General features: G+C 38.8%; 1 protein-coding gene and 1 long non-coding RNA gene across 4 annotated transcripts; one reads left to right on the top strand and one right to left on the bottom strand.

The window, feature by feature from the left end:
• Nucleotides 1-31,214: 31,214 nt before the first annotated feature.
• On the bottom strand, nt 31,215-35,437 carry SLITRK2 (SLIT and NTRK like family member 2). 2 transcript variants are annotated; one of them, XM_051789060.1, is made up of 2 exons: nt 35,424-35,437; nt 31,215-34,436 (listed from the first exon to the last, which is right to left on the bottom strand). In XM_051789060.1, exon 2 carries the CDS (start codon nt 34,391-34,393, stop codon nt 31,820-31,822), a length of 2,574 nt encoding a protein of 857 aa, XP_051645020.1. In that variant the 5' UTR covers nt 34,394-34,436; nt 35,424-35,437; the 3' UTR covers nt 31,215-31,819. The 2 variants fall into 2 exon arrangements, with proteins under 2 accessions (XP_051645020.1, XP_051645010.1); XM_051789050.1 differs by lacking the exon at nt 35,424-35,437 and adding an exon at nt 34,911-35,121.
• Nucleotides 35,316-104,559, top strand: LOC127471834 (uncharacterized). Of its 2 annotated transcripts, XR_007904775.1 has the most exons (7): nt 35,316-35,406; nt 51,715-51,884; nt 52,697-52,776; nt 63,135-63,447; nt 70,707-70,793; nt 81,305-81,789; nt 104,471-104,559. It is a non-coding gene; the product is annotated as an uncharacterized LOC127471834 (long non-coding RNA). The 2 variants fall into 2 exon arrangements; XR_007904774.1 differs by lacking the exon at nt 104,471-104,559 and having other exon boundaries at nt 81,305-84,339.
• The last annotated feature ends 39,620 nt before the right edge of the window (nt 104,560-144,179 follow it).

Genomic DNA, 144,179 nt, shown 5'->3' with positions numbered 1-144,179 from the left:
GCAGGAACCTCCTTTGATGTACTGTTAGTTCTGCTTGGTGACATGAGGTAATCTCAGCCTGTAATGGAAGCAGAATCATCTCATACTCCCACAGAATAGAAGCTGAGTGAAGCTGCAGAAAACTGAAGTGGGCTCTTTTTAGAATCCATCTCTCTCTAATCCATCTCTCTGTTGAATCCATCCTAAAACCACAGAATTAAGGCCAATAAGACCTGGAAAGACCCAAATGTTGTACCTCTGGGCTGGACTATTAGGCACATTGACAATTAGGGAAAGCAAATATGTCCATGGTGTAGAAATAGAATATGTATTTGTACTCATAAAAATGTCTATATGTACAACTTTGAATAGGGATATGAACATTAGGAATATATTTCCTGTTCAAGCAAAAAGCTCTGTCAGAAGTCAGGGACTTTAACTTGAAACAAGTACTAAATTTTTTTTTCAGGGTTACATCAACACCTCAGAAATGGAGAGAAGAGGAGAAAATTCTAAGTTACAGTTATCACTAGGCTTCTCTCTTACCTGCTGACACTAGGGTTTTGTACTAGAAAAAGATATAATGAAAAACCAGAAAATTAGCTATTATTGGAAAAGTTCCTTATGCTAAAAAGAAAGGACAATGGTATTTATATGATCTTTAAAAACTAAGCAATAATGACACTTGAAAGGCTTGAATGAATGGAACAAGGGGTGGTTTGCTGAACTGTTTTGTAGAAATCTCTTCCCCTAGAAGCATCACTAAATTGATTAACTTATTAAGAAGCATACATTTTCACTGAAAGAGAAGGATTTCTTTATCCTTATTTCTGCCATCTATGTGTTCTGGTTGATGTCAACATGTTTTAATCAAAAGAAATTGTTTAATAGCTTGATTACACAGAATAAAATATCTAGTTGTACTTCAGGTCAACTAACAGATACAAATTGGTCTGGCCATCTTTAATTAGAATGTTTTGGGCTTTTTTTTTAATTTCTCCTGTCAGGCTACAAGGAATCTATCCTTATAATCAAAATGTTCTCGGGGGAGTAGAAAGAAATCTGAACCATGGAAATTTAAATGAAAATGCAAGAAGTGAAATGGAGAGAGCATTGCCATTTGAGATAAAGTGCTAATAAAACACTCAGGTATTAGCTTCTGAAGGAGATTTTTATAGAAATCCCTTGCAGCGCTGGAAAGACTGGTATAATATTGTAATTGGCATCCCTGACCTGGTTCATTTATACTGCAGGAAGTTTTTTGTCTCTTGCTTGCAAAGTTCGTGATAAAACAAAGCTCCCAGAATTCTCTGCTCTTTAGCTTCACAGGTCTTAATTAAAAATACTTATTTAGCCTTTTAGTAAAGTATCTGTGAAGGTACTATGATGCTTACAGGATTTTTTCATTATAGCATAGTGAAAAATAAACTGGTTTAGCCATGAAACAGAGAGCATAATCATCATCAGGTGTTCTTTCCTGAGCACTCTTGGATAAGATTTTTTTGCAATAGCTTTGACAAGGATTTTACTTAGCAGACTGTGAAAACATGACCTTCAAAGTTATGCTGTGTTCTAATCATGTGTACAGTGCCCTGTAACCAAATCTGAAGCTCACGCATTGCGTGTTTGGGTGTCATTTTTCAAAACACTTTTATTGCTCATCTAGGCCTGGAAACTCTGTTAAAACCAAATCAAGCATTCATTCTTGCAAAAGAGGCAAAAATACAGTCTTATTAGCTGTAACAAAATCAGCATCAGCTCTGGCATGAGGGGGGTTACCAAAGGCAAAACAAAGTTAGAAAATTATTCAGGAGCTGAAATATTTGATTGAGATATTGAAGGTGCATTCCAAGTATTAGCAATTCTTTGCAGGCCAATATAACACAGCCTTCTCACATCTCCTGGTGTAATTACAGCGAGGAGGAAAAGATTTTCAGGTCAGGTCCTTCATTTAGATAATTCTGTCTTAATATTCAAGTATAATAAACCAAAGGATTAACATTGTGAGTGCTGAAGGGACTGTTGTGCCTTGCAGCATTTCACTCCAGCCAGCTTTATTGAGGATGTGTTTAATATCTTTCTTGCTTTATAACACGGGCTCTGCTCTACAGAAATGGAATTAATGCTTTGGTTATTTCTTTCCTTCCTGACCATCACTCTCGAGGTGGCACCTTGGTCAGCTGCAAATCATTATTTCAGCACCCTGTAGGGGTGGGTGCTCACCAAAGGTGAGCAATAGTGTGGGCACAGTGTTTCAGACATTCCCTTTCTTTGATGTGTAAATCCCAGAGAGCTGCAAACATGTGCCCAGCCATGTGCCACACTTGTGTTGACTTTGCAAGTCCTTCCCACTGGAGCAGAAAATACAGGTACAAAAATGGCAATGATTGAGACATTCTCATAACTTAAAATGTACTTTCCTCTCTGTGAAATAACTGTTATTGAACAATAAAAGTATAGGCTTTGTTTTACTGCTATTCATCAAAATTTCTTCTCCTTTCCCAGAAATTTGCTCTGACTTGACAAAATGTATGGTTTTTTGAGTAACAACCTATATTAACAGACACAAAGGCTAATAGAATTTGAGCATCTTGAAGTGTGATTTAATTTGAAGACTGTAGTCTGTGAATATTAACTACTAACAAATTAAATTATTCAATGGCAAATCACATCAGGCAGGCACCTCTGTAATATCAATCATTTTTGTCATTATAATAATTCTTCCAACCAGTAGGATGCAGGCAGACTCTGCATTAATATTTTGGCTCAAGGTGTTCATTTGTAAATGAACAATTCATCATGTGAAGGAAAAGGGAAATAGCTGCAGGTTTGTGTCAGATTGCCCTGGTATTAACTGCTGCTCTTTGATGTGACATTGTCTGGACCTAATGCCAGTGGGAGCAATAGAGGAGGAGAGTGACCATTCCATTATTTTGGATGAATTAAACCATTGGCTGCCACTACCCAAGTAAAATGTTTTTAGTGATCCATATCCATAACTTGCATTAATGAAAAATTGACATGCTAGCTGTTTGCTTCCAAACTTTGAAAATATGGCCTCTATATACATATACCATTCTAAAATAAGTACCTAGGAAGTATCTTCAAGTTATTTCTTTTTCTTCTCTTTGAAAAATAGAGCCAGGGCATGCTGAGATTAACAGGAGTAATTATTTTGTTTTCTATTGACTTACTATTAGCTTTTATAGGAATGTATTACTGAACTGCCACCAGGGATATAATTTATTCTGGCAACCATAGAATGAAATTAGCAATTGGAGGGTTATTGCATAGTGCACCATAAGGGAAAAAGGTGCACCCTTAGTCACATATAACAGTAAATCTTACTGCCAAAATTTATGCAGACAGAATCTAGATAGTACCAAAGCACAAGTTTGTCCCCAGCTCACAAAAATTTAGTGGAACAGACTTTAGGCTTCCTAATTCTGTTGTAAAGAACTAGATTTTAGGATACATTACTGTTTGTTTAAAATATTTTGTATTTGACTATTCCATAGAAGAAAACCTTGTTATCAAGTGCATTTTGTGTGTATATTTAGGGACTAAAAATATTAGGATTTTAAAGAAAATTCAATTTTTATCCCAGAATACATAGCATATGATGGTTTAACATCTAACAAAGTCAAAGAGGTAATTTGAATGTCTCTGAATTCAATCAATACTTTGATTCTGCTAAAAATAATCCTATTTCTTAATGTTATTAAATTTATGTTTATTGCAGGGCTACATGCCAGGAAATAGATATAGTTTGTTCATCTTATTTTTAAAATTATGTTGTGTACTTTTGAAACAAGACACACAGCTGCTTTCTTTGACCTTTTTATGTTTTTAGTGGGCGTTCTCTTCCAGTTCTCAGGCAGTCACTTTTGAGATACTCTTTATCCTTTTCACAAGTATTAGCAGTCTCAATATAAGAAAACTAAATCCAACCAGGAACCTCTGCAAGGCCTTGAAGGTTTGTTTTGTCTTGTCCATGGGGTTTCATAAGTTTAGGAATAGTTTGTCTAAGCTTAAAACACACAACCCAATCTGCTCCAGTCACGAGGTGTCTTAGAGTAATATCTTTAGTGGTCTAACAGAATATTGGTGGTCTGTGGAGCAGATATGCCAGGTTACCTTGGCCTGCCAATATGGGATTACAGCTGCATTAGTATCTTTGACTTCTTTGCCTTCTCTCAAGTGATCAAAGAGACTTTTGTTTCTTCTCCCAGGAGCCATCTGCACAGCACAATAGACTCAGGTCTGACGTTCTTCCCCATTTATTGCTTTAGAGAACAGCAATTATTTGGTACCATCATAAAGAGTTCTTCTCCCTCCTTAGTGTTCATTGTCCTATCATATGCCTCTCTTTTCTGCTTTGGGTGGTTTAACACATTTAGATACTTTTCACAGTCTCCTCACTCTAACCAGAACGATGCTGAAAGCCAGAGAAATTCAGCTCCTACTTCGTCAGCTTTGTCAGTCTTGCTGGTGCTCAGTCTAAAGGAGAGTCATGTCAGTGAGAAGCACTTCACATCATAACAGTGTGACACAAACCTGGAGCTATTTCCTCTCTGTTTCACAAGATGAATTGCTCATTTGTAAATGAGCACCTGGAGCCAAAATATGAGTCCTGACTTTGACTACATTGCGGTGTTCAGAAAACTCTCCTGGTTTCCAGTTCACTGCAAACTTGAAAAATCATACAGTATTTACTGACAGGTTAATAAAACCTTTCTAGTCAACAGAGTTTACAGAATTGCACAGAATCACTGGAAAAACTGAAGCTTGCTCTAATGCTGAGACAAGGGAAGATGAAACAGTCCAACCATCCTTTGGCTTAGGGTCTGAGATTTTGTTTAGCACAAACATAGATCAAAACTTAACTTTTTTTTAAGTATAAAGGCCTACTTCCATGATTGCAGAATTAATATTTTCCAATTCTCACATTTATTTTATTACCTTTTTCAAATTTGTAGAAAGGAATTACAAACTTTTCAGTGTCCAGAGCTGTATGTTTGTATTGCAGTTACTGAATGTCTGGTGTTAAATACCATCTAATTACTTTGTTAATTACTTTCATTTTCTTTTGATTCTCAGGTCTGTGACTGGTGATATTACACAAAGTATCAAAGTATTATAGGATATTTTAATTAATATCAAGCTATCTAAACCAAGAAATGTTGTTTTATGCTAAGCTCTAGAAGTTTGGGATTTTAGGTATAATAGAAGGAGATTTGCTGATAGAACAGCCATGTGTCAATGTATTACTAATTAGTTTTCTTTGTTTTCCTGAACAGGCAATACCTCTGTACATATAAAAACCCATTGCTTAGGATTTAGTGAGTAGGATTTGTATGCTTCTTAAGTTACAGCCCTTTCAAGATGCTCAACTTGGCTCCCAAGGGAAGCCAGCATTGCAAAAGCAGTAACAAAATAAAAGTACAAAGATACCCAGCTTCTTAAAGATTGAGAGAGTTTTGCACATACAACCCTAATTATCAGTGTAGCCTAACTACCATTGTAACAGTGATTAAATAACTAACATGCCTATGCTTAGCAATCCCCCAAGTACTTACAGTTTTAGAATATAAACAAGTTTTAGGCATCTTTGTGCTACCATTGCCAATCTCACTATTATGTTGGCTATGCAGTCACTTTTAGTGCCCTCTATCCACTAACAGGATGGAGAGCTGTTCATGGAATTTATATTTTATATTTGTTTCTTAGTTTTTGATGTTACTGATCTGCAAGAGAACTGTTCTCTTTTATTGTGTGACAGCTTTCCTTTTTCAGGAAGGCTTTCAAAGATTCAAGGACAATGATTTGACCACACTACACCTCTCCACATAGTTGTTGACTCCTTCAAAGAGCTGTAGAGGCTTGAAGGACATACCTGCCACCTACAGAAGCTGCATGACTTCTTCCTTTATGGTTATCCAAATATCTGTCAGTTCTAGTTTTCATTCTGATTTTTAGCTATTTACCTGAAAGTCACAATTGCTTATCTATGGTTTCTTGCACACCTGATGGAGTCCCTTTCAAAGGCTGGGGTTGCATTTGCTGCCTTCCATTCCTCAGGAGCTGTAAAGGATTTAAGTGACAGATTTTATGACACCACAGTTAGCATGTGTTTTGCTTCCTATTTATGTATAGTCAACTTTTCTCTAAGGACTTGAGTGCACAGGAGCATACAAAACATCTGTTTAAAAGCTGTGTTTTATTCACCTACTTCACTGAGAGGAGGGAGAGACACTAATTTTTCATTGCAGCGTAAATCAAATGTATTATTCAGCCAGTGTGACCTTGCCAGCAGGTCCCGAATATCTTCCAGTCCTTGAGATTTTATTTAGTGCAAATGGATCACATTCAGTATTAGCTGGAAGAAGATCAAATGTAAGTGCTGACTTACTCGTTATTAAAAAAAAAAAGAACCATTTGTTAGATATCAATAGGATATTTACCTATTACTGTGTTCTCAACAGATAACTAAAAGCACACAATAATCAATGCAAGGGGAAAGTCATACTTTATTCTTTATTTCCATCTGATGTTATCAAAAAAAGGATAAGAGGGTTTTATACTTCCATTAATGTTTTTTCAGAGTAAGCAACTGTCCACAGGGGCCTCTCCTTTTGTTTTATAACACACATGTTGTCAGGAGAAACAGGTGGCATGAATTTTACTAGAAGAGCAATTCTCTTCATCAAAAATTTATTCTGTGTCTGGGAACAATTCTCAGTTCATTTTAGCCTGCTCTCACATGACCCTCGTTGGCTCAGTGATTTGAAACCCAGACGATTTTCAGACCCTTTGTTTATTTCTTCTAAGGCACAACTGTTTGCATTTTAAATTTTATGCACATTGGCGATTGGTAGCTGGTTTTATTTCTGCTCATGCTGTGCTGACCAATCTGCTACAAATCCACTGCAAGGGATTGGCAAAATTCTTTTTTTTTCCCACCTTTTTTTTTTTTTTTTCTTTTTCCAGCCAGGTCAAGGTACTGTTGAAATGACTCAACCATTTTCCTGAAGAGCAATAAGGCTATGCTAAAATGGTTTTGCTTTCTTTATTTTAGAAGAAAAACTGGATATGTAGAACATCAGGCTACTTTGGTTGCTATTTTTGTTTTCTCTTCCCAGTGGAATGCCTCATGTAGCCAGAACCATAGCATGGGGGGCAGCAGAAAAACTCAGCCTGAGCTTTCTTGTCCCTGTAGCTGGATATTAACACTTTTCAGTAAGAAGTTCTCACCTCCAGTTATTTGACATATTATTTCTTTTACCAAGGGACTAGGTAAGTGTTGCACATTTATTTCCAGCAAAGCTGAGCTAGTCAGGAAACAGAACAAGTCCTTTATTGGTGTGACTAAGCTATGTCTCTTGCTGGAAAGAAAACACTATTTAAATACTATTAAATCACACTTAATTTAGGAGGAATCAGAATAACTTCCCTCTAAAATTGCCTGCTGCCAGGAAATATTTTTGCTCTCAGTATTAAATACACACAATAGACAGTATTTTTAGCAAGTGTCTACTCTATTGTTTAGGATCACAGTGAAGTTGCCATACCTGGAAAGCTTCAAATTGTGCTAGATTATCTTCTCAGTATTGGAAAATATCTCAGACTTTACAATCCACATATTTTATTCCTTCAACATTCTAGAAATAGCTTTCAGTGCATTCCTGCTGGAGACCTGCATGGATGAGCAAGGAGCTTCTGGCAAATCTCAAATGGAAGAACAAAGTTTGGAGAATGTAGAAAAAGGGACACACCACTTGGAAGGAAGATGGGAATGCTGTCAGAGTATGCAGGGATGCACTGAGGAAGTCTGAGGTCCACTTGGAATTATATCTGGCAGGAAATGTCACAGACAACAAGAAGGGCTTCTTCAAGTGTATCAGTAACAAAAGGAAAACTAAGGAAAATGTGGGCCCAGAGCTGAATGAGGTAGGTGTCTGGGGGATGAGGGATACAAAGAAGGTAGATTTACTGAGTATCTTCTTGCTTTAATCTTTACTGCAAATGCCTCAGGAACTGTAGAACCTGGAGGCAAGAGAGATAGTCTGGAGAAAGGAAGACTTTCCCTTGATTGAGAAGGATTGGATTAAAGATCCAACAACAGCGTAGAGAGGAAATTTAAACCTTTCACCTAGAAAGCAACTGTAAATAAAGCCATTCCCTGCAAAAGCATCCCTGCATAAGCACAGGGAAGAAAAGCTGTTACAGCTCACTGTTGTCAAGCTGGTAGCAGTTGGGAGGAGCTGATCCTTGTTTCTGCAGACAATAGTGGCAACAGAAATCAGGTTCCTTGGAGGTGAAGTGAAACTGGAAGCTCTGAAAGCTGACATAGGGTCATCTATGGATTCTTACCTCTGACATTTTTGGTTTTTTCTCATGGTCCAATTAATAAAGAAAAGCTTAAGGTGTGAAAATGAAAAGTTCATCAATAAGGTCTTTTCCTAAAGACATACACATCAATTCAGTGGCAGAGATGGATATATGAGTATTGCCAGGCCTTGCTCACATACACAAAGGTTATAAAACTGATAGGAAAATGCAGCACCTCTGGCCCTTTGCAGTAGTATTTGAATATATGCTGTTTTACACACTAAGTGTAATTAGTAGATAATGCAAGTAGTTATTAGTATTTCTGAAGTATAAACGTCACGGCTGTTTGCTGTATCCCACTTGCCCCAACATATTCAGCCACTGTTTCCAACCTGACTTATGCCATTTTTGCAGCATTGACATTGAATTTTTTGTTGTGCTTAAATAACATTGCTTGTTAGACTGTGGTTCCCTTTGCTCATCCCTGTTGACCTCAATGTTTCAGTTGATATTACTGCCTGTAGCATTCTGGCACAGCCTATTGGAACCAGTGATTTTTTGTTTCTATTTTCTACAACCTCCTCAGTAACATATCCACTGCCATTACATTTACATTAATGACCCCCTGTTAAATTATGAGGGTGTTTTGCCCCGAATTTCTTATCAGACCTAGTTCTGGAAGTCATCACCTTTCTGTATTTGTGGCTTAGGAAAGCTCTGTGATACAAATTTTTGAAGGCTAAGCAAATATTCTGAGGAAGAATCACTGTTGACTTGCTCATATAATCCTTTAGATATCTGTTTGTGGCCATTCAAGGGAAGGGGTGCAAGGAAATGGTGATCTTGGTTCTGATATATAAGGGCATTTTATATATTCAACTTGTAATGCTTATTATTTTTAGGCAGGTACTGTAGAGATCCATATTATTCATACTTGCCAATGTCTTTCTCCTCTATGAATTCTTTCAGTTCTTCTTATTAAAAGGATTAAGTCTGTAATCGTGCCATCCAAGAGGGATCATAATATCCCCTCTGAGTTTCCCAGATTTGAAATGGTAGGATAATGTCAACTACCAGTGAGTGTGGTTGAAGTTTGCTGTACTAACGTCAGCCTGAGCACTTCTTTTTAACTCATTTCTTTTTTTAACATCCCAGCTAGCATAAAGGGAAAATAACTGAATAATGAAGCTCCTAATTGGCTGTAAATAGATAGAAATATGTGTTAACATATGGTGACAGTTAATGGTGGCTTACTTTGTATAAAAGAATTCTATCATTTGTCTGTCCAAATGATCTCACCACAGAAGCATGGCAACATTAGTGTGATACATGTTTCTTTCAGTTTTTTCTACATGATAGCTAGAGTTTAATATTAACCAACTCTTATTTTCCGTGGCTTGGCAGCAAATATGATCTTTGATCATAGATCTCATTTGTACAACACTTTTTTTTTTTTCCTTTTAGTAATTTAGTGCAGTTTAGTACAAACGTGCAAAATACACATGGTTTGCTGGCTACTAAACCAAAACAAATGTATTTTTCCCACTTAACAATCTTCACATTTACAGTTAGCCTTGTGCATAGCAAAACAGAGGCTGTGGAGCATATGTGAGGATTCAGTTTTACTGGCAGAAGGAAAGCTTTTTAAATGTGAAGCACACCCACTGGGCAGTTTGGAATCTAGGGCAAAAATTGCTATTTCGCTCACTCCTTCCCCATATTTACAAATCTTTTATACAAAGATCTGTAGTGTTTATTGGAAAGCAATTCTGGAGCTGGCTGGTTTTGGCAGGTAGGCAAAGCATCTGAAAATTTTCAGCCTTAAAGAAACAATTGATGCTTGATAATGGATGGTAGCAAACAGTGCAGTGCAAATAGGAAAAGCAATACACTGTGAACGGTCACTTGCCTCTAAAGGATGAGTTAATTTACTTACAGCTGGTTTGAGTTTGCATTGTCCCTCTCCATCACTCTGAATTTTGCAGACTGAAGCGAATCTCACACCTCAGCAAAACCAGGTGTACACAAGCACAGCCTTTATAGATTTTAATTCATCAACAAAGACATTTCTCTTTACAAGTTTTCCACAAGTCTCCTTTGTCAACTTCCATAAAGCTTATTTGAATTATCCTCTTAGCACAAACTAAGGAAGTTTATAGTATATTATATGGATTCTTTTGTCTGCAAGTACTACCATGTGCATTCCTCAGACTGTGTATGAACCAGAACTACAACTACACGCAGGTTAGGGAAGGATAAGGGAATTTTTAACTGCACACTATGAGGGGTCATTTTTAAAAATTTCTGAAAAATTCATGTTTAGCTGTAAACTGCCTGTCATCCCAGTAAGGCTTGGTGGTGCCCCCACCAATAACTCTGAGTAGTACCTTTGTAAATGGCCTATTGAGTCCCAGGCACAGCTCTGAACTGCAGTATGTGAGGAGGTTCTGGTGAAAGGACTGGGGTACAGTCTAGCCCTCTGCATTTGGCCAATGGAAAGTATGGCTTAATATTAAAAAAGGAATGTCTTTTAATGTTCCCAGAATGCTTCTAATTATTCACACTTCATGAACTCAACAGGCTGTAAATAGCAGGCAATCGTGCATTATTTGTGAATGGTGTCCTTGCAGTTCTACTTGATCCTATAATATACACAGTTAATATGGAAACTTGTGACTCATTCCCAGGGAAGCATTAACATGCTCTGTAGACACCTGGATTAAAAATTTTCTTGCACACTTTTACAGATGCATTTTTTACTTTTTAGTGTAAACCAGACAATGCTACAAATTGTTAACATCTCTGTAAATTAAATCCGTTTGATTTCTTGGGTTGTCAGATACACTAAGGGAAATCTTATCTTTTTGCTGTTTACTATTTTACTATAAGATTGTTCTTCCTGTACCAAATGCCATCCCATCTGTGGGAGTTGCACACAGAAGCTGTGGGAAGTCTCATAGTTTCCATATGCACGTTCAGTGAGATGCTGGAGTTTTGATATATTGTGAAGGTGTCCAGCCTCTCACCAGATTTCAAACTCAATTTACAAATTTTTTATTTCTGCTCTCATGTTTGATGCAGCCTGGCTGAGATTCCCTCTCCCCATTTGCACGATGGATGTTGTCTCCTCCTTGTAGCAATGTTGGTCAAGGGATCTTGGAAGCTATAAGGGTCAGGAACCACCACTTGATTATCTTCTGCAATGCTAGAAGGGCCTAGAAATGTGTGTGGTATGAATTGTGGATAAGCTGAGTGTCCCTTTTTTCCTCAATATGTGCCAAAGTGCCAGAATCTCTTATAGGTACAAGTCAAGTGAATGGGTTTCCAGGGATGAAAGAAATGGTGAAGTGCTGAAGTACTATATTTTTTATGGAAGTTTATCTGTTCTGCTCAACCAGCGTCAGGTTAAGATGGCTAAAAGAGGTCTAAATTATTAAAGCTCATATTTATTTTAGAACACATTTGACATTCATAGCATTTATATTTTGATAAGGTGTTTTCCAGGTTATGTAAATATTGAGCATGGGTCTTTATATGTGAAGAGACAGAAAATTAAGAGTTTTCTTCCCTGCAGGTACAATATTAACCCAATAATTTAACTATGTGTAGTAGGTGCACCATTGTTTAATATCCTTAAGTAATTCCTGAAAAATGATGAATAGGAAGGCAGTAAAATTTACAGAGTACAGGTATATAGGTTAGTGGCCACTAACTGAAGGAAGGCTGTTTATGGTGTGTGGGATGGAAAGATGTTCATATTGGTTTTCTGGTTTAAACATCAATAAACTTCCAGACTTAGAGGCCCCGTGGTCTTATTCAGTACCTTGTGCTGATGGATGAGCTTCACCAGGACCATGACAGCAAATGAGACCCACCATCAATACATGCAAGGTATTAAAACATCTATGAAAGTGCAAAGGATTTGTGATTAATTATTCAGTTCAGGAAAGAGACTTGGATGTTGTTACAGACAGCTTAATGAAGACTTTAGTGATGGCCAGAAGTCCAAAAAGACATTAAGAAGCATAAGGAATAGGATGGGGAATATCATATAAAACACTATAATTGGACCTGATTGGGAAATGATTCCTCAGCAATGGATAATTTTGATAACCTGAAAAAAATCCACACATTTATATGTAAAAAAACCTCCAACTGTGCAGACCAAAAATTTAACACTGTTCATAAGGAGTCTAATCAATTAATAACAAGAGTAAAAATAAGAAGGATGTTCAAAATTATTTCTGAAAGAGGTAATAAGCTGGGTGTTTCATTTCCATGCTTATCCCAGTAAGGAAATACTTAACGGGAAAGACTGATTATACCACAGATTTTAAAAAAATGTTGTGCTAGACACTGTTAAGAAAAGAAAGAGGATTATAAAGCTAAGTGAACAACAGGATCAAGCCAGCATATTGTTCCTATATTCTTGCCCTTTGCCTATGCTAGGTGAAAATTAAACCATGGCAGTATTTCATCCTGAGCTCTTTTGATGGAACCAGGCTCTGGGCAATGTGCATTAAAATGTGTCCCATAGATCAAAGCAAAATGATACAAAATCTTTAAAAAACACAAAGAAGAATATTATTAAACTACAGGAAATTTGCTGAGTGCTCTTACATGAAAGATGAAAATGTTTTTGAAATTTAGTCAAAAAAAAAAAGGATATTGAAGTGAATTATTAGTGCAAAGTAATATAGGACCTGGGTCACAAAACTGCACTCCATTGCCCTCAGTACAGTACAATATGCTTACTTTTAATTGTAATAGTTTTATTAGGTGTCTGCTTTAGGCTGTACTAGAAGAGACACAGTCTAGATTCCCCACTTGTGTAAATCACTGTAGCTCCCTAGGGATCTTAATAATTTTAGCAGTCATGATCTGATCCAGGAGAGACTGAACATAGAATTTCCCTTTGACCTTGTGATAATGTTCTAATTAATTTCATAAGGAAAGTTAATACAGCTGAGCAGAGAGTAGATCCTACTAGACTTGTAACAGTATTTTCCACAGGATGATGCAGAAGCAGAAAGATCACAACCTCCATCAATAAGTAAAGGATACTGTAAAGCACCTAAATGGAATGGAAATAATCACTACTTGGCTATCAGGGCAAAATAAATGTGCTGATGTTTGTCTTATCCCCCAGCCAGAGACAACAAAATTTGTGTTCTCTCTGTCAGTCTCAGTAAATTCTCATTTTCTTTTCTTGTCAATCAGGAATGTTTGTTTTCCTCTCCCATATTTTGGCATCATCCTCCCTCCACTTTTTTTTTTTTTTTTTAATTCTAGCAATACTGTATTTTTTAAAGCTCTTATATCCCACCTCGAGATTATTTTCATTTCCTTTGCCTTTATTTTAGACTTCACTTTTTTTTCCTCCCTTATCTTTTTCTTCCCTCTGTCTCCAGAAAGTTCAGTGTGCAAGTTAATCTAACAGCATGAAGCCAACTGATATGATCAAGACTTGTGAAATAGAAACTAAGCTCTGACTGACTTTTAGAGCTTACTGGTGGCAAATCTCACATGAACAAATTGGTTCTTGACATTTGATCAGGTCTACTTGCTTCTTAAAATATGCTTTAAAATTAACCTGTAAGCCTTTGTTCTGAAAATGTTGTACAATTGTTTCACAGAACTTGCTTTTCCATAGAACAGTTCTTGATTTGATAAATATAATCAAAGTCAGTTATAGTAAATTCACACTTCATTCTAATCCCATATATTAACGAGAAGTTAAAGTCTCCTTCTGCATTTCTATAAAGATTCAAGCTTCACAGAAAAATAATATCTTCTTTACATGGTTATCGCCTTAGAGAGAATGATATTAATTGTATCATATATATCTATATAATAATCATATAGAATCATAGCATGGTTTGGGTTGGAAAGGACATTGAAGATCATCCAGTCCCAACTCCCCTGCCCTGGACAGGGACACCTTCCACAAGACCAGGTTGCTCAAAGCCCCATCCAACCTGGCCTTGAAGTGATCAGGGATGTGAAAACTTCCAACACTTCTGCAGCTTCTCTGGGCAATGTGTTCTAGTGTCTCACCACCCTCACAGGAAATAATTTTTTCTTGGTGTGTAATCTAAGCCTATCCTCTTTCAGTTTAAAGCTATTCCTCCTTGTCCTATCACTCCACGCCCTTGTAACAAGTCCCTCTCCAGCTCTCTTGTAGTCCCTTTAGGCACTGGAAGGTGCTTGGAGATCTCCCTGGAGCCTTCTCTTATCCAGGCTGAACAACCCCAGCTCTCTCAGACTGTATTTATACTAGAGGTGCTCCAACCCTCTGATCATCTTTGTGGCCTCTTCTGGACTTGCTCCAACAGGTCCATGTCTTTCTTGTGCTGGGGACCCTAGAGCTGGATGCAGTATTCCAGGGGAGTTCTTCCCCAGTCTGTACTCACATCTGGGATTGCCCTGACCCAGGTTCAGCATCTTGCACTTGGACTTGTTGAACTTCATTATGTTCAGGCGGGCCCACTTCTCAAGCTTGTCCAGGTTCTCTGGATGATATCCCTTCCTTCTGTTGTGCCAACAGCCCCCTCAGCTTTGTGTCCTTTGCAAACTTGCTGAGGGTGCCCTCGATCCCCCTGGCCAAGCCATGTCAGCCTTGCTCGAGAGAGTTGTGGGTTCTTGGTGGGGCTCTCAGTTCTTGGTCAGGTTTCCCTGAGACCAAGAACCCCCATCCAGCTTGATCTAGTGCTGAGCCAGGAACTTTATGTAGCCCCTGCTGCTGCTGCTGCTGCTGCTGTGTCATATTCCCTGCATTACTTTGCTTTCTTTGTGTCTTTGGACTAAGACAACCCATCTCTGCTGCCATGCTGATGACCCTTAATGTAGCTGTCAACGTGTTGTCTGCAAGGATTAATTAAATAACTATTGCCCCTTCAAGAACATAGAATAGGCTTTATCAAATGCATCATAATAATTAGGTTCTTAATTAAAAGAACTAATTATGTTGAAACTTATCCTGTTGGGAAACAGATACCAAAAAATCTGAGATCAGCATAAGCTAACCTCTGTAACCCATTGAAGGACACAGGATTGCAGCTCTCCCATCCATTCCTGATCCTGACACTTTCAGCATTCCATTTAGCCCTGTTCTAGGCACGAGATGTGACAGAGAACACAGGCTGTGACTCTTTTCTCAGGCACAGTGACTTGGCTCAGCATTTCAACCTCGCTGTTGAGCAGAGGTTCAGAGGCAGCAGCCAGGTCCAAGGTCCATTCAGACCAGTGCACAGTGCTCAGGAAAGCTGGAGAAGGTCCTTAGAGTATAGATGAGCTGAAGCTTTCCTATAGCTTCAAGGAGGCAGGAGACTGGTGTTTTAACCTGTCATGTAAGAAGTGCACAGAGGATGCTAAATGTCCTTTTTGAGGCACTGGGCAGGCAACACCGATGGTGGGAACACCAGGAGGTGGGAAGGCTTGGTTTTGCCACAGCTGATTGGGATTCTGAATTATACATCCAGTTTCCAGAGGGTCTCTCATTCATCATTTCATATTGAACGACCAAGTGATTTCTGCTCTTCCCTCTCTTATTCAGAGATGATATTAACTGTGTGCATTTCAAACAACTGCAGCAGTCCTACTAAATCTACCCACAGTTCCAAATATCATAGCAGTAATGCCCTCATTCTGTCATATTTGTTTGAAATGTGTGTATTTGTGTAATTTTACCCTGAGTGGAAAAAAAACACAAAAAGCAGAATTAACTGTTTCTCAGTCTTCAGACAGCTTCATTCTGCCAGCACTATTAAAAAATAGAAATAATTGCTTGGAGATCAGAGATAATTATCTCAGGGGCCTGTTGATACCATTTTGCTTATCATTTTGTTTAATACAACTTTTGTTGTATTGGCTCAGCAGTACTTTTTAAACATTCTACTCTAATGAAAACCTTGTAAGAAGAGCAAAGACTTTAAAAATAAATGGGAAATAAATGAATGGACTTGATAAATAGAAAACTTCATATATATATTTTGATGCAATAAAATCAGTCAGTGCTAAGAAGGCTTTGCATATATTCCTTGAAGACAGATAGATCATATTAAGTTGGTGTCATAAACACCAAAAGGCATATTCTTGACTTGCCATGGCATAAAATGGGATGGTTATGGCTTCCATTTCAGAGGGAAATTATTCAAGACCACAAACTAGTGGCTTGGAGCATGCTGCAGCATTTAAAATTCTCTTTTCAACAACAAATTCAGTGTCTCCTTACAAATTGCTTTGTTGCTGGGAGGATTTTCAGTTATATGAAAACTTCCTATAATAAACCACTGCTGTTCAAATAAAGTCTTTATTCCTGCTCCTACTGAATTTACATGGACTTCACTGATACAGGATTGCAACAAAAGGGTGCAATGGGCTTGTACTCTCTTTGATGGGTGCATTTCATCCTTTTGCAATAAGAAAGGAAAAAAAGTAGATAATGGGCTGATATTTTTAGAAGAGTTGTCCTTACAGCCTGAATTTTCTTTCATACTTAGCATGCCTTAGATTGAAAACCAAAGGGTATCAAATAGCAGTGAGCCAAAATAACAATACATATTTTACACTTCAATGGCTTTTTCTACCTGGGACTCTCAGAACTCTAAATACCTCCTGATGGAATCTAATCATTTGTGAAAAACACACAAGCCCCCTTTTAGCAAAGAAAGAAACAATTCTGTAATTAATATGACTCATCTCTATGACTTTCAAAGCGCTGTCCTAAGTTACTTGATTTCTCAGTTTGCTATTCTTGCTATAGAAGGAAATGAATGACTTGCATTTACCACACTTACAGTCTAGTTGTGGATACATTTCCTATAGGGAAATCCTTATCTTCCTAAAAGTTCTTCTGGATAAGCTCACAATTATGCAATTATTGCATGGATGAATTGCCCTGTTTGATCAGTTGATATCTGAAAATGTTCCTTTAGTGGGGTCAGTGTAAATGAAGAAGAGAGGTAGTTATTTTTGCTTTGTTTATTTTATAAAGGAGAGAAGTGTGGATAGGTGTGAACTGGGAGACAAAAGGGCTCACCTAAAGCAAGAGTACAGGCTGCATTTTCTTTCTATCTGCTTAGCACAAAACAGAAGAGTAAAATGTGCATCTTTATTATTGCAGAGAGCAAGTAATAAAGAAGAATGATTATTTACTTACTATAGAAAGTAATATCCATGACTTTCCAAATGAAGATTAATGGTGTTGGTTCTGTGATTAAGATGTTAAAAATCCCATTCAGGAAAGGCTTTGTTTTGTGCATTGTATTACACTTTTTGTCAGCACAGATCACAAGAGGTGGATGGAGGAATGTCTGTGTGGGAAGGGGATATAGACATCTCCAGCTGATTGCTAATTTATCTTTACTTGCCTTCTACATTAGGGATGACTAGAAATTGTACTGTACAAAGTGGGATGGCTTCAGAGGTACCTTTTCATAATGTGAGCACCTTGGAAAATCTGCCACTACTGAGTCTGCTCCTCAGACTGGAGTTTCATCCTGGGGAACTGGGATAGAAGCTCCAGGAGATCATAAGGATTGCTTGTCCTTCTGGAACTGAGTGTTCCTTAGTTGCCTGAGACACTGTTTATCTGGACAGATGAGACTGTTGTCAAAATACCAGCAACTAAAAAAAAAGAGATAAATCACCAAATTTCATAAACTCACATGACTTATTTGGTAAAACAGTTTTTCATGTTGGTGGTGCAAACATGTGACCATTTAGACACCTTCTAGAGCTGCTCAGAGCTTGAAAAACAAATGAGTATTATCTGCTTAAAAATGCATGTATTTCTTTTATGACCAGATGTTAAAGAGGTGATTTATGGTATGACTCAAAACTTAGACACCAGTAAGCCTTTGAAAATGTTACTTTTTTCTCCTAAGAACTTTCATTTACAAAAGGACATGTAAAAAAAATGGAGTGATTTATCTCGGTGAATAAGAGCAAAGTGAGGTCACTCTCTGTGAGCAGCAACTGTTATGATAAACAGATCATAAAGCCATGGTTGGCTAAGCAGAATAATTTTAAATACTTTGTTAGATACTCACAGCAACTGTACATAGCTGGTGCTGCCTCAGAGTGATCAGCATGAAGATTCCCAATGGAATTTCTTACTTGCTCGCTATTCAGTACAAAACCACTCTGAGTCCTCTCATGGTAGTAACTTCCAGGCATCTTCCAATTTATTTTCTCTCTCTCCTGTATTTTTCTTAGGTTTAGTTGACTAGATGAGATGAACAAGTATTTTTGCTACTCTACAGACTGCTGGATCTTTCTCTTTGTGTAAATATATCCAAATGTGGCCTTTCACAGCTGGGGAGTTTGTAACTGTCCTGCTGGTGTGATGTGTGCTGCCCCTGACAATTCATCTGCTACAAACTCCATTTCTAGCTAAGGCCCCTGTGTTTTAAATCTCAAGACGTGTCTGAAAAAGCCCTATTGCCTCTAAGAAGGTAAGGAGGGAGATGAGGATCTGTATCTTAGGAATCTCTGTGGGATTCCAGGATTTGCTAAGTCTTGCTAAAAAGATGGTTTTCAAAGGAGGAGTCTAGGCATAGACACAGAAATTTTGGTACAGAGTTATCTGAGCTGAGTATCTTCAAGAAGAGAGGTGGTTGGGGAAGATTTTAGGCTCAGGGAGCACTAAGAATGTGTGGCATATAGGAAGGATGTGTAGAGGGCTGCATACCACTAAATGTATACCCTTCTCATAAAAAAAAATCATATAAGAGAACATTTCTTGCTTCTTTCCTTTGACTATTTTTTTCTCTTGACAAGAGCTTCACTTTGCTCTTAAAACATGGAAAATTCATGTGTTTCTACAAGAAGCTTGAAGATCTGTATGGATGTGACTTGAAAATATAAACTGCTTTGGAGGTTTCATCCATTTCCTGTTCAATAAGACTTTTAGCTCTTAATTTGACATGGGGAGAAGACTTGTTTAATTCAAAAAGGCATAAATACTATGCAGACAATGGCAATTTGCTGAGGTGGGTGAGATGAATCAGCTCATGGTGGGGCTGATTTCTTCTGCTAACTATAGAAAGAACACTGGTGATTTAACTAGACAAGATTGCTCATGTTGAGATAGCTACTCCTAAGTGACATGAATCCCACATAAATGACAAAATCAAACAGCCAAAAAAAGCAACATTTATTATAGAGAATCATCTGTGGAGGCAGTAATGCTTATAGTTCATCTCTCCAAGGACTGTCTCTATTATCACTAGAATTTAAATCTCTTGCTGCGCTGGACTAGAGAGAACAGTACTGCCATGTTTGGTAAAGAGATGATAATTCCTCTGCTTTAAAAGGGTAGATCAGTGCACAATCCGTAAGAACAAGTCAAGCACTGATCTCAAGGGAGCAACTTTGCTTAAAAAATGATGGTGTTATGTGACCCACTTTGTTCTCAGGGCAGAGAGAGTCCAGTCTTCTTCCATCTTTCTTCCATCTGTGCTTACAGAAAGGACTTGAAGCCAGGGTCAATTAATAAGCAAGACAGGGCTCATTTGTTCTTTCACTGTTGAGGTCATTAGGGAGTCTGGTCTCCCTGTCTCCTGTTCAGGATGATCCTGTTCATACATTTGGGACAGATTACTGTTTACCTCAGTCTAGAAATGCAAGGCTGGTTCTGTGGCATTCCCCATCTTTACTACACCCCCCAAACACACCCCCCCCCCATCAAAAAACAGGTTGATTTCTGAACATTGTTCATCACAGAGGAGGCAAAATGTACCATGTGCTGGAGAACTAGCAGAGTAGAGTTAAATTATTTGAAGTAGTTGTTGCCCCTGTTTTCCATCCCATGAACAACAGTACTTAGCTAATAACATGGTATTGGGAATGTGTTTTCTTCTACAAGGGAATGGGGACTGCATTCAGAGTAATATTTGTAGATATTATTTGTAGATATTATTGCTGATAACACTGTAGTAATAATTTGCAGTAGAACTTCACCTCATGCCTCTTTCCATTTCTGTAAGTCTGGGAGAACTTCAACTCAGCATGAGTAATGATGTGAAAAAAACCACCATCTGGACACTTTGGGAGCCCTTTGATCTGTACTTTTCTGGTGGCAGTGGTACCTGTGTCCCAGACAGCAGCAGTACATTTAAGGGATTGTACTCTGGGATGCCACTTTGCATCTCAGCAGCTCCACCACTGGATTCCTGTTGGACCTCCAATACAAAATACTTCCTCTTATATAACCATTTTAATATTTATCTTCCTCTGTGTCCTTGTTGTCTTACGTATTTTATCTAATTTTTAAACAATAGTGGCAGGTTATTGAGTGCAGTGAGATCAGGAGTGTCAGGGCAGGCTCCCAGGACTCTCTCGAGGAGAACTGTCTGGGCTGTTCACACTTTTCCAGTCAGCTGAAGCACAGAACATCTCAGACTGAATTCCTTAGCCCTTAGAATGGGATTGCTAGAAGACTGCTAGATTTCTTAGCAAATTAGCCAAGTTTAAGAGAATGCAGACAGCTTTGGATGGATAGACATCACCCCAGTGCAACTGTCTGAGTGTGCCCTGCCAGCAGGTCTTTGGGAAGCAAAAAGGCAGGTGCCTGCTGTCTGGTTTGGTTAGGCTGAAGCCCATCAAAGCCTGACTGTGGAATGTGAGATGGCATGTCATGCTGGAGGAGCCTGTCTCTATGTGTGAATGTGAGGGTCCCTCCTAGGAGGGCAGAACTCTCCTTTTTGGTGGCCTTGACAACCTATTCAGGGCTGTGCTTCTGTGTCTCTCTTGCAATTCCTCTTCTGTGCCTTATTTCCCCTTAGCAGAAGCAGCCTGGCTGTTACTCACCCTGACCACCAGAGGCAGCAAAATTCAATTTATCAATCCAATTAATTCAATTAATAAGCAAAATCCAACAGATTAGAGAACTGTAATCAACATTGCAATCCATGTTGTTAAAAGGAGTTACTTCAGTGAAAGGGACATGCCATTGTCCTTTCCACACTCGTATTTTATTAACACAGAAGAAACTGTTGAGTGTGTTATTAAATGGAATCTCATATAATGGCAAGTGTTCTGGAAAGATGCTGGCAAGGCTTGCAAAGTTTTGTTAATTTTCCTCAAAGCTTTCACAGCTTTCAGTGTGGCTTTTTCACAAAGCTAAACTTAGAGGATTAACACCACTCTCCTCATGGGACTCTGTTTACCAAGGGAACTTTGGTCAAAGGGAGAAAAGTGGACAACTTCAGACTTTTCATGTCAGTGCTACTTACAGAACAAATATCCATTGGCAGGGTAAGAGCCTGAAGAAGAAGAAAAGCAGCTTTCTACCTATTGTGCAATAAATCAAAAGGTTCCAGTGAATTTCTTTGAGAGTTAGCAAAACTGCTTAATCGAGGATTTCAAAGGCTGATCAAAACTGTTTTCAGTTATTCCTGACTTGCACTTGTATCATTCCAGACTGAGCTGAGTCTTTTTCCCTAGTACATTCCTTTATTTAAAGGCAATAGAAAGAAGAGAAAGCAGTGAATTTCAATTATCAGAACCCCAATGTGTGGGAAATATGACTTCAATTCTTCCTCTGGAACATCTGAATAAGAGCAAATAATTACAAGTTCTTCACTAATAAAAAGCAGAGGAAAAAAGAAACAATAAGAGAACATTTTCAGAAATTGGATTTTCGTTATCTGCAACAATCCAGGAAGCTTATCTATTGTGGAAAAAGCAAGTCTGATTCTAATGTGGCATAAATATTTGCATGATAATAAGGTTATGTATTTCAGATGGAGTCAATGTATTGCTCACAAGGAAGAAACAGCTGTGGCCTTCCTTGGGAAAACGTGACTTTCTAAATGTGACTTTGTGCATGACCCAAGACTCTACAGTTAAGTTTTCTTTGAAAGTACATTTACTGTTACAGTGCAGTTACCACTGATTACAGACTCACATCCAAACTCTGAGGGTGGCAAAATAGGTAAGCAAGAGCTTTTGAGAAGCTTTAATCTTTGCAAATAAGGAAGAAGTCCCAAATGGAGAATTCATGGAAGAATACTTTGCATTTCTAACTCTAAGAATTAAAAGGCTTTGTGAAGCACCAAGTGTATAAATGTATCAACCACAGAGTTTTATTACAGCAATTAGTCATTTACATCCCAAATGTAGGTAGGGAACTTTCAAAGATCTTTTTCTTTTCCAATGTGACTCCAAATTCCAAAGAGTGGCAAATTGTATTGGTTCTAAAGCAGTGAGTGAAATGGAAGTGAGCAACACACTGCATTGATTGTAGCACCGATCCATTATTGGTATAAATGTTGATTGTTTAGGTTAAGGGGTTTACAAAACAAAGCAGCTGCATCCTCAGCTACTATAAACCATTACAGTGATGTTTATGGAGCTAAACACTGTTTACAGCAGCTGAGGATCTAGATATCCTTACTTATATAATAAACTCTGTTATTCTTAGGAGAGAAAAAAATTACCACTTAAAATCTCAAAGATGAACATGTTCAAAGGATCATTGAATGTCTACATTCCTTGATCTACATTTCTCCCAGAACTTAAAGAGAACAAGTCTTTTCAGGGACTGTTTGAAATAGTGCTTTTGATGTACTTCTGCTGGTCCAGGACAGATGGTTTACACTGCACTGCCAGAAATATTTTGTGGTGTACCATGTATCTTATGTTCTAGATAAATGGAATCTAAACAACTGCCAATTATCTAGAAGTATGAAATTGTGCATGGAATCAGAGCACTCACCACATCCAGCAAAAAAAAAACCCATGTCACTTACAGTCTAGAAATCAGGAATAATTGTTCACGTGTCCCATTTTATAAATCAGCAAAAAAATGAGAGCATTAGTCTTCACAGTCTCAAAACTTAGATGGGCATAATATCTAAACATAAACCAAAACAACAGTGAAGGAATTGTAGTTTGTTAATCAAAAGCAAATTTAAAAGGCGAGGTGAAATTATCTCTCTCTTGTGTTGAATGGATATTGTGACACAGATTCTTGTAGCATGTAGGCCTAGGATTAGAAATCAGCTCTCTGTTGCATGGAAGCATCAGACTGCTAGGTATGACATGTCTACATACATTCTAGAAGACTGTATTTGAAAAATGGTGGGCTTTCCAACATACAGTTGGATTTTACAGTGTGTAGTTAGGCTATATATGGAAAAATATGCCCACAATCTGCATTCAATGGACAAGAGAATTATTGCAGTTACTATGGAGTAGAAAAAATGAGAAGGTTACAGAGTACAGGGAAGAAGCTGAAAAGGAAAGTTGAATGAATTTCTCTCTCTCCTCTGAGTGCCAGGTTCCTATTTCAGCAGCTGTCTGCCACTCAGAGCCTCTCTTGGCTCACTTGCTAGCATAAAAGCTGCCTGTAGTAGCCAAACTGACACAGAAAAAAAGGTGAATCAGAAAATAACTGGTATGCTAAGAAATCTTTCTGAAAGGATTCTGTAGGGCAGAAACAGACAAAATGATTCAACTCAGCCAGAGAGGAAAAACTGTGGAGATGGGATACTGTGTATTTTCAATAGTTTAAAAACAGATTGTAGCTTTTCCCACCCTCCCCGTTTCATTCCATGTATCTCATCTCCTTTTGCAAGGAGACAGTATCTTTTCCCATTACAAGGTAATCTTTATGGTCTGTTTTTAGCTGCAAAAACAGAAAACCAAACTAAATCTGACATGTACACACCACCTTCTTAGATCAAAATGCATACACGAGGGTTAGAAGCAATGCACTATTGCTGCATTTGGAAGAAGCTATAAAGCCACAAACACTTGCTTTGAAAAACAATTATACCCAACAATTCTCATCAGTAAATCTCACTAGACTAAGGCATAAAGTATCATCCTCCTTATTTAATGATGCAGAAATTAAAGCATGGGGACACAGGTATGCCTTGTGCAAGGGCACTGGCAGAACCAAACAGAGAACACTAATTTTTCAGTTCCCAGCAAATGAGCTTTTAACTAGGCCCACTGCCTCCCTCTCTAAGCAAATAAATAAATAAATACAATAATATAAACAAAGTCCTTGGTGGTTCAATTTTAGGCGTTCACTATGAATTATCCATTAGGACTCTACTGCTAGGAATTATTCCCATGCATTATTTGGAGAACGAAAAGAAGCCATGGAAAACTTAAGCCACCATCAAATGAATGTGTAAACATTGCATTACGGAAAAGAAGGCCACATCAATAAATAAGAATTATCCACTCAGTTGTAGTAAGTAGCTTATGAGTTGGATGCAATGGTAAATATGGCATCAGAGAACAAAAACTAAAATGTGTACCACTAATTAAAGTGTGAACCATAGCATGAAGCATTTTGCCCATTATCATTGTCTTTTCACATGAACCATGCTTTATGTTGGAATCACAGCAAACCTGCTCTAACTTTAAGTCTGGGATTTCTCAGCTCTCCAAGGGAATTGCCTGTCCAGTTCCCTTAGCCTTTAGGAAAGCAGCCTGTGTATCATTTCCTTTAGATGTTCCACAAAAAAATAGGCATTTTTGTAAGCTCTTTGAGTCATAAGCTGAAGTCCTCAGCTTTCTGGTAGTCTCCTTTTAACATCTTGACAGTTAAGACAATTATAATCTATTTCTTCTCCCTTCCCCCTCCCCTGCTCCCCACTATCTTGCACAAAATCACAAAAAAGCCCCTACACAACACTGTTAGAATTCTATTTGCTTCACTAGGAATCATAATAAATCCCTCTGAAACCTTCAGAAAAAAAAAAAAAAGCCCAGAAAATTTGAAAGGCTTTTCCCAACCTCTAACTCCCTCTCTTTTTTCTATTGTAAGTAAGCATGTAAGCTGAATATTATAAGGTTTTACATAGATACTTATTAGTGTGTAGTTGTTTCAAGTTGGAATACATCTGAATAAAATCAACAGCTCAGCAGAACACAGCAGATGTGATGGGAGCAGTAAAGCTTTGGTAAAGCTTTGTTCACTTGAGTGGATCACTGAGTTTCTGAAAGTTCTGACTTGTTCAAGTCTCAGCTGCCTGGCACTTGAGGAATTTGGTTACTTGTGAAATAAGATAAAGGAAAAACAAAGATTTAGCTGAGCATATTCCATTTGCCTTCCATAGCAAGAATACAGTCAGGAATAATCAAGAATTGAAATTCGGAAGAGACAGAATAAACCAAAGATTCCAAGCAAAACCTCACCCTTTCAGGAGCAAGAGATGTGACAGACAAAATGTCCCATCACTCAAATATTATTGAAAATCTCATACTTAGTGACTTGAGTATGAACTTGGACTATGCTGACTTCAGATTTATGGGAATGAGTCTTCAGTCTGGAAAACTCCCAAGTGACATTTTAAGTGATAGTAAGAGGACATAACCATTTTTCTCTCCCCTCTGCCACTCACAAGTGAGTGAGTTCAATAGGATTGCCCTTATTTGATGAGATTATTGTCACTCATGCCAGTGTACCAAATCTGTAACAAATCCCTGGAGAGAAGGAAAAAAGTTTATAGCATGGGAAATAACAGCCTTAACTCCACTTCCTTTGCCTCTCAGTTGAGAGGCTCTTAGAACTAAAATCAAGATGTTTAAAAATAAACTCTGCCATATTATCAGAGATCTCAAGGGGATTTTTTTTTCCAGGCTTTTGTATGGAAATAAGTTTTATCTCAAGAGGAGATAACTGCAACAGGCCTGTATACATTAGTTGTGCTTTTTTCCAGTGCAGACAGCATTCTTAAAAAGGCTGTGCTGGCTCCTACTCAGAAGGTAACTGGTGTCCAACACTTCTGGAGAGCAATGCACACAGAGGGCAAGAAGAAAAGATATCAGGAATCTGTGTTGCCAAGATGCAAATCTATAGATGGTCTGTCACCATAAAGAATCAACACTGTCATATTGCAGACACTTTGTTGTGCTGCTGTAATTTCTGTTATACTGCAAATATGGATTTACATCACCTTGATTGCCAAATGGTAGTGCCACCTTCCCTCTTAAGATCAACCACTATGATTTGTATTGCTCTTGTTTTATAAGTAGCTACAAATATTGATCTGAACAGTTTGCTGAAAAGTTAGTTTGTATAACAGACCCTGGAAGCTAAAAGTCTATGGCATTATGTGCACAAACGGTTAATTCATTGCATTTTTTAAAATAGAAAAAAACCCCATTCAGAAATACTGCAATCAGTTCTACTCTTCCAAAGTTCACCTTGCTTACTTTTTCCAAGCACAGTGCACAACCAGTGGTAATGTAGATGTGTGCACATGGGGTAACAATCAGAGATGGGCACCAAATTCTGAGTGCTTCAGTGTATCCTTAAAGCTAATGGAAGTGCATCTGGCCTCTAATTTCATCCCTCCAAATGGTTAACAGCATGTAACAAAACCTGCTGCTGCACTCAAAGGGGTGTCCTCTCCGTTCAGGATTTCAGGGAAAAAAACCCCACTTTTATAGTGCCTTGTTTTTCAGACTTCACTCATACTCTTGAGTCTATTTGGTGTTTAGAACGACTGCATCTCCCATTGCCACTCCAGCATTTCTCTCATTCAAAACAATCTATTCATCTGTATTAATAAACATGTCAATCTACTGGTTCAAAAAAATCCAACTAACCCTCTAAGAACACAAAAAACCCACAAAAAACTTCTCATTAATCCACCTCCCTCATTAGCTAGGATTAAAAACCTTAGTCAAAATGCTTGGCCTTGTGCCCAGAAAAGCTATGAGATCAATAATCCAAACAGACTTAATGATCCTCTTAGAAAAGAATAACTTTTGTACTTCTCCTGTGGAACGCTTCGAAAAAGTGAAGGGAAATACACCACAAGTGTCACATCATCTGCATAAGTTAATTTATCTGTTATTTTTGGAGTTGGGGGAGGTCTTGGGAAAAGAGTTTGTTTTTTTTTTCTTCTCTCTCTTAAATGACATTTATTGTCTGCAAAAATAGTAATATGAAAAATCACAAACTGTATCAATGATTAGCCTCTAAGAACCTAAGAAGTTTCATTAACATTTCCAGTATCTCATTTCACTCATGAACAGTTTAAAATTATTGCATTTGTATTCCTGTACAAGCTCAGTATTCTATAAGATTTTTATTTAGGCAATTTAACTTGTTGGGATCCTTATTTTGACACTATTAATTACAGTTTCTAACTTCAAAAAGTGTAATTTTTATTTTACAAACTCAAGTACTGACGAAAAAACCCCAAAACTAAGGCCTATCATATAGTTCTCTACCAGCACAAGAAGGTGTTATAAAAAGCCAGTGCATTTGACCGAAGCAAGCTATAAACTCCACAGGGAATATTTTTCATGGACAGAATGGAAATGTCTTGAGGTAGAGATGGGCAGATACTCAGCAGAGCATATATATTGCATGTGGGTGTGCTAGAAAATTATCAGGCTGGGCTGACCACAGCTGTGTGGGAATTAGTATTATCAGTGCTCATCATCTATCCTCTCTACAGTTCCTGGAAAAAAACAGGCATACCTGTAGCCCAATCCATGCAATATATTTTTGAGGGGGAATAAATCACCTTTGAATGGCCTGGTTTTTGCTATTTACTCCAGAGATGCTACACAACCAGTTTGAGTTTAAAATTTTCGTGGCTAATTTTGGCAAGATTTGCTCATGCTGAAGAGAACTCGCCAAAATTACAGCAAAGTGTGATGTGATGTCAGTAGTTTCAGAGAGCTCATCCGCTTGTTCTCGCCCAGAAAAGCTGCTGGCATGGCCAGGGTTGGCACACAGGCAGTCCTGCATGGAAATGCTGTGGGATCTTAGGCTTCTCCTCTCTGCCCAACGAGTGGAAGAGGGGTCAGTTATGCAGACCTGGAATACCACTGGGGACAGGTGTCTCTTTTCACATTGGGCTACTCAGCAGTGGCAGAAGAGGAGATGAGGACTGGCCTCTCAGTGGAGCAGGGACAGCAGCTCAAGGCTGAAATAGGCCCTGCAGAACTTGCTAGGGAAGGAAAGGAGTGCTTAGGGGACAGGTACAAGTGGAAAAGCTCGGGCATTACATGGTGAGGGCTTGGGAAGCAATTAATAGAGGTGAGGTAGGAACTGAGCAAATGCTGGAGCTCAAAAATGATGGAGTCTGATGGGAGAGAGAAACTGCAGAAACAAGGACTACCAGTGGGCATTTGGAGTGGCTCTGCAGCAGATTTGAGCACCCAGAGACAAAGTACAGACTCTTCTGCAAAAAGTGGCATTTGTTTTGTGGGGAGGAAAAAGGAAGTATGTTGCTAAACTTAATGCTTACCTAGAAAGGTGCCTTAAAAAATGTATTTATGCTTTGGAAGTGCACTTCCCCCTATTTTCACTGGAGATAACTGCAAAGCTTTAACAGTGCTTTAGTCTGCACAGTTACTGTTTCTGTAAAGGTCATTATGTCCACTTTCACAAAAGAAAACTCATGAAGAAAGAAAACTATTCGTATCCCATTTTCCTGAGGGGGAAAAAAATACTTTGCTAACCTGGTTACATAATTTCACAGTCCAACTTTTCAAACTATGAAAGAAATTTTTTTCAGACTCATTATAAAGCCTCTACTCAGGCAAGCAGCTCTCCCCCTAACAAGCAGTAGATTCCAGGGCTGCACAGCTGAAGGAATGTGGAGACCTTCTATTCAGCAGCTGCCGACACATTTTCCCTGTTAAACAAATCTCTTTAAGTGTAACTGAAAAAAAATCTTCTCTCTCACCTGGACACTCTATGAAAAGAATTGCTTAATAGATATCAGCTGAAGGGTATAAAAACAAACCTAAAAGATCTACAGCAATAATGATTTTTAAGCTGGTACTGGTGATGCAAAATAAAACCTGGTCCTTAAATAAACTCCACATGGAAAGCTAAGGAAATGTAAAGCAATAGCAACCTCTGTAAAGTAAGGCTGTGCTACCAAGGCAAACATGAAAGTTGTCTGACACTGCAGTAGTAAAAACAAACAAAATAAAGTTACTACAAGAATCAGTTCCCCATCTCTGTTGTTTGCAAACACAAGAAAATTAAAAACATTTCTGTTGGAAAAATTTGCATTTTTCCGAGGAAAAAACCTGTAATTGCTTCTGGTTCACTGGAGAATAATAAATAATAGTACCCTAGCTGCTGCCAGAGGTAACATAGTACTTGTTTTGCAGACAATACTAAAATCATACCTGGAAAGAGTTAATTACTTTAAAATAATACTTATACTTTTCTTAGTGTTTCAGTAATAAATGCTTTTAATTGCCCAGGGAAAGGAGCCATAATAAGACAGTCAGTACTGGAAGCTTTCAAGCAAGTACCTTGCTCAAAGACGGGTGCTATTCCAGTCAAATGTTCCAAGTTCAACTAAAGTGATACCATTTCGCCTCCTTCTTGAAGTGAGACCATTTTGGAGACTGATTCTTCAGTAGCTCGTTGTAGCACTTCAGCTTTAAACCTGATCTAATGAACAGCCATAGATGCTATGGACTCTAAACATAAAGAATTGACATGTTAGCATATTAATGTACCCAAATGTCACATAAATCATTAGAAGACAGTTTGCTGAATGACTCAGATATCTGGCAGTACACATGCAAAGCCTCTTCAGCTCTTAAATATAAAGCAACTTCCTTTTGGCAAAGTCCTGATTAGAACAACATTGATTGTAGTTATTTATAGCTTAAATGCTATTGCTGAAAATTTCTCTGAGTTGTAGATACTGTGTTATTAACTATAGTAAAGCTCTAAAAATCAGTCAGCAGAGGCCACTTCAATCTCCGCATGATAATAAAGGATTATTATGTGCAGTAACCTATTTATGAAAAGGAAACAGTGTGCTTCTTTCAGACTCCATCAATTGCTTTAATAAGGAATTGAAAAGCCTGGCCTACTTTATATGCAGATCACCATCCCAGTTGCATAAGGATTTAGAATAGACAAAACAAAACTGTTTTTGTTGTAAATAAGGGCTGTTTGTTTAAATCGCACAATCATGTTTGCATCTAAAAATTATTTAGAAGCTAATAAGCCTTAATAAAGTTTGACTGTGTACTTGTTAATAAAAATGGTTTCAATATTCTCCAGGAAGGAAATGTAAATTGGAGGTGATAACATAAAGCTTGAAGCAAAACAGGCCTGAGTTAATGGGAAAGGAGAAGACTCATGGCATTTGTTCACTGATGGGCTTAAGAAAACCAATGCTGAGAATGGAATTCAGTTAACTTAAAACATTTTACAAAATTTAAGATCATGAACTTAATGGTAGTTTTCTCTAGCAGATTAGAATGATTGCAGTATTACTTTTGCTTCAGAGACTGAAAACTAGACATAATTCAGACTACTGAAAGTTAGTGTGATGCACATACTGATTTTGGCTACCTTGATTTGGAGGAATCCAGAGACCCAGGTTCAAATTTTACCTTTGGCATTGGTTCATTTGCCAGTATGTTAATAAATTTAATGAGGTGTGGGATGACCCCTGCTGGTGTCCCTGCTTATGAAAAAAAAAAATATGTATCTGGCAGGAAGAGGACATATTAATTTCAGTCCAAAAAAGTTACAAATATAAACTCTGTCACAAAATGTATAAAAATACCTAATTTAATGCATAAAATATTATGAGTAATGTTCTGTTAAGTATGAAAATAATCTTAAGCCACTGAACATTACTGTGTTAGAACTGCAATGTAATGTATTAAGAAGGACATTAATTGTTCAGTTCACTATGACATTGTGTTAAACATCTTTTATTAATGAGCTGTTATTCCCAGCAGAGGCGCTTGATAACCTCTAGTCCATTGCTAAATCCTCTCAGTTGGTTTCAGTGAATCACTCTAAACAAACCTAGAAGGAAAAAATATCCTAATAATTTACATTTGAGTCTGTAAGGTCCTAGAACTAGAGTCATTTAAAGAAGGGCAGCTTTCCTATAAATCAAACCTTCTGATTTAATGCAGCTGACATATAGATCTATTTTACAATTTTTTTTTTAATTTCAAAAATACAACACATTAAAATAGGTTCAATTTATCAAAGCTAAGAGCAACAATTAAGTAATAATGTACTTAAAGTGCAAAGGCACTTTAACACAAAAAAGTGACGCCCAGTGGCTATAGTTGGTAATTGAAATAGCAGTACCGTATATTATTATTTACAAAAGAAAGTCATAGTCCAGGAAAAAAGATCTTTGGAGATCTTCTACATAATACATTAAGTTTCCACTTTGAAATTAAAAGAAAAGAAAAACAACAAAAAACCCAAAGACCCCCTTCCTCATTTCCTTCAAAATCAAAAAGAATTATGCAAGATCTATTACAGAAAGGTACATTTTAAGTGACAGTTCCTACAGAAGGGTCAAAAGGAGAGAGAAATAACTTAAAGAGAACGTTGCAAAAGCAACACCATATCCCTGCTATGCTGCAAGGGTTCCTTTTCTTTCTCTCTCCCTCTCTGATTTAAAAAAGTGGAAATGTTGGGAATGCCACAGATGATATCAGCACTGAGTTCAGACTCAATGAAATGTGATGCTGAGCTCATTTAAAAAATTTCCTTTGTCTCCCACCTCCCCCCTCACAGCTGACTGATTGCAGTTTGTTTTTCCAGAACTTCGAGGTAGTCTGGTTCTGTTTGTAGCTTTCCTTGGAGTAAAGGATGCTCGGGTTTAGACTGTTCTGCAAAATATTTCCTGGGAGTTCCATATAAAACAGTTTTATTTATCCTGTCCTGGTTTTGGCGTCTTGATTCATATGAAGGGGCAAACTGCCTTTTGGGTAAGGTACAAAAGTTATAATGAACTAATCCTCCAGCGGGCAGTTCCTTGACCCTTTCTGCAATATTTTGATACAGAAGCTCTGGTTCCCTCGGCGAGGATTGCTTTTCCAGCAATTCAGCTGCACTGATGGTAAATGCAAGACTGGTGGGGTCTTCCTTTTTGTGGTCAAGACTGCTGTAGCTAAACTCATGGAGATTCCTGTAATAGGCAACTGGATCCCCTTCCTTTTGCATGTAAATTGGGTTTTGGCACATCTGTCCAACGGGAGGGGGAATGTAGTTATAAACGTGTCCTTCAGTTTTATCGTGGGTCTCAGTGTTGTAAGACCCATACTGGAGCTGAAAGGAACTTATATCTACGTTGTTGGCGCTGCTGGGCATGCTTTGCACCCCCTTCCGGCGCTTAAGGACGAAGACAAACAGGCCTGCCCCAAAACAAACTGATAAAATAAACACAACCAGCAATCCTAAAATTAAGACAGACAGTGGAACTTCGGTATGTAATTCTGGGTAGGAGCTGGGTGAGACACCGAGGAGATGGGGTATATCTGTGTTCTGGTTCATGGAGAGGAGAGAAGAATCTGACAGGTTGGGGTTCTCTGGGCAGATGGCTTCTTTGCTCAGGAATTTCAGATGCTCTCCAGAGTGCTTGGTGGGAGACTCACATATGACTTCATTGATAACTACGGGGGGATTTGACTGCTGGTTGTTCTGGTCAGTGACTTTCTCTATCCAGTTCCTCAGCCCCAGGATGTCACACGTGCAGTCCCAAGGGTTCTCCTGGAGGTCTATCTGAATTAGAGCTGAGAGCTGGTCCAAGACTCCTCTCACAGGCAGGTGTGAGAAATGATTGTTTCTAAGGTTGAGTCTGGTGAGGGAAGTGCCACCAAAGACATTGTCAGGTAAGGATCTGAGCAGGTTGTTGTTGAGAAACAACAGATGAAGATTACTCAGAGCATCAAACGTGCGTGGCAGGATCTCCTTAATGACATTGTACTCTAGGTAGAGATATTGCAGGCTGTGTAGCCCTTCGAACATAGACCGGTACAGGATCTCAAGGTAGTTGCCATTAAGATAAAGTCTACGTAAACTTGTGAGGTTTGTAAAGGCACCTTCTTGTATCACTGCAATTCTGTTATTTCCTAGATGTAGCAAATCCAGAGAGCTGTACTCTGTGAGATCGGTTCTATAAATGACTTGCAGATAGTTACTGGTAAGGTAAAGTTTCTTTGGACTGGTTGGCCTGGGGTGGAGATCGGAGATGTTACTTATCTTTTTCTCTTGGCAGTTGACATTTAAGCCATTGTCTGAGCTCTGTGATGTACAGATGCAGCCAGCTGGGCAGGTGATGGGCACTGGAGACTTTGTCTGGTAAACCATGATAGGTCCGAATATTTGTCTGTCCTTGGACACAGAGACACGGGGGGTGGGGCGGTTCCTGGTTTTGGGTGGCCGGCTGGCTTTTGGGGCTCTGGTGGGATTCATGGCAGAGTTGGCTGTGGGCGATAGCCTGGAGATGTGCGGGTCTGAGAGGACAGGATGTTTTTCCCTCTGGTTCGAATCGCTGGAGCTTTTCCTAGGGCAGAGATCTTGCCTGGTGAGCTGGGTCACATCTTTTCCATGAAGCCTGAAGGGGGTTTCGCAGACTATCTCGCCCACAAACACGGTGATGGTGTCTAGCCAGGCCTTGAGTGGCAGCAAGTCGCAGGTGCAGTTCCAGGGGTTTTCCTCCAGCTGGATTTCCATGATGCCTCCAATGTGCTCCAGCACACCAGCAAAAGGCATCATCTTCAGCCGGTTCCCCCGCAGGTCCAGGTGAGTGAGGAGCACAAAGCGGAAGACATTGCTGGGCAGGGACAGCAGGAGGTTGTCATTGAGAATCAGCACCTTGAGCTTGTTGAGCTTGCTGAATGCCCCCGCTTCAATGGCACTGATGTAATTGTAATCAGCCTGCAGGTACTCCAGGCTCTCCAAGCCCAGGAACGTGTCTTCCTTCAGCACTTCCAGCTTGTTGTTATTGAGGTGCAGCCTCTTGAGGGTGCGAAGGCCACTGAAGGCCCCTGTACGGATCTCCTGCATGTCGTTGTTGCCCAAGTGGAGGGTCACGGCATTGGAGTAGTTGACAAACTCATTGGGGAACAGGCGGGTCAGTGCGTTCCCATTGAGAAACAGCTGGTAGATCTTGGATGGTGGCGGCAGGAGGAGGCTAACGGTTGTAAATCCTTTGTTTTCACAATTAATGTTCAGCACGTTCTCCTTCTCCTCACAAGGGCAGCGGCTCTTGCTGCAAATGTCTTTGGCAGGTTTGCGACTCTCTGTCCGCGAGATCCCAGCCACTGTTAACAAACTGAGCAACCAAACACCCTTCAGCATCTTTATGCGCCGTCGATCCCCGCTTTGGTACCTACAGTCAAACCTTTTGAGACAGGTAAGGAGAGAAAGAAGAAATCCCCAGTGAAAACGGACGGGACCAGAGGCAGTTCCGGGAGGGGGAGGCAGAGGCAGCTCGGGGGGGGCGAAGCCGGTCGGAAGGTCGACGGGGTGCTGGAAGGAGAGCTGCAAGGCAGCGACTTGCAAAGTCCTCTGGAATCCCCCCTCCTCCTCCCTTCCTTCTGCTCTCGGAAAGCGCCTGCGGAGCTACTATGGGGGAAGCCCCGTCGGGGAGCTCCCCGAAAACCGGGGTCCCGGCGCTGCGCTCCCCGCCCGACCTCTCCGCCGCCTCCCGCTGGCACCGCGATCCCGTTCCCGCTGCCCGTCCCGATCCAGGCTGCCCTGCTCCCGGTCACCGCCAGCATCTTAAACCGGGGCTGGGAGAACAAACGCCGGCAAACCCTCCCTAAGCCGCTCCCCGCCGCAGGGAGACCCCGGCCCGCGCCCCCCGCGCTCGTACCTGCTCTCGGGGCGCCCGAGCGGGCAGCGGGGGCAGGGGCCGCCGCCGAGAGCCGCCGCGCCCCGGGAGCCAGGAGCCCGGCGGCGAGAGGCATCGCCCGCACAGCGCCTCAGGAGGAGCCCAGCGGGGCGCCGCCGTTCCCGTCCGGTCCCGTCCAGTCCAGTCCCGTCCCGTCCCGGCGGGAAGTTGGGCCGGGCGGGGGCCGAGGCGGCGGCGGCGCCGCTGCGGGAGCGCGGGCTCAGCGCGGGTTCTGCGCGGGGCGCGGCGGGCGCGGCGCTTTTGCGGGTGCCCCGCGCGGAGCCGCGCTGACGTCAGCCGGGGGCGGGGGGGACACGTTTTTCCCAGCCCACCCCCCCTCCATCCTCTGTCCCCGTCCCCCCCCTCCCTTCGCGGCTCTCGCAGCCGGCTCCGCTCCCGGCTCGGATGCGCATCGCGGGAGCGCTCTGACAGCACCTGCAGGACAGCGCGGGCACTCGGAGCCGGGAAGGGGAATAAGGTAACGAGCGGATTTACCTGGGTCCGGTGAATTTTTTAGCCCCGGGTCCCTAAATCCGTGCCCTCAAAAACAGAGAGCAAGTCAAGCAGCTTCTTCGGCACAAGCCAGCCGGCGAGCGCGCCCGCCCCGCACACACACTCACACACACACGCGTATCCCGCACAGACACACGCACACCCCGCACAGACACACGCACACCCCGCACAGACACACGCACACCCCGCACAGACACACGCACACCCCGCACATCACACACGCGCACACCCCACACACGCACAATCTGGCTCTCGCAGCAGCGGTGCTGCAAATCCCCGATCTGGCATCAGCATCGATCCCCCGCTCCGGCTGCAGCAGCCCCCTTCCCAAACTGCCGTGCCGAGCTCTGCCCAGCGCGTTGGTGTTTTCTACACGTTCAGGGAAGTTCAACACCTTCCACCAAGCCGGGCTGGCAGGCAACGGCAGTCTCATGCCTGAATCCCTACACTCTCTGGAATGCTTCCCCGAGTGCTGAGCAGCCAAGAGCACATCTAACGCCATCATTCCCACTGGCTGGACTAGTCTCATTGCCCCATTACAATATTGTGGTGTAGCGTTTGGCTTCCTTTATAAAGAACAGGATGGTGGAGGTGGGTTATTGGGACTTCGCTTAAGCCCCATGCCCCGGGCACAGATCTGATGGGAAAGGCTGGCTGCTCTTGATCTCTATCTGAAAGGTAAAACTTTGGGTTCACACTGGGGAAAAAAAGCAAAAGACACTCCACAATGAATTTTTAAAGCTCTAATATGGCAGGGTGCATTATTGACAGATTCTTATCGGGAACTATATGCACTTTGCTTAGTCTTGAGAATGTAAGGGTTTGCTGCCAAAAGAGTGTTGGACCTGGCAAAAGTGGCACTGTCATCTCGTGGTGTTCTTTAGCCATTACGCATCAGAGCCTACATTTTAGGAGCAGCAGAAATGTGCTGTCTGTTCTTATCTCTCTTCTTGAGATTGGAAAAGGTAACATCCTGCAGCAGCCAGCACAGATGCCTTTGCAATGCTCCTGGGCAGGAATAGTGTTGGAGTTTGCATTTGGGATTGGAGCTGTTGCAGTTTTTCTATCTAAAATTTGGAGAGCTTGTGGAAGGAGCAGGAGCATCCCACATTGGAGCATGCTTTTGCTGTGGTGCTGCGTGAATTTCAACAGGATTGGGATTCTGAAATGCGTTCAGAGCTGCTCCATTCTAACTCTCTTTATCCAGCTGAATTCAGGAGCACAAATTGCTAAGATAGGGAAAGGTGTTTGTGGCAGATCTGTGGTTTTACAACACTAATACACCAGCAGCCAGATTATTATTCTGTGAGATTTTTTGCTTGTTTTCAGCTTTAAACAGTTTGGGGAGCAAAATTGGACTAGTTACAGGATGTAGCAAATCCTGTTTTCAGCTTTTTCTGACACAGGCTGGGGGCATGAGCCTAAAAAGAGGAGGTAAAAGTAGACCTAGGTTGATTTTTTCTGTTTTATCTCTTTCTGAAAGTAGCATGTTCACACACACCTGCCCACACTGACACATGCACAGAGGCACACACACGTTCCTGTAACCTGCCTGAGCAGCCCTGCACAGTGTTGCCAGCACTCACAGGGCTCACTCCAACACACAGCAAAAATGAAGGCAGAAGTAAGTCCAGCGCATTTCCCCCTCATCTCACGGTGTACATTTGTTTCATGTCCATGAGTCTTCAGTCACGTGCAGCTTTCTGGAGAGCAAGGATCATGCCCTGGAATTGGCTTATGAGGCAACATGTACTCTCCCACTTGCTGGTGTTTACTAGTACGTAGGAAATGTGTTTGTGGTAACTGCTGATGCTGCCTTGGAAGGGAAAGTGTACGCATGGCATGGCTCAGCAGTAATTACCAGATTCATGTGGGATGGAAGGAACAGCATGTTAGGGGATTGCAACAGTAATAAGACACAGAGATGATACTGATTCTATTACACTGCAAATGCATGCATATAATAACCACTGTTGTAGGAGGAGGAACAAGGGTTTAAAAAAAAATAATAGCTACAGCTTTTTATTTAGGAACAAAGTCATGATTTCTCAGCATGCCTGAAGTGTTTTATAATCCCTTCAATTAAAAACAGAGTATAAAGGAACAGCTTTGTTCCTCCACCTGTTTTACTGCCTTTTTATTTTGCATGTTGAATGCAGGAATGTTTTCAGGCTGTGAATATCTGGGAGCTTCCAGGAATGGAAGACCAGGAGGCAGGTTGATACAGCAGCCCATGAGGGTTTGGGGAAACTCTGTTATGCCTGATTTATAAGCATTGTGAAGGTTTCCTTTTTACCAAACACTTTGCTGCATTCCCTCATTCCCCTTTCTATGCAGTTATGAAGACTGAGTACAGACTCACAGATTATGAGCCTTAATAGAACCATTGTGGCTTTTGGGTCTTGCATAACCCAGGCCATCAGCTAAATTGGAATTAAACTAGATCATACTCACAGGAAGAAGGAAGAGAAAAACAAAAAACTGAAACCCAATAACATATCCCTGCATATTTTAGTAATTGCCTATGGTGAAAATCTGCCATAATGTTTGGTAAATTGTTCCAATAGGTTTCATCTCCCACGTGTAAAAAATTGTGCTTCCTCTACAACTCTGCATCTATCTGCCTTCAGTTTGAAATGTTTATCCTTGTAATATCCTTGTCTGCTGGCTTAAGAGCCCTTAATTATCCCATACCTGATTCCCATGGGACACTTCCAGACTGCTGCAGAGCAAGTATGAACTGAATACTTGTCTGATACCAGCCTTATCCCACTTCAAGTAGTCTGCTAGTCCTGTGCTGCTACAGACACCGAGCAGCTCTTGGCTCTTGTATGGTCCTGAAGTCACAACTTTATTGATCTGCTGGCAGGGGAAAAAAAAACCAGACCATGGCACGAAGCACAAGCACATAAAATTTGGCACAGATCATTACCCTTCCTGCCTAGTGCACATCATGCTGTTGTCCTTCTGGGAGAGTAAATATCAAGAAACAGAAAAAGTCTGGAAGTGTGGGGATAATTTTCCTTCTCCACACTGTGTTTGCAGGTGGATGCTAAACACTACTTATACATCTTTATCTATCAGTTTATCTGGTTTTGTTTCTCTGTATATAAATGAAGAAGGAACAAATATATCCACAAAGTCTCAGGGAATTAAGAAAAGAAGACAACAAGAAAGGAAGCAAAAAACTTTGTGAATTTGATGGAGGGAAGGATTTAATTTTATTGATCATTAGAAACTATTAACATAGCCTGGATGCTGCTAACAAGTAAATTTAGGTATATAGTGATCTAATGTGTTCCTTCTTCTGTAGGAACTGCATGTGAGGTGCCTCCTCTCTGTCAGGTTTTAGGGTTCTGAGACAATCATCACTGCTCTTCAAAAAGTACCCTGTGTTCTTGCTTTCTCTGTATGCCTCTGTGTATATGTACCTATTTGGAGCTGGAGACATTCTCCCTCCATAACTATGTACATTTCTGGGATCTTTCCTGTACTGTAAAGTGGGATATTTTTAAGCCTCACTTAAAAGTAATTGTTAAGGTAATAAACAGTTTCCAGATTTAGCAGTGAGCAGTATGCAAAATAATTGTTACTTGTAATCCAAGGTTTTATCTCATCCAGCAGCACTGGGAAGTGTGCTGTAAAGGACAGGATGAAAGAGGAGTCTCTGGCTTTCACTTTCTTTGGGCAAGGGGTGAGCAGGGGATGAGTGAAGGAGTGTGAGCACACAGGACAGGGAGGGAGGAGCTGGCAGACTCTGCCCACCATGGCCCTGGCTCCATCCCTGCTCACCCCTGCCCAGCAACAGCAAACTGGAGCAATGTGTGCCCGAGAGAGCCAGAGGAGGGACATGTTTGTGGTGAAGTCTGTGTGGAAGGGGAGCTGGTGGATGAGCCAGTCTGTGGGCACAGAGGCACTCCAGAGTATGTGGTGCCTGCTGAGTTGCCTTTTGCTGGCAATCAGTAATTGCCTTTGCCATCAACTGTAACAAATTTCTTTGTTTTCCAGATGAATTTTTTAGCTTCATTTCTCCCAACCATTTAAGCATATGGAGAACTGGCCTACTTCAGAATACTGTTTACTGACACATCATGATTACCTATTGTATAACTAAAAAAATTTAATGAACTATGACTTAAAATCAACAGGCTTTCTAACTCTTCCCTCAGTTTCTGCTTCCTCCTAGGAAGCAGTTTTGAGACCCATTATCTCACTGCAACATAACTTTTTGCAAAGAGACTTTATCATCATTTGTTTCAGTATATCTGGGATAATCTGTTTTGTAACAGCACAGTGTGATTCTACACTGGTGGTACGAACCACAGCAGTAGAACTATCAGTTTCTGGTGCTTTGTATCATTAATCCTAACTGTCTAAAGAAGAGAATTTTGTGTGTTATAATAGCAGTAATATTGGTTTCAGCAGGAAATATGATAGAGAAGCTGTGTGTCAGAAAGCACTCCAGGTAACCTGTGTTTTGGGGACACTGACAGACTCATGACTATGTAATTAAGACTGAACATTATTTTAGATTTAGCCTAATTTTTTTTTTCTTATATAGAAAAATAAATCTCCATTCCCCTTCTATGCTCACACCTTTTATCACAGGACCAGCAAAGTACTACAAGACAGTTGATATTTATGGATGTCTTCATCCTATTCAGCAAAGTAGTATGTCTGATCCAAAGCCCTTTGGTGTCAATGGAAGGACTCCTACTGATTTCAGTGGGATTTGGATCAGATCCCTGAACAAATGTTTAACTTCAAAGCCTGCACTTATGTTTTACTGAGTGGTTTAAATATTTTTGGAAGTGCTTTGTTTCATCATGTCAATAGGTCTTTTTCTCTGATAGGAACAACGAGGGGAATCTTTCTGATGATAGATGTTCTGTGCTGGCATTTCTGAGCATAAGGACAAAAAAAAAAAACCTGGATTTTTGGTTTGTGTTTTTTTTCCCTCCCTTTAAAACAACAATGGATTTATCATTTATTGCATTCCAAATGCCTGAATGTCTAGAGTAATATCTACCACTACCATTTATAAGTGCAATTTTTCAGATTTCCTCAGAGTCATAATCTATGTGTTACCTCCTGTGAATGTTTTTAACTGGAAATGTCCCATCATGCAAGCACAAGTGCTCGCAAGTGTTTTTAGTGATTCAGAGAGTCTTGTTTAAATTATTGGGTCTTCTTGCTTTACTTCAATGGACATGGGGCTCATATTTGCATAATGCAGTTGATGTATGGATATGATGAATATTCACTGTTGAAAGTCTGGTGAGTTGATGTGAGAGGTTTCTTCCCTTTATTTATTAGTAGTAAAAGAAACATAATGAAATCTCTCCATATCATTATTTTTATGGCAGTCGTGTTGAAAGAACACAAATCCCACTGTGCTAATGACATATCCAGCAATATGTGAGGAGCAGGAGCAATGGGTGAAATTCAGTCCTGGGCAGAAGGCCAGCCTGGAGTGATTCATCATGAAAGCCCCCAATTAAGACCTCAAAACAGGGCTTAAGTGAGACTTCAGTGCCCTATGCCTTGAGCTGGCTTTCTGCAACAGTGGGAGAAAGTTCCTTCAAATGAATTATTCATCATAAATAATGCATTCTATTAGTTTAGCCTGTTTTTCTCGATTCCTTGAATTTATTTAATTGAAATTACTCACCAAATAATTTCTATGAATAATCATGGCCTGAGGATTATTTTTGAGCAGTTCACGGTGAGCGTTTCATATTCCACATGCAGAGTGAGAGCCGTGTCATTGAGTTGTCATTCTGCACAGAGGTCACATAGCTCGGGTTCTGCTCCAGAAAAAAAGGAGATGAGTAGAAAAAAACCCAGCATTTTTTACGAATTCATGTGTTCACAAAAGATCTTTCCACTAAGTTCATTCCATGAGATATTTTTGAACAGTCGCCGACTGAAGAAAAATGTTGTGTTGTCATTGACTTTTGTGTTTTCCACCTGGTTTCTAACAGGAATTTGATGGTGTGTGTGCATGTCTGGCTGTGAGTCAAGGTCCCCTCCCTTCACAAAAATTTTGAACCAGGACTGATGAAAACTGGTGCTACTAGAGGTTTTATTTTCCCACCTCTTCAGTGGAAGTAAGTGACTGAGAATTGCCCCAACCAGCTGAAAGGTTTCAGCTTGGCCTCATTGCATTGAGTCTGGCTAAGATGGAATTCATTTTCCCCAGTGCAGCCCTTCTAGTGCTGTGCTGGGTATTTGCACCTAGAAGGGGTTAGATGACACACCAGTGTTTTGGCTACTGCTGAGCAGTGTTCACACAGCATCAAGGCTGTCTCTCCAACATTCCCTCCTCACCAATAGACTGGGGAGGAGCAAGGTCTTGGGAGAGCACAAAGCCAGGACAGCTGCTCCCAACTGGCCAAAAGGGTATTCCAGACCATATGATGTCTGCTCAGTGATAAAAGCTAAGAGAAAGAAGGACATTTATTACTGGGATGTTTGTTTTCTGGAGCAACTGCTAATGAAGACCTACTTCCCTGGAATTGGCTGGACAACTCCTGCTGAGAAGAAATCTTTTGTTTTCCTTTACTTACACATGTGACCTTTGCTTTTGCTTTATTAAACTGCCCTTATCTTGACCCATTAAGTTTTTTTTCCATCTTAATTTCTCTCCTCTGCCCCATCCCATCCTGCTGAGGAGGGCAGTGGTAGAGCAGCTTGGTGGGTACCTGACATCCAGCCAAAGTCCACCCATCACACTTACCCACTGCTGTCTATCAGAAAAATCCACATCAGAATTTGGCTCAAAACTGAAAATCTGTGGTTTGACTGCTCACCCAACTGACTGCCAGGAGCAGGGAGGGGGACGAGTTGCTCCTGCAATACTGAGTAATAATGGATTGGAGGAGCCTACTGGTTTGAAAATGTTTTCACTTCAGATCAGATACCATTGTTTGCAGGGCTGTTCCAAGGTTTCTGCATAGGCTCAGTGTGATAACTTCACCCTGTAAAGTCATGTAGGTGCAAAACAACTTGTGGGCCCAAGATGGTGATTTCTGGTGTCAGAGGTGAAGCCAGTTTATGGCTACTCACTCAGCACAGTGCAGGCCAAGAAGCCACCTTGAGTCAATAGGAAAGAAGAGATTACACTGAAAAAGCAACCAGCTTACCTCTGAAATGGGGGTATGATAAATCAGGGGAAAAAAACAAAAAAACCAAAAAAACCACCCCCAAGCCCCACAGTGATTAGCTTTTAGGAAGAAATAGTTTCTGTTTTGTTTTTCCAAGAATAGAAAAGTCAAGTCTCTGACAATTAAAGACTTCATTTTTTGACTAAAGAAAAATATTTCCTGCTCTCCTGCAGTCTTTTTCACATCACTCTAGCCAGAAACTTTGCTGTCTCTGAGCAGTAATCATTTACCTGAAAAATACCCTATAATATTTCTCTTTGTGGAGGTTGGTAGTACAGATGCTGACTTTGAAGCGTGATATACGACTCCAAGTGGCATGAAAAGAAATTGATGAGACAATTAGAACTTATGAGAATGGTGCTTGCATTAATATATTGGGGAGAATCACCTAGAATAAAGTATTTCAAACTCCACAGAAACCTTAGAATTTATTTGGCATCTCAAGTAGCTCCCTGAATTGTTATTGCACAAAGCACAATACAAACATACATAAAATCCTGACCTAGACTTCAGCCACTGACTAATCTCCCTTTGACTTCATGGGGCCAGGATTCCAACTGACTTCTACTCCAGGGAGTTGCACAGAAACACACACAAATCTTGAGCATATAGTATGACTTCTGCTTTATATTGTTGTCATTGTGGTCTAGGATGCTGAAGATATTTAGTTATCTCCCTTCTAGCCTATATGCCAGGGTAGGCCAGGGAACACCTGAATCTGGTGAGTACTCAGAGGATAAGTGTGTGCCTGACTGCTACACAGAGGGATCTTGTTCCTTGTGTGGTGTCTTTCTAGTCCATGAGATTCCATGTGAGGTGGAACAGCTATGGCAAGAGGGCATGAATATTTGGGCTCAATATGAAGTGTCTTTATGCATTCCATAACACTTGTGGCATTTCTTTCCATTCCAAAGCATATAATTTTTGAATAATTACCTGTCCTTTACATGGCCTCTTCCAATAAAAGCCTTTGCACAGCAGGAGATTTTTATGTCCACTTTGTGACTGAGCAGCAAGTAAAGCTGGGAGGAGAAGAGGACAGCTCAGTCAGCCTTGGTAATCAGCTCTGGCTTGGAACCTGGAAAACCCATTTGAGCACACATTTGCTCCTGTGTTTTTGCTTTGCAACCACTGCACTGGTTAGCATTTGAGATTTCTGACTAGAAATATTGTTCCTTTTGCAGATAGAAGTGTTTGGCTTTATTATTTCTAGCTGGTGCTAATGATGCACTTGGAATTAAATAGGGAGGAGATCATTCCTTTATGGCTATTTACTTATGAACTGACCGATGGTCCAGATCATGTCACATATAAATATTTCAGTACCTTCCTTTTCAGAGATGTTGTGTCTTTCTGAAGCCTTTCTTGCCTTATGACAACTACTTTTTTACTTTTGATAATTATATTTTTAATAATACAAATATCTTAAATATATTGTCTTTTAGCTGAATACTTTGACATCAACAGCTACACAGGTCTCATTTTGCAAACCACAGCTTACTCTGTACCTGTAGAAGAACTGGGCTTGAGGCAGGTGCATTGCACCTACAAATTTCTCCCTGCAAAACCAGATTTTTAGTTGTTATTTTTTACCCTTTCTGATATTAAAATTTGTACTCAGTATTATTGGTATTTTGACACTGCAGGAACATCTGATAACATGAGTCATGGACCAGCCTCATTGTTGTATTGTTAGCTGTTTTGCTTATCTCTTTCCTTCTTCTGTAGAGTGCAAGCATAGCTGTGAGAAGGGGATCGTATAATTTTTGTTCCATACCTTGAGAGCTTTTGTAATATGAAGGTTTAGATCTAGAATTATAATTGTGTGGGATACTGTATGCACAAGCAGAATGACAGCCCTTGCCAGGTAGTTTACAATGATGTACTGAGAATTCTTTAAACTGAACGTGGACATGGAAGATGCACCTATCTCTGAAAGATAAGTACAATTAGATTGACAACTTGGATGTCAGGCTTCTTGTTGATGTAATTTAAAATGGTTGTTGCCACTCCCTCCCTCCCTCTATTCCCTGAAATGTGTCTTATACTGGAAATGCTGACAAGACCCTCATCATTTGCGATGGCACCGTGCGCAGCTTTAAATACTGGTTATAAATGTTAATGTGTTATCTGAATGATATTTTTTCCATATGTAGGCAGCTCAGGATAGAGTTTCAGTAATAAATTTAACGAGTTCAGGGGGAAGATGCAGGATATGCTTATGTGAGTATTATAATGATTGGCATTTTTGCAAACAGCATATGATAAGTGGCGCAATTTTATTTTCAAAGTTTAATCAATAGAGAGCTCTTTGATATTGCCATGTACTTTTCAAATAGATGCTTCCTAAGAATGACAGCAGAACAATTTCTCTATCATGGTGTGTACATGCTTGGGGTTTAATCAATCTGCTTTAGTGATTGTCATAAATTTTGATACTCCAAAAAATAAATAGAAGCTATAAAATAATTATACTCCGGGGTGTCATCCTGTTGCTGCTTGCCTGGGTCATCTGACTTCACAAATATTTAAAAGGATGCACAGTCCATCACTGTACCAGTTACAAGAGCATGGGCCGTGTACCATTTTATTCCTATTTATTGTAAACCCACACCAGCTATTGCACAGGAAATTGAGGTGGATCTTCAAGGGCTTAAGAAGGACTTTATGAATGCCTTGTGTTAAACTTTTGGAAGTGAATTTGCTCTCAAATAAGAGGAACCAGAAATTACCACCTCACTACACAGCAGCCTCCCCTGTAATTTTGATCCCTGTGGGGTCATCAGAAGTGGCTGAAGCTCCTTCTGTGTGAGCCAGAACATCCACCTAGCCCAAACCCCCTGGGGTGGTCCCTTCAGTGGTCCCAGCACCAGTACAGGTTCTCTTCTGGGAGTCTGAGGAGCAGTACACCCCTGACCTTTCTCTGGGATGTTTCAAGCCAGTAGAGAGGACTTTGGGGAGATGCCCAATGCTCTGGGTGAGCATTGTTCTTGCTGAGCAGAGCCCAATTGCCTGTGTCTCTTTTGTTCTTGGAAACAACAGTAGCAGCTGAAAGCTGAACTTTGGAAGATCATTTCACAAGCATTTGAAGGCTGGCTGTGTCCACACAGAGCTGTGGTGCCAGCCCAGCTTGTCCTCCCTATTGCAGGAGCCTGCAGAAATTCATGCTGGCCCCACAAAACCAGTCCCAGGGAAGCCTGCCTGGAACAGACGGTGTCAACGATTTATTGGACGTGGCAGCAGAAGGACACACACGATGAGCTTGGAGATAACCTTTGGCAGGGAACTCTCTCTGTCACTTCCACTCTTTCTGATAAAAAAATATAGTAACTGGTAGGCATTTGGGAAACAGGGAAGCTGGAGCATTTCAGGTGATTTGACCTGAATGTAGCAGAGTGCCATGAGCACTGATGCAGAACCTCCAGAGATGTCAGCAGATCTGTGCCAGGCACCACTGCGGGGTATGACCCGGTCGGCATCAGGATGGATCCTCATCTCAGCACAGGAATTCCTCCAGAGCCATGAGGGATTTGGGCAGGCTGACATCAGTGTAAGACCAGGGTTTAAGTGTGCTGTGCATACTAAATGAGTTGTTGTAGACACTCGTGAAAAAAAAAAAAATCATTGAAAATTTATTTATTTTTAGCACTTTTTACTTGCAGCAAGAAGATCCCATTGCAACATCCAGATATTACAGCCTCAGCTGTAGCTCCACTTACTTTCATACAAAGATTCAAGAGGATGACCTAGAGAGAGCAAAGGATTTTTACTCTTTTTTTTTTTATAATTTTGTTTTGTAATATACATGTGTGTATATGTGTGAGCTCTGTATGGGTAAATATATACATGTAAGTATGTACATCTGTTTGTTTAAATAACATGTGTTTTCCTTTGCTGTCCCTGACCAACATCAATTGCTGTGCTGCCTTTGTAAATATGCTGCAATGGCCGATTCTTTTGAATTCTTTGTGCTATCTTTGCTTATGCTGAATAGCAGCTGACACTTTAATTGGGATGACTGAGCTGAGTGCATTCGCCTTTGGAATTGGATACTTTTCAGTGCGAAGAGAGGGTACCACAGACTGACTTTTCTGTCTTTATCCTCAACCAAAACTCCATTAAATCAGACCTACAGTTTGTAGCAAGGGACAATCTCCGTTGCATTGAAACACATGGAGACTCAGTTTTGAAGGTTAATTAGATCCTGAAAAGAAGAATTAACTGAATTTGTTTTCTGTATTTTTCCCCCTATTTTTAAGAATCTTTTTAATTACTTTCATCTCTGTTGGTTATGACCACTTTTCTCTTTATAGGAAAAATATCATGTACTTTTGAGTTTATTAAAAACCTTTTTGATAGACAGATTCTAATTCTCATTTTAAACAAAAATAAGCATAGTGCTGGCACATTGTGTTAAAATTTAGGCATCAGAACTTACTCTATATTAATATGAGCTAATCTTTATTTTTGTTTAACTGAGTGCTAACATTATTCAGACTTAGGCACTAAATGGAATTTTTTTTTTCAGTTGGTTACATTATCTTTGGAAAATGAAGGAAGGAATAGTTTAGGACATGACCATTCAAAAACTCTTTGGTGGGGGTGGAAGTTTAAGCAACCAGTTCTTTTTTTCAGGTTGCTGTTACACAGCTGCTGTTGACCCTACTATTGATTCAGAAAGGTAAATATTCTCCTTTTCAACTCTCTCTGGAAGATTGTCTTTGGCTACATGAAAACATGCTTCTTGTATTGTTATAGTAACAATAGTTAAGTGACCTGCTCGTGTACCAGCAGAAAAATCACTTCTGTGCCCCTAAAGAAGGCTCTCAAAACCTAAGAGTTCCAGCAAAGACAGTCTCCTTGTGGAAGACCATGAAAGGTTTGAGGTAGGAGAAAACTGTTGGTTGGAGTCAGTCTTATAACTTTCTTCTTTGTGTGGCTGAAAATAGAGCTATTTATCATGCTTACCCTTCGATGTCAATATACATGAAGAATGGAATGTGTTGTAGGAGGGAGACATCATCTTGTTCTTTTACTCAATTTTAGTTGAATTGATTTTGCAGAGGAGTAAAGTTGTATTTTTAGTCCCCCTCCCCATTCCAGGTTCCTTGTGTTACATTCACCTCCAGCCCTTTCCCCCACATCCCTTCAGAAAGTACTGTGTATTCAGCTCCCTTAACCCTTAGCAATAATCCAGGCAGGTGGTGGTTTGAGCAAGTTCAAGAAAGGCAGTGTAATTTCAGCAGTGATAATATGGCTCTTCTCATTCAAATGGTGTTCCTTGCTCCATGTTAGATTAAAGCATTTTTCTGTGACTTTACTGTTGCTGTACAACAGACCTCAGTCATGAAAGAGTTCTCGATGGATTGGAGGATTTTCTTCTTGATCCTTTTTTTCTGTTCTTGTGATCTCAGCTCTAGGTTTTAGATCTGTTGTACTGAATGTAAAAGGCCTGGAAAAAGCAAGACTGGTCAGAGACTGACAAGATAGACTTCCAATCAGTCATGTTACAAATAATAAAAAGTATTCAAAGTGGAAGAAGCACGGAGGAGGGACTGCTGTGGGAATGCAAAAGAAAAATGGGATAAACTGAATTTTTAGAGCATGTTTTGGGGATCCTGGGGTGATCAGAAATAATCAAATGTTGGAACTGGAAGCCATGACCATGTAAAACAGTGCTGAAACTAATTGTCCTGGTGTGATGCTGAGGTGAGCTGATATCTCATGGTGTTTATGAACGAGTGCATGTGCAGTTTGTTTTGTTTCTTGGCGTGGACTGAGGCTCTCTGCAGCTTATGGCAGAAGGGCAGCCCCAGCTTGTTGTTTCTTTTCTGTATATTGGTTATTAAAAAGCAAGAGATACCAACACTTCTGTAGCTCTGCCCCTCTGTCCCTAGAGGCAGTGTGAGCCAGTCTTCTGCTATGATTAAGACCCATGCACTGTCTTGTTGCAGACCCCTGAAGCCAGTGTGGTGATTCCCAACTGGGCAAAGGCAAGCAAGCAGGAGCTACTGTAAGAACACCTGTCCCTGTGTTTCTCTTGGTGTTCTAGTGCTCTGTTTACATGATCACACATTGGTTTCAGTGCTACTGACCTGCCTGAGGTGCTGAAGGAATACAGTCACACAGTCAGGCTTAGCTTCAGAAATTATTGGGACCATTACTAGATCTTGGAGTTTTACTTTTCCATTCTGGCTGTGTTTCATTCACACTTAGGCATTTCACACCTGCTGCCATGGAAGAGTTCTTCAACACAGCCCCATTTCACACATCCTCAGGCATCCAGGAACATCTGGAAAGTGACTGATTTCATCTGGCTTACAGCACATTCTCAAGTCTTGGCATTCTTGCTTTCATGGCCTTGGGGTTTTGCAATGTAAAATCAAACAGGCATCAGTTGACATACGCAGATACAAACGGATTAACTGGAGGTACAAAGCAGGGAGGTGAAGGGGTTCACAATTAACTAGTGTTGTCTGATGGAAGCTGTGTCATGGATTCCCCCTGTGGCTTTGAAACTGCTGACAAAACAAAGTCCAGGCTTATTTGACACTGAACTCAGTACTACTGCTGGTATCTGTGCAGTGCCAAGGAACCTTGACTATGGCTCAGAAGCCCCTTGCTCTGGATAATGGAAAACACAGAACAAGATGGTCACTGCCCCAATTGTAACTGTTGAGTGAAACAGAGATTCCTTGATGCCATCAGTCTCTAAACAGCCTACAGAGAGCACAAAACCAATCTCCTTTGAAAGATAGACTTGGTTTTGCTGATGTTAGAAAACAGGTTGTTTGGATTCCATACAAGGGAGCATCTGATGATGAGTTGCTTTTTTACAGAGCAAGTCAAGATGCTTTATGTAATTGCTTAGTGTCAGAACAAAGCTGTATTAACAGAGCTTAGCAAGTTAGGGACCCAAAGCCATCCTTTTTTGGCACCTCCTGAAAGTAGTATATTACTTTGCTCACAGGCAAAGTGCTGTCTGAGCAGAGGAGCTGATGTAGGCAGACAAATACCATGGCCAGGTTCATCTAATGTTTGTTGAGGTCAAACCTCCTGGAAGGCAGTGCAACAGAGGTGCTCTGTCCTGAGCTTCTGAGGCTGTCACCTGCTAATTGGATAGACTGTCTCTGCCTTAGTACTGATCAGAGTTAATGCCCAAGATCAAAAGATAGCTCAATGAAGATAAATTTGCAGCATGAGAGAATTCATCATGTATTTAAAGTTACTGAAATGTGCAATAAGCAAAGCACTGATATTATGGAGGTGTGCATAAGAATGTAGCGAGGCAAGATCCCGAGGCACTCACTGAATCTGAAGAGTTTACCATGGAGTTTAAAGAATATTAAGGGTCCTAATTTGTGTTTGAAGTTATAGACTCCTCCCAATATTAAAATATATTAAAATTCCTCCCTCAGATTCTCTAGAAATGGTCCCACATTTCTAGAATATACCACAGGACTTTCTGTTTGCTGTCTGATCTTTCTACCACTATATGAATATGTAAAACTGAGGCAAAACTGGCTCCCACTGCCATATTTCTGTGATATAGGGGACTGACTGCAACAAAGGTAGAGAAATTCCTGCTACACAGATGTAAGAATGAGGAAGCACTGTGTTGGGGATACTATTCTTTCCCATTAAGCTTCAGCCTTGTCTTTCATCACCAATGAAAATTTATTGTCTTACAGCTGAGTACCACTTACCTCTATCCTGAAGGGCCTCAATAAAGGTGAGAACTCAGGCATTATGTAAACTGCTGGAACACCTGTTACAGTAATTTTTCATTTTACTGAAATCTGTAAAGTTTTTCCAATCGCCTTTCGTTCTATTCAGACACTTTGGGATATACGGCAGGTGAAGGCTTTTGAAATAGAGTGAAATCTAACCTGGAAACCTGGGGGAGCTTTTTTTAAAGCAGGTGTACATACACACACTTCCTACACAAACAACCTCCTTTTTGCCCATGTGGAAAGAGATGTGTTCTCAAAATTTGCAGCCAGCACATCGTGTTTACAGGTGTTACACTTCCAGGGCATCAAACAGCGATCAGCAGGGTAAGGCTGCAGAGGACAGAACCTTTCTTTCTGCTGCAGAACATTCTGGTGGGGTGTAAGACAGCGAGGAAACATGGGGACTGCTGAGGAGGTCTGTGCTGTACAGGTAGAACTCACCATCCTCTGACCAGCAGAATGCTAATGCAGAGGATGAAAAGCACTGTTTCAGGCAGATGGAGCCAAGCTAGGATCTACCAGGAGCATATTGGGGGGTGTGTGTTCTGCTACTTCATTTGCAGCACTCAGTGTTCCTTCAGTGCTCTGATCCTTGATGGCCTTTGAGCATGAGACTGCTTCCAGTAATTTGCCTCATCTACTTCTTTCTTATCAGGTGGCCTGTAGCAGACACCCACCATAACGTCACCCAGCATGGGCTGCCCTCTGGTCCTGACCCATATGCTGCCAGCTGTCTTGTCACCTGTCCCAAGGCACAGACAGCTCCAGGTGTCCCAGTTGCTCTCTCACATAAAGGGCAGCTCTCCCTCCTTGATGTCCTGGCCTGTCCTCCCTGAAGAGCTAGATCCATCCATAGCAGCCCTCCATGTCAGCTGACCACCCCCTCCTGATCCTACCAAGCTAGTGCATCACTTGTCTGTGGTGCCAGCAAGATCATAGCCCATCCCAGCACCTTTACTGCCTTCTGTTTGTCCCCTTTGTAGTGTACAGACACTTACTGGGGACCACTATGAACCGCTGTGAGCCAGCATTTAGGCTTTGCACCCTGTTCCAGCAGCAGGCAGGTGCAGGAGAGGTCAACCAGCCCCAGAAGGATTTCTTTACTTGCACAACACTTTCCAGCTCCAATGAACCACTCGACATCGAGGGGCAGGCGTCTCACCAGTGGCTCACACACCTGCCCCAGCACCCTGGTTATGCTGCCCTGCACTTGTGTGAGCCCAGCTGCCTGTTGGTGTGGCGTTTCACAGGTGTACCAAGTGCACAGAATTTAGCAAAACTGTGACCTGAGCCCTCTGCACAGCGCTCATTAGCAGCAGGCTCAGCCCTCAGCACTGCCTGCTGCATACTAACAACTTGTTTTCACCGTTGCAGGGCATGGGAACTGCCTCTGTGTGCCGACATCCTCAGCCTTTCCTCCCGTGGCTGCTCGGGGTGCTGGGGCAGCCCTCGGGGTTTTGGGAGGTCACAGGTGATCACATTTACACGAGGATAAAAAAGAAACTATCACTTGTTGAGAAGACTCTTCACAGGATTTGTGATAAGTAAGAGTTTGTCTTTTTTTTTTTTCCTTAGTTTGCAGACACTTTTTCTGTAACTTCTCTTTTGCCCTGGGTTGAGACAAGGTGCCCTCTACACTGGCAATATGATGCTGTGGATGTGGCAGTCTTTCTTTTTCACAGCCCCACGCTGATTGCAGGGCAAGCAGGCAGGGCAAAAATAAATCTGAAGAGGAAAAAGGTGGTGCCATTCTGTTTTCCCTTCCCCCTTTTCTGCCTGCTCTTTTTCTCAGGTCTTTTCCCCTGGTACAAATGCAGGTAAAACCCTCTGAGTTCCAACTAGCAAAATGCAGACAACCATGGGCTCAGTCAGTATGTATTTACTCTACTTTCCTCTTTTATTTCTCCTTGTAATCCAGACAAGTCTTGCATGTTTTCTGCTCCATTCTTTGGGTCAAGAACACACTGGTTAATAGCCAATTATTTCATACCCTGAGGAAGTTTTGGGGAGAAGTTCCTGGGAAGAGTCAACTTGTTTTGGGAAATGAGACTAATATTAAGTGAGATATTTCCCTTTGCTCTCCTTTTTAATACTGTCCCATCGCAGCACAAGGCTGAATTTATTGCTATAATAGCTGTGATTCAGATAAAGCATAATAGTTTCCCTGAATTGGTTGTTGGTTTGTTTTTTTTTTTCTTCTTCACAAAAATTGAAGGTTTAGCCAGGACTTTGTGGCAAAATTTGTTAGGTAATTAAATTCTGCTTACTAAAAATCCCCCTTTTAGAATCTATCCCAGAATACAGCTTGCTTTTCCTTTGAGCACTTTTAAAGGACTAATTCATTTTAAATTCACAGCTCTCCAAATTCTGAAGCCTGCTGAAATTTTCCTTGACAGCCTCAACCAAAATGTGCAGCTCCACCTGAGGCATCTAAAGGTACATTTTTGCATGCTTAATTGTTGTTGTCTGTATTCTTGTTTAGATACAAGTAATTTAGACTCAACCTATGACTAGCAGAAGTAAACAAAATTATTTGCACGGGAAAAGCAAGCACTATTTAAAACTATATTTTCAGTAACAAGTAACACAGGCCATGAATAAATTAAATTTGTGTTTCTAGGGCTGTTTTGCGTGTGCAAAAATCCAGTAGTGAAAAAATAGGCTGAAAGATAATCTGAGGGGTGCAGTCCAGAACAGCAATCCAGGAGAGATGATCCACAGTAAAAATTACTGCAATTTATTTTTTTTTAACTTACTTCTGCTACTTTAATTTATTATTGTTTATTCATTTGATAGATGACATTTAATTTCAGTTTGAGAGCTTCAGGATGAGTGTTTGATGCTAATGGTTGGAATTTAGTCCTGGGCAGAAAGCCAACATGCCACAGCCATGTTCCACTTGTGCCCTCCAAGCTGTATTTAAGTGGCCTTCTGTTGCCCTTGGGGTATGTTTTACACAGGAAGCTTAAAGCCTATTGCAGGCCTGCAGGTCACTTGCTGGAGCAAGGGAAAGATGGCTTTCCCTCTCTTCTGTTCTCTTCAGCAAGAAAATCAAATTATTGGATTACTGGCCCTTTGATTATGCTCAGCACAGACAGTTCAAAATCCCATTTTATTGGACCTCCGAGATGAAACGTAAATGATTGAAGAAAAAAATGCATTAAATTGGTCTAATATGTCAGTAGTATGCTAATACCTGGCTAAGTGGAATGGCTATGACTGTTCTTCTAAACAGCCTAATGTACGTAACATTTCTACTGCTAGACTGCCCATGTGAAAAATAAAAACAGTAAACCAAAAAAAGCCACCCATAGGACCCTATTAGAGGGATAAATTAATGCAGATTTTCTTTCCTTGCTTATTTTTATTTCTGGAAAAGAAAATCAAAGCAAACAGATTGATCCTTTGCAGGGTCAAAGTCGCAATTAACTGAGGATCTATGCAGCACATGAAATGTTGAGGGTAGTAGATTAGAACCTGACTGCTTTGTTCTATATATACCTTCATATACATTCACTTGAACTTTGAATTTACTACTCTCTGTCATTTTTTGTTTTTTGCACATATGTTTTATGTATTTATTTAGGGCTAAATTCTATTTGTTACCTTGTGTTTTTAAGACACAATACCATCAGAGACTGGGAGAAGCATTGTAATAGATTTTAAACTACTTTATTATTGTCATCATTGTGCATATTCACACGTAAGTATCATGGTCCAAACTATTTCGAGGCAAATCATTAAATTGTGCAAAATAAATAAATAAGTCCATGTGAAAGTGCAGCTGAAGCGAATCCCTGTACTTTACAAAGTGGAGAAGACTTCCTTAATAGCCAAGGATTTGATTCTTCCATTTTATATTAGACTGGTTTCTCTACATGTTTGTTGTTAAAATTGTTATCTCACTGTCCTTTTGTACTGATGTGTCTCTAGAGCAATAAATAGCTATTGAAATGCAGCTGTCACTGTGACTGTGTGTGAATTCCTTTCACTGCCCAGTTTTGATGAATGCAGTCTGGACAAGGAACAGAGGCTGCACCTTTGGATGATGGGAGCAGGTACCTCTTGTGTTCAAGTGAATTTTTTGCTGGCCAAATATCTGAGTAGATATTTTAAAGAGCTGGGTTTAGAAGAGAGCCTCTAAAAGTGACTAATAAAATCCACATTAAATTAGAAGCTGAGACATATTTTTGTAGCTTGCTGAGATTCTAGCACACATTGGTATTAGTAAGATAATAAATGCATAATGGATGTGGCGTTTACCCACCTGAATATTTCTGAGTTAAAAAAAAAAGATTGATAGACAACGCATTCCATTAATTCTCTCTTTTACAACTAATAAACTTCCAGTTCATTAAGTTATTACATGCCATTCTTCATCTCGCAAATAGAACCCATAATTCAGTTTTTCCCAGAGCTGCACATTCTTTAAGTCTACAGACTAAATTGCCAGAGCACATTTTGTCAATAAAGCTTCTGTTTGGTGGGAGAAGGAAGGGGCAGTTAAGTAAAGTAATATGAAATGCAACCCATTTTTTGTGTCAAAGGTCATGTGTTTGCTTCAATATTGCTTTTATTCTATTAATAAGTTCACTGAATGATGATTATTATGGAAAGTTGGTAGTTATTCACTGCATTATGTTTAAAATGTTCTACATTTTGTTTCAGGCTTTTACACTTGTGAATCTTTAGCATTATCTTGAGAAGTAAACTGTCCTTTTGCAGTGAATCCCTGACAATGTATTAGTTCAGCTGTGCATTTACTGAGGGATAAAATCTTTCTTCTGTGAGCAGTGGGAAAGCCAGAGAGGCAAACAAAAAATCAGCCATGTTCTGCAGCCCTGGACCAAAAGACTTGTCGCTTCCTGAGCCAGCACAGCCCAGCACAGATGCAGGCAGCCAGTGACACCTTCAGCATGGAAAGTTATATGGGACTAATTTGCGTCCTAGACCAAGTTTCCAACACTGCTCTTCTCACCAGGGCTTTAAGAGGGATTACTGTGCTCTGTGTTGAGTCTAATATATAGTATCTATCTGTAAAAAATACAACCTGAGATAAAATGCTTGCCTAGGGAGTGGGATAGAGTGGTCCAGGCTCTTCACAGCTTGCAGTGATTTAATACCATTTTTGCTGTCCAGAGAAACAGGCAATTGTGATGAGATTAAAAACAAAAACAGTCTGCCCTTTGCTCTGCCAGCCCTGGCATCGGGGTAGATGCTCAGATAAGGGTGCCAGTAGGTTGTAGCTGATCTGCCCCCTGAGACAACACTCTGTGAGGAGGGAGTGAAGTGAGGACAGGGAGGGGGAACAGGGCAAAGCAGCCACGCTGCAGCAGGTTTAGCTCTATTTTGGGGGGTGGCAGGGGCAGACCCCGGGAAGCATCGCAGTGCCTGCCTTGGGGAGGAGTTGCTCTAACCCTGGGAGGCTCAGAGCCCGTCTTTTCCCGTGTCTCCCCCTCTTCTGATTAAAGCCTGCTTGCTGTTTTCTCCTCAGTGGAAATCAGCAGCTGTGAGCAGTCAGCATTCTCACCAGAAGGAGAAGAAGCTGTTCCCTACCCAAACTTTCTGAGGGGTGTGTGGTTCAGTGTGCTGCAAGTGTGTCAGCAAATTAACATCACCTCTATAGGTGAATGGGCACTGAGTCAGGGTTAGTCTGGCAAGGAGAGGAATGAGAAAGGTTAGCACTGACCAGGAGTATTCAAGCCTGCACACTACTGGGAGGAGGTGTTGAGTAACATTTTAGCCTGTCTGGATCTGTCCAAAATGCTATCACACTGTATTATGTTTCTTTAATATCAGCCAGTAATTCTTCTTATGATATTTGTAGTTAACAAATACACGTGTGATTGTTGTCAATTGAAGTAATAGTGGTGTAGTTGGAAAACATTCTTTTAAAATGAAAAATTGTAAAATGGTACTAAGACAACAGTATAATGGGATTACTTTCATGAAAATTACAGACTGTGAATTATAAATAAGAGAACAATAGAAAACTTTTTTTTTTTAGTGGTAAATGTAATAAATGCAAGGGAAGCCAAAAGTTTCTCATTGATCCTTTTCCCAGAGATCACTCAGGGAACCTCTCATGCAGAACAGTCTATCTTTGAAGAAGATGCAGTTTGTGTATGTTCAGTCTCTGCAAGTCCCTCACAGCTACAGCAGGGCGTGCACCTGTGGATCCATATTGTTATGTGCTCTTGGGCTTATCTCTATCTGGACTTGAAATCCTGCTTAGAATATATCCTGCCTTCACATTATGGAATTGTGCTGCCTAGGCTATATTAGTGCCCTAAGCTAATCTCTGAAATGCTGGCTCTCTAGACCATCATGGAGTTGAGTCAATAATGTTTTGCCTTATCAAAGCATTTCTAAAGTCTGATTTTTCTAGATAGCTGGGTGGTGTAATATTCAGTATTCTAATGGAGTTTCTTAATCTACCATCACTCTTTACTGTGATCTTGGCTCATGTAATTTGATTAGCCATTCATAACTTTAGTACCTAATATATAAAAAATGGTAGTGAGCTGAGAACACTGGAAATATTCACAAGAACCAGAAAAGCAGACTGGGCCTTTTGTAACTGCTGACATATCCTGAGAGGCCCTTACACTGAATTTATCCAGTACTTTTGAGCTCTTGCTTTATGTTAAAATAAATAAATAAGTAAAGCTCTTACCTTTAGGCTTGTTGCTTTTTTATCAAGGGAAGTTTTAATGAGGAAGTTTAACTCATCAATGTTAAGTTTTCTACTAATTACATGAAAGTGATTTTTCCCCTGCAGGCAGGTTCTGTTATCTGACACTCCTGAACTAGTGGATAGCATCCATGGATGGTGCTATCCTACTTTAGTCTTCAAAAAAAAAAAAAAATTCTAGGAAGTTATTGATTAGTTAAATAGACACTTCAGAGCTGCATGTTGTTTCTGTAATTCCAGAATTGGGATAGATATGCTCAGTTTTTCTGCTATAATATACACTGCTCCAGGGGCAAGATGCTGTATGATTCAAAATAATATATTTGACAACATAAGTGAGGGGTCTAGGTCACACCTAGTAATTTAAGCATGTGGTTTTGCTCATTGTTATATAAAAAAAAACAAACCCAAACAAATGTAGTTAGGAGATCAGCATTCACTCCTGGCACACTGGCTATTTTTGCATGCTGGCTGTTTTTCATTTTACAGGCCTATCATGAGCTGAGATCAAAGTCACTTTTTTTCCCTACCGAGCGAATAAATTACAAGTCCTGGAGCAGCTCACAATGTGCTGTAATTCTTGGCTATAACATCTATGAGATATGTTTAAACTGAATGATCCACTGCTCAGAGGAGTGATGGCTTCTTTTATAGCCCTCTTGTTCTTGTAGACAGTAAACCACTGAAATAGGCCATGAACACAAGGGCAGGTTCCCCACATTGTCATCTTTTCTGGAGTCTTGCGTGTACTTTTGTCAGTTCTGTGGAGCTCCTTACACCTCACACATTCAGGACTAACTAGTAGTGGTATTTTTTCTTCAGTCTATATTTTGAATATTAAAACTGATAATTACTAGTCAAGTTTGTGCATCTCTTTGAAGAAGATAACAAGTATATATCTGCTTCAAACTCACATGTAACCTATATGTATGAAACCCTTTTTCATACATGTTATTGTTCCTTCCAGTAGGTCTTTCTCCAATCTGCCCAGAAAATGTTTTTCTACTTCCAGACAGACTCTACGCTTCCTATCTCCTATTTACTCAGTCACCTTGTAAATGCAGAGCATTATTGTGTAGAGAAAGTACAGCTTTCTCACCGACTCTATGACTGAAAATTGCACTTATTGTAATTTTTCTTCTCTCCTGTCCTTGAGAGATCCAGCAATATGATTTTATCCATTACATGACTTTCTTACTTGACATTCCTTTGTCATTGCCAGGCACAAAGAACTGAAAAAGGCTGGGATATATGGCAAAGGAGAGGCCAGGATTGTTCCACATAGATCACAAAGCAGATGTGCCAGGGAAGGTCTGGTCTGTAACGCTGCACTAAAGGCAATTACATTGCTTGTCTCTTTAAATGCTAAGGAATAACACTCATGCTCACAGCTTCTTCATTTGTTAAACTATCATATCCATAGAAGCAAGGCAACATTTAACATTTTTTTGTACTCATGCTGGATATTGTGATTGAAAACCCCCACCCCAGACTTTACTGGGTTTCTACTAGTGAGTGGTATGCTTTATACTAGTGAGTGGTATGCTTGTGTGATAAACTGTTTTCATGTGTTAAATATAATGTCTGTCTAGGTACTGATTTTATTTTCCTGTTTAATTTATTCTCCAGATTCTCTGGCCTTCAGTCAATGCACTGGCTGATTAAATTATTATCCCAATAATGAGATTTGACACAATCTGTACCAGTTACCTGTGTGACCTGCTAAGTAGGTTAATTGGCAACCCTGAATAATTATCAGCCACCTCATCTTGCTGATTGAGAGTGTACCAATAAATGAAACATAAAAATGCTGAAAAAGACACAGTTTTTAATTTCAACTTCTGAATTTTTTCAAAGAAACTTTTTAGCTATTAGCTTATTAATAAGACACAGCAATTTAAAAAATACCTCGTGAACATACTGGTTTTATTAGTATAGTTTGCTCTTGTGCATCATCACAACTTCCTGGGAGAAAAAGGACTCAGTGACATATTAGATAAACAGGTCCTTCTATACTGCAAATTGCTTGTATAAGTGAATAGTTGCATCCTCAGAGAGCCAGTTCAAAAGTGAGGAAAATTCAAGAAGTCAAAGTGATATTTGTGGTGACATTGCAAGACTTATGTTTTAATGCCTTTCTGTGAAACCTTGAGAACTAGAAATTAACTTTATTGTTCAATGAAAGCTGTGATTTTTCTATTCCCGTTTCTCAGGAAACAAAGTTAAGAAAAATAAATATGGTGCCTAGTGACTCTGACATGTATTGGGTGTATCTAATCTTTTCTACTTTGTTCATTTCTGAAAAGGCAGTATGGTATTTTTTTCTACCTTAGAAAATGTAAGATTGCAACTTAGAGAGGAATAATGGACTGCCAGAGATGAGAAGATGGGGGGAAAATATGTGAGATTTAAACTTGTGATCTTTTCACAAGGTAATGAGCCCACATTAGTGGTTCAGAACGATGGACCTAATCAGATTTCTTCTAGAATCATTTCTCTGCCCTGGCCAGAAATCCCACCAAAACTCGGGGTAGAAAGAAAAATCAAAGAATCCATTTCTTGTTATCAGCTGTTAATGACTGCAACAAAAAGAATGTTCACAGAGGCACTTTGGAGACCCCCACTTGTGCTCTGCCCTGTCCTTGGGCACGTTTGTGGCACAGCTGGTAGTCCTGGGCTGGTCCTTCTCCACTGTGACCCTGCAGCCTGTGAGCACAGGCACCACTGATGGAACCACACAAATAAGTATTAAGTGCAGGGTAATTTTGGCCCAGTTAAATCTGATTATCAAGTGCCATCTCTTATAACATTTTAGCAGTCTTCCAGCAATTAAAGGCTTGCACAGTCCCCTGATCCATCCCCTCTGGTTGCCACTGACATTTCTCTACTTCAGCCTCTGTGTATGTTTCCCTGTTTAAGCTCATGCCTTAATGGAAAGCAGAGTGTACACTTTTCTCTGTGCAGAAGTGGGTCCTTCAAGATACCCAATCCAAAGCCACTCAGTCTTTCAGTTTGTTGCCTTATGGGCTTTAAGGTAGGCTGATATAGTTCAAGAGAGAATTCTAATGAAATCACATAAACCTGAGCCTGAGCAAGTCAGCAGAGCTCAGATGCTGAGTGAGTGACTCACATATTAACACCAAACATATGCTCAAGCCTTTTTCTGGATCATGGCCATATTGAACTATAATGACCTAAATGGATTTACTCCCCAGACAAATTCACCCTTCACTTTCCTCCCACCCACACATACATTTGCACCTCAATCAACCACTTATGTCTCCTTCTATTTCCTATATCCTACTTTTATTAAAAACTTTATGGCTTGTTTAATCTCTTCTAAGCATGTCTTTATTTCCTCTCTTGCTTTCTTCTATGATTCATCATCAAGGCTTTTTTTGCCCCTACCTAAAGGTTTTCAGTTTCTCTGCACAAATTTAATAAAAGCAAAATTGTTAAGGCTTATTAAAGAAGCTGTCCTGTCTTTTTGTGCTCCTTCTCACCCCACTCCTTCCCCATAAAAAGATAAAGGTGTTGAAGTTGCACATCAGGTGAAACTGCTGTCTACAAATGGAAAAAATAATATCTTTCAGCTCTCTTCCTGTGTGTGTTTTTTTTTTCTGGCATGTGGTCTTGATGTCTAAAATTATAGGCATTTAGATGTCAGGCAGCAGAAGAGAAAAAAATATTTTTTAAAAAAGGAAGCATTGTGGCAAAATATCAAAGAACTGATGTGTTGGTGGTAGTTATAAGGTCTTTTATTCCTCAAGAATAGCACAGCTTTATAAAGTTTTTATCATACCTGATAGAAAATTAAGGGCTGCTGATATTTTGCAGCTCATTACTCATTGCTTGTTGATTACATAAGTGTTTTTGAATGAGGGAGCACTGTAAGGTCCTGTGAGAAGCTAAGCTGACATGACTTCTGTCTTTCCTTTTTATTACGACAGTCAATAGCTCAGTTGTAAGGAACAGAATTGCTCTTTGTGACATTCTTTTGGGAGAGCTAGCTAAAATTTGAGAGCAGAAAAGCATTTCTGGAAAAAAAACAACCCAGCATGCCAGACAAATCAATAAGTGGACGGAGCCGAGTCTGAGACTTTTGGGTTGGGTTAAAACCTAAATCAAGACAGTATTGACTCTGCAAAGCCTGTATTTTTGGGGGTGTGTATATCAGAATCAATAGTACCATCTTGCTTTATTGGAAAACTTCTATGTATCTGTGCAAGCAAATCCATTCTACAATTGTATTTATTTTCTTGAGCTAAAGTTTTCTATTTGGTGTGTGTGACCTGTGTGTTGTGGCTCTATGGAAATAACAAAAGGTGGATTGTGTGTGGTATCTGTCACCAGTGTTCTCTACTGATGACATTTCTAAAGGAAATGAAATATCCTTTGATGAATAAATTATGTACAACCCATATATGTAAGTTCTCTACCACCTGTTCACCATTACCTCAGAAATAATTATTTTATTTTCTGGGAAAAAGATACAGGCATACATTGATCATCAGGATGTGAAAGCATAAACTGTGGGCTTCACTGATCTAATGCTTTGCATCTATGAAATTTCCCATCCAAGATCTTATTGTATCCAATATATCCAACATTACATTACTTAAATGTATCATCTTTGTGAAAGCTAAATGTTTTTAGTCCCATTTTGCAGATAAAGCTGCAAGGACAATGCAAATTTTACCTGTTTGTGCTCTAAGTTAGTCAAGACTCTTGTGACCCTACACTTGGGCAAAAGCATTTTGGCTGATCCTGTTAGGAAAGCTCAGCTGGGCTTAGTAGTTTAAACTGAGTTATGTTGCTCTTGTTCAGAACTGGTTTGTGTTGGCCACCTCAGAGTGCACCCAGGGAAAGCCTCTCTCTTTGTTCACCTGCCTATATAGACTTGCCTTAAATAAATCTGAAAATGAGACTTAGGTATCTTTGATCATTTAGAATGGAGTCGATCCAGTATTAGCTTGCTATAAAGCCACTGAAAAATGTGAACCTAATCTCCACAGTTACACCATCAAGCACACCATAACCAGGCCCCTGTCTTCTGCAGGTTTTAGAAATAAAAAGCATTGCTAAAATTTTAATTAATTGTTTTGTAGAGCAAACCCACTGCATTCCCAGTGAGCTCATTATGATAGAAAAATGAATCTATCACAGTTAACATTTCCTAACTCCTAATGCCTCTGATTTTTGCTTGTGCTACCAGTCTTCCCTTATCTGCCTCATAAGTACTCTGAGTGTGGTACTTATGAAATAATATCCAGGTATGGTATTTAATCTCTTGGCAAGAAAGAAAAAAACACAATGCACTTACTCAGCAATTCCTTCTGAATAATGGTCTGGTGATCCGATTTTCTCCTTCTGGATACAACCAAGTTATTACTTCAGCAGAACTGCCTGCAGTGCCAACACACACACAGATGAAGTCATAATAACAGTTCATTTTACACATACACATGCACATCCTCCAAATGGTGTTCCTAAGAATAGAGCTTAGAAAACCTTGATAACATGAGTATGAAAGAGGGTTTTATGCAATTGATATACACGTTCTGCTTGGTGCTTGGTATTGATTGCATCTGCTCCTACAGGATGTAAAATAAGTGTGTTAAATGCTAGAACTGTGGTTCCATTAAAATAAAAATTCTTAATTATTAGCTGTATTTTCCATTATTTTTTTGTTACATTTAACGTCTCGGAGTTCATATTAAAATTCTTCCTGAGTCAGAAGAAATAAATTCAGTCTTCTGGGTGAAAAAATCCCTACAGGGCTGATGAAATTCAAGCTTTAAATTTGTCTGTATTGTGAACTATGGTTCACTGCAGAATGACAAAAAGTTTAAGAAAATAGAGGTGTAATATATGAATGCTTGAGGGACTGGAGATTCAAAAATGTGTGGTTTTAATTATGGTTTAGGTAAATTTTAAAGGTAGGAAAAAATTAAAAGGTTTATAGCTATATAATAATGATGTTCAATAATGAAGCATTCATTGCAGGTAGAGATTGGAAATGTAATGATCACATCTTTTTCTGATGGATTTCTTTAAAAACCTTTCTGAGACGATGTCATAACATGGTGTGTTTCCACAGGGTACTGAAAGTGCAGGAACTCTCTTCATAAAGGAAAACCTGCATGGGCAGTCACCCTGGTTTCCCTACAGCTTTTCCCTAAGACTAAAATTTGCTTAAGGAAAGTTTCAATAAGAAGGCAGATTCGATGGCTGAGTCCCACAGAGCAAGGGGCTGGGAAGAAAGAGCTCTTCAGCTTCTTCTGCACCACACTGGACACCAGTTACTGCCCCTGTGCCGTTGTCTGCATTTTGTGGGGTCATTTATGAGGCAGATCAATGGATTGATCCCTGCTAAGAGTAACCAGTCAGGAAGATCAATTAACACACTGAAAGTAAGTAATTTCATAAAATAAATCAATTTGCACCACCAAAGGAACTATTAAAAAATGATGGGCAATCTCACCCTTTGGGCTTGAAAAGAATAGACCTGTTCTGATACAAAACAGCAATGATTTCATTAAGTAACAACAATCAATTGCTAACTTTTTTTTGCAGTTTAGGAACCCTTTTTGTTCCTGAGAATACAAAAGAAGCTCAATAGCTAGTGAAGTACCTTTACTGTGCTTGGCATATATGTAAACTCTCTGGACTGAGTAGGGCACTGTCCAGCTTTATGTAACAACTGCTGAGAGCAGAAAATAGCTGTAATCCTAATAACACCTTTTGACTACAATTGATTTCTTCTTGTGAGGTCTTCATGACCGATGAAGAGCAAATTACTGGTACATGTAACAACCTGAGAAGCAAATAAGTCCCATTAAAATATTTTACTGGTGTTCGTAAACCAGTGCTTCCCAGAAATCCATCCCTGTCAAATAAATAACTTTTTGTTTCTCATGAAACACAGAGAACCCAGGTTACTATGGTGATCAAGAGAACACAGAATAAATTCTGATTCATCATAACTGCCACATGCTAGAGGAAAAAAAAAAAAAAACCAAACATCATCTTGCGGTTTTGAGCTGGATCTCTGAAAAATATTTTGAGAAAACAAAACAACTCTATGATGTCCAAACAACAGTGGGCAAAGTATCACAAAAATGAAGAGTTGCAGTAGTATGCCACTTCAAATAAAAATGTTTCAAGTCTGAAACATTTTAAAAGTCATGATCACAAATCTTAGTTTTTTTAGTCTAATCAATGAAACGTATAGAACTGTGAGGGGAATGCTTTAGGCCACATGGTTGTGCATCTTCATCTGGGCCAGGGACACCCTGGCCTTTGCCTGTCATGTACTTTCAGTGCCCAGTTGTTAAATCCTCCTTGCTCTGTGTTTTATGTTCAAAGGGCTGAATCATTGGCATTGGGCAGCCACTGAGCAGGGACAGCTTTGATGCCAGTTTTGGAGGCTTCACTCTTTTGATAAATATGATTCCCATGTTTTTAGTTGCATTTATTTGCACTCACTGTTGACTTTTCACTATTGAGGCTTAAGGAAGTCATGAAGTAGCATTTACATCTGCTTTCTCAGTAATCTATCTAATATTTGTAATCAGCACACTAGTTTTTCAAATTCATGCAGTGAATTCCACAGCACAAAATGCAATGCTATAGTTATTTCTAGTAATCCCCAAGTTTAGTTTAAAGTAATGAAACACAACTCTGATTAATGCAGTTTTATCACAGTGCAAGTCAGACCTTTCTGTTGGTCTTCACAGTGACATTGAAATGGTTTAGAAGCAAGGAAGGCAGTCTAGAGCTAATACAGCTGCATGGACCTAGAAAACAGCCACTTGCTGCCTGGTTTTAGATTGTATGCCATTTGTTTTTACATATTTCAGCTTCCAGCCTCAACACTACATCAGATCTACAAAACATCCACATGAATTAAAACAGAAAGATCCCCTAGTAGCTTGTATGCTGACCTTCAGAACTCAACTCTGCCAGGTCACCAAAGTCTCCATTCACATTCATTAAGACCTGAAGAGCAGAATTGAGATGGATGTCTGCTTTTTCCTGCTCTATCCATTCCTACTCTATCTACTAAGTAACCTGCTACCCTGATATGCTTTTGAAAGGGACAATAACCTACTTTTTAATCGTAAGGCTGCACGAGGGACTTGGTGAAAGCGATTAAAAAAATTCTGGTCCGTTGTAAGATGCTTCTAACTACTGCCCACTCTGGAGGTTTGAAGCCCTACACAGTTATTATCCAGCTGGTGTCTTTGTACCAGTTTTATCTCTAGTCCCAAACCTTCTCTCCCCAGACATTCCTGGTAGTGAATTTAAGTCACGCAAACCCTGTGCAGCATGAAAGTCGTCTGCAGTCTCCACGGTTCAAAAGGACGTGCCTGTGGGTTCACAATTATATCGAGTCTTTCCATCAAAAGGATTGAAAGCAGGAGATTCAAAGGCTGGTAAAATCCAGGGCCCACAGCTTTCATCATTTGATGATGTTACAGAGGATGTTTTCTTCCCAGCTGAATCATGCTCATCACTCCCCCTTCTCGGATGGGGTAGCTCCCCTTTGATACCCCTGAGAGAACTGCAGACTCTTGCTGACATGGCGTGTTTTCCATATATTTAAGGTGAGGAGGGGAAGAGAGAGAGGGAGACAGAGGAGTAGAAATAATATCTTTCACATTTCTTATTATTGGCAGCCATTTCTGAATTTCTTAAGGACTTCAGAACTTAGTAAGAATAAAGATTTTTTTTTTTCTTAGAGGCATGCTATAATTCAAACAAAAATCAGATCGGCGAGAACATCTGATTTATGCCTTAGATCAGACTTTATAATGTAGATATATAATCTATACTATAAATTCAGCCTGGTCACTCAGAAGGTAACAAGCATCTTTGTTATTTTTCATGTGTACATTACAAAGTAGCTCTTATTTCCCAACCCTTGACTAATTGGTGTCACTCTGGTGTCATTCTTCTAACCCATCACTTCTCCCTAGCACGGGTGCCTTTTGTCTTTAAAATGTCAGATTAAATATCATCAGCATTTGCAATCTTCTGGATAGAACATTTAAAATTAAAATGGTTGGGGTCAATATATATAGACACTAAAATGGAACTTATTCAGTAAAAATCTATATGGATGGACAATTACTGCAGTACCAGGTCTTCTCTAACCCAAATGTCATTCAACATTATGGCCTGGCTGGAATGACTGCATCACAACTGAACCATGAATTCTAAAAGCACCAGCCATTTCAACTGCAACTTTCTTAAAAAATAAAAAATCTCCAAAACTTAGTTGCTCACTAACCTCTTTTAATAAAGGGCACTGTATTTTATGTGTATGACTAATATCTCTGTATGCTTAATAAATTCTGTGACAACTGTATAATCATTCCCAGTAACTGTGGGTTTTGAATGGAAGAGGCACCTGGATAATGGAGATCTGAAGAAGCACTGAGGTTAAATCTCCTCTTGTGGCTCATGAGCAGCAGGTTTTTATGGGATGAGTATGCCCCAAACTCATGTAGATACAAATGCCTGTGTCATGCTGTGCCTCCCTAAGCATTATTCTGCATAAATATTTATGCCTTTCTAATTTTACCTGGTATGATCATGGAAAGCAAGTGTAGTGAGTATATGAACATACCCACAAATTACCCAGTTTTCATCTCAGAAAACAATTTAGTAATTTTTCCCAATTAGTTAGTCCAATATTAGTAGAAGTTCAAGTAATCAACAACTGTCACGTTTACCAAATTATAGGCAGAATACACACTTAAAACCCTGGATTAAATTTTAAATCCAGTTCTTAGTTTTGCTGCTGTTTTGTTCTCTGTGAATTTGATCAAGAGATTTGTTCTTCCAACTCCACTACTCTGCACAGATATGAGATTTCCCAGCTGGGCAGGCAGCAGAGACTACACACATGAATGACAGGAAGGCAATCAGGCACAATGGGAAGTCAGGTGAGAGGGCCATTAGCAAAAATCTGGCTCAGTTTGACCACACTGTCTTCAGGGGCTGCTGCTATTAATTTTTCTCCTAAATTATGTTCCCCAGTATAAATTATAGGGGAAGAAAATCATAAAGAATACTACTAAAGAGCATTTGATGAGGCAAGTTGGTACCCTCGTGAGAGATTTCAATAAAAGTGATTTTATTGAAAATAAAACCAAGGATAGTCTTCAAAGCAAAGGCTGTGCACACTGTTTCGGGTGGAGAAGCTGACACTTTTTGGAAAGAACAAAAATCTACCAGCTGCTGAGACTTGAGCTCGAGGTGGGTTTGCTATGAATGAAGATAAAGGCAGACACACCAAAGTTTTTAAGCAAACCCTCTCAGCCTTTGTAACTTTCCGTGTCAAAGCAGGTACTTACACAGGGCCAGGATGAAAATGTTTTAACAATGACTTTCCATTCAGGAACTGCAGCTTAAAAGTCCTGCTCACACCCAGCTAACTGTGAAGATAAAATGCAGATGCTGGTGCATGAGACTGTGGGGTTTAGCTGTTCTACCCAGTGCTGGATGTGCTCAGCATCACACTGCCCTTGGGCAAGGATGGGAAGTACCTGTTCTTGCAGTGCCCTGGCTCTGCAGGCCAGCAGAGAGTGTTTACTTCTCTTTTTCCTTCTGGCATACAAATAGCTGTTGTTATATTTCACATCATTTTGACCAAGAATGAAAGTAATTCTCTAAAACACAATTAAACGCAATTAGAGATAAATGTTATCAAAAATCCTATTAAAAATGGTGGAAGCTCCAATTTTACATTGCCAATTTTAGAGTGATTAAATAAAAAAAGGTGAGAAATCTGCACCCAATGAAATTACATTTAAATGATGTAACTAATAATATTCCTATTTAGCTTTAAACATTAATTCACTGAGGATGAATTTCACCCTGAGTAAAACATTCCAGTAAAAAATGGTGGCATTTTATATTAAAATCCAGTGAATACCTTCTTCCTGCTTTGTAACAACTGGTGTTGGTGCAGAAGAAGGGAAGAAAAAAAAAGTAACAGACATTTTCTTGAGTGATCTGTCTATATGGAGAGCTGCATTTAATTATTTGGAAACTCATTTATTACTGGGCTCCTATAACACTTCTGATAGGATTGTAGGGAACATTCCAATAAACACTCTATTGCTCTTGAAGTAGGAAATAATTAGCTTTCAGTTTGCTTCAGTTCTGACCAAAATAAAGTAGACCAGTCCTGGTAGAAGGAATTTCTGCTTCCAAACACCATCATATGCTTAACAAAAACTTTAAAAAAAAAAGAGAGGTGGATGGGCTCAAATCTTGAGAGCTCCTCAAACTGTGCATGAACAGACTTTTGAGGATGATTCATTGCAGTTCCTTGAGCAGAAGGTCTAAACAGGAGGTCCAGAGCTCAGCTGTGTGTGCTGACAAGGTGCTGAGTAACTCCCTTATGGTCCTGGATAGCTGGGCCTCACTGCTGGAGCCCCTGGGGGCAGGGAAGCAGACATTCCAACCCCCTCTCCTGGCCTGACTGGCATGGACTGAGATATCTTTTCACTGTTTTCCCACATTCCTTGTCAAATACCTCAGAAGTCATCCCTGAGCAGCACAAAAGTGCCAGTTCTGTTGCCTCCTGCCTAAAAGCAAAGGCAGGTCTTAGACTGTGGGTCTCAAACTGGTTTCAGCCTTGCTCTGCTTCTCTCCTAGGCAAGAGAGTAGAATTATATCCAGGATTATTTTTGATGAAGATTGCACAGGAGATGATTGACCTATAATAAAGATTATGAATTGTGTGATATCAAGGAAAATAATCTATATGAAGATGTCCATTTTATATTCAATTGTCACATATCTGTCACTTATTTATCCAGTCCTGTAAGATAGACAAGAGTCTACATTAAAGTGCAAATCCATATAAAAGAAGAGAGAGTCAATAACTATCAATAGCGTCACTGTCATTAATCAGAAAAATGGCAATTTTTTTAAAAAAAAATTCCTACTGGTTTTGACACATTTTCCATTTGATAAGGAAGTAAAGAAGTTCCAAACCAAGTCCAAACCAACATATTTCCTAAGAGTTGCTTTTCTTCAGTACCTGTCTTGGTTTTATGATGTGCTATATCATCTCAGGACAGCTGGGTTGCAGCAGTGCAGTTCCACAGCCCCGTGCTGGATCAGTCTGGTGTGTGGCACACACTTGGCTGTAGCTCATCCCTGTGACATTCTGACTCAGCCCCACAGGATTTAGTGCTTCGAGAACCCCGTTGGAGAAGGGATATTTATGCCCAGAGGAGAGGGAGAGTTGTAGATGAGAAGGTTTCTAATTCATGGTTTTCACCCACAACCCCAATCCATTTAGATTTAGTGTCCTCGTGTGGAAATGTTCTGGTGAAGGCATCTCCTTTCCCCTGAGGGCAAATGAATGTGTTATAACAGTGCTGGAATTAATCTGAGCAGATAGAAGGTCAGGAGGGAGGTCTTCACTTCAGAAGGGAAATATGATTATACTCCTCATCGGACAAGTCCTTTGATTTGTTCACAGTACCTGTGGGAGGTCCCTGATGCCAGGATCCTTCAGGGGCCTTCGTCTCAGCAATGTCACTTAGATGACAAGGCAACTTGGAAGCAACAATTGCTCTTTTGACCAAAGCATTCACCCACACATTCAGGATTTTGCAGGGTTTTCTGCTTAGAGGAAATATGTGTGGAAGACCAGTAGCTCTTTGAAGAAGACCTATTATTATTTTCAGAGAACACAGACCTATTTCCCTGAATGCTGAAGGAATCAAACAAGAAGCAGCATTGTCTTTGCTCACAGCTTCTGCCTCTATATACTGGCCTGCCAGGCTTTTTATTCCTCTTCAGTTTTTCTCAAGTCTTCATTACAGAGAGGTAAAGGTGGTACAGTAAGGAACACTGCTACTTGAGGCTTTGCTGGGTCACTGAAATAATTTTGGAGGCAAATATATTTTTATTAATCTGCAAGGGTTTGTTTTACAGTGTTTCTGTGCTATACAATGTTCATAATACCATGGGCGCAGCTTCACAGGTTGAAACAGCATATTATCAATGGTGGTGGTGCACTATATTTTTTGTTTCTTAAATCTATGTTTGAAGGCAACACTATAAAGAGGTGCTTCTGCTCATGGCAGAGCATGGCAAATTTAGTTGGAAACAGAGGCTATTTAAACCTGCAGTTTCTGAGCTCTCATACAGAAGTTTGAATCTGTTATACAAAAATCCTCTCAACACTACTTTCTTACTTACCTAATTTTTATATGCAGCTGTGGTAGAAATGTGTTCTTTTTGATGAAAGAGAAAGAGGATGAACATATTTGTGTCACTGCTGCCCTCCCAAAAGATTATACCAGTCTATGGGACAGCTATTTCTACGTTCTCCTCTGAGGAAAGCACTGAAAGAAGCTATAACTTCCTGTGGAAATCTCAGCTCACCTGCTTTCCCAGCTTTCTCCACGGCAGTGGACTTCTGGTGGGATCCCAGCTCCAGGTCCACCTCCTGCATAAATGGGATTTCAACAAACACCATTCTTCACAGTATAACTCAGGATCTCCAAGCATCTAACATTGAACGGACAAGAGAGAATCAAGAATTTGAAGGGGAAATATGGACTTTTTGTTCAAGAGTTTAAATGAGAAGTGTCTGATTTGGCAATAAATCTGCTAACTAGTCTTTTTACTTCGCTAGGACTTCTAAATTTAATCGCTCTGACCCTAGACTATCCTGAGCAGTCTTTGCATGGCTGGCAGTACAGAAGGAATGGATTTGCCATAGGTTATTAGTTAAGGTTTTGTTTCTCATCAAGAAAACTCAATTTTTGCAGAGGTATGCCTCTTCCCAGACAGGAAAAATGCTGGGCATACTGAAAAGCAGCCTGACTTTAGCTTGAACTGAGAGGTCTCAAAAGAGCAGCAGTGCCAAGGGTTGGCTGTAAATAGCTGCAGAAATCTTTACACCTGGCAGTGGCACTTGGCTGAAAATGCCACCTTCCAATTTTTTTTCCAGTTCTCACTTAATTTCCTCTGAAAACTCAGTGCAGATGTACTTAACCTAGTGTATAGTGCTGAGATCATGAAATTAATGAGAGATCATGCATTCTGGGTAAAAGAAAATTGTGCATTAGAAACTCTCACGTTAATGAGGTTTTAAAGGTATTTCCCTATTGTTCCCCTTCCCAGGAATTTCTAAGCATCCTACCATGGCTCCTCTTTTTCAGGTTACCAAGCAGCTGCCAAGGTTTTGACGTGTCCAAGAGGGTTGGTCTCTGTTTGGGTCCCTCCAGCTTGGGGGCAGTGCTCCCTCTGCCCTGCCCTTTCTTTTCCTCTGGACTTCCAGAGAAGAATAAGTTGCAGTGGCAACAGCTGTTTCTTCCATGGCTCATCCATACACAGGGAATGCAGGGAGCCAGATGCCAGTGTTTCCATGGGATTTAGTGTTCATGTTCAAGGAAGATTTCCCTTTGTAGCTAAACCACTGGCAGAATGGAAGAGTGAGGTAGGATTTGTATTCTTGACCTGCACTTGTGTAGAGATGGAATAATTCTTTATAAAATAGAAAGGATGGGATTTAGTGGACAGTTGAGGGTATATCTTAATTAATCTCTTTGCCAATTAAAAGATGGAAGTTCTAATTAAGGTGACCTCAAAGCAATTATTCAGACTTGTGTATTTACATTAATTAGACTACCAAAGCATTAAGAGTAAGATTATGACTTTGCAGATGGCACAAAGTCGATTTTCCGTGTTGAAGTACCTCACTACGTAATTTGTAATGAGGGAAGATGTCACAATTGCACCATTTCTACTACATAGTTATTTTGTCTCCCAGGATTTCAGGTCTAAAACAAAATTAAGAGGAGGATGCTTGTGCTGAGGATTTAGGTCACAGCTTCCTTCCTGATGATGGGGAGATTGATGCTGAAATGTTTATTTGTCACATGCAGTGGAAGTCTTCTCACAGGAGGCAACTGCTTCTTTTCACTCCCACTTAAGTATTCACCAAAGTAACACCTAATCAAGTATGATATCACTACTTCTATTTAGCACATGCATTTGGGCTTTATTCTTTTCTAGAGCAAATCTAATCTACTCATATAATACTTAATTACCATGATGATTAAGCAGTGGATGTTAAGACCATAAATACTGTTAAAAAAACCCAAACCAAAAAACCAAAAACAAAAGAAAAAACAAAACCCAAAACCAAACCACAAAAAACCACAAAACAAACAAACAAACAAAAAAAACAAAAATCATACCAGTGGCTGTGAGCCCCTTCTGAGAATTTGGGACTCGGACTTATTTCCTGTTTCTGTTAGTAATCAGTGACACTAATTGCCATCCTGCCGACTGTATGGATTCATCACGAATCCATCACAAATCCTGATTTAGGATCCTGCTGACTGTACCAATTTGTTGTGAATGGGTGATTTACATCGCTTAAAGAACCACCATCAAAGGTATTAACAAAGTTCCTTGGCGAGGCTCACTCTATTACTGTACTGCACAATCATTTAGGCAGTGATTCAAAGCTGCAAAAATCAAAATTACCAAGACAAAAATCAAAGTTATCATTCAAGGTTATGCACAATATCAGTCACTTACCAGAATCTGCTGTTGGTGAAAGATCTCTCTGCCTCAAGGAGACCCCTTGAGAGGTACCCAGTTCAAGAGGAGACCACCACTGTGCAGTCAGGCTGCTTGGTAGGGAGAGCTCAAGGAAGGCTCACTTAGGCTGCCATATTAATGGAATAAAGTGGTTGTCTTGTATTCAAATAACATGCAAAGGAGAAGGTAGGTGTGACACTCCTTGTACCCACAACTTTGTTCCTTGATAAATGAGTCCTGGAAAATCCACCTGCAGTTGAAGTGTTAGTCTCACGATCGGTGTTCCAAGCTCATACATGTCGATGCTCACTGGGTCACTCTGCTCCTCTCTGGGTTTTCAGAGAACAGATTGGAACTAGAGAAGTTTTTGGTCCAGTTGCAGCTCAGGAATTTGCCTTCCTTGGAGCTTCTACCAAAATTACACTTCTTTGGCTGAGGAGTCGACTACATCCATCACAGTCCCAAAGTCCACTGACAGAAATAATCAGGACCAGATATTTCCATATCAGACCGAATCAGTAATTTTAAAAAAATGATGCTACTTTTATGTGGATGAACATTTCTGAACTGTGAAATACCTTGAAAATCTTTCAGAGTATTAGAAATTACTCTTTATTAATTGATAACAACATTGTGTGGTGCAGCATGAAACCATATGCCTCTAAAATGTTTTTGCCTGTCAAATTTATATTTCACCTGCTATAATGCTATCAGTGTTTTTGCAGAAAAACAGCCAGAATTTAATTATTGTGGGAAAGAAAAAATAAAAGTAAAATTTTCTACAGAGCCACCTGAGACAACACTCTCTGACATTTAAATATTTTTAAGACTGTATTATTGCTCTTGTGGAAGAACCAGATGAAAATCAGGAAGGGCTTGGAGCTCTGGATAGGTCCTCTGGCATTTTTGCACTCATGAATGCCCATTTGATGTCCAGGGAGGAAGTTGGGAAGGAATCACGTGGACATTTCTCCTTGAAAAAGTGGAATCTACCTTAGCTGTAAGCTCCACACAAATACCAATCTGCCTTTGCTTCACACACCCCTTAAAGTCTGTGTTATTTAAATTTTCTTCTGAAAATTTAATCAGCTAATACAAAACCATGCCCATTTTTTATCTTTCAGTCACTCCAAGCACTCACATACATTCTCGTTTCTGTTTACCCCCAGTCCTGACCTAAAAAGTTGGTTTAGAATAGGGTAAAATACAAGTAGCTGGAGACTGGAACAGACTTACTGATTAATCTCTGTGTGGTTCACTGTAAACTGTTCTGAAAAACACAATGTAAATCACTTTTAAAATGTCAGAATTGGACTACGTTCAAGATAGTATTAGACTAGAAAAAGACACTATTTTAGCTGGAGAATGCCTGGAAGGATATGGACTGATCTCTTTTGACCCAAGTAGCAGAATCAACATTTAATGATTTGGGGAATTTGCTGGTTCAGCGGGGAAAAAAATAGTAGAACTGTTGCATTTCTGTTTATTTATTAAAAATGTACAAAATTCCACCTTCTTGAGCAGAGAATCCAGTGAGACTTGCTTTAATGTTTTCAGCTCCAAACTTTATTCAGCCACATTAACTCAAAAACCTACTTTTTGAATCTGTTGTCGAGGTCAAACCCAGGTGTTGCTCAGGTTGTACAAAAACATCTGCTGCCTCACTCTTCCCTGTGAACAGCCTGTCATCCACACCAACACATTCACTCATAACCCGTCACAAAACAGTGCAATACATGGAAAAAAAAATCCTCAAACAAGAAATATTGAATTTTTTATGATATCCTACAGTTTTCTTTGGCTGTGGAAAGGGTTGCATATATCTTATGAGTGTTTTAAATGAAAGTTAAACCCAAACATTTTAAAAGCTTTAGTCCAACCTTTAAATATAGGACAGAGAAGAGCAGGAGAAGAAGATTTCCTCTGCAAGCCAGTAAGTTATTTGTCAAAAACAAAGCCAGAATAAAATTCTCTTCTAAAGAGTTAGATTGTCAAAGTTGGATACTAAATTCAGTCTGAATTCACTCAAGTGTGAAAAAATGGAATTTTAGTACTGCTTTAACTGTATATTTCAAGCAAGCAACAATCTTTAACTGTGACATCTCTTCTGACATCTCCATAATGTGTAAGCATGTGCATAAGTGTATATACAAACTAGGTTTATTATGGAGTCTAGACAGTGGAAAAAAATGCTCTACTGTCATGAAATTCAGTTGCATAATGGAAAATTCCACAAACAGCTGGGATTTGCTCTTCAAAAATATCCCACACTCTATTCAAAGACACTTAATCCATTTTCAAAGATAATTTTTCAGTTTTCTTATTTCACACTTTGCTAAGATACATGAACATCTTTGGCTTTTCCCCTCCTCCCTCCTATTGAAAAGTTCTGGTGATACATTCAACTTCTTACCTTCTTTTCCTGGAGGTGATGCTTCCACCCTGGGCATCTCTGAGTAATGCCAAAGAGAGAATTACCAGGGCTGCATAATATAGGGACAAACTATTTCACAGTTGAATAGATCTAAGCTCTCCAGGCAAGAAGATAATAGAAGTTATGGCTATGAGGTGTCTGGGTTACTCCTTGGGGGGCAAAAAAAATTCATCTTTACCCAAAGGTGAAGGAAAATATAGCAAACTACAACGGAGTACAATTGTATATATAACCCTCTCATGCAACTTTTACTCCTGTGATGAAGGGAAGAGCAGAAGGAGAGAGAGACACAGTGAAAATAAATGTGTCTTACTAGATCATACATTATTTGATCTGCTATGGTGATCTTCCAAGAAAGAAGTGACAAATCGGGTTTACAGTAATTCACTACAGAAAAGAAAATTGCCTTTATCTCCTTGCTAATCTCCTTACCAAAATTAATGCACAGACACTCTAATTTTATAGCATGAAATACCTTAGAGCACACTGGTAAGCTCTACCCATATTTTTTTTTACAGTTTGCATACAAAGGCTGTCAATGGCCTTATGAAAAAGGTAAATTGGAACAAACATTCTGTACAGAGAGCCCTGCAGCTATAAAGCAAGATATATTCACCCAGATTTTCTTTCTAGTAAATTAATATAAGTCTGATTTTAATTCAGTTGTGTTGTAATATATCAAATGAGTCTGTCCAGGTATGGCAAAGAGGTCCAGGGCTATCTCAGCCTCTGGAAGGGCTGTTACCCTTGTGTTGGCATCCAGAGACAGGAGACTGAAAACAAGTCAAGGGTCAAATGAAAGGCTTGGCACAGTAGTCAAAAATTTTTATTTTAAAGAAGCTACTGAGCCACTAAGACACTGTCTTGAATAGAGATAGTTGCCTTAAAGAGAACTCTTTGAACAAGAACAAGGCAACCCATGCCTGGTTTTGCAGAAAGAACTTACCTGTTCTTCATGTCCCAGGGACCACTCTGAGGAGCTCTGCAATGTTCTGTCCAAATGCACCAGCAATGGGATCTAGCCCAGCACTTGCTCAGAGGTCTTCTTATATTGTGGCATTTTCAGCTTTAAAGGAAAACAAAAGGAAGGAAATACTGGATATTCTCCTTCCCCCCTGTTCCCTCACCCTCACCCCCCAGTAATGTCACAAGTATTTTCAACAAGCAAAAAGCACCCAAACGGGCCTGTGTGTTCCACTCACAGCTAATCATCATCACAGGAACTACAGTGCATTTGTCATTTTTCTTGAAGCTTGCAGCACATAAGTATCATTTATATCTCTGGTCTTTCATATACCAGCCCTCAAACCACCACTCACCACTGAGATATTCCATTAGTGTCATGCTGGGAGTGGAATATGTTTCTGGGTTTTATAACCCAACTTTGAACCAGAGCCTCGTAACTAGTCTTGCTCTCAAGATTACAGTTCATCTTACAGTGGGAAGGAAAAGTGGATGTGATGCATTTGAGCACTTCCCTGCCTGTGCAGTTAAGGAAGCTGCTGGCTGACACACGGCTGCTCTGGCCCTGAGTGAGCAGTGAAATAGGGGATGCAGTCAGACCACGGGACAAACTGTGACTCAGTCAGTGTTTTTTCCTACTCCTTGCTTGCATAAGGAGGGAGTAACTTTGCACCTGCTTGTCAGATAGCTTACTCCCTGTCTGGAGTGCAAAAAAGGGAATTATCCAACTCTCTGTGTCTTTGACCTGCCTCCTCTCTGAACCCATCTGTATCTGATGGGCTTAGTGACAACGCGCCTGAGCAGCAGCCTAAGGAAAGGCAGTTTATCTCCCAGAAACACCTCTTTGTTCAGCCAAACAGCTAATAACAGCACAATACCAAATGAATATCAAGTGGCTGTAATAATCATTATTTGAATCTTTACCTGTTCTTATTTGGAACATGATATTTGCAAATTCTGAATGCAGAGAAGGGCAGGATTGATAGTGGTGTCAGCTCTAAAGTGCTCTACTTCCCTTTCAGAGCTCATCTGGCATTTTCAGAGACTTAAGTGAAATGTAGGACTACTAATCTCAGATCAAAAGGGTGGGAGTCAGATCAGAACCCGGATTTCAGACTAATTTCTTAATTTTATCATGTGGAAGATGTTGCATTGCTCTGTGCATTCATTGCTCCCTTGTCAGTCTTAGAGGAGAATGATGACTCTACACCTTTTGATTAAGGCCCCAGTTGTTAAAGGTTTACAGATCAACATTTATCCCATTCTCCATACAGCTTACATTTTTTGAACTTTGTATTTTTTCATTTTTTTTTTTTAATTTTCAGTAGAATCTTCTTTCAGGAGTGGGGAAATTAGCTTCAAAGGGACTGACTGTGGAAGGCAGTGATTGACTGTTCAGGAATGGGAGGATTCAGCTGGGATGGAGACAGGGAGAACAGCGGGGCTGTGGGGCTGTGATGTGATACAGGGGAAAGATGAACTGACTGCTGATAGCAGGAAGGAGGAACAGATGCTCATTAAAGCACCTAGTAAAACTGTGCTGATGACCTGAGTAAGATGTAGCAATGCCTTTATCAACTTATTCTTTCCTAAACATGCACTTATTTGCTCTCATTCACACACCAATATAATGGATGTCAAGTGCCAGGACTGAAAGGAAAAGCACTAAAGGCTTCCTTTGGCAGCATTGTTTCCAAAGGCTTTGTGTATATCCTGGTGAGTAACAGAGCAAGCTGCCTGCTACCAGAACTGGCTTCCTGAAAGGAGACAACTCAGAAATCCTCAGTCATATCAGACAACATTCTGCAATGAGCTTCACTGACTTTATGTGAGAGGAAGGTGTTATTCTAGGGTTAACATTAGCAGAATGTTGTCCATAGCAAATCAGAAGGCAGTCTATATTCTTATAAATAATGAGAAGTAAATACATATCTAGAGTTTGTGCCAAGTTTATCTGATGCATCCATGACAGACATAGAGTGAGGGTAAGCCATGCTACAATACAGCATTCCTTTCATTTTAAGCTGCTCTTGCTCACCACTGAGACCTACATCCCATCCCCTTCCCTTGTCCTCTATGTGTCTACCAAAGTGGGAGCAAAAATCTATGAAATCCAAAATGCAGGCCTATATAGCCTCTTTACATTACTGGAAATCATTACACAGAATAAAAGCAAGGTTGAGTTGGGTCCAAATTAACTAAGAAAACATTGTCAAAACATATTCTGCAGTAATAAGGACAGAGAAAGAAAAAAGGACTTTTTGTTAGTTCCCATTTATTTAATGATGATATGAACTCCGAGCCAGCTATTTTGTGTGTCAGGAAGTAATTGTGCATGACCAATTTTTGCTCTTGTAAGAATTTTACCTTGTGGCTACATTCTGTTTGAGATGATTTCAAGGAATATTTTGATCACTTGTAGGCTTTTCAAAGGTTTGTTCACTTATTGAACAAGGTAGGGGAAAAAAGAGACTTTGTTTGACTAAAGTAACCTTCCAAGGAAATCAGGATTCATACAGAACATTTAAAGGCTTTGTAGTCTTTTCCAGTGACTGTGATGGCATCCCATGCTTCCCAGTAATCAGCTGAAGAGCTCCCAATCTCCTGAAAGACACTTCTGCCTCACAGAAACTTCCATTATTAGTTTTCAAAACAACTCATGCCACCAAGTGGAGATACAGCCACCACCTTTTACATATCCCAGAGAAATGGATTGGAGTGGCCTAGACATGTTTACATGGACTAACAAATACAAAAGCATGAAAAATCTAATCTTAGGAATGTTCAGCTCAAACAGGCTAAATTAAGACCAAATAGTCCTATATTTAAGATGGCTCCTAAGAGTTTCTGCTGAACTAATTTTATTATTTTTATGCATCTGTTGGACATTGTATTTGCTCTTCAGTTCAGTAAAGATGGTCATTTTTGCCTTGCACTGTGCTAGTTACTGAAGTTCATGAGATTCAAAGTGACAACAACCAAGCACTTGTTTAAAACTTTTACAAGCTTAGATTATCTCTAATTGCACAGGCTACTCAGGCCTGAACAGCAGAGGTGAGGCACTAGTCTATTTTCAACTGCATAGACTTTTCCAGGGCAAAATTATACAACCGACTGAGGTTTTTTATGCATATTTGAGACTCTGATTTTATTAATCATCATGACATCATATGTAATTAATATTAATCCTTACAATATCATATGTAATACTCAATGTAAACAATGGAGTTAAGTGTCATTCCCAGTAATAATCAAGAGCAACATTTGTGAGGCATTGAGGTCCAAAAGGTGTTGCTTTAAAAAAATTCGTCTGTAAGAGACAATTTGCTAACACATGACTTTCTCATTCTACATGTTATTAGCACTCAGACATCACAATGTGCTCTTTTTGCAGCACAGAAGGGCATGCAATCCTTAGAATGTAAAAACCAGGGCAGAGTGATAACCATGATGATCAAAATTACAGAAAAATTACCCAGGATTTTAAATAATACAGTAAGTACCTGGCAGGCTTTCAATTACTGAAGGCAATTACCAGACAATTACAAATACCTCCAGTTCAGGACAGACAGCAATGAGGCAATTTTATCTTTTTTTTTTTTTTTTTTTTTGCTCCTGCCACTCAAAAATACCCTAATATTTGAAATATCCTGAGATCTAAAAAGAAAATGTGAAATTTCAACTGTGCTGTACTGCATTGATGGGAATTTTAGATCCTTAGTAAAACTAATAGCCCCAGGTATGTTCTATGCTGTATACTATCACTACCATGTTACTTCACATATGACTAAATGGTTGAGATTGTGTTTAGGAGTTTTAAAAGATCACTTGGAGGCTCAACGTCTTTCTAAAAATGAAGTTTTCATTAAAACTGTTTGAAAATAAGCCTGTAAATTGCTTGTGATTGATTTGTTCCCATTCCTTTTTCAGAAATAAATCAGAAAAGAGAAGTAGAACACATATAAACACACAGACCATATGTAAAGGGAAAGGTGATATAACTTCAAATAAATGAAACCTATAAATTTATCTTTTCACCAAAATTACTTGTATATTTTGCGAACCACTTACAAAGGCTAAAAAATTGAGTTCATATGAAGATACAAAAAAGGAATAACCTTTTTAAAATAGGTTTTAACTTTTTTGGTAGTTGTAACTGGGGAGCAAAAGAACTGAGAACTTACAAAGGGAGGAAGGGATGCTGTGGGTTTCTGTGTCTCCTGCTGCTGGGTGTAGCACCACTTCTTGCCTTTGCCTCTTCTCTCTCTGCTTCTCCATGAGTCCTGAGGATGCTTCAAGCTGCCATTTACTTTTTTGGAAACTAGAAGAGCTGACCACAATTTCTGTTTTTAGCTCACCTTCAGCCTCTGCCAAGGGGAAATAGGAATAGAACAAATCCTTTCCATTCTAATATAAAAATATTTGTATATCAATAGATAGATGTATAGATAGATAGGTGATTGATAGAGATAGGTATATAAATTGAAACACAAACATATGGAAATCCTTGTTCTGTCAACATGTTCTTATATTGACTGACATCACCTCTGACAAAAGCCAGTAAGAAGGAAAGGATTTAGAAACCCCTTTGAATAATATTCCTCACGGAACTTCAATAAGATGATGGAAAATAAACTGCAACAGAGTTCAGGTGAACAGGGCACATACCTCAGAGGTTTTTTTTTCCATGTGGCTGTAAAAATCCTTTGAAGTTGGCCATTGGGAAATGCTTTTTTCAGCAATTTGAAGTATTTCTCAGGGGAAATATAATTGTCTTTTTACCTGAAATTTTTTCTATGAGACCCAAGAAATTGCTCAAAGATATTTCCTTTCCCACAGACAAATGGGAAGTTAATATTTTATATGGAGATGAGCACAGTCCTCTGATGCATCTTAATGTATTTTTTGTGATTCAAATGCCATTGAATTACCAACACAATGGGTCAAATTTGCCCGAGGGGAGTTCATGCTAATAAAGTGACAGGAGGGCTGTGGCAGGCTCAGAGCAAGGTAAATATGTTGAACATATTTAACTTGGGAATGGCTTCTCCAGAGGAACTGAACACATCTCAGAGACTCCTTCAATATTTCAATGTTTAATCTCTGTTAGCAAGTGGTGAAATCAGATATGAATTGTATGACACACATTTAATGTGGGGACAATGACAAGCAAAGTTGAAAGAATCTGAGCCTGGCTGACTACACAAGCAACCCTCTTTCATGCTCTTGTCCATGCCTGCCAATGGAGTCAGCTGCATTTCTTTTCCCTTTTACATTTGTAGCCAGTTCAATCCAGGAACAGCAAGTGAATGAGAAGACACCAGGAAAGTGCACAGAGGAAGTAAAAATACAAAGGACAAGCACATACCGTTTTCTATCTTCCAGAACCAAACCTTAAAAATCCCTGAGGCTTTCTGGAGTGAGAAGATGTATGTAGGTGGTGACAAGGGGTTTCAAGGCCATGGTTGCCATGGAAAATGGGGGTGATCTCTTGGCTCTTTGTATGGTGGATGACTGAAAGATGTGGGACTGGCTCTGATCAGCCACTTTGGGCCTTGTGGTTTTAATAAGATGATTCTAGACTCAAGTAATGAAGAGGCATGAGGAGCAAAACTTGGGTATAATTCAGGCTGGCTGAATCTGGACATAACTCTTCTCTAAAACACATTGTTTTCTTCTGCTGGTAAAAGACAGCTTTTTTCTCTGCTGTTGGAACAGAAAGCAGCACTTCAATCTCACTCGACACCCAAGCATGAACACTTTCCAGGTGAGAAAAGGGTGAAAGAAGTAGCTACTGTTTGCTCTGCTCGCTTATTAGAAGGTGACATATGTGTTGGGTGCTGGATCATCAACTGCCTTATGATATGTGTTGCAGTCAGCCAAAGCAGATGTTAAAATAGCATCTCATTCAGCAGGGAGAGTGTAAACTGTACATTCATACACTTTGCTGAATGTGAATGTGCAAGGTGCTGAGCAACAGTAAATTCTTCCTGAAATCTTTAATCTGCACACCTATGGTATTTAGGGTGTCTAGAAGACAAATTAGATCTGGGTAGAGACAAAAATTAACCATTTGCCCAAATTCTGATTTTTGTTTGACTGATTCCTTCCAATCTATCCCCTTATTATGACTTTAAAGCCTGACTTTTTCAGTAGGGCTATGTGTTTTAAATGATAATTTATTTCATGCCAGGGAATTCCGTGATTTGATAGCCTCAGTGAAGAAAGCGCAAGAACCATTTCTGGGTTGAAAGGACATGAATTTAAAGCAATCCCTACATCTTTTCCTTCAGCACTATAATTGTGTAAATATGGATTTGTAGAAACATACAGCTGAGGTGTGGAGGTGGGAAAGACGATGTTCTTGCCCAGGGGAATAGATGTGATATAAACATTTTTCTCATGAATACACCTATTCTTGTACTGTTGTGCCATATTTATCCTTTTAAATGTATGCATGCTTTGGAAACTGAAGTAAAGGCTACACCTCAATTGTCTGAGCGAAATATTAACTCCTTAGTATTTTATTTGTATTTAGAAATCTGAAATAAGAGAGTTCTGTGTTAGTACACTGGTGTTTAAAAGCTGTTTTACAATCAGGTCTTCATTCAACCTAAGCAATAATAATGATGCACATTATTAATCTATATTTTCTTCACAATATGAAGTCAAACTTTTTAATTTTAAATTTATAATTTATAGTCAGATGGAGATGCAGGGGTGGAAGATTCACATTTCTGGGCTGGACAATGAAATGCCTGAGGAGTCCTAGACACTTGTGGTCAAGGGCCATTTCTGTGAATTGTAGGCACATGGTCCTGCCCCCACAGCCCTGTGAGTGGTCCTGGTCCAGCAGTCACATGGTGGAGGAAATCATCCAGCCTCTCCCCCTTAAACTACCCAAATAATGAGGGTAAGATGTTTTGTTTGTCTAAATCAGCTCTTGCTCTGTGGCAGTGGGAATAAGGCTGCTCAACCAGAGAGGAGCTGTGAGGCTGGAGAGGTTCTCCGAGGACTGTCTATGTACTTAGCTAGATGAATAGTGAGTCAGTGGGGCATGGGAAAACAGCTGCCACATTTATCTTCCTCACACTAGCAACTGAGAGTCATTACCAGGATCCTAATACACCAAAGGATACTTTGAACACAGATGATCCTCATTTATTTGTCTACACATACTTAAAATGTTGCTTTGTGGTGTAAGTTATGGCACAGGAGGAAGAGTTTGGGCTGAAGTTATTTTAGGGACTATTTAAGTGCAAGAGTTTAAAGCTGATTTGTTCTTTTCCAATATCCTCTTTCTCATTGTACCGTAGGGAACCTGTTTTTGTGAGCCAATCATCATTTTTCTTAAACATATAGAGAAATTATGAAGGATAATTATATCTCAGGGGCACCTTAATTGCCCCAATTACTTGGCCAGTTTTGACAGCCAGATCTGATGAAGAGAGGGAGGAAGGGAGATCTGTAGATACAAGACAACATTTTAGTGGTACTTGGACAATACTCATGGTACAACTATAATAATCAAAGTATCAGTGTTTAAAAGTATACTGCATGCAATATAAACTGGAGTAGAAAAAGAGCTTTGGTGAATTATAAGAAATACTTTACCCAGTCAGCCTTCTGCTTGAGATATCCAGCATTAGCACTAAATCAATTATAATTAAGTTGCACGTAACTAAAATTGGCAAATTCAATTTCCGCAACTTTTCATTATAGCTTAGCTGCTGTAATGGCAGATTGAATTACAACACCTTCCACAATATCTTCCAGGTATAGTCATTATCAAACATAATTCTACTTTTTACTTCTTTTTAGTATGAAAATTAAACAATATATAATTGTCCTGGATCAGTGATGAGGTTACTTCTTCTGGTACAATAGGCAATATAAAATCCCTGACATCATATGAGGGTGCACAGATGCTAAAGAGCCATTTCAGGGTGTTTTAGGCATAATGGACGCTTTTTGCTGTTAGAAGATGAAAGCCAAATATTTGAACTCACAGTGATAATGCTAGCTTGAATAAAAAAAATAAGGAAAAAAAACAAAGAAAGAGCAGAAATGTCACTCTCTGCAGCTTCTGAAAATGATGTAATCATCCTCTTTGTTGGAAGGCTTTGGTGTTAGTATGATTTCAAGAATGTGGTTAATGTTGAGCACACCCTTGTAATCTGTCTTGTAGAGGTGCTTTCTTGAACTGAGGTCATGATTAAGTGTATGAGTAGAAATAGAGGCCTTCCTCTTTTTCTGTCTGAAATGCTTTTACATCTGTAACAAGGTTTTAACATCTTGCCCAAATGAGCAAAATGTTATTCTCGTCATTAAACTGGCAGTTGCACAAAGGCAACTGGATCAGATATAAAATGGATGCTCTTCCACGAGGTTATTCTTTGGGGTAATCAGGGAGAAGGCAACTGTAAATTATAGCAAAACTTTATTCCCTGGTCCCTAAATCTCCAAATCAGTTATCTAAAAAATTCAGCTTTTTACAAGAAAGGTAGAAGAGAAGCCAGGAAAAATATCTATGTTTAAAATGCACATATTTTGAATAGCTCTGTGAGACAGAGTTTCTTCAGCCCGGGGTTCTCAGTAAAAAGTAACAAGAAAAAAAAAACAGGTTAGATTTGATAAAAATAGGGAGCAGTTTTCAGAGTCTCAGAAATCATCAGGGATGTATTTATGCCTGCATTGGAATGCAACACAAAACACATCTCCGTGATGAACTACTAGTACCAGGTATACCCATAGCCCCTGTTCCTAATAAAATTTATTCATCATGTGAAATAAACATGGTAATACAGTCAAAAGCTCACTACTGAGCCATTCTTACCAGTGCACACATCATCCATCACACTGAGACCCACTGGCAGGTTGGCTCCTGAAGAAAAGATCATCCTCATGCAAACCTTAATATTGCCATAAGCCACTCTAGGCAAGCAGTGGGGTGCCTGCCCAATCCTTTTCCAACAGGTTTGTTTTACTGGAAAACAAAAATTACTGAAAGCAAGGAATATAACAATCAGCTTCAAGGTTCAGCTCACCCCTGTTTACTGCTCTGATTCCAGAGATTAGCCTCTTTATTTCCTACAGAGAGATTAGCAATCAAAGCTAAATTATATTTTCATTGGATAAATCATTTACAAGTATTTGGGTCTTTGGTCTTAAAGCTTCATCATGACTGAAAAATGTCTGCTCTCATTTCAAGTGTATTCAAGTAGAATCTATATGTAAACTGGTCCTATCACCTGGAAATTCCAGGTTCCATTGGAAATTATCACAAACAGATGTAAAAACCATTATCAACCAGAGAGCTGAATATAATCCTTAGGGAGGGTGACATATTTTATAGTTTCTTTGGACTCAGGCTACATGGCTACTACATGGGAGACTGTATCACAAAAAAATTATAGGGCCAAGGTACTTAGCGAATGTAAAAATGTCAAATAATCTTGATCTTGCAGTCTGCATGCTTCATATAGCTAAAATTCACTGGATACATATCATACATCTGAGGGATAAATGAACTGGAAAATTCATAGGCAAAGCTTGAGAGCCCCAATTCATAGAATCATAAAATATGAGGTTGGAAGGAGACCTCAGTTCATCTGTTTGTGACACATACGTGCTCCGAGAGCCAAAAGTTAGTCATTATTTTGCAAATAAAATCAGATCCTCGTACCTACAATGTTCAAGTACCTTTCCCAGTTTTCTCTAGCCTAGCCTTAGTATCAAGACTGATATTACTTAGACTTGCAAACAATGTATTCTGTCCAGAAGAAACTTATAATCACTTAGCAGCATTAATCTTATTTTCTATGTCATTAGGATTCATGTTCATCATACTCTTGGTGGAGGACAATGGATCAAAAGTAGAACATGTGTGCTTGTGCCAGAACACAAATCCAACCATTTTAACTTTCACCAAAGATTGAAACCTGCACTCTTTAAATCCTGTAGATGTCAGCCAAGCATACATCTTTTAGAGGATGAAATAGTAGTCCAGATACTAATTCTGCTCTCCTCAGTTTGCTTCCTTCTTGGCATTTTAAAATCTCCAAATACAATACTTTTTCCAGCATAAAGAAAATCCTTCAAACAGATATAAACAACAAGTGACCCTGGACTCCACTACAACTATGAAAATAGTAGAGAGCATCTAGGCTGCTCTTTCTTCTTGCAAACATACAGACAGCTCTTCCTGTTCCATCAGAAGTGACTCATGGAGCTCTGCAGGGCTCACTCTGGCACCTCCCTGGGTGTTGGGACTGAAAGCACATGTAGGTGATGTTGGTATTCCCAGCCAGGGATGGTTGCTGCAGCCAGCCCACTGCAAATGGACAGTTCTTTAATGAGCTCTTTACTGCTGCCCCTCAGGGGAACTGTAAGTGTGATTTAACTCTGCTGCACGTTTCAGAGATAGAACAGAGCACATGTCCCAGCCTCAAGTACTCAGCTACCTTGGGCCATCAGTTTTCTAATTCACATTAGTTAGCACTTAATGCCAGTGACAGTGATGTTTCAACTATTGATCCACATACACAGATAGTATTTAATTTTCAGTGGTACCCAGGACATCTCAGATAGTAGGTGGCATAATTTAGTAGTCTAGCAAATTGATGAGAATGTTGCTGCTTTCATCAATGTGTATTAGGGTACAATTGATCAAGTATCCTTATTACATTCTGCTAACAGGATTGAAAATCCCAAAGATAATTTCACTGTAATGCTTGCCTTGCATTGGCAAAGTACACATGGAAATTTCATAGCCTTGCTGATTTTTAATCATTATGAGCAAAATTAATCCATTTCCAGAGAACCTAACAGAAATTTATCAGCCCATCAAGTCAAAAAAGGACTTAAAGAGGGTTGATCAATAAGGCTGGATTTCACCCAAGGTTGCTGTGATTTCATGTATGTCTGTAGAAGTCAAATAAGTCATACAAATGTCGGGTTGTTAGTTTTTAATCTATACTTTAACATGCACTCTGGGTGTCTGAATAGATTATTGATGATCCCTGGAAGCAAAGGTGGGCAATGCTGAATCCAGGAAATTAAAATAAGCAAACTTATTAAACTTATTAAACTTATTAAAATAAGCAAAACTTAAGTACTGCCATGGTTAAGTATGTTTTTTATGTCTCCACCCCTTCAATAGAACCTACTTCATATATTAACTATATTTTAACTGTACTTTTCTTACCCCTTCCTTTTAGTTTCCACTTCCCTACCCACCCATCCCCTCAGGTAGCAATAAAGATAAGTTGTACTTTTGTCTCACTTGTTCCTGTTTCTAAGATCAGTCACAAATAAAAATGTATATCTTATCTTAATAAGACTTTAGAAATAATGGTTTAGTTTCTATTCAGTAGAATCTGTGTTAAACAACAAGAATAAACAACAAGACAGCAAATAGGGCAGGTAAATCTACTCTGTCAAATAAATGTCAGTATTTTGGAAAATTTACCTGTTAAACTTTATCACTGTTATCACTATTAATTTTCTCTCTGAAAGCAGGTAAGGGTATTGGGCACTTCCTGCTAGATACTGGATGAACATACACCAAAGTAAGTTAGTTTCAGACTTTATTCTGAAAGATGAGGGAAAATAGAAAAATACAGTGCAGAAAGCAGAAAAACATGCTAAGGGCAGCTAAAACTTATCTGCCAGAAAATATTCTCAAAGGAAATTTAAGTTTTTGAAAAACTATTGTTTTAAATGAATAATATATTTTTATTAGAAAACAATTGAATTTGAAATTGCCCTAAAATAAAAAGGGGTCAGAAGCAGCTTAGAAGCAGCTACAACTTCCCAGAAGCATCATCTGAAAGTAAACAAAACCTACCTTCCTTCTGTCAATCTTGTGATAGCTTTGCCAAAGTGATATTTCTAAAAGATTGACCAGAAAAAAAACCCTGTGTGGTAACTGGAAGACTTTAGGGGTCGTTTCCCTGCTAATGAGTCAACTCATGCAAATGCAGCTGCAGAAAAATTGAACAGCTCAAATCACTGATAAAACAACGCTACAAAACTAATTGATTTTAAGCAAATGAGTCAGCTCAGGGACTGGCAGGATGGCCTGCTGTGAGAAGGCACTGCTGGAGACCATCCAGAACAAGCCCAGCTCAGAGCAGGAGCAGCTGGAACAGGCTTCCTATGGACATGACCAGTTTGATTTTCAGTGTCTCCAATGATGGAGACTCCACAGCCTCTGTGGAGCCTCCTGTTCCAAAGTGTGAGCATCCTCACAGTAAGAAAGTGTTTTCTTTAGATGGAATTTCCTCAGTTTGTGCTCATTGCCTCTCGTCCTCTCACTGTGCAATGCTGAAGGAAGTCTGGTTCCATCTTCTTTTCTCCCTCCATCAGTTATTTATGACAAGGAGAAGATCTCTATGAGCCTCCTCTTCTGCAGGCTGAACAGTCCCAGCTCTCTCAGCCTCTCCTTCTATGACAGATGCTCCAAGCTCTTAATCATCTTAATGGCTCTTTGATACTCTGTGATATCCACTGTTAAATTTAAAATCAATCAATTTTCTCCATCATGTTTATCAGGTTTTTAAAGTTCAGTTATTCCCAAGAGTGAACAAAGGCTGTCCCTGTTGGCACTTTCACTGCCATCACCTGCTCTTTTGCCTCCTTTTATTCCCACATTCCCAATTTCTCAGTTTTGATTGCATCAGGCTACCTGTTTTCAGGATCACCAATGAATAGGGTTGGAAACTGTTTCAGTTGCTTAAAAATAATGGAGGAAAGATATTTCTTTCCCTTTATTTTAATAGCAGTAAAATTTAGACTGCTCCTTTGTAATATTTTGAGGATATAAAGTGTGACTGAGCTGCTATCTTAGAGTGATTGTTCTTGGTATGTTTGATCACATGAAGATGTTGGTTTTTACTTTTATAAGTAGCCACTCTCAGAACATGAATGCAATGGAGCATAATGGAAACTATGCAACCAATTAGGCAAAAATATTGAAAGAAAAGAATTCATTAATGTGTCTCTTGAGATTTAATGCCCATATGGGCCTGTAGACTTCTTTCAGAATAAATACTTTGATGAGCTGGTCACGTTTGTTCCTTATTTTAATATTTTTATATTTAATCTTATCATTGAAATTCAATTCCTTTCTCCTGGGTTTGCAGGAGTTCTGATACCCTGTAAATTATGCAATCCACTAGGAACCTTCTTTACTTATACTTTTGCATATGGGTAGCTTGAGGGAGGATGTCTTTCCCTCTAAGCCATTGCCTTAAGTCTGGAGATCTATTCATTCAACTGAATACACCTGTGGAGTATTACTACTACAGGAATATTACTACTGTCTCTCTGGTTTTGTCTGCCTTTTGATCTTCACCTGGGCTGGGAAAGCTACTCCAGAAATGTCTTTGCTCCATGGATTTTTTGGAGTAGACCACTGGTGACTGGGCAGTGTTGGATAAATGAGGAAAAATATGTTTTTGCAGCATCATATCACAACAACAGCTCTAGTCACAGGTTAGAAATCCACTGTGGGGAAAACAGCTCATCCAGAGAAAAAATCCTGTGTCATGGCCCTTTATGATACTTCATGATAACAGTATAAGAAAGGAAGTATAGATGGATATAAATTCAGCACATCTGTGACTGATTATGATGGAAGTTGGCAAACAAAAAGGGTTGGAAGGAGGATTTTGGGGAACTGTAGTTCACATGGAAATTACTCAGTAACTCATATTCTGTCTCATCAGATGTCATATAGAAAGATGAAATCACTTGAACTGCAGGCTGCAAAACAGAAGGGATAAAAATAAATGACAAATAGAAAAAATAATATATGCAAATTAGATGTAAGTTGTCTGATCCATTAGATCTTTCTATCAGCAGTCATTGCTCTGCTTTCTTGCAGATTAGGAAAAATACATGCCCATTAAATAAAGGTCAGCCTTTCTCAATCAAATATAAACATTAATTTTTAAAATATGTATTTTCTGGTTGTCTCTTTACCCTGTTCTATGCAGGGCAAATGTTTTTGTCTGTCTTGCTTCTGTCTGTTTTTTTCTTCTTACTGTGGAGACAAATGAGAATGACATCTGCATTTTTGCTGAGTTATGAAAGTCAACAAAACTTGATACAAAATGGTGATGGTAATGAAAGAATTGATGACATTTCAAGCTAACATTTTAGTAACATTTACGAGTGTTTTAACTTAAAAATGTATTGAATAAAGATTTTTCAGAATTAGGCCCAATCTCAAAAAGTTTGAGGCTATTTATACTGATTTTAACTAAGTATATCTTACCTTAGTTTCTAGAGTAAATGACCAGAGACGAGTTCCTAGACAGCATTTCTCAAACTGTGGCTTAGAGCTCTTTACTGGTCATAAATGAGTCATGAAAATCCTGCTACCTCAGCTTTGCTGAGCCCAGCTCAGTCCTCCAACACTGGCCTCAGTAATTTCAATTAGTTCTCACCCCTTATCCCCAGATGACCAGAATTGCTGCCAGGAAGCAAAGGTGCTGCAGGGATTTTCAGAGTGAGAAAGAGGAAAAGAGAGTTGTGGGAAGAGACTGAAGCCCTGACTACTCACAGCAGTTCAAGAAATATTGCTGCAAAGAAAAGAAAATACTTTAGTTTTTGCTGCATTAGTGCAAACATTGATTGAAAGTTTCCCACTTACAGCATCTGTACTGCAAGAAAGTGGAATAATAGTAGGAGCTGAGACCAGAAATGATACAGAACAACACCAGCCTAATTCAGCTCTAGAAAAATACTGCTATTGTGGTTTAACCCCAGTCAGCAACTCAGCCCCAGGCAGCCACTGGTTCATTCTCCTCCCGTTGGGATGGTACACATGATTGAAAGGTTAAAAGGAAGAAAACTTGTGGGTTGAGACAAAAACAGTTTAATAATTGAAATAAAATATATTAATAATTAATAATAAATATAAAAAATTAAAAGTTGAAAATAACAACAAGGGAGAGAAATAAAACCCAAGAAAAAGAAGTGATGCACAGTGCAATTGCTCACCACCAGTGGATTGATGCCCAGGCTGTTCCCAAGCAGTGACCCCTGGCCAACTTTTTCCCTAATTTATATGCTGAGCATTATGTCCTGTGGTCTGGAATGACCCTTTGGCCAGTTGGGATCAGCTGTCCTGGCTGTGTCCCTTCCCACTCCATGTGCAGCCCAGGCCTGCTCACGAACAGGGCAGCAGGAGAAGCTGGAAAGTCCTTGAGTTGGTGCAAACACTGCTCAGCAACAACCAAAACATCAGTGTATTTTTAACACTATTCTCAAATCAAGCACAGTGCTGTAGCAGGTACTGGGAAGAAAATTACCTCGGCTGAAAGCAGGACAACTGCCCGATGTTATACTTTTTAAGCAGGTGGGGAAGTTAAGTAGAGTTTTGATACAAGATTAGAATCTCTGTGGCTGCATGCAGGTAAAGGTTGGATTCTGCAGCTCAAATCCACAGGCATTGAAGAATGACACTCTCACCTGAAGGTTCAGGAGGCAGACACTGAATGTCAATGCTGACTTCCCACAGATCTTCAGCTCAGTTCAGGGTCTTGGTCCTGATCTTTGTGGGCTCCATTGCTCCCAATCTTCACAGATCCTGGACTCTTTTCAGCCCCTTTGCAGAATGACATGACATTACAAAGCGAGGGAAAGCACAGCCATGACAAAAGAAGTCATATGAGAGCAGAGGTGAAATTCTCCCTGAAGCTCAGTTCCTCACAAATCTCTTTGCCTGAACTGCTCCGTGCATTTCATTAACGTGACTTTCTCTAAAATAAATGCATTATAGCAGATAAATTAAAATGTGCTCAATCACTGCTCCCTCTACCAAAAAAAAAAAGAAAAGAAAAAATTAAAAAGAGACTAAGTAAACCAAGTATGATAGATTTCATTAGTGATACACATTTCAGGGTGAAAATCCAATCTTATTGCAATGTTTTGCCATAGCAATTCACATGGAACAGAAACAATGTTTTCCAACTGACTCTAGAATATAACTGCCTGAGTACACAATATTTACCTATCTAGATCTTCATTTTTCATATAAGAGACATAAAATTACCTCTGCTGCAGCCACTACCACCTCTAATATCTGCCCGATAAAAGAAAAGTCCATATGTTTTATAAATGAAGTATGAATGCTCTGCAGAACTTGTTACAGTACCCAAGGTATTCTGTGCCCTCATCCAAAGCCTTTGGAGACAAAGATCCAGCTAGACAAACAGAGCTTCTATGACAGAAGGACGTATACCTGAGGTTTTTCAGATGTACCCAAACCACTGAAATCAGGTCAGCAATGCGGAGCAGAAAAGCTCGGTAGAAATCTAAATCCAAACAAAAATATTTTCAGAATCAGAGCCCAAAAAAATTCTGAGGATAACTATAAAGAGAATATATGAACAATCTTTTACAGTTAGTTGTATTTTTTTTCCTCTCTACTTTATCTCCAAACTGACTCTCTGTAGGCTCCAGATAGCAGAAGCCTGCAGAGAAAGCGATCCCAGTTCCACCCCCACCCTCTCTAATCTACTTCTATTATAATTAAAGAATAAATCACACAAATTAAATTTTCACAAAAGCCTCTATTGTTTTACATTTACTTCCATTTTTATTCTGACATTGCAGAGATGCTGTTTTCTTATTTATCATCAGAGATGTTGTTAAAACGTGGGAAGTGGCACGACGGGGTAAATGTAGGAAGGAACAACACCCAAATCTTTTGCCTGGCTCATATTAGTGACTGTCATCTGATAGCCTTCCTGTAATAAATCCAGGGAAGAGAAGGCACAGTTTAGAAAAGTTTTAGATATCCTGCTCTATGCTGCCTACAAAATCTTTGTGGACAATTACAGTTAAAGCAATGATAGCCGTGGGGAGGGTGCCACTGGATAATTGCAATCACTTGATGTTAGCATGTTATAAACAGTGTTTCAACCTTCAATTTTAGAACCATTTCAACTAGAATATGAAAATATTTTAATTACAAACTAAGTTAAAAGTCACCTCAAAAAGAATAAATGAAAATTTCAATTTGTTTTTGAGAAAAGTATTTTTGGAGGGAACACTTCCAAAGGGTTGTTTGGATCAGACACTGAACTGAAAAGTCCATAAATAATGGACTTTGTGCTGTAACACTGAAATTATTACTAATTCCATTTCATATAATATGCTTTGCATGACTAGCAGTTATTTCAGACAATGTTTTTCTCTTATTTATTTTCACAGTACTGGAGACGTGATCCTTGCCCATGCCTGGCCATGACTACATTTTAGAAATAATTAGTGTCATAGGAAGAAATGGAGTCTTGAGTTCCTGACTGCTGTTCACAGCCATTGTAAAGATTCTCTGAGACAGAATGTTTAACTGTGGGAGGAAATGTTTACCTGCTGGAATGGCCATTTCCAAACAACAAACCACTCCCTTTTGCACATTTTCTGTAAAAGAGGAGAAAAAAAAAAACCTCTGAGAGTTTGCACACAGCATGTTCATGTCTGTTAGTACCTATCAAAAGACTCCTTTCAAATTAAATAACTAATAGGTGCCAGACCCACTGACTGCAGTCTGTTGATGTTACAGCATTCCCAGTCCCACTTCGCAGTTGCAGATTAGTTTGTTTTGAGAAACATGGAAACTTTCTAATTTGCCTTCTCTCAGACACAATTACAATATACATGAAACAGGAGATGAATTTGTCAGCATTATTACAGTAGCAAGATAAGAGATCCTTAGAAGTGACTTTTCTTTCTCAGATACATAAATATTAAAGTGTGATTGAGGCTGGAAATTACCTCTGAAGGTCATCTTGCCCAATCCCCTTTTTACAACAGGTAAAAATAACTCTGTTGCATTTGAAGGAAACAGATTCTTTCTATGCTCTGATCTAAGATGTTATGAAAGTTTATATATTGTCAGATTTATATTCAGGAGACAATTTTTTTTTTTAAATCTAACCGCAGAACTTGGGTCTTCAGAGACCCAATTCAAAGTTTCTAATTAGCTCTTTTACCTATATATCCACTTTCTGCATATTACCATGAAATAGAAATTGGCCATGAGGGAGAAGGCTTCTGATAAAGAACAGAACATTCAAAGATATGTACTGAGATACCAACTGGTAACTAGGCAGAAGCTAAAAAATACATAATCTGGAAGAATGCAGGGAAGGGCAAAGAGTAGCCTGGGCTAGTTGTTGTACATGAAGTGGTACAGGGGCAAGAGGACTCCTGGACTGATGAAACCAAGGTGCAGAGTATGCAGAGCAGGACAACTGAGGTGGCATTTGTGTATAAGTAGCTCTTAAACCTGTGTTGATTTGCACACACGCACTTGGTCACTGATCCATGACTTGGGATGTACTCTCAGACCTCAGTGGTTTATTTTCCCTTTCTGTTTGACAGCCTTTATGTTCGCCTTTGAAAAAGTATTTTTGCTGCCCAGTGAGACAGAAGCAAAGAGAGAGGGTTGTAAATAGGCTATCTGCACCACCATGACAATCTCCTCGGGAGACAGCACGGGGGTTCAGCCAGCGTGGCTCTGTCGTGCAGCCAAGCCACTTTTCAAACAGCTTGTCCAGAACCAGAGGCTTTTCCAGCAGCCTGCATGCTGCAGAAGGGCACATGATTATTCTGCTAGAGAGGGGGAACCTGCCGAGCCAGAACTCTGTCACTTTATTAAGTAAGAGTTTGTGAGGAAGCCGTGTGAATTAATCAGGGAGTCAGACAGCAACTCGACTAAATCACTGAGGAGGAGTCCTGCACTAGTAATGAGTTATTGTGTCCCCTGCCTGGGGGAAAGGAACACATGTGTCAGGAGCTATGTTGACTGTATAAAATGACCTGGACAAATTACTTGAGGATTTTTCCCAGAACAGGGGAAAAAAAAGTGTGTATAACTCTCTTTCCCCAGAGAACTATTGTCACATAACAGTATTTGGGTGTTTATTTCTTCCTCAGCTGAAAATCCAAGGATAAACCCAGGATATTTCAATTGCTTCCATCCATTACACAGAGAGCAACAGGATTAGGAAAAAAGGAATATATTGCCTTCTAAAAATCATGGTTTTGATAGAGAAAACTGATTTGGAACTGTGAAAAGCTCAAGCTGTTTTATTCTGCAAGTGGCAGACTTATGCTGCCAATGGAGATTGCACAAAGCCTGCCTGGAGACTCTGGCATGTAACAGGACAAATGGAAAAATGGATTTACTCAAACTTGGGTATTTAATGGTTATTAATGGGGAATCTATGGTACAGCATGTTGCTTAGAGTGTATAATACAAAAATATGTATAATACAAAAATATGTACCATATTTTTGTATTGCACATCCATAACAGTGGTTCACTCAACACCCCAATGTGCAGGAAGGCCACAGTTAGATATTTAAAAGTGTAATATTCACAAAAGCACCCAAGGAGACCTTATAAAAAAGACATCAGCAGAAATAATTAGGAAATTTGAGTCAAAACCTTTAGAGGATTCGCCTAATTACTTTCACTTTTGTAAATATAAGTAGTCTAATTTTTAGGTACCTATATATGTTTGGCTCAAGATAATTAGCACTGTGCAGACCACCCCAGAAGACAAAATTGGGAGTGGGGAGGGATGAAATAAGGACTGTCATCACATAAGCCACAATCATGTAACACACATTTATTGTCACCTTAATGTAACAACCAAGCCTCCCCCCCTTCCACTGAGGCTGCATCAGTCAGTGCTGTGAAGCACAAGCTGCACTACCAGAGATGTCACCATTTTAGGAGGGTGAAAAACACAGAGGGAAAGTTATATGACCTGTAGTAAAATGAGAAGGCTCACTTTGCAAGACGTGGAGACACATAAACACTGATAAAAGTCAGGCATATTCTGGTCTACCACTTTTGAGTATTTACAAGGAAGAGACTGTTACAAGACTTCTCCCTAAAATAAACAGTATACAGATTGCTATCTCTGACACAAACATCTAAATCTGCATTTAACGAGAACAAAATACATGGGGGAAACAAAAAATAAAAACAAACAATCAAAAGATACTCAAGAGTACTTGCTTCTTGATTGTTCCACAGAATCTCAGATTTATCTTCAATTATTGCACAACGACCAGCAGTTCTAAGGGTGAATCATTGTCTCTATAAAACCTAAGGAATTTGGGAATACTGCTGCATATATTCATCAGATATGGAGAACTAGAGCTATAGCTTTAACCTATAAGAACTTCAGGGAGAACTGAAGCTTTATTTCTGTTTTGTTATAGATGTCACCACATAAGCAATTCCAGAGGAGAACCTTCCAGTAATCTTCCTGAGAGAATTAGAAAGTTTATGAAAACTATAATCTTATGCTTCTTTATCAGTGATAGAGTGGAGTACAGGGTTTTGGGGATTTTTAAATCTTTGTGTGTCTGATAATTTTTCCTTGTTTGTCCGATCTGCAATATGTTCCTCACAATATCTCTGAGTATGTTCCTGTGAAAGAGATGATTTTAACCCCATCTGGCAAACATGACACTGAGACACTGGCACTTGCTTGTGTTTCATAGCAACTGCCCAGAATGTTCGATCTGTTGAGGGTTTAAAAAGAGAGTCTGTAGCAGGGAGTGGGACTGGCCTGTTCTCCTAAAATTCACAGGGGGGTTAACCAGATCCAGGCAGACACCTAGAAGGACATAAAGTAGTTCCAGTGACTATTTCTACAATGAGAGGATTGTTATTAATTAGGCTAGTTTAATCTCCCAGGCTCTGGTTCAAGACCCTGGTCCACAAAGTATCCAGCTGTGTTCCCAAGATAATCCATATTTCACACTGAATGTAGCATACCAGTTCATCAACCTGAATTAGGTCCTGCCACATTCTCTGGTGCTTTAACTTCCTTTAAACCTTATTCTGTATTAGCTGACTCATTGCAGCACACAGTTTAGGCTAAAGGACAGAGCTTGAGAAAGTCTATAGTTAAAATAACATTGTGATCTTCATTTGTGTGGGGTAGCAGTTCTCTCCCTTAACACGGGAGATAAACTGCTGCTTGAGGAATGTGGCAGCCTTTAGCAGTTATTTGCCTTCCCGGATTTCCAGCAAAATTTCAAGAAAGAAACCATCGCCCATCACCAATCCCTTTTCCCCACCGAAATCTCTTCCCTCAGAATGCATCAAATAAAAAAAAATTCCCCCAACTCTCGTTAGGGGGTTATTGTCTGTACTCAAGGATTGAAAAAGGCAAATACAAACCCCCATTGCTAGGCTAAGAAAGTATTCCCTTCCTGAGTGTATAAATGTTAAGCAGATAAAATAAAAGGCAGTGCTAATGGCTGATTGAAACCCAAAAGCCCAGAGACATTTACATTCAGCACCGTCACCCGAGGAAGCTTCTCTGCTGAAGGAGGGAAGATGATGCAGTTTTAGGCAACAAACATGATGCCTAGCATCAACTGACTGAGTCAAGTGCAAAAAACAACTCTAGCTTGCTTTCCTGATTTTAACAGCCCTTTATTTTTACCTGGTGGCACTGTTTGTTCTTTAATATAATCTTCCTCTGAATGGTTGTGGTTTCCATAACAGAAATGTAACAACACACAGGGAGCTCCCTCCTTAGAATCAGTCTGACCTGAGTGGAAGCCAGAAAGCTTACTGGGTTATAATAATCATGTGCAAATTTTTATTGTATTTTTTTTTTCACATGAAAATGAAGTTGGTTTGGCAGGTCTGGCCCTGCACATCATGCCTTCTCAGTCCTGGCCTCAAAGAATTCATCAGCTACCTAACCTTTGGTATGGATCGTGAACAAGGGTGCACAGAGTCTGCACTCAGTTTATTTTATCATTACCACCATTCAGATTTATCCCCCATCTCCCAGTGAGTAACATGTTTGCAGGGGTCTGGCAAGCAGGACAGACAGAGGGCTGATCTGAATTCAGACTTCTATTTTTGGCATTCTACCTTGATAGCTGGTGTATTTCTTCATTACTGCTCCGTATGTAACCTCCAAGTGATAAGTGCAGGAAATAACCCAAATAAGAGTAATGGAAAAACAGGTTTCCTTTGCAGACAGTGATAAAAAAAAAGTCTAATTTCCATTCCAGCTGGCACACAGACAACCCAGGCCAGGTTTATCAGACAGTCCATCTGAGCTATGTTCTTCCACATCATTTGCCACTCTGAATTTTAACCAAGGAAAGTGTATTGACAAGGGAATTTGTTAAGAACTTTTCTTTATCTTGTTTTTGCTATTGCCACATCTTCAACTTCATTGAAAATGATAGGCAGTATAGCAAAGCTGAAAAATATAATTTACCTTTATTTCCATGAGCTTTGAACCAGGGCTTCCCAGACGCTCCCAAAGGTCACACACAGCCTGCAAAAGACTTGCAAAGGAAGCCCTTGCTTGAGATGTTGCATTTGATTTAGGCAATGCATTGAACATTGATTTTGTTATATAGCATTCCTAACCTGATTTCTCACGTTTAAACAACTGTTTGTGAACTAAACTTGGAAGACCCTGCTCAAGATTTTCTAAATCTCAACTCCTTTTTAAAAGAAAATTATCAATGTTCAATTCTGTTAAAAGGTAGCATTTTGAGGAAATTTTGAGCAAAACACTCTGAGGGCTCTGATTTATGAAAGAGTGTAAACCCCACATATTCTGGTGTCCATTTCAATAAATGAGTACCTCTTACTGTATAGAAAATGGCATTACCATGACAGTGCTTGTTATGATTACAAAGATAAAAATCCCCCTCCAATAGCATTAGTGAGAGGATAAGACTGATGGATCCTGGGGTCAGGTTTTAAAGCTAAGAAAGAGTGATTTCTGCAAATATGTATGAGGAAAACTACATAGAATTGATATTGGAAAGGAGTCCAGTAGTTTATATGCTACATGAATTAAATTGATACTTTCCAAAACTTTTTCTATTGCACACACTACTCACCTTTTAATCAAACCTTAAGACATTAATAGTACCACATTGAAACATAGAAAAAAATAAAATACCACATAGGTTTAAATTTGTAATGGGGGAAAGAGAAAGTTGAAGGGAATAGACAGCAACAATGAAAGAATATCCAAATCAGGAACTGCAGTTTTTACATTACATTATGATTTTATCTAAACTTTGTTTTAATCCTTGTGTAATCCCCAGCCCAGGTGAAGAACTGCATGTTGAGAGCATAAAGCTAGAAGGATTATTGTTGCACAAATATTTTTGCTAAGAGTTTCACCTTGGAGGAAGTGAGCCCTGGCAGGGCCAATAAATTTTAAAATTTTGACAGTGTGGTGGAAAATTTTAAAATGCAAAGCTGCCATCAAACCTTGGCACAAACTGTGCCTTCAGTCACAGGTATTCCTTTCAGAGAAACTCGTGGCTTGGGCAAATCAAATAAGATCAAACAGTACCCTGATAATACAAAAATCCCCAAGCTGGTCTGGGAACTGCCTGTTTGTTTCCTTGTACATTAGAACAGACCATATTTGTTCTTTCCCACCTCTCCCCCAAGATTCCCAGGTAAGTTTGCTTAACTTCTTAGTCTTGTTGTTTCTCTCTCTGGTTGCCATGAAGGAGTTTCAACTTGCAGCAGGAAACCAGCCCGGTTTGTTCCTCCTCGCAGCACTTGCCAAGAGCAGTGCTTTGACTTTGCAGGAGGGAAAATGGATTTTTTTAGACGCCTCACTGATAACCCTCAACATCCTGCAGCCCAGCACGGGCAGGGAAAGTCCTACAGATCCTGCACAAAGCACTGACTCCAGGGATGGAGAGCAGCAGTTGAATTTCTGTACAATTTCTGATACCAAAGATCTGCCCATGCTGTGCTGTAGGAGTTCTATTGTCCTTTTAGCTGACAGGAGTACTCCAGATGCTTTCACATCATCTTTGAATACTGAGTTTGAACAACCTGGGTATAATCACCAGGAGCTTTTTCTCTGAGAGATTAAATATGTAATATTTTATAACCCAGTTTAAACATGTCCCATGCAAAATTCAGGATTGGATTTTCAATATGTAATTTTCTTTTAATTTTTAAATGAGCTCTTGCAACGATTTTTATTTTATTATCTGTATCTATGGAATGATGAGCAAATCAAAAATATTAAAATCTACAGATAATTTGATATTTAATCATTAATTTAGTCTTGTAAAATGAAATTTTAACCAATAATAAATTTAGATTTAATCAGAACTATATCTGTCACTATATCATTAGATTGCTGAGTTGTCAAATAACTGAAATCCATTACCCTGACATAAACTTCTAGTTTCCAAGGTAATTTAGTCTCTAAGCTCTGAAGAGCTGCCAGTTAAATAACTATGGTTTCTTTTAAGCATAAGGTAGAGAAAACTAAAATTCAAAATAAAGGGAAAAAAAGAGAATTGTAGAACAGTAACAAAATGAAATTACATCAAAACATTTTTGATATAAACATAAATTCTCTACAAAAATAATAAAAAATGAATGTTTGGAAGAAATCTTAAATATTATTAGTAAACTCTACTGATTAAGACACTTAAATCCAATGCTTTTTATCATTAATGAATGGAGTCCATTAAATGAGTCTCCAGATAATTTATTTCATTTTTTGCAAATCTACTCACATCAAGGTTTAGCAATAATGCAAAAAGAAGCCTACATGAAAAGAAAATTAAAATTATAACTGATTTGGTGGGAAGGGAAATGGACAACCATCATTTGCTCTTAAAGGAAATCTATTCCATTGACCCAGCTTTTAGAGCAAGGTAAAAAGAGTAAAACTATATAGATTATAGATCTGCAAATGGAGGGTTCATTTTGAACTGCATTGACTTTCAACTTGTGGAATAGGTTGTGAATAAACCCAAACAAACAAACAACCTCCCTCCAAATGAAGTTGTGTGTTGCTTTTATTTATTAAGGTTTTTTGTTCCACATTAAAAAGAAAAATAAAACCCAAACAAACCCAAAACCAAATACCTCCTGTCAAAATGCCCAACCAATCAAACAAAAGAACCTAGAAAACCCAGGAAAAAGGGGTGTATCTTTGCAACATAGGTAAAGATTCCTCTTTCCTTTTTCTCATTCCAGTGCAAGGGAAACTACCATCTACTTACTATTACTCTTTACTGGACTTTTCCAAGTTTTCTATTTTTAGAATTTCTATTCCCTCCACAACCTTCATTTCTATCCCATTTTTCTGCTCTCTAACATCTTTTCTTTCTTTGAATCTGAATCTGGGATGTTTTGCAAGATGGTTGATTATGAGAGAATATTACAAGCAATATGAAACCTAATTTTTGTGTGTGCATACATTGACTCCTCTGACTGTGGGAGAGTCTCAGGAAACTGTAGTTTACTGGGTTTTTTCCCTGTAAGGGTGAATACAGACCATGCCATGGTTCAAGAGAGCTTAAGGCAAAAGTGTGTCTACAAAAAAAAAAAAATAGAGACTTAGTTAATTTGGAAGTTTGGGTCACAAAAATTTGTCTCTTCCATATCAGATCTCCTTAATGTCACCGTTCCTCACCAGTGAGTTTGTTAGTCAATCTGGATTGTTGTTGTTGTTGTTGTTGTATCCATCTGTTCTTCTCTCTCATCCCCTCATCCAGTCCAGTGCTGTCTTTGCCTTTTTTGACTGCAGGTGGCTGCTAAAATTCTGCCCTAAGTGCTTGTTGTTGAGGGGGTTGGTGGCTTGGGGGGTTTCTGAAGAGGGGAAAGGCATGTATTCTTGCTGTGCTGCTACTGTGCCTCTCTCTTCTGTTCATCCCATCCACAATTCAGACAACTGAAACTCAGAAAAGATCCAGTGTAAAAGAATTGGAGCCAGGAGGTGGCTGTGTTGTGCAGACACTGATGTGAGCACTGCTGGGCAAATGTCTGTGAGCCTGGCTGCTGGCATTATCTTCTTCTCCAAAATGAAGGAATTGGTAAGCAGGATTCCAGTAGGCTGGTACTTGGCATGCTGTATCCACCCCCTTCTGTGTCATGGGTTTTCAGACAGCCTAAGAGTTATTCATGTGGCAAACATCTGGATTTACATAGCAGCCAGGAGGGCTAATCAGTTCTGGCACAGAGAAGGGACATGTGCAGAATAAAGCCAACAACCCTAAATCAGAACCTGTACAGGGGCAGTTCAGTACCACTACACTGTCCATCCAGCTGGAAAAGTAGAATTTAGGAAGAGGATTACAAAGAATTACAAAGATTTTAGAGGAAGGATTATTTTGGCTGCTCAATGGCACATGGACAATATCTAGCACCTTCACAGAAGCTTATTGTCTAAAACCATAATAATGTGTGTTCTGTTCCTAGGGCTGATTTATCAGGAAGGCAATGAAATGAATCAACATAAACTCCAAAACAGAAGAGTCACATCTGACAGGGCTTACAGGAAAGCAAACAAGAAGCTTTCAGCAGTGTTAATGCACCCTTACATATTAGCACTTACATGTGGGCCAGCAGAAATTGTCTGTCACCATCCAGAGGCAGGAACAACAAATTGTACTCAAGCCTGTGGGAAACCATAGTTAGAATTTATCTAACACAAGCAATGGTTAGACCAAAGAAACTTTTAATCTAGGACTAAAAGGGAGGTAAAACTGCAAGAGATAACCTAAGAGAACTCAGATTCTGCTAGGTTTTCGTATATTGTTGTGTATTTATCTGCTCATTTAGATACACAGGGAATCAGTAAGAAAATAGGTTTTCCACAAAGGTGTTCAGTAAAGAAGAGGGATGAACTCTTTGCAAGTATGTGGCAGCATCCCTTTCCCTGTGATACATGCCAAGCTAAGGAGAATATTCTTAAAAATGTCTGTAAACATATCTCACAATCTTGCTTCTTTCAGGATACAGAACTGTTTTCTGGGTATTTAATTTGCTTTTGGTTTCATTGGAGGCACCAGAGATTGGCAAAAGCTGTTGAACAAAAGACAGAGTAACCACCACTTGCTATTTGAAAGCCAAAATCTTATGAAGGCAAGTGAGTTACCTGAAGGCACATGACTGCAGGATTTGATTTCATTGGGAATACAATATTTGCATCTGCCTGTGAGAGGGGTAGGGTTAGGGTAGAAAGTAGAAGTGATAAGCCAAACATATCTTTTCCCATACTAGATGTTGATTAGATGAAGAATGCCTGTTGAGGTTGAATAAACAACAGTTGTTTCTGGCTTTTGTTCCCTGAAGCTGGAAAAAGTTGATAGCTAAACAGTAACAACATGTTATGAATCATTTTTGTAGTTTTATTAATATAGTCATTTGACTTTAGCTCTAAAATATTAATATAAAATGCTGAAAGAGCTAATGAGACAGTGGTACTTCAATCTTTCTCTCACTGATGTCACAGAAGGGTTTATTGATTCTATTTAACTTCTAATTGGTTCACATTATTAAATTACCATCATTCAGGTTAGAAATTAGTTTAAATGATCAATCAACAAAAAATAAGGTCAAGATTATTAGTGACAGAGTGGATAGGCAGATAAATAGATCAATAGAAAGAAATAAAGATAGATCAAGCAGAAGTTCAGACCAAACGGAAAAAGTAGGTCGACCTTTTTCTCTTTCTTAATTACATACCCACTGGCTTTTTCTGTGGGGACTTGAAATCTTGAAGTCTATTTCTTCACTGCATAATTAGAATTCTCAGATCTGACTGATCATGTCAAATTTTGAAGCAGAACAAATAGTGAAAACTGGGCACACTGAGATGTTGAGCCATCAAATTCCATTAGTAAAGTCACGGCTTAATAGAATCCTCTACTAATTCTACCAAGTTAAGATATGTGGAACACTGAAATACTTAAAAAAAAAAAAAGCTCCACATTAATTAAACAAACTTGTGATAAAGCAGTCTAGACTGGTGCATAACCTTAAACTTGAACTGTTAGATTAGCATGGTTATAAACTGACTGCCCTTTTTTTTCTAATATATCCCAATCACTAATTACTGAAAGCACACTCCTAATTTAACTAATATACCCAAATCAAGGATTTTTTTACTTGACTTTGTTCTATCACACCACTGACTCAAGAGCATTGTATAATATCTAGTAAGCTTCCCATTTTCACAAAGTGTGTCTGATCTTTTCTCAGCCACATCCGGAACATTTTATATTTTCTCCTCATTAGCCCAGAATAGGTTGCATTCTTCTTAATGATCACTAGGGATCACTCAGATTTCTGCACAAACTAGGACAAGCTATTTCACTGTTTTGCACCTTGGCTTTCCTATCTGAAAATGAGGATGTTGATTTTTGCCCTCTTTCCTTTAAATGAATTGAGAGATGTGTATAAAATACTGCTCGATGTTAAAAAGAACAATAATTTTATTTTCTGTTTTCCCATCAAAATAGCACCTCAGGTTTGCTGCTAAAAATTTTAAAAGTTATATGCCAGTTTTCTGTTTTAGGAAGAGTCTGACTGTACTGCTAACTACTCAGATTACCATCTGTGTCCTGAATTATGACTGTATTATTTCTTTGCAGGGTTTCCCAAAGCTCCTTCCAAGGGATAGCTGGGTACAGGGACATCTCTATGTCTCTTTATATGCTTCCAGAGGCACCCACAGCTACAGTTTGAAGGTAAGCAACCTTCTACATCCAAGCCTGTCTCCTTCCTTACCAATCCTGCCTCCTGGCCACTGTGTCAGCCTTTGTGTCGTTGGAAGAAGATGGACAGCAAAAAAAGGTTGTATTCACCAGTGGTATCAGAGTTCAGACGCTGTGTGGATAAATAAGTCCTGCCATGATGATCCAGAAGAATAGTTTCTTGGGATAGCTACCAGGTGACTCCTTCACTACACAGTGAAATTTGAGGAAGACATGAGCAAGACAGTTTCTCCCAGTAGCAGAGGATCAGACTTCATGAATGAGGAATTTCAATGTTTCCGTGAAAACTGACCACTCATCCGTAATTTAATAACATATAAAACACATAAACATATAAAACTCTTCCATGTGTATTTGCCAGTAATATGGGACTCACCTTTCTCAAAAGGGCAAGAAGATCTTTGCTCATGAGCCTGCAGGGCTCACTGACAGAGCTTTGCACTAAGGCAGGACAGGGGCAGTGGTTTTAAAGGAAAAGAGGGTTGATTTAGATCAGATATATGGAAGAAGTCTTTTACAATAAGGGGAGTAAAACACCAACACAGGTTACCCAGAATGGTGGTGGATGGCCCATCCCTGGAAGCATTCAAGGTCAGTTGGATGGGGGCTCTGAGTAACCTGATCTAGGTGAAGATTTCTCTGTTCAGTGCAGGGTGCTTGGTCCAGAAGACCTTTAAAGGTACCTTCCAACACCAAGTGTACTATGATTCTATGAAAGTTTCCAGATATATTCTTTACTCTCTTTTTTGTCTTTTAAATAATTTCCTTTCCTTTTCTTTTAGTTTTCCTGCTATATTTCACTATCCTCAGTACTATGCACTTGCTCACAGTAGCAGTTGCTCTGCATTAGAGCTGATTAAAAGCATAAAGAAATGTATTGAAGAGAGAAGTTGCTATAGTCACTCCTTAAATGTTTGCACAACCATTTCATGCTTTCAGAAAGTTCAAAATAGTGGGAAAAACCACAAATGGAGAAAAGTTAGGAAGAACTGAAGAGATTCTTCCTGTCAGTCAGTAAAAACACACATTTCCAAATATTTCTGCATTACATTTTCAACTCCCATTTTCCCCCCAAGTCTCAAATGCCCACCTCTCAGACCAAGGTAGTTTCTCTTGTTTCGATTCACTTTTCCACGGTGCAGACTGCTTGGCTTTTTAAGTCTGGAGAATTCTTCTACCTACAAACAAAAATCAATGCATATCCTCCTTAGAGCAGATAAGGGCCGCAAGGGTCCTTCATCAGTCTTCTGATCATGTGTATTATTTTGGGTGCCTGGTCTGTGATTTTGAATAGGGCAGAACAGATGAGATGTCTTTCTCTAGACACATTCCTCATCAGCCTTTTTGAACTCCCAATGGAAAGTTGCTGTTTATTCTCTCCTCACACCCACTCAGCCTCTCTGCGCCTCAGCAGCTGCCGTAAAATTCTCCCCCTGATGCTGATGCATAACTCACATCTGCATTAATCAGAGCATATATGGAGAAGCAGTGAGAGGGAAAATATACCCTCGTGAATTTGGAAGCTCTGAGAGCATCTAAGAATATGTGTTATCCTTTCCTTGAGTGTACTATTAAAAAGAAAATAAAGCATCTCAAACGCACAGGATTCAGTTCAAGATACACAGACATCTGAACCAAGTAGGGTTCAATTTTTCCTTGTTTCTCTGGTGTTGTTCGAGTCTTTCTAAAAACAAGCAAACAATAAACAACTGCAAGGCACTCTGGAGAATATTTCAGCCCAGCTGTGCTAAAGTAAAATGTGAAATACTGCATACAATGACGCTGAAACTTTGCTCAAATTGTCGTAAGTCTCGCTTGTCACATGCATTTACATTAGCTGCTGAACACTGAACTGACTCCACAACACGTCTAAGCAAATTACAAACCAAATAAGGAGGAAAAAAAGAAAATAAAATTACTTTTCTTCCATAAATTGCTATTATATACTACAGAGGTTACAAGAAAAAAGTGACAAAGAAACAACAGTAAATATTTTCTCAATTTTGAGAAAAAGCTATGAGGAGGGGAAAATAAAGAAAACAAACAAACAAAAAAATGCATTAAAAATAAAAACATTAGGTTGAGAAAATTAGACAAATCAAGCCACTATCACACGGCAGATGAGCTTATCAGGTTTTAAAGAGAGAGTTATATTTTCAGTAGCAGATATACTAATATCTTTCTCACAGACATTTATTCAGTGATTTGAGGCTCAGCAGAAAAGAAATTGCTAATTTTCCACAGTCAAAGATATTCAGTAGCTTGTCCCTGGATGCCCAGGGAATATGAGTCCAAGTCTTATCCTCTCTGTGCCTCTCATAGTCAATGTTATTATTATAAGAAACAATACTGTAGAAATGCAAGTTCACAGCATCCAGTTATGTCAGTTAGTCTCTGAAAATAAAATACTTAAAAAAAAAACAAAAAACAAAAAAAACAGAGAGAGAAGAAGGAAAAAAAAGAAAATTTGAACAGAAATATGAGAAATATATTCTGGAAAACCACTGACAGTTTGGTTTATTGAAGTTCAGAAAGGACAAAAGATGAGAACGGGAAGAAAAAGGGAACTCGATTCATCACATAAGGCAAATGACCTACTGTAATAAAGTTATATCTGTCATCTCTTAGGTGGCTTCTTGAATGTAAATACAGGAGTTGTGCTCCTGATGATCTTCATCACTGTTCCGAGGACACTGATAGATGAGGGAGCTGACAAGGTCTCTCTAGGACTTCGACATGTTTGAAGTATTTCTCCTCTATCTGTGAATAAATCAGAGGAAAAATTTCAGTGGAAGGCAGGTGTGTCCTTCTCAAGTCCCTTTTGTGCTGCTCTCTGCATGCAGGTGATTTGTAGTCCCCTCACCAGCTTGATGGAAACATGAGACAACTCCAGATTTGGGTTAAGACAAATGCTTGCCATGTGGATATTTTCAATAGCAGGCAATTTTTTTCCCATGTGGCTTAAAGTCTACAACATCTTGAAGAAAAAAGATCTTAAAGAAGAATAACACAAAAGTCACCATACTTAAAGGCAAATTATGTTTTCAATATTTTTGGAAGTTTTCATGTATTTAATTTGCTATACTGCTTTAAGTTCTTTTCCAGTGTTCCCTCTAGGAATAGTTAAAGACTGTAAATGTTCCTGAATCACAGAAAAATTACAGGAGACATTAACACTATGTCTGCACCTAGCATTAGAATGGTAATTTGTAAGGAATGATTAATATCCAGAAATGAATGACAAATAAAAATTACACCAGCCTGAAGCCAGATGTTTTAAAAAAGATGAAGCAGTTGCAAAAAGTATGACTGCAATTTAAAAAGGAGCAGCAGTGAATGTCAGAGTGGAGGGAGAGGAGGAAAGAGGAAGAAAGATAACAGTTCTAAAGATTATTAAGAGCAATCACTTTATATTACAGGTGATGTTGTACACATGATGTATGATACTACCTGGGTTAATGGTTGGGTCAGATGGTCTCAGAGGTCTTCCCCAGCTAAATGATTCTATGATTCTCTGACTTATCTGGGTACACAAAAATGTTGAATAATCAGTAAACAAGTGAATAAAGCAAAGGAGTTAATGGATATGAAAATCAACACATATTCAAGTACAGTTGTGGTTGTTTTCCAGAGTCCTAAATACATAATAACATTATTTTATTCTTCTCTCTATTTCCTGACCTTTTGCTTACCTCTCTCAAATTTTTCAATTGTATTAATTAAGCTTGTCATCTTAAACCGGTGTGTTTTTTTCTTCCAAAGTAGACATTTCGCTGTATTTCCTTCCAATATTTCCTGTCTGCCTTGTAGGAGGGATTAGAAAGGATTTCCAAAGTACCTGGAGAACATCCAGGTACTATGTGACCTCTTTTCATTGGTGATCATGATAGAGAGCAAAGTTAGAGCAAAACTGAATGGCCTGACCAAAGAAATCCCATTTCTGACAGGCTGAGCCAAAAGCAACTGCAGCCAAACTCTGAACTGAACTTGAAGTGCAGTGGAATAAAGGACATCTACATCTGCCTTTGTGGAGAAAAACCAGGAGAAAAATGTCTGTGCTACGTGCCCAAGGCATACAGAGGTTGCATTGTGAATGTCCAAGCAGGACAAGAATCCAGCTGGGCTCCTGCTTAGTTGCCAGCTGGTACCAACAATTTTCATCTACTCAAGATTAATAGATCCCACAGTGGTTCATCTAAGGTTAGTTTCTGCAAAATGGTCCAAGAGGATTTTTTTCTCTTTATTTGTATTTTTAATTTTACTTTCTTTCCTAACCTATTTTTCTTGCATCTTTCACATTTTGCCGTGATGTTAATTAATCCTGTCATCAACTCACATTCATGACACATCTTCACAGACAAGTTATCCTGAGTTAATTTTTAACTTAATATTCATGCGTTCATAATTCAATATTCACATATTCCAACACAGTTTTAAGGGAGGCATAAGCAGTAAGAAGATTAGTGCTGAATATTCAGATATAGGTAAAAGAAGGACATCACTCTGTATGAAGAGACTCATCTGTAATTGTTTCCAGAACAAGTCAGTGTTGAGATTTTGTTTATGCTTGTGTGGTTTCATGTTTAAATCTCTGAAGTCCATGAAAAACATATTGTTTCCAATAAGCTTTAGGTGTATGTAAAGCCTGTACATGGTATCTCAGGATCACAAACATCAGTGATAGTCCCTCTATGACTGAGTTGTCCGAGCCCAATGACATCCAGTGGCAATTTCAAATGGCACAAACTGTAGTAGTCTGGAGACTGCTGCAGGGGTTAAAAAGAATCATATTTCTAAAACTCATTCTCTACACTGAAAAAATTACAGTTTACCCTGATAACATTCAGTAGGAACTCACTCCACAATGGCAGTGCATGTCTACAAGGGCAATCTTTACAAGGAAGGCATGAACTTCACCTGCTTGAGTAGATGAAATCAGGCAGGGGCCACAGCTACTCCAAGGGACTCAAAAACATACCCTGTGAGTGTGTGGAGTCATTTGGTGATCAGTCTCAAGACATCACCCAGAATCTGCAGAACATTTAGTTCAGAAGTCACTGTAAGAAAAAGAAGAAAAGAAGCCTGACTGAACTTCCTTCCTTGATTTAGTGCAGGGTATTAGACTATTGCTTTTGGATACAAATTTTGCCATTGTTCTACTTTAGTGCTGAGCTTTAGACTTTCAGGCATAGGTACTCTCAGTTAAAGTGAATTACCACTTTGATAATAAATCACAGTGATGAGAGACAGATTATGAGATATAAGTGGCTAAACTTTGCTTTTTCCTTGTTTCAGATATATGAACAAGGATCCTGGTTAGCTGTAAATGTAATTTTTAGACCCCAAAATGGAACTGAGTTTTATATCTGCCCACTGTAACTCAAACCCAGGTGCCCTAAATAATTTATCTTTGTACTGGCTCTTAACTCACCAAAGATTTCAGAAAAAAAAAAAAAAAGATAAAGGACTAAAAAGAAATATAAAAAGAAATTTGAGATAGCATCAAATATGGCAGCAGCATTTATATTTGAAAGTAATCTGATAAGAGGAAAAAAGGGAAACACCTCTAGCAGCTGAATTAAAGCTCTGAGGAGTTAAGAAAATTAGAACAGAAAAAAGATGGCACTTTTGAAGCTGAACCCAAAGGTGAGAGAAAATATCTAATCCGCAACACAGTCTGCTTAGTGTCCCATAACTCAGCACAGGATTTTTCAGCAATAAGTACAGACAGAAGCCAGCTAGGAATTGGAAGCATCAGTAAGAACATCACCAAGGGTAATGGAAAAGCTCCAGATGACTTCATGAGACTGTGGATCAGGCAAAAGAGACAGTAAAAGTTGAATGGTGGGAACAGGTTTTCCCTTGGCAATTCTGGGAAAAACTATTTTCCACAACAGATTTTTGGGAAATTGTATTATAAATCAAAAAATTCTTTAGACACACATTTAAAATCTTTTTTCATGTTTGAATCTTTCTGACAATTTCAAATATATGTTGTTTTCATACAAAACTTCATTTCATGAAGTAAAAGATTTCATGATGAGAAAATGCTCCCCTCTTCTCCCAAAATTGTGGAAACAAAGATAAATTAAAATAGGTGATTTTAATTTTGCAAGACATTTGATTCTCTCCACGTGCAATAACAAGTTTTAATTCATATCCAATGTTCCTGATGTGATTTAAAAAAAAAAACAACAAAACAAGATTCCAAGTCTGTCATACCTGCCAGAGTCTTCTTTCTAACAGTATTCATTATTGCTCAAACCAGTGCAAGAAACAGATAATGTGTGTTTTGTTCTTTTGACAACTATTAATTTCATTGAAAGCATAGATGTGTAGGCCTGTGTAGACACAAGATTTAAACAAGCAGTGTTTAAAACAAATCTCATTTTAAAAAGCTTGATTGACGTGGCAGTATGCCATGTGACTGTTTTGCAAATTATAACTTGTATCCATTAGAACAAAAGAGTAGAAAAAGTTTGCCTTTTCTTTTAGGCATGTCAGATCAGGCAAAAGAGTTTCCTACTTTGAAGAGATTTGTTGTAGATGCCAGAGGCAGGACAAATAGGTATTTGGAAAAAAAATTGAATGTAATATATCAGTTGTGAAATCCAGAGTGTTTTCTGCTCTCCTTTGACGAGTGACCTGTTCCTCACACAGCTTCCAGGGAACATAACAACAGTTCATGTTCTCTGGGGCAGGATCTGGAAAGTTCTGGACTAAAAATACCAAAGATCACCAGCTACATTCATGGGACCAGCAAACTTCTCTAGGTGTGACAACCAAGACACCCTCTGGTTGCAGACTGTGACCTGGGTGAATGTGGCTTTGCCACTACTCTTCCAAAATTCTGCTGAGTTGGTACCTAAAATAATCCTGCAATATCGGTTTCAGATTTAAGCCCTTGAAGATGAAAAATAAAAAGGTCACATAAAAAGCTTTAAAAAGGAGTCAGGCACCCCAGATTTGAGCCTGGCCAAAAGAATCAGAGCAGGAACAGTTTTATTCCCCTGGTATCATACTCTTCCAGTAGAGAAGTTTGATTTTTCAGGCCACTCACCCCGAGTATCTGCCTCTTGCATATGGGATGAAACAAGAGCTGAAGTGAAGCAGTTCACAGCTACTCTCCCAGCCTCCAGACTGACAGTCTCTCCACTCAAGGTGTGCAGCTCTGACCTTTCCTTGCACTTCAGGGAAGGCAGTCACCTCTGCTGCCTCTAAAACGTTTCAGCATCTACCACAGCCAAGTCTTGTGTTTTCTGTCTGCCAAGACATCTTTCTACTGAAGGATGTGAACCAGCAGCTTTTGTTTGTTAGAGTTTAAAATTAAAAATCATCATCCTAGAGAACAGCTCAGCCTCTCTCTCTCTTTGTGCATATGTTCTTTACCTTCAGGAAACCCAAGTAATTCAACTTAGCATTTGCAGTGAAAAAGGTTTAAGGAGACTACATTGTTTTTGATTCCTTGAGGGAACCTCCACTACTTTTTGTTTCAAGTAAAAAATTTCTAGAAACTTCTACAGTTCTTTAGAGCCAGATGCAACATTTGGAACTATCATTTCCATCAAAATTAGATGCAGTGCCGGAATTTAAATATTCTTCCTGCTCAAATCTGGCAGTGACCAAAATCATGCTGTCAGACTCTCAGCCTTGTATTCAGAGAGAGCACCCAAAGAGCTGTGTGGCTAAAACCAGCTCTTAGGAGCCTGTGTGTTCATGCTTTGCCCATAGTGGTCCCAAGAGCCCATTTCACTCTCATAGAATCATTAAAGTTCTCCCAGATAAAGTGCAACCATGAATTCAGCATCACCATATCCGCCACTAAACCACATCTTCAAGTGCCACATTGACCTGGCTTTTCAACACTTCCAGGGATGGTGATTCCACCACTGCCCTGGGCAGCCTGTTCCAATACTTGACCACACTTTCAGGCAAGAAATTTTCCCTAATCTCTGGTGTAAACCTCCCATGGTACAACTTCAGGCCATTCCCTTTGGTCCTGTCACTTGAGACCAACCCCCTCTTGGCTACAACCTCCTTTCAGGTAATTGTAAAGGGTGAAAAGGTTTTTTACACTTCCCAAGCTCAGAAATTGCCTTGATATTTACAGTATTTAACATGTGCCCGTGACAGGGAATAGCGGGGAAAGCAATTCCAGGTGTTTTGACTCCTGCACTAAGTTTGGAAAAGAGATTTTTCCACAGCACAATGGTTCCAAAAACAGGATTGAAAATCAACCTAATTATATCATAAACCTGCCGTGAATCAGTCACACAAAATCAAGGATGTGCCTAATTAAAGACTTTTGCGTGCGCTTTTTTCCTCGTGTCAGGCTCAATCATGAATGCCCTAACAACAAGTTATTTTCCTCCAGCTGACATTGAAAAAGTGATTGTGCTCAAAGAACAAAAGAAAAAAACTTAGAGATTTACAAACTACACAGAGAAACATCACTAAGGAGGACAGAAGAGTTCCACCATTCCAGCAAGTGATAGAGCAGGGCTTGTACTCAGCAAATGCAGTTGGAATACGGCACCAGAACCAAAGACATAGAGCTCTTTTGAATTCATATTTTACATGGTTTTCTTGATTCTGTGTATGTAAACTACTTAGTTATTAGCAGAAACTACTAGATTGCACAAGAAATGATCTGTCATATAACTAAATGAAAAAACTTCATTTGACTGTGTAGTTAAGTTTTCCACCTTGGAAAACTATGACTTTACTATCGTGTTTCCATTTATTTCGCTTTCTTCATATTGAATTGATCTTCTAAGGCCTATTTCTCCTACAGCACAGAACAATACTATGGAATATTTAAAATCACATGTGCTATCCTAAGAATTGCTGAAATAAGATGATTATTCCATGTGAGTGCAAGGCATGCCAGACTCAGCAAACTCACAAGTTTTTAAATGAGCTTATGAAAATGTTTGGACACAATTATTGCTTTGCTTAAAAAAAAATGTTAAATCTTCAATATTTAAGCATACATAGAAATACAAATCTATTTTAAAATTACCTATACTTTGATTAATGATAACCAAAGATGATCAATCATAAATTATAAAATAATACAGTATTTTTTTTAGGATTTTAATAGACCCTTAAGCATTCAGACTAACCCAAGTCTACAATTTATTCAACATGTGTTTTACTGTAGAGTGCTTCAATAAGATCTATTGCTTGCTGCAACTCAAGTTCCAGTCAACTGCAGACTCCTTTAAAATATTGCTCTTCATTGCAGGTAGGATCCTGGTACCCTAAATATTCATGGTTACAGGTGTCACTGCTCTCACAATAATTTCTTCACTTTCCAGCTTAGCCTGCTAAAACTCTCAGATAGGCAATCCATGATGCTACAAAAAAGTGCCTGTTTAAATTTTATTTTCTCTTCATCTAATTTAGAGACAGTTACATCTCTAACTGCAGGGGTTTTGGGTTTGTTTTTGTTTTTTTATAGCAGCCATTCCATAAGCAGCTTTATTACTATGTGGATCTCTGACCATTACGCTACAATCATTAAGCTGCTGTTAATTAGAGGACCATAGTTTATACGTCAATGCAGCAGTGAATGATGAACATAAAGACAAATTCAATCACTCTTTTTTTGCCCAGTTTAATGATGGGTTGACTGTGTTTACGTGTATTCCTTTCCACACCACATCCAGTCAAAGTTTTGACAAGGAAGTGCTTTGCAGATTGCCCTTACCTGGAAATCTTTAAGTCAAATTACCTGGTTGTGTCTGTATTATAATATGTATAAAAATGGCCTAACAGTTTGGTTTAAGCAGAAACAAAAGTAGACACTTCCTGTTGAAATCGGAGCAAGAATTGTTCTTAGTTGTTTATCCATTATTTGGCAGAACTCTAGTCTTACCTCTAAAGCTTAAGAATATTAGAATTATTAATGTTCTTCAGGATATTTTGGCTGATAATCTACAGGTGGGGCTGGAGGCTCACAGGGAGCTGTCTCTGGAGACAGCTGTACTGGAGAACACCTTGCTTAAAATACTGTTTTTAACCCCCATTCTGCAAAATAAGCAACAGTGACCTTTTAAGCTTCCCCCACCTTTTTTTAAACTATCTAAGTTTTTAGAAGAAAAAAAGCAAAGCTTCTACACCTGACACTCATTTGAGGCTCTTACCACTTTAACGCTCTGTGCAACAATTCTCACCCTGATTGTACCTTATTTTCTTCAGACCTTGAAACTTTCCATCCATTTTGCATCCTCTCATCCCCAAACTGGATCCCCAAGCTCAGCTCCACATCCTGTCCTCCCAGAGCCCTTTGTATCTCGCGGCTGAGTGAATTTTAAACTGAATTTACTATGGGTGAAGCATGAGATTTCCTTCCTCAGACACTAGAGATTCTACCCAGAAAGGAATACCACCTCAGCTGTATTTAGATAACTAGAAAGGACCTAGCTTTGTACTTTTAGAATAACAAAACAGAAGCCAGCACATATCTACTTCTCCTAATTAAATGACACTGTTAAAGGCTTGAGTTCAAGATGTGTCTGAGTGAAGATGCATGAAAGTGAGGCATATAAATCAGTTTATAAATGAAAAAATAGAGATGTGGAAATAGTGGCAAGGAGATTTTTATCACTTTTTAAGTGACAGGTCAATTACCTTGTTTACTGAAAAACAAAAACATTTTTCTGTTAATGAAGGCCAAGTTCTCAAAATGGCAAATAAATGGAGTTTAAAAGTGTCAAATAAGTTTTTCCTTATTTGTCAAGGGTATAAATATTCTACATGGAAATCATGAAACCATGAAGTCAGAGTTTTCCACAAGTAATAAATATGCAGACAATTTATCAGTTGCCACTGGAAATTAGTCATAATATTACTTGTAATTTTTTGCCCATACAATTAATAATCATGTATGTTAAAACATTTACTTTATAATTCATGAGATTTGGACATTAAAGAAGCTCTGAAATTGGGTGTACAATTTTAGAAACTCATAAATATACATGACCAAAAATCCATAAATAGCAACATGTCTATCCAGCTAAGAAATGTGCTACTTTTGTGTTTTTATAATCATGCATTGAAATAAGATCAGCCAACTATTTGTGGCTGATGGAAAATGTGATACAGAGACACACACCCTTGAGTACTAGAAATGATGGTTAATGTGTAATGTTAACTGGCGGTATGATTCATTGTGTCTTAAAATCAGTGGAATGAGCCAGACTCTATAAAAAGCTTCAAACTGGTTCTTCTGTGATGTTTTGGGGGCAAAAAAGGCACAAAGGGGAAAAAGCAGCTTTTAGAGTATTATTCTTTTGAATTTCTTCCTTATGAGACACAATGCTAGGGCATGCAGAAAAATAAACTATTTTTGTTTCCTGCAAAAATGTTGAAGTTTGAACTAGGACCATGTGGAGATTTTGAAAGAATCTTGCACCAAGGAATGTTCTGAGGAGTCTGACACTAAGGTCATGCAACCAGCATGAATTCCTTCTAAATTAGGCAAAGTTGGACTGCACTTCCCATGTCAGGTAAGTGCCCTGACCCCATGGTCCTGGCTGCCTGGGGGAAGGATGGGCTCTGCTGTCTTTTTCCCTATTGCCCACTATGGGACTTTTGAGGGAACTAATACACTGCCACAACAGCTTTTCACTTTAAATGGATCTTTGCTTTCTGATGAAAAGCCACTCAGTTAGGGGAAATAAAAAAAAAATAGAATATCACCTTGTTCTAACAAACAGGAGGTGCTCTCTATTACTCAGGCTTGACGGTGCCTGACTTGTATGGGGGTGGAAAAATGAACACCTGGAGTGTTTTGCTCTTTCCGTATTTCACAGGGGAAGAAAAGTTTATTCCCCACAGCAGTGGCATCCTCTGCTCCATTTTGGCCTGAGCAGACAGATAAGAAAAAAACTCTTATTATTCAGGTTGTGCCACAGATACAGGAAATCTGTGAGGGACCAGCTCATCAAGAAGAAAGATTTCCACCCACACGGGTCAGCTCAGTGAGTGCACAGTGTGGCCTGTGTGTGGGGAAAACAGCACAGCCTCCCATCAGCCAGGGATGGTGCTGGGAAAGGGAGGGACTGAAGAGGAACTGCAAAGTTTGTGGGGATGCTGGTTCTGCCACAGCCACCCGCACACCCCCAGCAGGAGTCACAGCTGGCACTGCAAGGCCTGGAGGGATTTGGGTCTGAACTTTGCCATGAGTTTGACACTTTCCAGTGCCTCCTCCAGCAGCATTTTGCAAAGCCCTTGGCTCAGGGGTGCTTTGCTTGAATGACTAAATCAATGATATCATCACATTTACCATTCTGAGGAAGTGCTTCATGTTTTCCTGAGGCTCTGAGATTAAGTATCTTGAAAACTAAATGGCATCTGCAGGCTGTTATTTCTGAAGTGCCAGACACTGAAGGATCATAAAGTCGACTTTCTGAGGCTTCATAAAAAAAAAAATTAAAAAAAGAAGTAACACAAGTGGAAGTAGTAACAGGAACTGTGTTACTACACAGTAAACCTTCAAATCAACAGTCTGACTAATGCATGAGTCATTATTCATATTAAAAATAATTGCTAAATAAAACCCACAAAAATAAATTATGTGGAACTTTAGTAATACATGTATACAAGTTTTCTGTGCAAACTAAAAATCAACTTATATTCTTAAGCCTTATAAATTATTGACTTTTCATCAAAAAGCAGATAATACATTACCCATCCATATACTTCAACCATCATATTATAGCTTGTGCCCAAGTTTAGATCTTGTGTATAGATTTACTCTTCTGCTAATGCATCCCAATATCACAACCAATCCCTCAGAAAAGACAGCTTGTAGACTTCTGCAAACAGCCAGCTGAGTTAAATCTTAGCAGTTCTAACCTCAGAGCTTAATTGATTACAGTGAAGATTAAAGCAGACATATTCCAACTCCAGGATTTATTGCTTATGGTACCAATGATAGGTTTCTGTCACGCTAGGGTCAATACAGACTTTCTCTACTTGCAAACAGTAAATACAATATAATTGCACTTCAGAGTCAGATGGATATCAGCAGAGAAAGGACTATGAATGTGTGTAGCTAGCAGAAAACATCATAGGTTCAAAAATATGAGTTGAGAGCACTACAGAAAAATGATTTGAGATCCATAAATTTCCTTGGATGTAGAGCAAGCACACAGATGGGTGAGAAATAACAGAATTTAAATTACTTTGTTGTTCAGTTACAGCTTAAAATAGCATCCATTTAAATATTAAAGAATATAGTGATTTGGCTCATAATACACAATTACGACATCTTTTAGAAACCAGATGAATGTTTAGAAGCTTTATGCTGCCTGAACCCTGGCTACGATGCTTGGCAACCCAAAAGTAACCTCAATCAGCCGAGAAAATTCTTTCAGGAAAAACCTACCTGAAAGCAGTTTAGCAGAAGGAGATTATTGAATTATTTTTTGCCAGTCTGTCAGGGGTTCACAGGTCCTTCATCTGCTTCCTAGGTCTTTGCAGTGACTGCAGAAAATGTCTGTGCAAAATTCAAGAATTATTGGCCGTGTTTTGAATTCATCAACATGGGAAGAACACTGCCAACAGGGTCAAGTAGGTTATTTACCAGCATAGGAACAGCAGAGGATTAAAAAAAAATCCAAAGAACAAACAACCTTAAGTACCCATCTGACTGAAAACACGTTAGTATGACAAGATGGATGAAACTTGAAGATGTCATTGTCTGAAATCACACCAAAAAAGAAAGGGGGAGGAGAGTAAAAAAATCTGCAGAAGCCAGTCTTTTGAAGCAGAGACAGGGTGAAAGATTGATACAATCTCAGAGAAATGACCCCAGAAGATGACAGTGGATGTCCCTAATTCAAAATAGTCACACCCGGGACAGGAATATTCTGTCCAAGTTACATTTTAATGATGAAGAAACACATTCTGAAAATTGGATGTGAGTCTGTTTACGCTGTTTCATCCATCTTTCTTTTTCTCTTGAGCTACTTAATGCAAAGAACAGTTCATTTTTTATCTTTTTCTTTTGTCTTTTTTTTTTTTCCCCTGACATCTGTGTTATTTCCATTACTAGGTGGCCCACAAGGGACAAATTGTTAGCACCCAAGGAAGTCTGCAGCCTGTGGGACTGAAAGTCATCCAAGCCTGTGCCAAAAGCACGAAGGAGGAGCCATTAGAAATGGAAGAGTCTCAACAGGAAAAGATCTGAAATCAAAGAGCTCTAGTAGTCTGGAGCCTAAAGCCTGAGCATTACTGTGTTCAGCTCACATTCAACTTTTCAGTGCAATATTAGGGATGACACCACAATAAAGTAACGTATGAGAGCAGCAGCACTAAAACCATGGGGTTCTGGTGTGAAGGGAGCAGTGACCCTAATTTAAATCAGGGCACTTCCTGGCTCTAGATAGGTCTGAAAACACAGGTGTCATTGTAGAAAGGAGCCTGGAAACATTATTGTTCACGTGTAATTCTGGAGGTTAAACTGGGATTATGTGTTTTATGTCCTCCTCAGCTCAGTTATGCAGGAAGGAGAACAGCTACTTGTTAACTTTGAGACAGTACTGCTCCCACAAGCCAAACACAGTGTGACAAACACATAGAAAATGATGCAATTAGGGACAACTACTGCACAGACTTTTTTTTTTAACCTTGCGAAGCATTTAAATTCAAATGTGTGATATTTAGTGATAAATTCTTAAAATGCATACATCTTTTTCACCTGTACTTTTTGTTTAATTCTTTTATGTTTGGTTGGTTGGTTTGGGAGGTTTGTTTTGGTTTTAGAGACCATCTTTGAGGATATGGAACCTTCTCTTACAGTTTTACTACTAAAGATTCTCCTTTAGTATCTGTTGTAGTACAAAAGCAAAGGCTGGAAAGTCTGATTACAGCATTTACAGATTCAGAATCCCCATAAAACAAATCCAGTCCTGGTCCAAAGGCATTATAAGTTGAGTGCATGATAACAACAATCTAAATATAAACAAGCTTCCATAATAATTGTTAATGCTTTCTAAATTAGGTTTACCCAAGCATATACTTTCTCGTAGGTAGTTTTGAACTGAACTGTCTCACAGGAGTGTGTCCACCAGGAAACAGAATAGCTCAGAAAGTGTGAATGATTCAGATGCATCATCAGGAACAACAAGATCCCAATGCATTTAGTCATATTTCACTGCCTCCTACATAATTAATTTAATTTATTTCTATGCTCTCAATCCACTTCTCCATTATTACAAAAAGAACCGAGGCTTGAAAATCATCTAAGTACCCATGGATATGGAAATACATTGTGACAGGTGACTGTGTGAAAAGACATGTCTGGGGTGAGATTTATTTCAGCTTGCTGTGTCCACACACTTTTTTATAGCAGCTATCCTGTCTCTTTAGTCGGTGAGTCTCTCCTCAGAGAGGAAAAAATGCCCTGTGGCATTGATTGTTTGGATATTGGGTTTGGATCCATTAAGTCCCTCTAATTCCCATTGGCTAAGCATGCTGGATATAAGTCACACTAGGCACAGAGCCTTTGGGAAAATTCAGTACATTGGAGTCCAGGTCCAAAGGCTTTAAATTATTAGATTCATTCTTAGGGACCAGAAACTGTGTGACTCAGGTAAACAAACCTCTCTGTATTCCTGGAATTGAAGGCAATCAAATTTCATTTTCTTTTAGAGAGTTTATTTGCTATTAGTGACACAAATTGAGTTCATTATCGAATATTCCCGTGGGACAACCAAGACTGGGCCTTTGTATTTGCAGCACATGGTGCTCAACACAGCAAATTAACCTGGGAGAGCTTTATTCTCCATTGCTCCAGGCTACATTGCAACTGGAAGTCTTGGGGGGATTTGAGGGTCCTGAATGAAAGATTATTTCTTAGTTTAAAATAGGTGTTGCTGACTATCTGAATGTGTTATTGCCAAAAGAATAATGATTCTCCTCTCTTTTTGCATTTTTTTAATGACTAAAATAAATTACTTTGACATACACCTTAATTATAAAAAGCATTACCAAACTCTATGATGGCATAGGAAATACAGTTATTAAAATCACAAATGGCTCTAAGCACAGAAGAGTCTCAAGCAGGTTGGAAGACAGGTCTACAATTCAAAATGATTTTGGCAAACTGAGAAAATACTGCAGACAAAAAAATAAGATGCCATTCAATAGAGACAGCTGTAAAGTTTAACACCTGGGCAGGAAAAATAAACTGCAAAAATACTGGCTGGGGAACAATTCACTAGGCAACGGTGATGGTGAAAGGAAACTGGGGACTAGAATAGCTCACCAACTCCAAGCTGTTGAAAAAAATAAGGAAAAGGCTGAAGGAGGATGCATAAGTGGGAATATTTTCTGTTGGATGGAGGACACTGGCCTCTTCGCTTCACAGGAGGGACCAGAGCATCAGTTGTGGTTCATACTGAGAACTGCACTCCAAGAAAGAGAAAAATAATGGTCCTCAGTGTAATTTTCTGTTCCTCAGTATATTCTCTTTTTTTTTTTTTTTTTTTTTTAATATCCAGAATATGCTTAATTGGAAATAATTTACCTTCTGAGTTATTTTTTTCACACTTGATACAGAGGTGACTAAAGAAGAAATCTGTCACATCATCCTGGAATTTGACATGTTTTTAATAAAACATGAATTAATTTTTATTGCTGTATCCATTCTATACATTTTAAAAAAAATTCATAAAAAATGCATGTGAAAATCATGAAATATTTTATTCTATTTGCTGACCTGAAAGAAAATGCTTAGTTTCAACTGGCCATTAGCTGAGTTGGCTGATCTCAGTGCCTTTGTTGCCCAGTGGGAACCACAAAACTGTGTCCCTCTCTGGCCAGGTTTCAGTTTCCCTTCCTTATTGTTGGCTCAAACACACAAAATCTAAGGTTGGTCAGAAACAAATTATTTCCTGACAGAGAATTTTTACTGACATAGACTTTTCTTTTGCAGAAACGCTGAAGTTAAAGAAAAGTCCATTTAGTAGTGAGAATGTACTTGAAATGTAACCAAAGATTCTCAGATTTTTACCTTTGAGGGAAAAAACATTAATCTTCCATTATGACTAATGTTACTTATCTCCCAGAGCTAGAGGTCTATCTTCAAATCCTCGTGCAGGCAGAGTATTCCACATGAAGCTCAGATAACCCAACACCGCCAGACATCCTTTTTTGGAAAAAGATCCTATTCTACACCCTCTCTCCATCAGGCTGCTGACTCATTAGAACAGGCAAGGTCACACTTTGAGTTTGACTCTGAGTATAACACCACAGGTTTCAGGGATTTCCATCTTTTCCCACTAAGATTTAGATTTTTTGCAGCTTGAAAGTGAAAGAGAGCTCTAACGTTGACTTTCAAAAGTACATTTGCAGATCAGCTTATTATAATTTGCACTGAATTATTAATGCTGAGCTGACTGATTAATTCAGAATGTGTGTGCTGGTTCTACCAGAGCATACTGTACTCCACAGAGCAAATGAAATCGGAGCAGATTGAGAGGGGCAGATCTTGTGCAGCTTCTTTGCTGACCCCTGCAGGCACAAGCTGATTCTGTCAAATTTTACCTTTGACTACATCTGTTTTGTACACTTGCACAACACGGAGCTCAGGAGGAAATTAAATATGGCCTAAATCTACATTCTAATGCAATTCTAATGCACCACATTATTTCTGGTAATAATCTCCCCCCACAGAAAGAATTGATGCATATTATCAAGCGTGAATATATTTAATGATTTAAAAGAGAAATGAGTTCACTAAAATACTCATTCACCTCAAAACAGTACTAAGTCAGAGGAACAGGTGAGGAAATGGTTCTGCCAGGTTTTTCAAACAATACAAAAAGAAATGATAGCATTTGATAGAAATTATTGTATCTGTCTTTTCGAGGTGTATCAATATGATACATACATAACATCATCAAAGTTTGTGTTTTCCAAACTTTCTATTGCCTGGGTTTCTTTCCTGGCATCCTCCTCCTTCTTGATTTGCTGCCTTCTCCAGCCCCTCTGGGCTGCCTGCTGTGCTCTCCAGCCTGGGAACACCTGCTGCTGCTTCCCCTCTACCACTCCTGATCCAACTCACTCATCCTCTCCCTCCGATTTGTGCCTCCAATTCTTAATTCCAGACCTCTGCTTTTGCCTCCGTGCTCAGATATCTTTTTGACAGCTCCTACTGTTCCGTACTTCCCCACCTCCTCATTGCTTTTCCTTCCTTCTCCTCCCCTGTAAGCACTTTTGTCTCTGCTTCAGCTCCTCACACCTGCCTCCCACACCTTGCCTTGGGCTGCTGTGCTCAGCTGAGCTCACATTGGGCTCCCAGTTCAGTCCCAGTGCACTCTGCACCATCACCAGTACCCAGCACCCTTCTGCTGGGGGTCCTGACTGCTCATGGTATTGCCATGAGGGCATCATCCTCTGCTGTATCCATTCTGTGCAAGCTGCTCTCTCTGATCAAAGTAAAAAATGGAACTTTTGACAATTTTCTGAGTTGCAAAAGATCGAGAGTTTCTATTCATGAGAACACCACGCAGTATTTAGAGTGGCAGGTAAAAACAAACAAGCAACATGCAAAAAACCCCCACGATGTACTCGGCTTGTTTTGGAAATCAGACATAGAGATCTACCAGAGAAAAGAACTAATGTGAACTCCTAATGATATATAAATATTCCCTGTGGGAAAATAAATAAAAAAATGTTCCTTTTGCAACAACAGGTATGAAATCTTAACAGTGTGGAAAAAAAACCCACCTTGATCTTAAGCTTTTCTGTTTCTTGAATCTGTTTACATCACGAAGCCTTTCTGAAGCAGGTGAGCAATAAAAGATGATGAACCATAGTTCCTTACCTGAGTGATCAGAGAACATTGCATGCAGACCTCAAATAAGCTGGATTTCAAGTCCTATAGAGATAAAAGCACATTTTTAAGACAGATGTGAGTTACTTAAATAGACAGTGCCTCAGCAGGTAATTGAAAGTTGGACTGTTATTTCTTGGACACCTGTTCTTTCAATCTAGCAAGATCATGTGAGTTTAGTATGATTATTGATATCTTCTGTATTTCAGCACTGCATGAACATGAACTAAGTAACATGGAGGGGAGAGGAATCTATGTAACTATCTAAACATACCATTTTTTGAAGAGCAAAATAAATGCATTTGTCTTACCAACACAGGTGATGAATACAAATACTAGATAAAAATGTTCTAATGCTAATCAGATGTGGGTTTAGAATCAGATTTTACTGCAGTTACAAAAGAAGATAAAGACTTTGAGAAAATAAACTGCCACTACACCCAAGAAAAATGAAGTCTCCACGTTTCCTCAAAAATACCTCCAGGTGGGATTCTCAGGCAGAGGAGGACCAGTCAGCTCTCAAATTTCAGTTGTCATTTTCTGTCTGCTTATTCTATTTATTTCCTTAGACATAATAATGAAATAAACATAACATTCCAGGCATGTAAGTGAAAATTTCAGTGACAATATTTGGATTCATCCTCACACAAGGAAAAGCTGAGAATTCTCAGCTTCTACAAATCAATCTGTGCCTCTGTGCAAGATTTCTTGATCTATGCAGGCTGAAACAAGGGAGAATAAATTAATGGCTACCTGGAAGTCTGAAAAGTTATAGTTAGTTCTGAATTAAAGCCATGAAAAGGAAAATTAATTCTGAATGTTGAAAAATATTTTTTAATTATGTGTTCTGTTAAACAACAAGGGCATGTGCACCCACGAAAGCAGCTTTATGAGGTGATATTTTATGATTGGGTGGGAAAACTAATTTTAAGCATCCTTCAGGGCATAATTTTGCATTGGATAAAACACAGCAATGGTATTTTGCTTTCAATTGTTTCTATAATTCTAAGACGAATTGAAAAATTACTGGTCTTTAACCACTGCCTTCTCTATTAATACTTTTCCATCAAGTTATTGTTATTTTTCAGATGTCATCTTTGACTGAGTATTTCTGATAAGTCAGGACCTGCTCTGGGTTTCCAAATGTGCAGCAACTGTTAGGTGTGCAGCAGACAGCAGGAAGATATTCAGGCAGCTCAAAGTGCTTTTTAGAACCATTAGATGATGATCCATCTTGGAAACATTACCTAATGTCAACTTTATCTGCCTAAAATCAGAAAAATACAGGTCAAATTTTCATCTCCAAACTTTCTAATGGCGTCTACAAAACTGCAAAATTCCCCTCTACAGAAATGTCTTTTTGTAAACAGTGTTGTCCTTTCCAGATTTCTTATCTGCAGGGCACGAAAACACAAATAAAATAAACACAGAATAAGGTAGTAAACACAACAGATTTTTAATAATTCCCATGTGCCCATGCTCCTCCTCTGTCATTTACTGCCATGGATCCTAACTGTGGTCTGTGACAGTGAATTGAAAAAGTCCCGTTAAATGACCATGATTGACCTAAAAAGACGAATTTAACATTTAAGTGTTTTCAGAACTTCAGGTTAATATATTCTCTGGGAACATTTTTATTGTATTTTCTCTTTCACTCTAATTGTTCAGTTTTAATTTGTCCTCTCTAAGCATATCATTCATTTCTACATTGCTCTTGTTTCTCAAGGTGAAGAGCAAGCCCTCAGTCAAGTAGACTCTTATGAAAACAGACAAAAGAAAGAAGTAAAATTACAAAGCAATAAGAAAATGTTAAGAAAAAAACCCCATAATTCTGTGAGAAAAATCTATGTATTCTTTATCCCTGTAAACAGCTCTTTATTCCTGTAAACAGTTCCAATATCCTTAGGATATTTCCCTTTTGTACTTATTTGCTCATACAGATGCAATATATTCAGTTTCTCTATCTAAACAGAGATTTTTATCTAACTACCCAATTAGAGTAACCTGAAAAGAAGGGGAGAGAATACCTTATATAGTTCTCTGTTTTATCCAGAGGGCAGGTAAAGAAATGGTTTTTTATTTATCTACATAGATAAGCAATATAAATGAGAAAGAGTAAATAGATTGAGGTTCTCTGTCTATATTTGTATCAAAATTGCTATAGTTTCTAATTTCAGATTCAATACTTTTCATTATTTTGCCTTTTTTTATTTAACTATGGTTTTGTTCTGTCATTGTTAATTCAAATATTATGAAACTTTGACTGGGTTATTTTTTAAATACCTGTAAAATCTTCATTGATTTTGATGGAAGCAGATGTAAATCAATAATGAGAGTTTCAGAAAAAAAGAGCTATTCATTATTGGACAGAACTAGTACAATTCGATGTTATGCTGTTTCATTCCAGAATAAATAATGCAAAATAAATGAGGAAATGTAAAACATTTCATTGCAACTTTGCAAAGTTACAAAATATTAAAGAAGTAAAACCCATTAAATAATAATAACTCAAGGCTGTAAACTTCCATTCCACAGAAATTAAGAAGAAAATTACCTTAATGAGAAAAATATGCAACTGCTCAGGTAACTGTACCCAAAATAAGAGTATGTGTGCATGCCTGACTGAATAAATTGTCTAACTAAAAAATTTCTCTTAGAAACTTCCCTAGAACATGCTATTATGAACAATTTATTTCATAGTTTTGGCTCAGAAAGGCAGTGGTTCAATACTGTGCCAGTGAAAATTGTGATCTGTAAAAATCTGTGAGGTTCCTAATTGGCAAAGTTAGTGCCCAGTTCAGTTTGATTATGTTGTCATAATATAGGCAAAGTTAAATAATTGGATGACAAATGTGTCAGCTGCAGCCCTAAATTAAAACTACAGATGAAATTAAGAAGAATAAACTATTTCAAGGCTTGTGGCCAACAAGTCAGAGGCAGTGAAGTAGTGACTCATCAAGTGAAATACATCTTTCTCTGGGCTTCCCCAATAACTCAGGCCACTGAATGAGTTAAATCAGACAGCTGGGGGGATGATGGAAGAGGTGCTATAAGCACTCCTTCACCGAGTAAAGCAGCTTTTCTGGCTCTGAAATCAACTGATCCAATATACAGAAGATTTTCCTATTCCAATTCCACCAGAATTTTAAAGCCACCCTCAAGCACTCTGAATCAAAGGTAACATAAAAACTGCTTTTAGCAAAACCGAGGAATAGAGCATCGAAACTTCAAACCTCTGCCAGACAAAGCAAACGAACAAACAGAAATCCCAGAGCAGAATTACACTCAATGAAATCCTACATTAGTGTTTAATCTGTTCAGCCATGGGGTACCTTGTAGGCAAGTTGGTTAATTTTTTTTTTCTGTACTGCAATTTCCCCACACATAAAATAGGACAGCGATGTTTGCTTAGTTACAGTGGTTGTGAGAATTTAAACCCTGCACACATCTCTGTTTTGCAGGCAGGAACAAACACCCATTTGCATAGCACTGGGCTGGGGAAGGTATCATTAATCATAAAGAACATTAATCATAAACAAGAGATCAAGCATTTTTTCTGAATTATTCTGAGAAAGGTTATTAGTCCAAAAATCCAAGATAGGACTTCAGTGTACCTGCACTTCCTCCAGCTTTGGACGTTTTGCTGACCTGCCTAAATTAGAGGCCCCATCACTCTCTGTTCCCTCGACAGATTTTTGGGAAGGAGGGATGCTCCAGATGGCATTCCAGATCCTGCCTGGTACAAATCACCCCCTGCAGCTGTCTCCTCTCCACACACAGTCTAAGGTGAGCACTTGAGGTTCTTCAGTTGGAAATGACAGTTAAGAATTCTTTAAAGGAAGAATTCAGGATAAATCCAAAAATTATGGGAAGTATCCTAACATAATTGAGAACCAACCAGTTTTTAATCTCCAAATCCCATGCTTCATTTGCAACAGTAGAAATGTAAGTTTTCACTAACAATATCTTACCAGCACATCCAGATTTCTCTGCAACACTCCATATGTTGAGTGAAAACTCCAAAGTAAGGGTGTTTTTCACCCCAGTTTTACTCATACTGCAGGTGCATCTCTTAAAGCACAAATACTTACACAGATTCATTGTGTATTCATAAACAAGGATACTTCTATTTTGTTTCTTAATTTTATGTAAAATTTCTTTTGAGGACTTAGAGCTGTTACAGTAAAATACATGTAACAGAGATTAGAATTTTCACTGTTAACAGGAATGCAATTTAATGACCCTAAGCATGGACTGTAAGAGGCACTGTTATGCCACATTAATGGTGTTTTCCTGCAAAAGCCAATTACTTCAGGCCACAATGATAACCTGTTTCGTAGCAATAAGTCATGGTTGCAAAAAGATTTCCATCTCTTATAATTATCTTTAGGAAACGGGTGAGGGGCAGTACAAAAGTTGTCACTGATAATACAGGGCATCAGGAAACAAAAGAATAAAAACAGATGCAGTTCCTGGAATAGGCATTTGTTGCTAGGAGGAGGATGACTACTATTAAAAAATCCCTTCTGAAGCCAGAAGAGGAGGAAATAAAAATATTTCAATGGGCATTTTAGCAAAACAACTAAAAATATCTTTCAAATCTTCTCCCAAGTTTCAAGCATTGGGGAAGTTTTTTTCTCTCTCTCACCTCTCCATTTTCTTGGTTTTTTTATTACTTGGCTATTTCCCTCTCAAAACTTGTTCTAAGAAAACAATGTTTTGAGAAAGTGTTGTGTTCTCTTCTTTGCTAAAAAATACACTGGTACTGAACAAATCACATATATTTTCTATCCAGCAGAGGCCTGTTACATCCACTGACCCATTGATTTTTCAGCTATCAGGTAACTATAAAGCCTCTGGGTTCTTAGCAACACATGGAAGAAGAAAAGAGTTTTAATCATATTCTTCTTCTGTGAGATGCTCTACTTGAAAATAGATTTTATTTAAAGAAATACTATGAAATAAAAAATAAAATCACACTTCAGTCAGTTCTCTTCCTTTCTACTACTGTTGAAGCAGCTTCAATGGTTCCCCATGGCAGTTGATTGACTCTCCCAGCTCCCTGTAACAGTTCTAGGAAAGAGAAGCAACTTTTTGGAGAAACAGTTTTATGAAGATGCAAGGTGACAGGAGAAACAAAAGCAAATGTAGTAACTGAAACTACTTTTAACCTTTTTAACTAACCTGACTTGAAGTTGACCTTGAGCCTTTAACTTGGATTTGTTTTAACTTTTCTAAGCCAATTACTCCTTCAATTCTATTAACAACTTGAAAGTATAAAATGTCACATGTTCCTTTACATAGCACTGTGTCTGTAGTACAGTACTGTCATATAAACTGAACAATAAAATCTTGACCTGACTGATATTATTTGGAGATTTGTCATCAACTTAAGAAATCCAGAAGTGCTTCAATAATACAGAATATAAGATTCATGGTGATTTAGTTTGTGGTGTTTTAAAGATCCCTGTAAGCCAGTCATTTCAGTTGTGACAGTATAAGCCAAATTGACAACATAGCATATATCTAAACAGCACTCATGCAGTTTCTGGCTCCATAAGTTTTGCAGATAGGAGTATCAGCCAAAATTTATTAAGCAATTATATATGATTAATCGTACTGTTACAAATACATGAAGATTATTCATCATCTCTCCCATGATTCCTTACACAGCTTGCTGGTATAGATCTGTATTATATTTTTATTTGTCATTTCTTCTGTTTGTATTTTAATCTGTGATCAGAAAAACAAGATCTTTGTCTGGTCAGCAGACTTAATATTACCTGGCTTTTAGTAGTCATAGCAATGGTGTTGAGCTCAACCTTGGGAATTATCCATCACATCCTATATGTGTCCATTTTCACCTTCTGGTTACAGGACTGTTAAAGAGAGAGTACAAGTGACTTGTGCAGGACATACTGTGCCTGATTAGCTGACTGGGAAATGCAATTCAGGTCCTCAGACTTCCATCCACTCAACTACGTGCTTAATAACTGCCTCTGGATTAGATAATGGATCCTGTACTCAAGGAAATGAAAGAGGAGCTTTCACCATGAAGTTCAGTTCGTAAACAGCAATTTATTCCACTGCAAGGTCTCACCAAGAACTCAGCAAAAATAGATGGAATTGAGGATTTCAAAACTGAAGAACACACATCAAAGATCTTTTCTGTTTATGCGGTAAAAAAAAAAATAATAATTGCTATATCACATAATACTGAGGTTATGAAGAGGCATTTAATTTTTATTTATATCTCTCATTAAATATCACAGTAATCCACTCAAAGTTATTGTCTTAGTTCTAAGTTTATTCTGAAGAATTTAGAAATAATTGTCAGTGCTTCTTGGCCCACTGAAATGCCACCTGGATTTTCAAGTATATGGGAATAAACCTAGAAATAATCTTTTTCACAACAGACAATCTTTTTGCTGTTCAGTAACTCTATCTTCCCTTTCTTTCTCCTTGCTAGTCCAGCCAATATTCACATTAGCTGAGATGTATTTGCTTTGTAATTGAATTTCAGTTTAATGTATTACTGGAAATTACTTTTGAAAAAAATCGTAAGGGAAGAGGCCTCAGTACTGCTTTCCCAAACTGAAAAATAACTTCCCCTGCATATACACCACCCAGAGTTATTAGATCTGTCTTCCTAACACAGAACACAGGCTGCTGGCTAAAAAAGAATAACTGATAGTTAACCTCTTGGGCTAAAAAAAAGATTCAGCTTTTGCTGTCTTTTGAGTTTGTTTTCTTTTCTGCTTGTGGCAAAACAGTTGAAAATGAGAAAATGTAAGGAATGTGCTTTTTTTACATGCAGGTGCACAACAGTTGATGCTGGCAGGGCACGAGTCTGTAACAAATGGTATCTGGAACATAACCATGTTCAATAGTCCCTGATCCTTCTATTCTGGGTACAGGTGGATGCAGAGTCTTATTGTCTCTAAATGCTCTCACCTTCTAGCTGGTTCTGAAATACAGTCTTTTTATCCTGGAGTCATTTCAGTATCATTTTGAAATGGGATTTAAAATCTGCAGGCATGGTATTGATAGCAATGCCATTTAGGCACTGTCTGGTTTTTGCTTCCCATTTAATGAGCGACCATAGTAGAAAATAACAGATATTATCCAAGAAGTTCCCAAGTTCTAGTCTCTCAAATTACCAGATCACATGTAACCAACATGAATTTTTTAACTCCCCTGTCTTGTCCTAATCTCACACACCATAACATCAAAATAAACAGTGGTAAGGAAAAATAAATCAGCACTCTACAAACAGCCAGAGCTTTATGGTTCACAGCTTTGCATGGTAATCCCTTCTTGTCACTACCTGGTTTGTATACTCAGTGTAATAGGTACAATCCATGACAACTGACTCATAAAACTTAGATATTGAACAGCAATTAGTGTCAAAAATTATGATAGCACTTAACAGCTTCCTTAAAAAAAATGTCCTTTTGGGTTCTAAAGCATGTTACCCCCTTCTGAAACAATTTATCATTATTCTGAGGCAATCACCATGTCTACCTCCAGTTTCTGATGTATAAATTTTCCGAAAATCTGTTTTCTATAATGCCCACCCATTCAGTCAACACCATTTTGGTCAGTATTAAGGATGCCTGAATGCACAACAGACAGATTCCATGGAATCCACCACACAATAAAGACAAATACATTAAACTGTCATCTGGCATATACAGCTGAGGTTCAGCCAAATTCACTTTGTGCAAATTTAACTTGTGTTAAGCCAACCAAAATGAATTATTGTCACAGAACAACTGACAGATGACTATAGGGTGAAAATAAACATGAGGTTAATTAAATCTTTGACTGGTAATAGGAAGGATAATACACTTATTTTTTGGCCATGCTGTTCTTACCACAATGGGAGAAACATTCAATATATTCTATTTCCAAAGGAAGAATGGAGGTCATAAATTTTAAGCCAGTTATGAAGTGGTTCTAGAAACAGTTGGCAGATCATACCAGTACCTAAATACCATGAGCTGGGAGACTTTTATCATAATGGTTTTCTGACATAAAATTCCATTTCTGAAGGGAAAAAAATTCTCTGGTAAGGTGCTGATTGTCCACCAGAAATTAAGCAAAATGTAGTACTTCGTTGGGAGTCTACTTGACCAGGATATTTTGACTGCCTAACTGCCTCAAATCACCTCATTTCCATCAGATTAAAGTATCAAATGCATTTTCTTATGTTATCTCTCTTGATATGTACAGTAATTCTGCATCCTTTTTTTTACCTTGTCAAAGTACCCAGAAGATAATTTTTATGAACAACTTTTCCCCTGAATTTGCCAGTGTTAAAGTATCTGCTCTGTGGGAATTTTCTACATTCCCTCTACAGCTGATGAAAGAAGGAGTGGAAGTCTCATCCTTCTGGGTGATTCTTCTCTTTTTCCTCTCTCTCTCTCTCTCTCTCTCTCTCTCTCTCTCCCCCTTCTCACAATAAGCAAGCACCTCTGTGACCAAAATGCAGATATTTTTTGGTGCATCCAGATGTTTTTTGGTGTATCTTGGGCTGCATCAAAAACAACGTGACATGGGCAACTCTTGTCTGCTGTTATGAGACCCCACCTGGAGTCCATCCAGCTCTGGGGTCCCAACATAAGAAAGCCACGGGGTTCCTCAAGAGAGTCCAGAGGAGAACCACAAAGATGCTCAGAGGGCTGGAGCATCTTGTCTACAAGAACAAGCTGAGAGAGTTGGATTGTCCAGCTGAGAGCTGGATTATTCTGTCTGGAAAAGAGAGGGTTCTGGGGTGACATTAGAGTAGCATTCCAGTACCTAAAGGGGCTACAAGAGAGCTGGAGAGGGGCATGTTACAAGGACATATAGTGACAGGACAAAAGGTAATGGCTTTAACTGAAAGAGAGTAAGTTTAGAGTCAATCTGTCTGGTTTTTAAACAGTTATGTTTGCTAGCATGAAGTACAACTAGTTAGAGATGCTCTGGGAAAGCAAAACCAAGCACTAGCTGCTTACAGACAATTTTTTTCCAAAATTATATGCTCAAAACAGTTAATTCCAGTCAAGACAGAATTGACTGATTGTGCTTCTAATGTCTTTTGTTAAAGAATAACAACAGCCTTTCTCTACCCCATCCCTCCTCCCCACTTTTCTTGAATGAATCATATTTTTGGCAAAGGGGCTGCACCCTCCTTCTGTCTCAGATTTCTCCCCATATTCTGAACAAGATGTAACCTTTTGTACCCATTTATTACATCACCAGGCCCACATCCACTGCTGTGCATTGGGAAAACAAGCAGCACAGCCCTGAACAGAATGGTAATTACAGCCCTGGCTCCCAAGCTACAAATGCGGGTGCAAGCACATCCACAGAGTCAGAAGGGGGTAAACACTCATATTGAGAAACTGGGGTTTAGCAGAGTTGATCCTCAGAATTCACTCTCCTGTGAACTTTTCATAGGGAGTTAACTTGCTTTGCCTAGGATGCAATTAGAGATTTACAAACCGAGCCTCACACACCAGCACAACCCCCTCTTTTCGTAAGTGCAGCACGTCCTCGTGGGCACATGACCCACTGAAGCTGTTGCCCCATTATAATCAAAACACACAAATTCCTTTGCATTAGATCAAATCAAAGACCACCTGTTCCTTGCAGGAGGCTGCAGCCCTGACTGAGCTGCCACACTGTCAATAAGAGCATAAATCAGCCAGAAATTCAGCCAAAGAAGTCAGGCTGGCACCTGCCCTTGACTCCTGAAATCCCAGCAGATAACTTTGAGAAATTTGACAGTAAAATGTCACATCACTTTTCAGATCTCTGCATGACAGCCAAGAATGTGGATATCACATCCACTCGCTATTATTTGAGTCTCCAGATTTGTGAATTTATATCTTTAATAAATTGGAAATATGTAATACATTGTCTGTCCCACCACTCAAGTGGTTTGGACTAAAAAGTATGCAAACCATTTTATAGGAACAAGTTGACCCTAATTTTCTAAGCATATTACCATGATAATAGTCTCATGTAATTCAGATATGACCACTTTTTGCAAGATTGGAGTCGTGGGCAGGGAGAGTAGGCTTTGCATCAACAAACCTTTAGGTAACCTTTCTATCTGGAGGCAGTAAATATCTATAATTTTTTATAAAAATGACTTGAGTGGTGGGACAGACAGGGAATTACATATTTCCAATTTATTATAGATATAAATTCAGAAATCTGGACTATTCACAACAATAAAACACAAATCACAAAGCAAAAGAGACTAAAATCAGGTTGCCCTGGCTAAGAAAAACAGTGAAAGATTCACATATGTATGTGTATACACAAACACATGTATAAATAAATTCTCAAATAAATTCGAGGCCTTCTGTTGCTACATAACTGCTGCTTTTATGCAGAGAAAACAATTGGGAATACTTTAGTATAATTAGGGACAGAATTTAAAGATTCATTTCCTTCATGATTGCATTAATTATACATTTTAAGCAAGAAACAGAACTGTTGCTCTTATTTAAGAATTATGCCCTGAAAGTTGTGTAAAAAACAACTTTTCAAAGATGAGATAAAGATCTTCTTGTCTACTTTTTTGCTTCATGATTGGCCCAGCCTATTTTTCTTGACTTGTGCCCTCATTATGTGGAATACCTACTTCCTAAATGGTAGTAGGCATTTTTTCAACCCGTCACCTGTGAGCTCCAAGTTTTCAAAGTGTTTGTTTCTTACTTAAACTTTGATGCTATTTCATACACTCTGAAAACACTTCCTAGTTTAATTTTGACTGCCATAATAAACTAGACCTGGGTGCTGCTTGCAAAAACTTTATTTACTATCAACCTTTCCTGCAAGCTTGCATTTTTTGACTTCTCTGACTGTACATTTCATGAAAATTTGGTCTGAAATTCTGATCCAGAGAGGTCAACAGAAGAAATGGTATTGATCACAAGGTTGGAATTTCGTGTTCTGTGTTTAAAGGAGGAGACAATTTAGGACACATTTTGCAGGGATTGATGACTCTTTCATCAAAATCAATATTTGAAGCTCATTCCAGCAGTCTGAAGTTGCCAGAAATTATTTATCTGCTTATCTTTGCTCAATATGTTAATAGCTTCCTGAATTTCTGATAATACATCTTGGAAACTGTTATCTCCTTTTTTCACTTATCAGTGCCATACTAGGCTACCTTATCAGTGTCCACTACATAATTTCTTTGAAAAATGTGAGAGGGAAGCAAAGGAAGAAAATGTCAAAAAATTGATGAAGTGTTTTGCAGATTTATAGCTCTGGCTTAGTTCTTGTCAAAAGGATTCCCGTGTCTTAACTGGGATCATTTCTACACGTTTGTCAGAAATTGAAGTGAAATGTTGGTTTAATTAATTCAATGCAGTTAAAACTTGGGATAACCCCCCAGTGGTTCTCAGCACTCTGCACGACAGAGGAATTTACAACAAGCACTGACATCCCTGCAGACTTCAGTGTCAGGCAGTGATTTCCCTTGCCCACAGGTACTGCAGGCTCTGCAGTTCCCAACAGGATTTAGACCTTGAGCTCGTTTCAGTCAGCTATGACATTTTGTATAAATGTTATAGGACAACTTTATGGACGACAGAAAAGTTAATTTCATCCTCCAACTTAAAAAAGAAAAAAACCCTCTCTGTCCTTATAGCAGCTGACACCAGCAGGGCCTAATGAACCTGTTAATTTTCTAATATACACTAATGAAAACTGTGATTAGTTGCAGGCCAGCTGGGCTGCTAAATAGTTGATTTATATCATATTTAAAATGAGAGCTCAGAAAATAAAGGGCTTATACTTATCTCTAGTCTCCAGAATTAAAGGTTAAATCTGACCTTGGGATTTGGGGGCCTTTTAAGTTTTGTTTTGTTCTTTACACAGAATACTTGAGGCTCTTCACGTTCATTGACAATACTGTACAGAAGTCCAGTTCTACTGAAAAGAGGAACCTTGTAAATTAAACAAGGAAATCAGAGAAGCATTTTACTCCTTTACTAAATCTCCTGTTTCACTCTCTTCCCTATTGAAATACAAGTATTTCAGCTAATCACCATGCAGAGGATACATTCCTTCACTTGTCCTGTTCAGTAAACAGAATCTTAAGTTAATTAATTTCATATTTTCATTACTCTGAACTAAGATTAACAGAAAACACTGCAACTTTACACAGCTAAAGAAACCCTCTTCCAGTTAGGCAATCGTAATTAGTGCTTTGATTTTGCAATAGGGTGAAAATCTTTATTCTGTATCTTGTACAGACTTTTAAATTGTTTGTTTGGATAGTCCAATAGTCACAAATTGCTTATTTTACCTTATTATGTTGGAAGCTTATGGCATTAGACCAAATATATATATAAGATCAATAAATTATTAACATTTTAGAGGGAATGGAAAAACAATGGCATTCATCTTCTGAATGATCCAAGGAAACGAGACTTCATCTGCTTATTTTGGAGGCAAAAACTAACAATAAAACTAATTTTAACTAACAGAAGCCTCTCTCTTTAAAGAATTTTCTGGAGAACTGCAAATATTAAGGCCAAATGACGTAACTGCCAAGGTGTTTGGTTTACATATTTTGAAGGTCTGCTGGAGTGAAGGTAAATTCCATTTCTCCATATTTTTTACTCACAGGTCTAGAAAAATCTGTAGTAACTTCCTGGGAAAATGGCAACAGCACCAGAGATAAACCCCAAAGTACATGACGTTTTTCAAGTTTCCCCTGCTGAAGTGAATTAACAAGCACATTTTCCCCAGTGTTCCCCATGCTAATAAAATGCAGGAAGTCAGCATCTCTCTCTCTCTCTCAATGAAATTAAACCCATCTATAACTATCATTCTTCATTTGCATAGTCAGAAGAGCAGCCCTGTTAATTCAAAATACAAAAAAAATTCCATGAAGAATGATGAGACCCTAAGTTGAAATAGCTTTTTTCATTTATCAAGATGCAAGATCTTGTTTTTATTCCTTACCAATCTGTTTTGCTGCTAGGTCATTATTGCAGTTATCAAAGACTGTGCAGAGAAGACTCAGGGATGGCTTTGGCACAGGACAAGGATGTAATCTAGTGGTTTAGTGTGTATAATAGAAGGAAGATGGGTTTTAACTCTGCTCTAACTGCAGCAGTAAAAAAACCTACCTGATTAAATTGCATACCTAATTTTACATGTCCACGACAATTCTGCTGAGGTATTTTCAGACCAGTTCTGCAAAGCACTTGATCATTTGCCAGCCTGAAAGGAGGTAAAAAGCCAAAAAGTCCTATTTGGATGTTCTGTCCTGAGTAAGAGCATTACATCCTTGTCTGTGCTCAGCCCTCAATCTTTACTAAAGTTACTTCATTCCTCTGAAACTAGGTCACCTATTTATTTGCCTAAGATTTTGGTCAGGAAGAGCAATACTGTCCCACTGCACTGAGGCATGGCCTGCTTGCTTCATTATTGTCCACCAGCACCCAACACCAGAGAAAAGACAGGAAGAAACCAAACATGAAACAATTATCTTCCTCCACTTGTCCATTTTCAAAATTCTCTAAAGTTTTAAGCTGCAAGTTTAATAGTATTTCTATATTTTTTCTCAGTCCTAAGTTTACTCTGAATACTCCTATTTCTCATTTACATTTTTATGTCTATTTTTTTGCTCTCCACAGCTTCAAATTCCAGAGTTCAACACTAATTGCACATTGTGTGATTAAAGAGAAACGTGTTTTCTTTTTACAGTTTTAAGCTCATTTTTTTCCCCATGTGAACTTTCATTTTTCTAATCACCTTGACTACCAAAGGTAAACAAATCTGAAAATAGAAGCACAGGTCTCTAATAAATAAAATTTACAACACTGAATCCGAATGACTTGTCTAATTCACAAATATATTTTCATAATTAATTATCCATGCACGTATTCACAGGTGTGTAATACTGAAAATCCCAGTTTCACTTCACTGAATTCACTGAACTTCTATGAAATCTTCTGAAATTTAACATCTAATATTAAAGTAAAATATAAGTGAGCAGCATCTAAAGTTTTTTTTTTTTTAAGGAGAAAAAAAATCCCTACATTAAATTGATTCCTGTTATTAGAAACAGTAACAGTGGTAACAAGTTAATGCCTAGCTTCTAGCTGAGTCTATCATCCTACTTTTAGAAGAGATGAGGTCTGGGACCTAAACAAAATATTCCTTTTACTTCAAAGAAAATACCAGAAGCATAGATGTAGACACACTCTTACCAAGACTGCTGAAACTAAAGATTGTTAATGGTATTCCAGCCCTCTCCAAAAAATTGAGACCCAGGTGTGGTATAATCACATAAAAAGAAAACCGCCTTCCATCTGTCTCTGTGGTTGAGTAAAAAGATGAAAAAAATGGATCAATTAAGAGGAATAAAGAAAACATCCACCAACATAATTGAAGCACTGGCACTATTATCAAGAAGATAATCCAATATTATCTTTTGACTGTCTTCAAAGAGGATGCTCTTGTCCACAGATATTTTAGAATAACTAAGTGCACTATCAAACCACAAAACCATTTAAAGAATGCTGAATAAGCCATTTGGGATTCTATGGCAGTCACAGAGCATTTTAAATTATGCTCATAATATTCTTTTCCTCAGGAAAGTTATTCAGTGTACCTTAATGGAATGGAAATTTTCATACCAAGTGTAGAAATCTGATGAACTGAACACCACTGAAACATTTATTTGTATACCACCAGCATAACCTATGTCTTTAAAAAGAGCTACAACACACTACATGCAGCTTTATCTCCTGATGAACATGTATTCTTACAGAAATTCAACTAAAACAGGTATCATAGCAGTTGGTGTGGTAGGATATGACATGTCATGAGCTTTGTAAGTTGATTCAAGGATATGAAACTTCCCCTCAGCATCAGAATGGATTATAGTATTGTAGCATCAAGAAGAAGCTCTGATGAGACCCCTTGCAGACCAGTTTTACTGTAAATAAGACACAATTTCATTGAGAGCACATCTCCAAAATTACCCCAGTGTGATAAAAACTGTTATTCTGTGAATTCTGAGATAACAGGAACAGAGAAGAAAAAAGGGAAAAGGAAAAAACTCACACCCACCCTGCCTTAACATAGTTCCTAATGCTCTTGGGTGCTCACTGGTGTAGCATAAAGAGATCTCCTTCAGGTCAAGGGAAGGGGTAAGATGTTCATATGGACCTCAGATCTTCAACATTTATAAGCTAATAAAATGTATATATATCTTTAATTACTATAAGAACCTATTGAGGAAGAATTGGGCAATCTCTGTTAGGAATATAGATATGTTTCTTGAAAAGAAGTATATAAATGTGGAATATCATTTGTTAGCAATAGCCACTAGTGTAAATTCCTTACCACTGCTCTCCTGAAGCAAATGACAGAGCACAAATCTCAAGAAATTATGTTCTCACTGACATTTCAGACTAAGCTGCAGCACAAAAGTATCTCCCTTGGGCTTTCGTGCAAAACCTCCTTGGAGGCTGCACCACCAGTAACTTATGCAATTAATTGTAATTATTATGGAATCAACGCTAGTGTGTTGCCTTGGAGTGATGCTCACAGACAAACAAACCAAATACCTGGGTTGTAAAAAAGGTACAGAGGTAAGCGAAGAGGAAATAAGAAAAAAAAAAAAGTAGTTCCTTAAGCAATTTTGCAGGAAAACAAATCCTCCCAAGAAGGCCTGTTTTCATCTTCTCTTTGACCTGAGTGTCTCTTCACTACACTCACTCTGCTCTGCTCCAAACAGCTCAATGTCTGATGAAAGAGCTAATGCACGTAATTCCAAAAGCTCTTCATCATATTTCTATATATTTGTGTCTGCCACCATCCTAATAAAGTGTCATGGAAAACTCCAGCAGTAAATAATAATCTCAAACAAGAAAGTAGACTGCTCATGTTATGGTTTTCAGGTGACACTTTCCATACTGCTAATTAATCTGTCAAAAGCATAAATTTGTTTAATGAACTAAAATAATTTCTCATTCATGACAGTAATTATGTCAAAAGGAATATTTGTATTTGAAGTCTTGATTGATTTTGTGCTAAGATCACTACCTATTAATGTATTTATTCTGAAAAATTACACTGCCACCACCCACAATGAAAACGACCTTGTGGGGAAACCAGTGAAGCTCAAGTACCTTCTCTCTTCTATATATAACATACATTATCACAAAAGAAGTTAAATATAATTTCCTTAATGGAAAAAGGATGTCCTTAATTGCTTTATATAAAAATCAATTTAAATAGCAGAAGATGGAAAATGTCAAACCCCTAAAAACTTACTAATTATATTACCAAATACGATTTACCATTTACAGTCCTGTTATTGACAGATTTAGAAGACAGAGATAATTTTGTGAGTCCAGGAGGAAAACTAGCAATATGTGTTACAAAACATATAAATGGTATATAATAGCATTTTATTTTAAGAGATACCATGGTACAGTATCTGAACTAAGGCATTTGTCAGTGTTCCATAAAACTTTTCACACTAAATGATAGTGTGGAACTAGATGAAGTACCTGATCTACATATTGAGCTACTCACAGATTTTGAAGACCAGAGCAGAGTATAAAATTATCTGGTTTTATTATGTAGTTTTGTGGGTCATAATATATATATGTGCATATTTGGAAAAACAAACACACATCACTTTTCATGCTGACAGATTGACAGAGGATGACATTCCCCATTGAAATCCTATCAAAGAAATACTGAGCAGCTCTGGTAGCAGAGCTTTGTTTCACTATTTTTTTAGTAGTCTCCAGATTTAAATAAATGAATGTTTTATATTTAGCTGTAAATACCATTGTTAAGGTAATGACCTCAATGGCTTCTGTGAAAGTTCTCTTTTAAAAGGAAAATATGTGGTTTTGCCTATTTATATTAAAATGGTTTATTGTTTTCCTATAGCTCTTTTAACAGCTTCCATAATAAAGGCATTCTCCTTAAAACATGGGAACATAAAACTGCTTTACAACACAGCATTCAGCAACATTAGACTCACAGACCAAATGTACTGCTTTGATCATCAAAAGTAAAGAAATGAAGAATGTGATAAAGTTGAATTCAGAAAAATTTAGATCAAACTATCTGTGAGGTTCAGTCTGGTAAGACCATCTTGAGTTCCTGGCAAGAACTGAAATAGTTCTTCAAAGTAAGTCTTTCGGTATGTAAAAATATATATCTGACATTACAAACTGAAATAAAGGGCAAAACAGAACTCAACACTGAAAAATGAGTCTTCTCCATTGTACAGTTCTTCTCTGGCTGCTGAGAGTTCCTTCCATAATTAACCCCCCCAAAACACCTCACACATTCTCCCTGTTCATCCTCTGTGCTTGAGAAACAGGTTTATGGGTTGAAGAAAGGCTAATATCTGTGTTCTTTGCACTGCGTGTCTTTCCTATCTGAGAGCAACTCTACAAGGCAATCCAAAGAAATTAGGAATGCAGTGCATCTGAGAGTAAAATAAAGATATGTTTTACACAGTTCAGTAGGAGTCCTGCTCTGCCCTGGGTCAGAGCTATGAACTATCAAAACAGACATTGAGCCCAAGACATTTGGATATTTTTCATACTCCCTCACGTGGCTCACTTATCCTTCTTCCTTCCACCCCAACAGGATTTTGCCTTTTCTGAGGCATGATAAGGATGTCTACTTACCACTGTATGTGACTTTGCAGAACTCTTCCTCCCTAAACTTGATTGACACCTGCCCACGTTTGTTTCTCAGTGTGACAAGTTTGAAGCTTAAGCGAGACCAGTGTTACCTTTGCCCTCCTTTTAAATCTTCTTCAGAACCAGTGAGCAAATATTATTGCTCAGTCAAAGATGAAAGAAGAGTAACATCGAGTTTCACTTAGAAAATCTCGGTAATAGTCAACTTTTCTCTCACCATCTGAGCAGCCCTGCTGACTAAAAGAGTTTCCTCTGACTTATGGGGAGGGAGACGAGGCTTACAACATATTTCATGAGAATGACTAAGCAAGAAGGCTCAAATCAGTTGTAAATCCTGTCTGGAACAAGAGTGAGAGCAGGCCCAGGCTACTAAGGCTGAAATATTATTCTTTTAACTTGATTGGTTTTGTGCTTTAAAAGCTTTTGGGTGAGGGTTGTTATACCCTTGCTTTACTAGGTGCTCTTCTATAACACAGACGTGTCATTACACTCTTTGTTCCCTACAGCCATTTTATACAGTGATTCAGTTCCAACACAAAACCACTTCCCTCCCTCCCGATTGATTATGTTCTTTACAGCTGTTGATGGAAAAGACTGCCCACCTAGTGATACCCTGAAGGTTTCAAGGCTTCTTCATAGCACTGTCAGTCATCCTGTCACACCCTGCTATTGGAAAACCTCCTTTCACTTCTGCCATAGCTGGTTCCCACTTAACTTCCTGCCACAATGATCTTTCCTCAAGTCATTCTTGTTAAATTCAGTTCCACATCTGATGAATTTAATCTAAGCACTCCTTACTTTAATCAGAGAACTCTCTCTTTCACATTTTCACCTTCACATAACATCTCTAATCAGATACTGTCTTTCATACTGATTGGAACTAAAAATGTCAGAAAAAGGTACCAGAACAGGGAAACATGAGAAATCAGTCCATTCTAAGAAAGCTGTCTGTTTTCTGGCACATATGCATTGGTTTAAACACAGAAGCATGAGGTTTTAATGTGAACTCTGGTTATTATTTTTAACTATTTTACTTTAAACATAGGTGAATTTCTCTCAGATGAGATTCAGTTTGTTTCTGAATCAGCTTCTGCCTCTGAATTTCTAGAGGAACCTGAAGACATTCAGTGAACATGGAGTTGACAAGAAATGCACTTCCTCAAAATAATATATTTGCTTGTATCTCCATTTTGTCATCATTTTCAGCCTTGCCTGTTAGTCATTTTTTTGGTTGAAACACAGTCAAGAAATGTCTCCTTTGAAATTAATAAGGTTGAATGAAAAAGCAGCAGAAGGGCAGCAAATCATGGCCCTTTACCCATATACTTGTATGAAAAATGTCATACTATGCCTCAACATGTCAGACTTATTGCTCATGATAGAACATTTCTCTTGCAGAGAGTTCTAAGAACTACATCTGTTTTCCAGGCTATTCTTTTTCTGGCTTGTTAGAAATGAAAATGAAATTTCACATGACTACGTCAAATAAACTTCTAAACCCAGCTATATAAAAAATTAATGTTTTCTTGGAATTGCAAAATGGCAAATTTAAGTTATGAAAAAATTGGACTGTGCGCTCTATGATCATTATTACTAGACAATAGTATTTGAATATAAATAAAATTACAGATAGAAATATGCAGCAAAATAATGTGAAAGAAATTTTCTGCCAAACCAAAGGAAATTAAAAGCCAATAAATTAAATAAAATGAGAACAGCAGAGCTGACATTTATGAAGAAAATCTATCAGTTTGGAGAATAAGAACCAGTACAGCTACTGATGCTTTTCAAGCAAAGCAACATGTCACCCTGTCAAGAAATATCAGCAGCAGTTAAAATCAAAGCAAATCATACTAAATAATATTTTGAATTACTTTGATGGAAACAGGTTAGTGATTAGATCGCAAAATGAGCCTAAACATCTTAAAATGAACTATTTCTGTTTTTCCTGTTTTAATTTTTTTTTTTTTTCACTTAAGGAGTAACAGACATGAAAAACATTCAAGTGCAGAGTTATAGATGCAAAAAATTTACCTTCACTTCTAACACAAGTACTGAAGTGCACTGGATGAAGTCCAGGTGTACCAGGCTTTGAGTAGGAGGAAGGTGTTCAAGGCCAGGTTGGATGGAGCTCTGAGTGACTTGGTCTGGTGGAAGGGCCCTGCCCACAGCAGTGGGATTGGGACCAGGTGATCTTTAAGTGCTTTCCAACCCAAACCATCAATGAAATCCTTGGGCAATGCATGGATATTCTCCTCATTTAATGGACTGTCTATCCAGCAACTCTGTGCTATGTGGCACAAGTATGAAATCCAGCTTTGCTAATGGCACCCCTCCATTATCAAGTATTTTATTTCAGTACAATTGTTCTCATTTCTTTGCTGCTTTGCTATAGTAAGGTCAGTTAAAGCAGAATGTATATTAAATCCATCTCCTTAGCAAGCTCCTGTGCAGCAGGAGTTTTTGGAGGCTCTGCTTATAAGAACAGCAGCATTTTTAGTTAATCTTGCACTAGGTTTACCAATTTTCTGTGGAGAAATCCAAAGCACGGAAAACTGAAAGCATATTGTTTGTGAAAGCCTCCATATGCTGAGAACAACTTATTTCTCAGAGCAAGTGGCAAAACAGTTGGACCATTTTTCTTAAAGATCTGACAGCCAAATGCTGAGACTGAACAAAGACAGCGATTAAAAAAATGACATAGTGAGTGGGGATGAATGTGGTCTGTCATTATAAACTAGATTCACACTGTGACTGGCAGGTGACAGACCAGATTCTTTGTAGTTTAAATTATTTTGGAAAATTACATGCCAATTAATACTCTTTTCATATTGCCAATGTAGTTACAGATTCAGTATTGCATCTCAGTGTTAAAATTAAAACATACCTATTTATTGCAACTAGATCATGCTTTCACTGTTTAGAAAAAAAAATCTTCCTTTTCTTATTTCTCCTTCTCCTCCTGCACCTTCCCCATTGGTTTGAAACTCTGGATTTGTGCCTTAAAAAGTAAGTTACAATCTCCATTGACATAAAG

The sequence above is a fragment of the Manacus candei genome, unplaced genomic scaffold (genome assembly GCF_025592945.1).
Source record: "Manacus candei isolate 608988 ecotype Guabito, Panama unplaced genomic scaffold, ASM2559294v1 h1tg000003l, whole genome shotgun sequence".
Classification (NCBI taxonomy): Eukaryota; Metazoa; Chordata; class Aves; order Passeriformes; family Pipridae; genus Manacus; species Manacus candei.
Note: the sequence above shows the minus strand (reverse complement) of the source record. Positions and strands in the feature narration are given on the sequence as shown.

Excerpts from the sequence above, each read along its gene's own strand:
- SLITRK2 (XM_051789060.1), bottom strand. The coding sequence starts at position 34,393 with ATGCTGAAGGGTGTTTGGTTGCTCAGTTTGTTAACAGTGGCTGGGATC.